This window comes from Quercus robur, chromosome 12 (assembly GCF_932294415.1).
Source record: "Quercus robur chromosome 12, dhQueRobu3.1, whole genome shotgun sequence".
NCBI classification, from domain to species: domain Eukaryota; kingdom Viridiplantae; phylum Streptophyta; class Magnoliopsida; order Fagales; family Fagaceae; genus Quercus; species Quercus robur.
In genome coordinates, this window is record NC_065545.1 from 14621661 (window position 1) to 14765839 (window position 144179).

The 144179-nt window shown below is 35.4% G+C and overlaps 12 protein-coding genes and 2 pseudogenes across 15 annotated transcripts in view; 7 read left to right on the forward strand and 7 right to left on the reverse strand.

Moving 5' to 3' along the window:
• Positions 1-11153: 11153 nt before the first annotated feature.
• Positions 11154-12336, reverse strand: LOC126709932 (pectinesterase inhibitor 6-like). The gene has a single exon (XM_050410304.1). The coding sequence runs from the start codon at positions 11991-11993 to the stop codon at positions 11400-11402; it is 594 nt and encodes a 197-aa protein (XP_050266261.1). The 5' UTR covers positions 11994-12336; the 3' UTR covers positions 11154-11399.
• A 1681-nt stretch (positions 12337-14017) lies between these two features.
• On the forward strand, positions 14018-19488 carry LOC126709188 (peter Pan-like protein). The gene is made up of 8 exons (XM_050409311.1): positions 14018-14172; positions 15222-15290; positions 15578-15760; positions 16350-16580; positions 17081-17173; positions 17269-17456; positions 17901-18094; positions 19090-19488. Exons 2-8 carry the CDS (start codon positions 15273-15275, stop codon positions 19221-19223), a joined length of 1041 nt encoding a protein of 346 aa, XP_050265268.1. The 5' UTR covers positions 14018-14172; positions 15222-15272; the 3' UTR covers positions 19224-19488.
• Positions 19489-19655: 167 nt separating this feature from the next.
• On the reverse strand, positions 19656-21698 carry LOC126709189 (mitochondrial zinc maintenance protein 1, mitochondrial). Its single transcript, XM_050409312.1, has 2 exons — positions 21395-21698; positions 19656-20051 (listed from the first exon to the last, which is right to left on the reverse strand). The coding sequence occupies exons 1-2, from the start codon at positions 21636-21638 to the stop codon at positions 19981-19983; spliced, it is 315 nt and encodes a 104-aa protein (XP_050265269.1). The 5' UTR covers positions 21639-21698; the 3' UTR covers positions 19656-19980.
• Positions 21699-22932: 1234 nt separating this feature from the next.
• LOC126708939 (uncharacterized) lies at positions 22933-26273 on the reverse strand. Its single transcript, XM_050408958.1, has 2 exons — positions 25372-26273; positions 22933-23511 (listed from the first exon to the last, which is right to left on the reverse strand). The coding sequence occupies exons 1-2, from the start codon at positions 26144-26146 to the stop codon at positions 23399-23401; spliced, it is 888 nt and encodes a 295-aa protein (XP_050264915.1). The 5' UTR covers positions 26147-26273; the 3' UTR covers positions 22933-23398.
• A 654-nt stretch (positions 26274-26927) lies between these two features.
• On the reverse strand, positions 26928-36941 carry LOC126709330 (DExH-box ATP-dependent RNA helicase DExH8). The gene is made up of 14 exons (XM_050409533.1): positions 36665-36941; positions 35395-35572; positions 34255-34428; positions 33853-34000; positions 32597-32911; positions 32027-32173; positions 31764-31944; positions 30245-30525; positions 30020-30142; positions 29791-29935; positions 29343-29605; positions 29070-29264; positions 27712-28260; positions 26928-27398 (listed from the first exon to the last, which is right to left on the reverse strand). The coding sequence occupies exons 1-14, from the start codon at positions 36819-36821 to the stop codon at positions 27174-27176; spliced, it is 3081 nt and encodes a 1026-aa protein (XP_050265490.1). The 5' UTR covers positions 36822-36941; the 3' UTR covers positions 26928-27173.
• A 5356-nt stretch (positions 36942-42297) lies between these two features.
• On the forward strand, positions 42298-43357 carry LOC126708177 (uncharacterized). The gene is made up of 3 exons (XM_050407983.1): positions 42298-42486; positions 42544-42639; positions 42725-43357. The coding sequence occupies exons 1-3, from the start codon at positions 42298-42300 to the stop codon at positions 43355-43357; spliced, it is 918 nt and encodes a 305-aa protein (XP_050263940.1).
• A 14252-nt stretch (positions 43358-57609) lies between these two features.
• Positions 57610-61460, forward strand: LOC126709195 (NADH dehydrogenase [ubiquinone] iron-sulfur protein 5-B-like). Its single transcript, XM_050409321.1, has 2 exons — positions 57610-57865; positions 61094-61460. The coding sequence occupies exons 1-2, from the start codon at positions 57716-57718 to the stop codon at positions 61196-61198; spliced, it is 255 nt and encodes an 84-aa protein (XP_050265278.1). The 5' UTR covers positions 57610-57715; the 3' UTR covers positions 61199-61460.
• Positions 61461-63585: 2125 nt separating this feature from the next.
• On the forward strand, positions 63586-68955 carry LOC126709193 (serine/arginine-rich-splicing factor SR34-like). 4 transcript variants are annotated; one of them, XR_007649336.1, is made up of 16 exons: positions 63586-63753; positions 64081-64171; positions 64951-65016; positions 65106-65180; positions 65275-65386; positions 65474-65520; positions 65666-65723; positions 66161-66210; positions 66336-66392; positions 66477-66598; positions 66679-66780; positions 67576-67661; positions 67752-67996; positions 68216-68249; positions 68448-68536; positions 68689-68955. XR_007649336.1 is itself a non-coding variant. In XM_050409319.1 (14 exons), exons 2-14 carry the CDS (start codon positions 64085-64087, stop codon positions 68690-68692), a joined length of 903 nt encoding a protein of 300 aa, XP_050265276.1. In that variant the 5' UTR covers positions 63605-63753; the 3' UTR covers positions 68693-68955. The 4 variants fall into 4 exon arrangements, 1 of the variants encoding a protein (XP_050265276.1); XR_007649334.1 differs by having other exon boundaries at positions 67576-67996; XR_007649335.1 differs by having other exon boundaries at positions 67576-67926.
• A 2182-nt stretch (positions 68956-71137) lies between these two features.
• Positions 71138-72811, forward strand: LOC126709194 (phytochrome A-associated F-box protein). The gene has a single exon (XM_050409320.1). It carries the CDS (start codon positions 71440-71442, stop codon positions 72442-72444), a length of 1005 nt encoding a protein of 334 aa, XP_050265277.1. The 5' UTR covers positions 71138-71439; the 3' UTR covers positions 72445-72811.
• A 3381-nt stretch (positions 72812-76192) lies between these two features.
• LOC126710481 (hydroxyisourate hydrolase-like) lies at positions 76193-85303 on the forward strand. The gene is made up of 13 exons (XM_050410956.1): positions 76193-76404; positions 77217-77280; positions 78505-78560; positions 80432-80507; positions 80590-80661; positions 80788-80875; positions 80992-81244; positions 81510-81625; positions 81882-82102; positions 82360-82388; positions 82498-82585; positions 83191-83281; positions 84583-85303. Exons 1-13 carry the CDS (start codon positions 76276-76278, stop codon positions 84827-84829), a joined length of 1530 nt encoding a protein of 509 aa, XP_050266913.1. The 5' UTR covers positions 76193-76275; the 3' UTR covers positions 84830-85303.
• A 4706-nt stretch (positions 85304-90009) lies between these two features.
• LOC126710482 (beta-glucosidase 11-like) lies at positions 90010-101078 on the forward strand (annotated as a pseudogene).
• A 1694-nt stretch (positions 101079-102772) lies between these two features.
• On the reverse strand, positions 102773-103857 carry LOC126708178 (uncharacterized; annotated as a pseudogene).
• Positions 103858-105758: 1901 nt separating this feature from the next.
• LOC126710480 (kinesin-like protein KIN-14I) lies at positions 105759-112183 on the reverse strand. Its single transcript, XM_050410955.1, has 19 exons — positions 111784-112183; positions 111525-111691; positions 111263-111406; positions 110686-110922; positions 110511-110582; positions 110040-110108; positions 109716-109793; positions 109416-109568; positions 109212-109293; positions 109002-109097; positions 108709-108882; positions 108519-108625; positions 108230-108410; positions 107881-108040; positions 107527-107780; positions 107245-107408; positions 106953-107150; positions 106270-106757; positions 105759-106172 (listed from the first exon to the last, which is right to left on the reverse strand). The coding sequence occupies exons 1-19, from the start codon at positions 111905-111907 to the stop codon at positions 106043-106045; spliced, it is 3078 nt and encodes a 1025-aa protein (XP_050266912.1). The 5' UTR covers positions 111908-112183; the 3' UTR covers positions 105759-106042.
• Positions 112184-141716: 29533 nt separating this feature from the next.
• Positions 141717-144179, reverse strand: part of LOC126708713 (nicotinamide adenine dinucleotide transporter 1, chloroplastic) — a 5358-nt gene continuing 2895 nt past the window's right edge. The window contains exons 6-9 of the mRNA XM_050408589.1: positions 143395-143489; positions 143210-143298; positions 142926-143020; positions 141717-142270 (exon numbers count right to left, since the gene is read on the reverse strand). Coding sequence (XP_050264546.1) covers positions 142034-142270; positions 142926-143020; positions 143210-143298; positions 143395-143489 — 516 coding nt within the window. The 3' untranslated portion in view covers positions 141717-142033. The remainder of the gene's footprint in view (positions 142271-142925; positions 143021-143209; positions 143299-143394; positions 143490-144179) is intronic.

Below are 144179 nucleotides of genomic sequence, written 5' to 3' on the forward strand. Positions count from 1 at the left end.
ACCACGACTGGAATGTGTCAGAGTACATATTATATCTCAAACATCTATCTCACAAAAAAAAAAAAAAAAAAAAAAAAAAAATTCTCAAATACCAGAAGATTATAAGGTCTTAGGTGTTAGAGATGGTAATTTTGTGCCGCCCCGTTTTGACTCGTCCTGTCCCACCTTACTCTGCATGGGTTTTCCTCACCCTGTAAAGGTGGTGGGGTAAGATGGAGCAATATTTTATCCCCGCATCCCAAGGCGGAGCGGGGATGGGTTTAGTATTTTTATCCTCGCCCTACCCTGTCCTTGCCCCGCACTAATAAGGACTATAATTGTAAATTTAGTAAACCCTAAATCAGTAATATTTAAAGTGAAACATAAGACATTAGATAAAATATTTTTTATTCTAAACCTACTGCTGTTGCCGCTGACCCTTCTCCCTTCTCTATAGCCTATACACGTTTTTCAATTTTAAGCCAAACTCCACTCCAAGTTTCCAAGTCTAAGACGTTACTTTTTACTTTTTAGGTTCATCTCATTCCTTTTGTTTTAGTCTTTCTTAAATCTGTTTTTTCAATTTGAATTTTGGTTCTTTTTTTCTTATCTAAAATTAGTATTTTTGTTTGTAGCTATTAAATGAGCACAATTGAAAGGAAAAAAAAAGGCTGGTCACTTATCCTTGATGATTTTGTTCATGCAAAGACAATGTTTATTTTGTTATAAGAAATTTTGAATTATGTTGTTACGTATTAGACTATTTTAAGTACTTGTTTTATTTAAATGCTTGGATTTTAAAACATTTTGTTTTGTTGTGATTTATATTATTGTAGCAAAAAATTTATTTATATATATAAAATTGTATTAGAGGCGGGGTGGTACGGGTCCACGCAAGGCCCCAAGGGGCGGGGATGGGGCAAGGTAGTATGCCCCGCACCCCGGGATGGGACGGGGATGGGGAAGGGCAACAACCATGCGGGGCGGGGACGAAGATCCCATCCTCCTGCCCCGCCCCGCCCCATTGCCATCCCTACTAGGTGTAATTTGATTTGTTTTTCTTTAATCATTTTAGTGTATTATTCTTTATTCTTAGTTCTCCCAAATAAAGCTGGTTTGTTTTTGGTAGGAAGAATATTCTCTTTATCTCTTTTGTACAATATTCATAATTAATGCACTGATACAATTTTTTTTATATAACCGATACATATATTTTAAAATGCGAAAAGAAAATATGCACATTTAAAACTTGAAAGTAGATTTGAAAAATTAGGGACACGTTTAATACATTGAATGAAGATTAAAGTAAGAATAAATTTTTATTACTTAGAATAAGATGTTATAGAATAATTAAATTTTTTTATCTATTTGGTTGTAAATTATAACATTAGAATAAACACAATATGAAATATTCTTATACAATTATATTTATTTTTAAAAAAATTCAAATTTAAAAGAGAGAATTTTTTTATGATTTTTTAATAATAATTATTATGTGCATATAGAAGTTTATATTTTTGGAAATATATTTGTAGGGGTGATAGGCTTAGTGGTATATATCTATATGTACACATTCGGCCAGAGGCCTAATATGAGGACATGAAGTAGTCTGAGGACAGGCAAACACTGTCATGGGGGTCCGTATTAGTGAGTGAGGAGGCGAATTTTGGTCACAAGAGTCCAATAGGGTGTTCCGAGGATGAATGTTTCCTTGGCTGAGCAAAGCTGAGGTCCAAAGGTGTGGTCTGCTATCCAAGGCAACGTTCCAGGAGATTCTATTAATAAGGATAAGCATCACAGAGTCGCAGGACAGAGGGAAGTCCTAAAATATCTAAGAGAAAGCTATTGTCACCGCATCAAATGCTCCGTAACTAACTCTCCGACCGCATTAATGAGAAAGTAATACATGAATAGTAATTTTCAGCCTTACAACTACTATCAAAGATTTCAGAAAGGTGCTGATGGAATAAAGATCAATACCAGCAATCTACTCTACACATGGAGGGTAGAGATGAAGGAAGGAAGATAGTATAAAACAGAAAGAAGACCCTGAAGGAAGGAGATCTGAGAATTGAGAGAAGAATGTTGTAACACTAAGAATTGTACTTGTAATCAAATTCAAGAAATATATACAAGAACTGATCTCCTTAGATTGTGCCAATGACGATTTTCTTTAGATAAAACTAGTCTATCTTCACTTTATTGTCATTTGAATCCCCTATAATTGTTACCCAACTCATTAGAACCTAGTTTTTCAACCCACTCTCTACAAATTAATTGTATTGGACTTTTTGAGCCTAGATCCTTTTACTTTTTGGGCTTAGGACTCAAATTGCGTCCCTACAATATTAATTTTGAAAATTATTCCTTTTACAGTCATTTTATAAATATTTTATAAATGAATTGCTATAATAGTTATTCTTAATGAGTAATTATTACTTGTAATAAAGATGCAACCAACTAGTTGAATACTTTCTTCTAAAAAAAAAAAAAAAAAGTTTTTTTTTTTAAGAAAAAAAAACTAGTTGAATGCCTATTCCACATAATTAGTGATTCCATTAAAAAACCTATTACAACATGGTGACATACCAAACATGCCATACGTGAGAGTATCATGAGTAGGGGTGTGCATGATCCAACCCACCGACCTAACCCAAGATACTAAAAGAAATTTTTTTTTTTGTTTGATTTACTAAGGTATTTAGAGAACTAGTTTTGATGAATTTGAAATTTTGCAATATAATTTAAACATAATATGTGAATTGTAATAATTTATTCAAAATGATAATTAAATAGTTTATGAAATCCATTGTATTTGTGTGGCATGAAACATGTAAGCACAACCCATCAACCTAGCCCAACCTGCATGCTTGAATTGTGGTGAAAAATTTCTCCAACTTGACTCATGCACACCTCTAATTGTGAATACGACTTGTCCCCTGTTATTATATCTTTAACAGGATATCTCCTATTCTTCCAATAAGATGCAATCATGTCACACACTATTTAAGCAATAAAATAAAATGAAGAGTGTTTATTATATATCACACCCTATTCTACAGAATCTACACATTTGTGTATTTGGTATTTATGGTAACATTCTTTTGTTCTAATAACATGGTTATATACAGGTCCGATCGTACCAAAAACGAAAGCGTAGAAGGTTTGAGACTAAGTGTTAGAGGGCCCGATCTTGTGACTTTTGGGGCATGCATACTATTGTTCACTATGATACTGTTGAATTGAATCTATATTTCCTCATGTAGTTATTAGGTTTTTATTTATTTATTTATATATATATATATATATATATTTTTTTTTTAAATGTAACATATGCATTCTTCCAGACTTCAATATCAGATTTCTTTTTCTTCCAAACTTTAGCTCCAGCTAACATTGTAGGGCAAGCTAATTACAGGCAGATAGACACTAATCCTATAGATTACAACTTGCAAAACGTGTAAGTTTTAGTTTGAATAAAGAGAGAGAGAGAGTCATACAAGTTGATGTAGCCTCAATGAACACTGATTTAGGTAAATGAACAATTGGGGTAGAAAGTCTCTCATGTGAGAGTGAGATTTTCAAGAGTTTATGATGAGGCCAAAAAAAGGATGCCCCACCACCCGGGTCTCTACATGAAAAGAATTGATCAGGGTAAACATCCAACCCGGACAGTTTATGATGAGGCCTACCCAGCAAAAAAGCCCATACCAATCTGGGCTTAAGTCCAGTCAGAAAACACACCAAGCCCACACTTTATTTTTTATTTATTTTTTTTGATAGACAATACTAGTGAACTTTCATTAAAAGAGGGATAAACCCAAATTTGATACATCCATACAGATCTGATTTGAAATCATTAGGGGAGTATCCTCCACCCAAACTAAACTATCAGGAACATTACATGTATGTCGTGCAAGCATATGAGCTGCCATATTACAGCTCCTATTAACATGTCTGATTTGCCAAGATTTGAAGGCTTGCAGCCTGAATTTCACCCCTTCTATTACTTTCTGAATAGAGGATGGGGTAAGCTGGGGGTCAGAGTTCATGAGGGCACTCATTACGGTCTTCGCATCTCCTTCAATGATAACCTCATTAAGTCCTAGGTCCCTAGCAAGAGCAATTCCCTCCTCCGCTGCCCTCGCCTCAGCTTCTAAAGGCCCCAAAGGAAAAGGGAGCTTTTTGCTCATTGCCCCCATCAAGCATCCTTCTACATTTTTGACTACTACCCCCACGCCACAGCTGCCTACCTCTTTAAAAACTGCGGCATCAACATTTACTTTATACCAGCCGGCATCTGGGGGACGCCATTGGGATTCAAACCGAGGGGGCTGCTTGGGAATGGTTGGAGTTGGAGAGAAGCCTTGTCTAAATTCCTCAACATACCTGGCCACATTGCTGACTACAACTTTCGCAGGCTTGAGCTTCCACTCGTGCTTATATTTGTTTCGGTTACTCCAAATGCTCCACGCCATTGTTGCAAACACAACCCAATCTATATCCTTTGCTTCCACTTTTAGTTTCCAAAACACATCAATGAAGTCCCTATGATTATTCTTCCACCTAGGAAATTTTAATCCTGATTCCTTCCAAACCTCAACAGCAGCCTTGCAATCCCATAGCACATGACTCAAAGATTCCTTTTCACTGCACCAAGCACATCCATCCCATTTTGACACCTTCCTTTTAGTTAAGCAGTAATTGGTGGGCAAAATATTTCTACATGCCCTCCAAAAAAATGCTTAATTTTACCTAGACATTTGAGCTTCCATATGGACTTCCAAACATCCCTCATTTTTGAGGTGTCTGAGCATTCTCCTTTGTCTACCTTCTCTTTGTTGTCCTTTAACACTTTTAGAGCTACTCCATACGCAATTCTGACGGTGAATATCCCATTACTTGTCCAAGCCCAAATCTTGGAATCATTGGGAAAACTTGGGCTGATCGGAATCCCCAACACAGCCTCTGCTTCAAAAGGCAAAAAGGTATTTCTCACCTTATTTATGTCCCAAGCCCTCCTGTCACTATCCAGCAAATGCTCTACCCTCTCCACCATGGACTCCTGACTTTTCGGGCTGACTATCTTAAAAGAATCAGGGGTAGGCAGCCATCTATCCTTCCAAACATTTACGTTTCTTCCATTACCAATGTTCCACCTCATCCCTCTCTCCACAACACCTTTGGCCTCCATCAAACTTCTCCATGTGTACGAGGGGCTATTTCCCAATTGAGCTTCCAAAAAACTCGAGTTTTTGAAGTATTTTGCCTTCAATACTCTATGAAACAAAGAATCTGGATTTTGGATGATCTGCCACCCTTGTTTGGCTAAAAGTGCTAAATTGAAAGCTTTGAGGTCTCTAAATCCTAGCCCTCCCTCCGCTTTTCTTTGGCACATCTTTTCCCACGAAACCCAAGCCATCTTCCTTTCGTTTTCCTTCTGCCCCCACCAAAAGTTTCTGACCATGGAGTTTAGTTACTGACACAAAGTATCCGGAATCTTAAAACAACTCATCGTATACGTTGGTGTGGCTTGAGCCACCGCCTTAATGAGTATTTCCTTACCTGCCTTTGAAAGCAACCTGCCCTTCCACCCCGCAATTTTCCTGCCCACTTGGTCCTTTATTCGATTGAAAGCCTTCTTTTTTCCCCTCCCCACTAGAGACGGCAGCCCTAGGTATTTTTCATGTTGTCTAATGATTTGTGCCTCAAATAGGTCCTTCACACCTTCCATCACTTCACTACTTGTATTTTTGCTGAAAAAGAGAGATGTTTTCTCTTTATTCAGTTTTTGCCCGGACTCCCTCTCATAATCCTTTAACACTTGACTCACCCGATTGGCCTCTTCCATTGTTGCTCTGCAAAAGATTATACTATCATCGGCGAAAAATAGATGGGAGATTTGGGGTGCTCCTCTACACATTGGAACTCCTTTAATCCTCCCCATCCTAACCTCCTTTAGCAACATTGTCGAAAGCCCTTCCACACACAACAAGAATAGGTAAGGTGAAATGGGGTCACCTTGACGCAGCCCCCTTGTAGGGATGATTCGTCCTTTCGGTTCACCATTAATGAGGACGGAGTAAGTCACTGTTCTCACACACATCATGGAGAGTTGGATCCATTTCTCTTGAAAGCCCATTTTCCTCATCACCCCTTCCAGATATTTCCACTCAACTCTATCGTATGCCTTGCTCATATCAAGCTTGACAGCCATTAATCCTTTCTTTCCTTTCCTTTTCATCTTTATACTGTGCATAGTCTCAAAGGCGACAAAAACATTGTCAGAGATCTGTCTCCCTGGAACAAAGGCACTTTGAGCTTCTCCAATAACCTTTGGAAGGATTCTTTTCAACCTGTTGGCTAACACTTTGGACACTATCTTATATATGACGTTGCACAGGCTGATTGGCCTAAACTCCGTAACTTTCTGAGGGCATTGCACTTTCGGGATTAGGCATATATATGTCTCATTTAACTCATAGGGTAATCTACCAGAATTTAGAATTTGTAAGACACTATTTGTTACAAAAGGACCAACAACATCCCAGTATTTTTGATAGAATAAAGGGGACATACCGTCGGGGCCGGGGGACTTTGTCGAATGCAATTGATTAATGGCACATCTGATTTCCTCCGCTCTGAAGTTCTCGAGTAAGGATTTGTTCATTTCCGGTGTGATACAGCTTTCAACATCTTCCACATTCTCTTCATACTCGCTGGGGTGCTCTGTGCTATATATTTTTTCAAAATACTCCACAATGATTTCCTCAATCCTATCTTTTTCTTCTTGCCATATCCCATTTGCTCCCCAAAGGCCTTCAATTCTATTTTTCCGCTGACGCTGTGTTGCCGTCGCATGAAAAAACTTCGTGTTTCGATCTCCGCATTTCATCCACAAAGCTCTTGATCTTTGGCTCCACATCACTTCTTCCTTTATCAGTACTTCATTAATTTCCATTCTCAAACCCTCTATCTCCTCGGCAGTCTCCTGTAACATATTTAGAGCCTCAAGCTCTTGTAATCGCTGTTGTTTCACTCTTAAAGTTTTGCTGACATTGCCAAAGACCTCCCTGTTCCAACTTTGTAAATGGACTTGGCAACTCTTTAGTCTCTCATGAATTCGGAAATCTGTATCGTTTCGAAAAGGATCCCATGCGTTCTCAATAATCTGCCTACACCTTTCATCACGAGTCCACATGGCTTCAAACATAAACCTTCGCTTTGCTGGTCTTGTTGGATTTTTTCTCTTCAGATACAAAACAATCATACAGTGATCCGACGCAGACATAGCCAAATGGTGGACACTAGCTTCTGGAAACATACTTCTCCACGCTTTATTCGCTACTCCTCTATCTAATCTGATTAGTGTCCTCTGCTCCCCCAGTCTACCATTACACCAAGTATATCTCTGCCCCACAAATCCAAGATCTATTAAACCACACCTACTTAGACATTCCCTAAATTCCCACATCTGTGTTGCATCTCTATCAAGCCATCCTATTTTCTCATCAACATGGGTTATTTCATTGAAATCCCCACAAACAACCCAAGGCAAATTACACTGTTTATTTAACATTTCTAGCAAACTCCAAGAAATTTTCCTCTTACCTGAATCAGGTTGGCCATAAAATCCAGTTGCTCTCCACGGATCTTAACTGGCCTCGCCTTCCACTACGACATCAATGTGAGAATTTGAGCAACTCTTCAGCCTTATCGTCGTTCCTTTCTTCCAAATCATAGCTAATCCTCCACTTTTTCCATCGCTTGGCACAATAATCCCCTCCGTGTACTCTATTTTGTTTTGGAAACCCTTCATCTTGCTTAAACTTGCTTTGGTCTCAGATAGAAAGACTAAGAGCGGGTTCTTCATCTTCACCTCATCGGTGAGAGTTCGAACCGCCGGGGGTGAACCAAGACCCCGGCAGTTCCATGCTAGGAAGCTCATTGAGCTCGACGGCGCTGCGTCGCAGTCGCCGCCTCTCCGCCATCCGTGTTTGTGTTTTCCTTCTCTATTGCTCTGCCCTCTTTACATCCTTTGTTACATTTGATCTCTGTGATATTTAATTCCAGCTCCTGCACTGGAACCGGGCTCTCCCTTTTCACCTTACTTTTAATGAAAGGCTTGACTTCACTTGGGCTTTGTTGCTCTTTAACATCTTTGGGCCTAACCTCTCTTGCCATTCGCTTCCAATGCCCACTTTTTGGGCCTAAGCATTCAGCAACCCAGCCCACGTCCTCCTTAAAAATCATAGCCATTGGGTCTTGGGCTGTTTTAGCTCTATCGGGCTTAAACTCTCCTTGATGCTCACCAGCTGTTTGGCCTTCATTAAAAATAAACTTTGGAACCTCCTTCCGTGTTGTCATTATCTCCCACTGCATCTCCTCCTCCCCTTTTTCTCGTGACTCTTTCTCCAATGTGTGCTTGAATCCTAGGATAGGCAAGGTGATCTCTGTTGACTCTCCTGCCTGACTGACCTTTCCCCTTTCATGTATAATTCCACTGCCCTGTACCACCTCGTCTGTCTTGTTTGGCTTTTTCTTTTTGTCTGCATCTTCTTGGGTTGGAATCGTTGACCCCGAATTCCCGCTCTTCCCTTTCAGTTCTTCCTCGGGACGGTTGATCTCCACCGCTTCACCGCTGGCCTGTTTAGCCACCAACTTCATCTGAGCACTTCTCCCTTTGTTAATTTCTTCAGCCTTATACATTTGCTCCCTTCTTCCTGTTTGATCCGTCTCTCTCACAGGCTTTCTAAATACCTCCCCTCTTAGCCACGCCCCATACTGGAGCTCCTTCATCTCAGATTGGTTGCCACTCTTCTTTACCTCAATGCAATCTTTCATGTCATGGTTTAGTAGCCCGCATTGATAGCAAAAATTTGGTAGTCTCTCGTATTTGAATTGAACCCACCTTCCTTCCACTCCTTCGATGGTGACCCTCTTTCCTCTGATTAGTCTTCTTGTAACATCCACCATCACTCGTACCCTCAGACACTTTCTCCATTGCACCCCATTCTCTGCGACGTCCACCTCAACCACTTCACCTATTGTCGCACCGATTGAGTACCCTGTTTCCTTCGTTCTGCTTTTTAGTGGCAGATTATGTATTTGAATCCAGAAGGGAGACCACTTTAAAACCACTTCCTTTGGCGTTTGCTCCCCTTCAAATTCTTGTAAAATAATCAACTGCTTTTCATAGCTCCAAGGTCTCATCTCCATGATTTTCTTTTTATCTCTTCCGTCCCCGAACTCCACCATGAACACCTCATCCTCTACTTCAGAAATCTGCATACTTTTATTTGTTTTCCACACCATTCTTAGGTTTTTTCGGAGTACATCTAGTGAGATGCTCCTTCGTGATAGTACTTTCATCACTAAGCAATTTCTGCCTAACTCCTTTGCTGCCTTTGTGCTATTGCTACCCAACACCACCTAATCATCCTCTTCTTCAATGAGGGACAGCTTTTTCCAGATTGCTTCTAACTCTTCTTCCATCTTATTTCTCTCTCTTATTTTTCTTTTCTCTCAAAAAGACCTCACCGGAGGGAGGCCACTGACCTCTTGCAAAGGTTAACACCTTACAAGACTCCTACTGCTTCCACATGCACGAGAGCATGAGAGCATTAAATGAATGAAATATAGCCCACACTTTATTAACATCCCACTTTGTAGTCCTAAGAAGTAAGAAGGAAGGAAATGGGATTAGGGTGTAGGAGTAGGACTACTAAACATTGATGGTCAAAGAAATGGTATGTTCTGATTTTTTTTTAAAATGGCAAGTATCTTATGTCTTTTAATTTTTTAATTTTTATACATTATAAGTGGGAAGAAAGATTCAAACTCATGTTTCAATTGAAAACACCAAAAAATGTAATTGTCTTTTTAATGTCCTTCAATACCATATAATGTCGGCAAACAACATATTTTTATGGGGGTGGGGGTGGGGATGGGGAGGAGGGACAGAAATAGTCCTTTTTATATTTATGATTTCCATTTAGTTTGTATTTTCTAGAGGTTAAAAGTTGTCTTTGTCATTCTTACTTTGATCATATTGAATATAAAATAGTTTATATCACTTTTTGTGTTCCACTTTATACTCTACCAATCACAATTTGCCATTTGTTTGAATTCATTGGTATCAAAGTGTTTTGGGAAAGTTACTCAATGAAATATCCTAGAGATTGAGAATGCGTTTGGATTGCATGTTTTGCGTTTGATGTTTGAACAGTGGGACCCATTGCACTGTGCATGTAAATGAAGATAAACAAGTTTTAAATGAAGACAAATGCAAAGTGGTTGTGCGTTTTGCGTGTCATGTCATAAAGTAATACTTCAAAATTATTTTCGATGTAATTTGTCTTGTCATGTCATGTCCGTACTGGGACCTGCATTTTAAAATTATTTTACTATAATGTTTTCAGTTTTCAGCAAAATAAGCGGTATCTAAACACACTATGAGTGTTGCTAACACAGCAGATATTATAGCAAAGATGATTTTGATATGGCTGCATAATTCTCTACAACTTTTACTGAAATCTTCTTTTCTTTTTCCCTATTATTTTTTTGGCCTTTAATGCTAAATTTCTATAGCATTTTTTCTTAGCCTGCAGAAGTTTGGGGATCTCAGATCTCTCACAAAGTTTTTTGCCAATTTATGGTAGTTGATTATGGAACTAATGTATTATAAATTTCATACTGGCTATAGTTTATTAAATATAATATATTGATGTTATATCTGGTTAATATATGATTAGGTCCTTAGGAGTTAGGAACTTAGGACAGGACCAAGTGCTACATAAGAACTCTTCCACTGGAATCGGGGAATATGCATGAGTTGCCCTGTAATGGAAAAGCTGTTATCTCCTTTATTATCTTGCCTTGCTTGTTGCAGATGCTTCAATATTTCTTGGTTTTGGCGAGCTAATTACTGAACACTTTCTGCCAATGTCTGCAGCTAGCTGTTGCTCCATCAAGGGGTTTTGGGAGCTTGAAGGCAGCATTGTGGTTGCGTTTGACCATTGATCAGCTCTGCACCATGCAACTTTTCTCTGGGATCTGTAGGCAAGGCCAACAATTCCCACGGATGGCAAAATATGATGTTGCCTATATATGCCGACACTTAATTTTGCGTAACATTCCACATTCAAATATAAGAAACTGTATCACCTTATAAATTTAATAAGAGAAATTTTTATAAATGAAAAAGATTTAATAACAGCATCACTTAGATTGTCACTTGTGAGGAGCAAAAACAAAGAAACTACACAGATTTTTATGGCTATACGAAGCTGGAGATATTTTGGCTAGAGATGGCCTTATTCTCATACTAATTAGTCATACTGCATTTGATTATGATCAATCCAGAGACTTCTTCATCCCTAGATTGATTCATGCTATGATGAAACCCATATTCAGAACCTCTATGGAACAGTTATGCTTGCCAAACCTGTGGCTGCTAGTTTGTTAACCAGAGCCAGGGCATTACTAGTGATATAAGTAGCATTCAAAACCTGATTTTGAAGCAACTTAACTTGCTTTCCCTTTTGGTCTTCAAAACCATCCAAGCAAGTGTCTTCGTCGGTGAGGGCTGCACTAATCCATGTAAGAAGGTCACTCATTTGTTCATTGAATGTGCTTTTACTAAGCCTTCTGAGCACATCGAGTGATTTGTGAAGCTCATCAAGTGCATCCTGAATACATTCAATGCAATCTGAAAGGGCAATTCTGTTCTTTCCCTTCATAAGCTGATATTTCTTCAATTTTTTCAAGTTTTTAGCAACATCCTTTACCTCACCTATTGTCACTGATACTCCTGCCCGTGCCCACTTGCTGGGGCTTCTCTTAGCAGTGCTTGAAAATGATGCTAGTGAGTGAACACAGATATCAGGGTACCTAGTCACACTGCAGGCTTCTTGAACATAACTGCGTCCATTTCCATATGCCAATTGGCCTGAATTCATCAGCAATGCAGCAAACATGAATGTCATAAGTGAATGAATACAAGCCATTCTCATTCAAGAGAAGTTAGATGGAGAAAGTGATAGCAATTGAAGTAGAAACTATTTTATCACTAGGTAAATACTAGTACTACAACAAAGAGTCCATGTATGAAACAGAAGAGTGAGAATAAAGAGTCACGCTTTTCAATGATACTGAATTGATTCCCATGAACTGTGAAATCATAGAGCTTTTGATGGTAGATTTATAATAAAAAAAAGGGCTTTTGGCTGACTTGGAAAGGGCAAGATCTTTTTGCAGGAGTATTTTTAGGCAAGAGGCTGGTGAGCTCCATAAAAGAGATAGCGAGGCTGAAATAGGTTGTGACTGGGCAGGTGATTATCTCTCACGAATTCAAGATAAGGTCCATTCAGTACCTTCTTTCACATTAGAGTAAATTGCATCTTAATTCTGAGACCACAAGTATAGGATCATAGACTAACAAATATCATAGCAACATCTTTAAAACATGTCATTATTATTCTTTTATTAGGTACGAAATGATTTTGAACTTATGATGACCCTTTACCATCACACCAAAACGCTGACGAGTTTCTTTTGGTGTGAAAAAAGATTCAAATCCAAATCCCTAATTCCATGATAAGAAATTTTACCAATTAAACCGTTGAAACTCAAGGAAATATGCCATTATTGAACCCATAATGAATCAATGATGCTGACCGAATGTCCAGTGTGACTACACAAACCATTATAACTATGTACTATGCAATTTGTAACTGTACGGTAGGACATGTGTGGTCCATGACTAAACTGATAATGAAATGAAATAGGAACTTGATAAGGTGAATAATTGGGGTGGTAGTGAAGACGGAAGGCACAGTTTCTTGATTGGACAGTAGGAAAAGTATGCCGGAAGTAGTTACTAGTTAATCTAATCAGTTCGCATTCGCGGTTAATGCAGCCACTTTTTTTTGTAGACATTTCAGACTTGCTTTTAAAAGCTTATCAAAACCGTCCATTCACTTCCACAGTACAATTCACATGATTTGGCTTGAAAATTGGTTACACTTCACATGAATACAACAAAGAAGCATTTCACCAGCGTTGACAAGGTGCTTTCTGCTGTCTTTACTCTTACCTATCTTTCCCAGTATTTATTGTTCCATCTGTTACACAAAATTTAAAACATGATCTTCACTTCAGTTTTCTACAATCCATAGATTAACATGTAGTCTCTAGATACATCTGGTAGAACATGTTACTTGTCCACTATCTATTGAGAAATTTCTAGACTATTTTGAAAGTGACTTGGAGGTAAGAAATTGGTGGCTTTGATTATCTCATATTTCAGTATAGTGTACACATCATGTGTCATTGTGTGCTATATTGGGATATTTTGAAAAAAGTAGGTATACTATGTATAGGTCAGAAAGTGTAAACAAATAATTTTCCTTGCATACATCCAATATTCATTTGAAAAGACACATTAGAAGGGAAAAAAATGGGATTTAAATTTTAGTTTATATGACTTAATAAAGTATAATAAAAAAAAGTGATTTTTCAAATTTATTAATGATAGAAAATGTATAGGAACAGAAAATGTTTTTATGAAGATTGAGATAACATGATGTAATTGGCACTAATAAAATGGTGTCAATAATAAGCCTATTTGGAAGTTATGTTACGTTCACTAATAACTTGCAACATCAATTGTTGTGCAAAATTTTGTGAAATGGTGAAACTTTTTTTTTTTTTTTTTTTTTGAGTAGGAAATTTTGTGAAACCTCTTTAGTATTACTCGTTAATAATATCCGTAGGAAAACTTAAATCTTATTAATACGTGGATTTCAAATGATTAGTTGTAAGACGTTATTTTAAACTCAGCACAAATAATTTTATTAGGACAAAATCCTCTAACCCCCTACCCATGTTATTGAAATCTCTCAATACTAAAATTCAAATGCAATTCCGAGTATAGTTTTTCTTTTATTTTTGAACATACATATATAAATGGAGCACAGTAAGCTCTTTTAATGTAGTGGGCCAAAATTGGGCTAAAGCTGGTCTCCCTAGAGAGTATGAGTTAAAATTGGGCTGGGCATGGTCCGGGTCGAATTGGTGGTCACACTAAAACCCTGTTTTTGGTATTGGAAAACGATAAACCCTAAACACTAACAGAACACGAACACGAACACGAAGAACCAAATACCACTACCGTTATATATAAAATCTCAGGTAAACCATTCTTCATTACCCTTTTTCCCTGAATTTTTTCTCTAGATTTGAGCTTTTGCATAGTGGGTAATGGGTTACATGATTTGTTTCAAGTCTTTTTTTTTTTTTTTTTTTTTTTTTTTTTTTTTTTTTTTTTTTTTTTTATAAGATAACATTTTGAGAGAAGGTTGATAAGGAAAAAACAAAATGAAAACAGAGCAACTGAGCAAGAAACTGCTGTTATGTTAAAAAACCCACAAAGCCTCCGTTTGTTACAATGTTTTTTGATAACAAAATTTTGGGACATACTTTGATAGAGGAATTTTTTGCTTCTTTAAGGTTTTGTGAAGATTTTAAGAAAATTTTCAGGTAGATGGGGGTTGAGGAAAACAGTTTGGATATGATCAGGATTAATATATATGATTAAAATAAAGGTGGAAGCTAGTAAACCAGGAGATAGGATCCTTATTTTTGGGTCTGTTTATTATAGATGATTTCTATCTGTTCATGAATTCTTCACTAATTTCTTCCTAGCTTAGCCTACAGTTAAAGATTTGTAGTTATTGCTCATTCCTACTGTTAATCTTTACTCATTGATTGTATGCCCTTTATATCTTATTTCACATAAATTGAGAAGCAATCTTGGGGAAGCAAGTAATAGTAGTAAAAACAAAAGTTGGAGAATATTGGAGAGATGAGAGTTTTTCATGATAATGTCTCTGTTGGAAGCACAAGTACTTGTCAGATGAGCTGCAAGTTATTGGCATGATAAGATAACCTTAACAGTAACTTTAGACTAATATTTATCCAAACGCTCAATTAATATAAACAACACTTTTTCACATGTTTTGCCAAAGGCTTAACTGTGATTTTGAAAATCACTTTTTCAAAACGCGCATTTTAAAAGAATTATTTTTTAAATACACTTTACAAACAGCTGAATTAAACAGACCTGTTGTTTTTAATTCTGGAATTAGCTTTAGCTGGGTCTTCAAAAATCCTAGCCTTTTGCTCTTGTAATTGTTCTTGATTATGCTAAATGTTTTATTTATTGTTTAAAATTCTATCAGAAAGCTCTGAAGCTGGGACTGAATTTGTGAAATTCAAGGTTCTTGGATGCCATGGCTCGTTTTCGTAATGTAAGTAAAAATTTTATTATGTTTGGTTTTGATTTTTATTATACACTCTATTTGGTTGTTGAGAAAATGAAAGGAAAAGAAACGAATTGTGGGTAAATTTGTTTTTAATTGGGAGGTGGGAAAATTTTGTAGAATGAGAAGCTAAGTCAAAGCCAATGGACTCTAGCTCAATTGGCACCTCCTCCCCTTGTAAATTCTAGGTGGAGGAATACCCGTATTGGCATTTCCCTTAGGAGTTTTGTTTACTTGGTTTTACATTTGCATGATTTTTTGTTTGATTTAAACAGAAGAAGAAGAAGGTGTTTGTGAAGCCGGTTGTGAAGAAGAATCAACCTAGTGTGGATCATATCACAGGAAATAAGATTCCAAAGAGCTTTGTGTTTTCTAGAGGGAAGTTGCCTGGTCCTCTTAGGCAACTTCAAATGGACTTGAGAAAGTTGATGCTTCCCTATACTGCTCTCAATCTTAAGGTAAAAATTATTTATTATCTGCTTAGTTTCCGTGTGTGTGTGTGTCTCCTAAAGTGCCTTTTTGTTGCAACATGAGATTGATGGAAGTACACATAATGTATGGATGTGTGTGTGTCTTTATCTCCTAAAGTCTTTTTTATGGCAATATGAGATCGATGGAAGTTTGACTGATGTAAGGATGAATTTTAAGGGTGTAAAACAATTATTCTACACAAAAGGGGCCCAGACATTTTTGGCATAATCATAGAATCCTTGTTTGGAGAAGATTTCTTCACTTCTGTTAAAGACTTGTGCACTATGAGTTGGAAAGAAGTTGTTGTAGCATATGAATGGCAGTTTAATCATAATATGTATTGAGGAGTTTAAAAAGGAATTCAATTCAGCAAGGTAGATCATGTACTTAATCGGGGATAGCTTAATACTTGCGAACTGTGATTTCCCCGTAATTCTTTTTGATAAATGTGATTTCCACTGTGATGTGGGTTACAGAAATAGGCTAACTTTAGTTGGAAGTGAATTCTCAGCAGTCTCTGTGCTGCATTCATCTATACCAGTCCTAATGTTTTGCTATGTATATATATTATTTCAGGAGAAGAAACGGAATAGTCTCAAAGACTTCTTGAATGTTGCTGGGCCTATGGGTGTAACACATTTCCTCATATTGTCAAAAACTGCAACTGCACCCTACCTGAGGGTTGGAAGGACTCCACAAGGCCCAACACTTACATTTAAAATAAACGAATACTCGTTGGCAGTTGATGTTGCACAATCTCAATTGCGTCCTAGATGTCCTCAAGATCTTTTCCAAAATCCTCCTCTGGTAATTTTATATTCTCACTTTTAAAAATAAAAATAAAAAATCACTCAAATTCACAAGCAGCAAATAGTCATGGCTATTTGGTTTACTAAAATGTTAGAGAAAGGTAAAGAAAATGTGAAATGGATCTCTTTCTCATGCAATTTTCACCTCTCTTCTGTCACCAATGATCAGTAGTCTTGTGCATCATTACTAGCCTTTAGCATGAGACATAACAAGTTAATCATAATATCTCAGTGCAGGAGGACTCAGTTGTAACTCCTTGAATGGTTGCACCTGCCCCTCCATATGTACTTTACACACCTATCTTCTATAAGCTAATGTTAGTTAATTTATATTCATCTACTTATCAAAAAAAAAAAAAAAAGTTAATTTATATTCATCTCAAAAGAGGAAAGGACTGCAGCTATACAGTTGCATAATTTGACTTAAACATATGGTGAAATTTTACTCTTATTTGTTTAACTTCTGCCCTTGTTAATCTCTGAGCTTATCATTGGCAGATTGTTCTTTCTGGTTTTGGGTCTGGTGATCAACATTTAAAGCTCACTACCATAATGTTTCAGAATATCTTTCCTGCCATTGATATAAACACAGTGAGTGTTTAAACAAATTTCAGGTTGCTGCCAGTGCCATCAATACTTATGATCCTATATCCCCTCTTAATGTTGTTTAATGTGTGCATTTTCAGGTCAAACTTTCCTCTTGCCAGAGAATTGTATTGCTTAATTACAACAAAGATACAAAGCTTATTGATTTTCGGCATTATTCCATAAGATTACAGCCTGTGGGTGTCTCCCGTAGAATTAGAAAAATTGTGCAGAACCATCAAGTTCCTGATTTAAGAAATCTTCAAGATGTGAGTGACTTTGTCACAAAGTAAGGGTTCTTTCTCATTAACTTATATCCTTGAAGTCAAGCAAATTATGTTAGCATTAAGAATTTAAAATTAGAATTTATACTACAACTTGTCGTCTTTTAAGTTTTATTGTGGTCTGCTGGTTGTGCATTAAGAGTATGTTTGGATAACTTATTTCCTTGGTTTTTATTTTTATTTATTTGTTTTATATATATATATATATATATAAATTGTTCATAAGTTGGCAGTGAAAATAAGAAACTTGTTATTAATGACCAACTATGTCAATGAGCTCTAGCTCAAATGACACTTCCTCCTCCCACAAGAGTGTGTTTATAACTTAGTCAGAGAGAGAGTCATAACCAAGTACAAATTGAGAAGGAAAAGGTCATGTGTACATTTGGATTGATTCATCTTGGTCATTTTATTTTGGTTTTATATTTATTTTCCTTGTGACTTTAAAGGGCTGGGTATGGATCAGAAAGTGAAGCAGACGATGAAGCAGCAACTGTGACTTTGGCTAGTGATCTTGGTAGAATTAACAAGGCCTCGACAAAAAGTGCTGTCAAGCTTCAAGAGATTGGACCCAGAATGACTCTTCAACTCATCAAGATTGAGGAAGGATTATGTTCTGGTGGAGTCATCTTCAGCGAATATGGTATATTTCTCTCATATAACATGTTACTTCCTTTTTCCTCTAGCAATGAGATTATATTTGGTTGAAAGAAACTGGTTAACATATTGAGAATACAGCGTCTCTTAACTTTGAAGTTATCAACTAAGGATATTATGGATGATTGACTACAAGGGTGCCATAAGATGTCCTTTTGCAGGTCTATGATGATCTACTCTGGCCATTCCTCCAAACATCCTCTACACGCATGATTTCTTCTCATTCTTTATGCACACAAAACGCTTTCCTCAAGACCTCCATAAACAATTTAGATTATATCCTCTAACCAGAAGTGACTGCTTCAGAGCCTTGGTCCATTTTCTAAGCACATTTTTAATATGGCCTGTATATATATATTGCTCTGTATGCTGCCATTAGAAATTTGCGTATTACAGTTTTTTAGCTCTGAGCCATGTTGAAATGAGATAAATCATAATTCTGCTCAAGTTTTTTAATGATGATGTTGGTTAATCTTCTTTAACTTGGATGTAACCTGCCTTCAATCGACCATTCGGACATTCTGTGATTCATACTGCCTTCTATATTTTATAACCAATCTTTCATTACATCCATTGATCCATGGTCTAGGCTCCCGAAACTTAATTTTCTCTTTAAGTGCATTTCCTACTTTCCAGTTATGGAGTCCCGTCTCTTCTCCAATTCACATATATTCTTCCCTTTTAAACTGTCTTCCTATAATATCAGCCAGGGTTTGTGATAATTGGCACCTTCTGATGTTTATTGGATATTTGGTCTTTTCATCTTTCTGGTGTTACTCTGTTTATTTATTTTGTTATATCTCTTTTACTATATATCATCCCTCTCTTGTTACACCTTCAATATTATTGTTTTGGTACTTTTTCTTTCATAAATCACTCTTCCTCTGTTTGTTATTCATGATCCCTGCTCTTTGCAGGAATTGACAGATCACTATTGAACTCCTTTCACGAACTTATTTATCCTCCCCCTGTTATTTTCAGGAAATGGTGATGGCAAGAAAAAGCCGGAAAAGGAAGATACTAAAAAACAGAAAGACACAGATGAAGACGAGGAAGACATGAATGAAGACCAGGAAAATATTGAAGAAGATCTGGAAGATGATGAGGAAAACTAGCTACTGGCCACTGAAGTGGATAGCACTCTTTTTGATATCTGATGCCTCGCTCATCCATCAAAGGAAATCTTGTATTTACATCAACAGGGAAACACTACAAGGTTCTCACTGGAGAGAGAGAGAGAGAGAGATCCTTATTAAAGATTTGGGTGGCACTGTTGCGGTGTTGCCCACAATCGTAAATATTATGTTCTTGTTTTGTTTTTTTTTTTTTTTTTTTTAAAAAACATTAATTGGGTTCAATAAAAAATTCTTTTGGTCTGAATTACCTTTTTGTGTTCTAAAATTTCCATTTAGATATTGGGAACAGTACTCATAACACAGCCTTCTCCTTATCCCAGCATTATGCAGTAAAGGCACGCTCCATTTGGTTGAAGAATGAATGTTACGTACATTCAACAACCATTTCTAAATCTAAAACTAGTAAACTGCTTTGAAGTTATAGTAACTTTTGTAGAAGAATGTAATCACTATCCATAATTCCAGACATAAACACTTTTCATATGATGCAACATGATCTTAAGGAGTAATGTTCCAAGACAAGTTTTTCAGCAACAACCCAAGGGAGCTCAGAGAAAAATTATTAAGTGAAGTCTTGAACAAATAGCAAAACTGAAAATCTTTGACGGAGTCCATCAAGAACACTATTGGTGAATGTTACAGGGGAAGATGGTAATCAAATAAGCAGCTCCAATCTGAGGCAAATGATGTTCAAAAACATTGTATTGAACTCCACTGATACTATTCTTTAGGTGTCTTAACTCTTAAGAATCTCTTCAGAAGGAACCTCAAGTGTCGCTCCTGCATGCTCTTTATCTGGCTTCACTACTGCAACAATCAGTATCAGAATGTAAAATGTAAGGTCACGATCTTATATAACTTTGTATGAGCAACAAATATCTTGTTTAACAGATACAGAATTTAAGCTACCACATTTTTTGTAATCAGAAGGAACCAAACACCAAAATGATGACAGTTAAGAGGGGGGAAAAAGGCCCAAAACATTTTAACTATATGAAGTACAACATTAGTCAACAGACTCAACACAAAACACATTTCACAATGTTTTAACAGAAAATAAGTTTATGGGAGATAACCGATCACCAAAATCAACAAACAAACAAAAAAAAAAAAAACTTCCCTAGACATGAAAGAGTGATGATCAAAGCTATAAGCAGTGCAGAAGAATAAACTGACACACAACGCCACGTATATATAGCATCACATCCTATAAATGTAAATAAAGAGATAATACCCCTAGAACAAAACCCCCAATGAGGCAAAAGAAATAATATTAAGCATCATAAGTAGAACATAAGGTTATTCTGTCTGTTTACTTAGTCATTTAGGGGGCTAGTTTTTGCTTCTTCTTTTTTCTGTAATAAGAAACTTTTGGAGCCTCAAAAGTCAAACCCCAAGGGAAGGGGAACAATGAGATTTGAACTAGTAACCTCAGCTCTATGAGTTCAACTTCCACAAATGCTTTAACTATAACAACCATGAAATATGTACAAACACGTGAATTTATGGGATGCATACAACATATTACACATTATTTTTTTCAGGAGTCTACACATTGAGAATAAGTAATAACTAGCATCATTTCCGTGAGTTAGCAGCAATATATTTCATCTCTGAAAAATGTGATAAAGCCATAAATTCCTTTACAATAATCAGTAACAATGTCCCCTAAACTTCAAAACTGAGCAATACCCCCCCTTCAACTATTGGTACTAAGCATTTTGTCTTCTACCATTTGAATTTCCGTCAAGTAAAGGAAAATTCAAAATTTTTGAAAACTTGTCAAATTGAAATTTGAAATTTATGTTAAAATTGACAACATTCATAAAGGTGGCAAATTGCTTATTACCAATACTTAGGGGACATTGCTTAGTTTTGTAGTTTAGGGGACATTGCAGGTACAAGTACAACATAGTTAAGGAGAAAGTAATTGTCTTATAATTGAAATTTGATCAAATAATTAAAAAAGAAAGTGCATTTCAGGCTAAATGAAAAGGAAAAAAAATGTCAAAGTCTCACAGAAACAATTTCACAAACACAAGAAATGCAAGAGCAAGACACGAAAAATACAATTAAGATAAATAAATCCAGATTGATTAGAAGATATAAATAGAAAAATCGAGAGAGAGAGAGAGAGAGAGAAGGGTTACCGTAACCACCGGTAGAGTTGAGCTTGGCTTGGACAATCATGGTGGAGATGAAATGGGAGGCCTCACGTGCATCGTCGAGGAGCTTACGGATCTCGGGCTCGGAGGTCACGTGCCTATTATCTTCGAATTTTTTACGTACCTCGGAGGCCGACTCGGTCAGCATCAATGAGTCGCCGGCGAACGTTTTCCGAGTCGCTCTTAGCAACGCTCTGTACGCGTTCAATGCTTCTGCTCTCACCGCCATCTCTTCTCTCTCTCTGGACCGCCCTACCCTACCTACCCTTTTCCTTTTTCTACGTTAGATTGGAATTGGACAGGGATTAACGAAAACGGCGTCGTTTACAATTTTTTTCGCTGGCTATAAAGCTACGTCGTTTTTCTATGCCCAGGCAAGAGAAAAAAAGCATATATACATATTTCCTATATTATTTTCCTAGGTGGCCTCGAGATTTTTTTTTTTTTTTTTTTTTTTCCATACTATTTCATATCATAAATATAATAGTAAGTCCAACTCATTTTAAAGCGAGCAAAATAATACTCATGCCGTAGGGTTTAATTAACTCAAGTAATCATCATGAAATAAACACAATAAATTAAAATTTTGTTATATCTATAATTTTTTTTTTACAATTTTTAAAAAGGTCTAGGTCGTTAGCACCAAGCCATCTTCGAGGGCTCTTTATTTTTTTATTTTATTTTTTTCTAAATTTAGGGGATTTTAATTCAGCAAGAATATTGGATATGAAGTTATCCAGCCACCTTTGAGAGCTCTTAATTTATTTATTTATTTTTTTCGTGAATTTTAGGGATCTTTATTCAGCAAGAATGCTGGATATGAAGCTATCCAGTCACCTTTGAGAGCTCTTAATTTTTTTTATTTTTTATTTTCTGAATTTTAAGGATCTTTATTCAGCAAGAATGCTGGATATGATTCCAATAGCTCGCAAATGTCTAAACTAAATAAGCTTTTAAAAACTTCTGATTTTTCACCAAATCATTTCTTTATTTCTTTCCTTCTTGCCCTAAAAAGGAATTAGTATATTACTACAAACAAATGAAGTACAAAAGATTACACAAGATGAAAAGAAGCAAAGTTAAGGATGTCCCATAACAGGTCATAACTTATAATACATAAAGTGGATTGTGCAAAAATACAAAAATATTGCATAAGTTGTGCCGGTTTGCTTCTTGGTAAATTTGATTGAATTTCAACACACTCGCGCCTAGTAAGTTTCTGTACTCAATAATCAAAGTGTTATATCACAAGGCAATAGTAATGGTATAAGAAATAGATATCCTTGGTTCCATCAAGGGAGTTTCATATTATGCTCCACCATTTTAAACTTTGGTCATTTAAAAAAAAAATGCGTAGCAGGTTATGATTCGTGCTGTAATAAACTCAAGACTTTCACCAAAGCAATTTATTCTTCTATTGATTTAGAGCTCAATGCACCTTATTCCAGTGCATCTTCCACCAAAACAATTTATCTTAAAATGAGATGGGGAAAAAGGAAGTATGTAATAAGTGGATATAAACGTTTATAGAAAAATTAAAAATAGTTTCGTCCTATTTAAAAATAGTAAACCCAGCAAAGCCCACAGTTTGTTGACAACCTTCACAAGAACTCAATCATCACAACCAACGTAGAGAAAGAGTTCCGGAGTTCTAGCACATAATGCACAATTATCTTATGATAACAAAAGTAGATGAGTTAATCACCTGTAAATATTACAACATTATCTTATGATAATGTGATAATGCGCTAAAATGTAATGCACATCCACATATTTGAATCCCTTCAAGCACAAGCCAATAGAGTGCCGCATGACAGTATGCTGGCATAGATGATCTCACAAAATGGGGGAATGCGTAACCGACCAACAGCTGAAATCATTATAATGTTTTGTGAAGAACTAGTTGCACTCTGGGAGCCAACAACCTCATCGATGGGAAGCCGAATGGATGAAACAAAGGAATTCGTCATTTTTCCTGGACAGAGTCTTTTACCTCAGTGAATAAACCATTCTGCAATCATGTTTCTTACGCCGGCATCTGTAATGGGTTTTTTGATCTGAGAATGAGTTCTCTCCAGCCACCTCCATTTTAGAATCTGGCTCTGGTGCAAGAAAAAGGCACATCATTCTCTCAAGCTGAATCAAATTAAGCAAATGCTTGAACTACAAAATGTCAGCTTCTCAAAGAAGCCTAGCATAAATAAATAATAGAGAACAATTTTTTTATATAAGTAAATAAATAATAGAGAACAATGAAATGTTAAGACACAAAAATTCACATCCCTGTGCAATATTCCCCATTTACAGAAAATTTAATGGTAATTTTTCATTTTCAAATCTCATTTAAATCATCATGTAACTCAAAAAAAAAAAGGTTGTAGACTTTAGTATTGTTAAACTATAGCAATTCACAAAGTGACAATAACAAGATTAAAAATATTAGCACCAAAAATGGCAACAAAATGAGTGATAGAGCAACATTCAATATCAATAATGAAATAAATTTATTAGAACAGACCAAAACTGGCACTAGACACAGGTGGAAGGCATCCAACAACTATTACCAAGTCTAATAGCTCCAATGTTAGCTTTAAGTTATCCAGTGCTCTTAATCCTTACCACATGTTGTTTCCCAAGTCTCCTACCTCCTACCATGTGTTCTTTGGCAACCATAACACTATCAAAAGTGAGTTTTGTTTATCAAAGACCACACAGGTCAAATAGTCATTTTTGACAGTTATGTTGATTCTCATTGGTTTTCCAATAAAGACAACTTTAACCATTGCACGCTCTTCCACACCACAAATTATATCAAACCATATAACAGCACCACCACCACAACATCTACCATTGTTGCTAACACTACTTCCCTTAACATCCAACAAAATGGATCTTTCTTCTGTTCCCTCAATTTCTGCCAAACTAAGAGTAAGACCTCTAGACCCGACTACCAACCAAACTTCCATGACAAACTTGTGTAGAGCCTTAATACATGTCACAACTTGATCTGCTACATCTACACACATAATACTAAACAATTCAGAAACGTGAATCTACAATGACCCAAACATCTGAATATTTGAGTAGTATATGCTAATCAATCCACCATACTCCCCTCAAAAACACCCAAACCAAAGATAAGACCATATTTTAAGTGAAGAGAAGTTCCACAAACCAGCAGCAGCTTCGTGAGACACACCACTCTTCCAGAACACCCAAACCAAAGATAAGATTATTTCACAACTTTCCAAAACACAAAGAACCCATGGCTGCGACAATGCCTAAACCACTAAGAAAAGAGAGAGTCTATAATTGTCGTGATGCATAATACAAGGTGAATCATGTTACTCATACCCTTTGGCATTGAAGCCTAATCCTAACTGTTCCAGGCAGCTGCATGAAACAAATTGAAAGGTGGAACAAGATCCTTTTTGACCCACACAATATAACAGGCCTGAAGCCGAATCAATCTTCAAACCAAACGGAGCATAAAAAGAGCAACTTGGATCTCCAAACAACTAGAGAAGAAGACTTAAATTTTCCAGGATAATTATCAGTCAAAATTATAAAATTTGCTGCATTTTTCTTTGACCACGGACTTTCTCTTCATAATTCACCACCCATTACATTCCAACTTTGTTTCACGTCCCTCAAACCACAAGACACAGAGCCATAGCCTACAAATGTGAATATGCCCCAAGTTCCAAAAATGAGTAAGATCCTCCCAAATTACACTTTATAATAATATAAAGTTCACAAATCATACCAAATTCCCTATCCATTCTTATCACTTACACTAAAAAATGCTCAGTTATCTGAACTTGAACAAGCTATGAAAAACCAACAATACTGTAATTCCAACAACCAAACTAACCTCCCAGCTCCCAAGAACCTAATTCTAACTTTCTAACTCCTATTATAAAATTAAATAAAAGAAAAAGTGAAATTGTAAAAAACTGTACCTCCTCCAAATCGGTCACCCCAAAACAACAATCTTGGATCATCCTCCTCCTCATCAAACTCATCTCCATACCCGAACTCCGCGTCGCCGCGATACCCGGGTTCACTACCGTATCCGGATTCGTTTCCCTGACAATCAAACCCCCCAATTAGCCCAAACCCAAGTCCCAAATTCTCTTTATCTCCATTCCCACTAACACCACTTCCTCCTCCTCCTCCTCCATCTCTCTCTTTCCTCGAGTTCCTCGCTTCGCTCACATCCGAACCCCAATTGGAATCCCCATTCACAAACAGCTCTCCGCTCGAGTCCGTCACGGGAAGATCCGAGCACGTGCCATACGCCGCCGACGCCCCGACAGAGCAGCAGCGACGCGTCCCGCTCCGGTCACTGCTCCGACCCGAGACCGATCTGGACCCGCGACGGCGTCGTTTTCTTGCGATCAAGCTAAAGCTCCCGCAGTTGTAGATCCGGTTCTTCTTGTTGGCGTTGTCGTCGTCGATTAAGCTGAGCTTTGACATGTCGATAGCAGCGTCGATTGGAAACGACGGCGTTCTGGTTGTGGTGGTGGCACGGTCGGCGAGGCAGGGACGCTTGGTGTGAGTGTGAGCCCCATTGTAAGAATAGGAGTAGGGGTTTGAGTCGGAGGGGTCTAGGGTTTTGGGTGGTGTAGTAGTAGTAGAAGTTGTTGAAGTAGTAGTACGGAAAGGTCTCCATGTGTGAAGACGAAGTGTACAAGAGTCTATGGTGTGCCGGGAATCTAGGGCTTTGTGTGACATTTTTTTTTTTTTTTTTTTACGATGATCGAGTTCTAGTTTCTGTGATTTTATTTCACATTTTCTGACCTGTTGATGGAGAGAGAAAGAGAGACAGTTGGAAATTGGAATTTATAGTTGGGAGTTGAAGACTAGTTGAAGTTGACTTTGTTTGGATGGAAGCTAATATTAGATTTCCTAAAGCTAGCGCGTGAGTATGTGAACAATGTTTTTGTGTTTTGACTTGGACACGTGTAACCCTTTGGGAGTTTTTAAGAGAGGTGATTCCATGCACTCTAGTCTTCCTTAAAAGCCGTGCGCTTCTTTAATAAAATTATTGACGGGTATCATCTAAAGAAGTCACATCACTCATAAACTCATAATAAATCATCAACTATTTTCCCAATCTCACTAAAAACGACTAAGATGCATCATTTTTCTAAGAATTTGGGTGTAAGGTGTAATTTCAGGGATAAAATCATTAGCAAGCATTAGTAATAGATTCAGCCAAAAAAGATAGAAAGAACCGAAAGCATTAGTACTAGGTGTAAAGTGTCATCAAATTTCAAATGCTTGATCACCCGAGAAAACACGAACTAGCAAATAAAAAACGTAAGCAGGCTTAGCAAAGTCAAGCAGGCGAGCCGAGCAAACTGGAATCATAAGCCAAGCCAAGACAATAAAGTTCTAAACGCACCAGTCACCATGATTAGGCAGTGACAACAATTCCAAAGGTTATAAACATTCCTATATGTGCTAGCAGCAAAAATGAAACTAGATATTTAGATGGCTTCAGAAATTCGTATGAAAAAAATCGAGACCTGTTTTCCATAAAATAACATAGGGGCAATTTCAATGTAACATCATTTCCTTCAGAAGCAGCATAAATAGGAATAGATAGATCTTCTCAACTGCCCCAAAAATCTTACAATGCGCTTATCCTGCTATAACTATACAATGCCAAAAGCAAATAACTTTACAACCAGTAAAATCTAAAATCTAATTCCTTATTTTACACAATGAGTTTCTGTAGAGGCCCACAGGAAATCCTCTAAAGGTTGCTCTGGATATCTAGCAGACGCTTCTGCAGTGTAGCTGCATAATCACCAAACTGGATGTCAGTAGGTGGGTGCAGATCAAAAACATAAGAGATGGCCCGCGATACCAACATTGGCTTCTTTGTGGTGATTGAGTCTGTTAACTCCCCAAAGCTTGTTATGTCAAACGGAAATGACTCAGTAAGGAAGAAGAAGAAATCTCTGCCCAACTTTTCAACCTGAAAACACAATAATCAAATGCTTTGCCACATCATCATCACAACCATCAAAGTAATACAGGATGCAGCATCATTATTTTATGTCCAAGAACTTCATCATAACAGTTATCCAGTATCCACCAATGTGTTATTAAAAGAATTTAGAAGTGCATTAAATGCACACAAGTTCCAGGTAGAACAACATTGCTAAATACAAGACAAGAGAGTCATCAATCTAATTATTCCCAGTTTCTACCCCCTCTTGAGAAAACTCAGTAGCAAAGCAGGCAGTGGAGAAGGCAAAACATGAATGATTTATAGCATCAATTATTACCTGTAGTTGTGAAAATCGGATATTGTTCATGGTAAGAATAACTCGCACTTCATACAAGGCACCAGCCAATATCCGAATGGATAGATATTCAAAAAAATTCTGCAAGAGAAGTTTTTGCCTATCCAAATTTTCACTATAACTTTCTAAGTTAGGAAACCATAGCACACACTTCACTTCATCCCATGGGATTGGATTCTCCCCTTTGGCAAGGATGGTATGGCATGGGTGATAAAGGCCCCAAAAAATTCGGACACCTGTCAAGGATGGATTGCAGATGTATGTATCAGACAAACATGTTGTTGAGACTATCTTGGATGGATCATAGTAGCGAGCAAGATTTGTGGAGAAACGTAAATCTGTGTCATCCAATAGAAGAATGCATCCATCTGAAGATGTAGGGAAAAAACGTAGAAGGGAAGCAGCATTCGCATCACTATCTTCTGGCAGGCATAAAGCTGAGCTAGAAGATGATGCCGATGGTGATGGTAATGGTGATGGTGATGGACCCAGATCATGAGAAAAGAAACATGCATCTCCATTTCGACAGCCCTGTCAATAATGAAATACAAATTACAATAAAGCAGAGCATCATACTAAAAAGAAATGGGACATTTATTAAGATTTTTCTAAAAAAGAATTCTTATTCCACAGAAAAGAGTGTTTCCAGACAGGTGCCCCACTGCCAGATGGACACAGCTTTCCTCCAAACCATCCACGTGTATCATTTAAATAATTTACAAGACTCATTGAATAGATCTTGTGACTAAGAGTACACATGTATGGTTTTATCAACCACCACATAGTGGGATGGAGGAACTTATTTTCCTCCAAACCAGTTTGGAGGTAAACTTTTTCCCTACCAGATTAGGCATTAAACTTTTTCCCTACCAGATTAGGCATGAGAAAATATTCACAGCTTCTACTAAGAATGCTTTGGTCAGTTTGTATATCCAAGGACTATAACATGCTTCACTATTAGTATGTTTTCAAACAGCAGGTCCAACAAAGTCCGAATGGCAGTTTTTGATGATCTTTAATTGATGACTATTGATTACTTCATTTGCAGTTAAGCATTGCAACTATTTGTACTTTAAATAATGGGAAAAGTTAATAGATGCCTTAAGGGTATTAGTTTAGAAAGTATTTTAAGAAACTTTTTTTGCGAAAAGAGAAAAGTAATTGATTTTTTTAATAACTTTTTATATTTTTAATAAAAGTGATATTAAAACTTTCTTAAAATCATCAATTAACAAATGCCCTAAGGGACCAGACCCTAAAATAATTAGCATGGGCTAACTGAGGCCATATAAACACTTCATACACCATTTTCAATTATTGAAGCCGCAAATGTGAGATACCTGGAATGAAAAGAAGAATTTGCATATGGGTCTCTTCGCTCCAAGTGAATGAGAAAACAAGCATTGACTGCCCCTGTTGCAGAATCCTTTAATAAAATATACACATAGAGACTCGTCCCCATTGACATGAGAACCATTATCGTCAGCATTTATATGCTGGTTACCAGATCTGTCTTCTGTGCACAGAACCCTTATCTGTTAAACATGACAGGTAAAGGAAAGATCAGTTTTTATGTCAAGAATAGTGCACACAAGAGAGTCAAAAGAAGATACCTCTTTGATAGTAGTTGCCAAATTTTTAACCACATCATTGGTCTGAAAATTATTGGAAGCAACAAATGGTTCAGCAACACATTTCCTTATTTCACTAGATGGCTCAAGATGGTCGTCATCAAGTGCATCTGTATCTCCATCTGACTGACATTGGAGAAGGCAAGTATGTTCAAATTCATAAGGATCATAGTAGGATGGCAGCCCATTGGATGTAGCCAGAAATTTGGGCCGAAAACGATGCACTGAACTTAACACATCCTCATCTGAAAAGAAAGACTCTCAAACTTGAAAAGGAGCTTAAACTAATTTTTTTTTTCTATTAAAAAAGGGTGCAATTAAATTTATGTTTAAGATTGTACTTAAGTCATAGATACACTGTAGTTATGACTGCACAATATATATATATATATTTTTTTTTAAAGAGTGCTGTAATGGCATAGATTCATACATATTTCTGAGACATGATGTAATGATGACTGCAAAAGATTATGGAAAGAGCACCATTCTTCCTCAATCTTTGGCAGCAGTAATGTTGTATCTTTTATCTCATCAAACTTCAGAAGTTGCTTCAAATTTTCAAGACGGTGCTTATCCTTCATAGAAAGGCAAAATGTGTAAATCATGCATTCAAATTCTATTAAAAAGTCCAAATTCCAATTAAAATCATACCACTTTACCTTGAATACACGTTGCCAAAACTGAAATGCACATAGGTTTGCCATGAGTACCACCTCCTTTCGCCCAATTTGGACATCATCATTGCTATCTCCACTAAAGTAGCAGTTGATGTACTCAGTAAACTGGGGAACAACAATCAAATCAGAATATCAGATACGGCAATTGTTCTAGCAATCAAGGAATTTCAAAACTGCAAAGTTCATCCACTTGATGGATAAAAATACCAAATGTTCCTCTCCGAAAGGACGAAGAATGGGTGGGGGCTGTGTATCCATTAATGTACCCAGCAGAATGCCTTCACGCAGCATTCCAACGAGTCCAAACTTAAGTATCAACACAGAAGCATTAAAAGACAATGAGAAACTGGCAAGCAATCGTCCATACAATGTAGGCTCATACCGGCCTCTTAGAGGCGTCCTCTCCAATGCACGCATGTGAACAAGCAAGTTCAGTGAATCCTCAACAACTTCAGGATCTGGTGAATCCAGAGCCTTCTGCAATAAGGCTGCAAAAAAGTTCCAACAGCTTAAACCATATTCAATCCTCAAAGTAGAAAACTGTACTCACACAAACGTACAGTGGATCTCCTCCATGTAGTAATTATTTCATAGCAGATATTGTTATGACTCCCTATATCTCCTAAACTAGTGAATTTGTACCACAAAATTTCTATGTTTCAAGCTTTAATTATACCTTGATCTTAAAATCCAGTATCACTTGCACAAAATTGAGAAAAACTAACCACTTAACAATCATAAAGTCTACTATCAAAGAAAAAACAATCATAGCATCAGATAAAAAGAACACAATATTATTTTAATTAACATGATAAATTAATGCATTTTTAAGGGATAGAAAGGTTGGCAGATGCAAATAATAATATAATGATCATTTGGACTGCCCTTTGGGCAAAAAGGCTGGCCAAACTCAACCCTAAGGTAGTAAGGTTGACAATACCCAGCCACACCAAAAATCTCAAATCTCAAAAAACCTGGTCAAAGAGTGTTGAGCAGGTAGTGTAGGTTTGGTAAGCCTAATTCATGTTTGTTGTCTTTCTTGATGCTGCTATCATGCTATACATTCAAAACAAATGACATACTAGTCATGTTAGATATAGGTGGTGTTCTGCTAAGTGATAAATATACTAGTGTGGGGAATGTGGAAATGTTTTATAGGTCAACCCTTCTTTCTAAAAATGCTTGTAGTTACTACAACTCTAGATGGAAAAATTGGTAAGAAAAAGTCAAAATAATTAAGAGGGCAACTCAATCAAATCAATAGTATAACTATTTGTACTTCCTACATAACGTGACATAGATAATTATATTACACAATTTTCTTACCTTTTGCAAGTAATACATGATAACTCATGCAAGAATATATCTAGAGGGCATCTTGATGCCAGAGGTTTTTGCTCATCTCCAAATATAAATAAATATATATATGTGTTGAGCAGGGATTTCAAGCCCAAGCGCATACCAACATTTACCAACTCCAATGTGAGCTTTTTCTACTAGATAAGGCCATTTTAACTTGGGTTGGATTCCACCCACCCACCACTAGCGGCATACCTCCACAGTAATACAACAGGACATAAAGGAAATTCAACACTTCAACCATTCTATATTGGGCCTCTATCTTAAGTGATCATATGTAAATAAAATGAAGAGGAATTGTGGACTTCCCTTGAAAAATTTACAAGTGGTCCAGAATTTACAGCAAAATGAGATCATATTACCATACCCTTGGGATCATTAATAGCTCTAGATTCAGCACAACAGATCTGAAGCACTTGCTGCCTCAATGATAACCTTAGTATAGATGGACACTCATAATCCTCAAGCTGGCTGAAAAATGATCTTGTAACCAACCGATAAACCTGGCCATCACAAGTTCGACCAGTTCTTCCTCTACGCTGCTCAGCCTACAGCACAATTTGAAAAAAGGAGCTAAGAAAATAGTAAGAATACTAATTAACAAGAAAACCAGTATGATTCCCCCATCACCTGAGATTTGGAAACCCAAACAAGCTCTACAGCTTCATTTTTCCGATTACTGTCCCAAAAAACTTGTAAAGATCGGCATGAATCAATAACAAACGCCACCTTTGGTATTGTCACAGATGACTCCGCAATATTTGTAGCCAATATAACCTGATAAACATGTTATTCAATAGAACAGCCACAACCATGATAGTGGGAATAACTAACTAGATCAACAACAACAATAACCAAATTGACCTTGCAACTGCTAAATATTGGTAATGGAAGATAATTAATTAATTACAAGATGAAACTATGATTCACAGCCTAAATAGATTTGCAGTTTTAGAGGCATCAAAGACCATGCTTTATAAAGAAGCAGCATCAGAATTAAACTAGCCCTATATACTCCTCAAATAGAAAGTGCATAATTAAAGGATAATGCAATGACATTATGAAACAGAAGATATTTACAAGTTATCAAAGATCATTTCTTTTATGTTAAATATCAAGTCCACATCCATCCATCCCTTCCTACCTCTTCCCTGACCATGATACACACAAATATAAGGTGGAGAACCGATCGTGGCATACCTTACGATGGGACTTCCAGATCTTCATGGCCATGAGAGCTTGTTCAGTGTCAACACTGCTATGTAAAATGTGAACTTTAAAAGATGAACTAAGTGGCTTCAGAAGGTTCCATTGCTGCTCCAGCGAAAAGTACGTTGGGAGGAAAACCAAAATGCTCTTTTCAATGTCTGGCTCATTCTCATGGATATGCAACACCATTTTATGAATAAGTTTGTGGACATCAGGCTTAATATCAGCATCAGCCATGGAAGGGCTTGGACCAGGACAATATTGTGAAGAATTTAACTCTGAACTTATTCCAAGAAATTCAGTTATCTGTACAGAAAACAAAGCATAATGAAAAAAATTTCAGTAAAATTAAAATAGGTTTTCATAATAAAAGATCATATTCCATTGTAAACTCTGAAACTTACTCATGGTTTCCAATAAATACAAGTGCCATGTATTGTCACATAATCTAATCTTTTTCCACAAGGTCACATTACTTTTTTCAGGCCAAATTATCTACAATTTGATACCATCATCATATAGGCATATGCACTAGATTAAAAAATATATATAAAACATAAAAATCTATTAAAAGAACTTTATACCTAAATTCTAACTTTAATAACCTATCAAAAAAAATTAACAAACTCTACACTCTACATACCTTAACCTTGCCAAGCCTCTCAAACCACTCCCTATATATTCTTCTTCTTTTTTTGTTTCTTTTTTTTATATATCACTCACTATATGTACTTTTTAAAATTGAATCAAACACTCTTTCAAGATACTCTATGCACCAAGTCCAATCTCAGCCTGATAATATTCCCGTCCCAACATACACACCATTGCCTATTCATCCTAATCTTGTTTAAAGTAAGTACACCGGAAACTTTTCACCAACTAACTCCTTTCCTCATTCTTCAATTAATAGCATGCATATGGTGAATTCGGAAGGCGCTTTCATGAAATTGTTGCAAGTCCAGTTTTAAACAGGACTAACTACTTCCTATTCTTATGCTCCTATACCATGATACCATCCAGCCAAATACATTAATGGTGCAGAAAGTCAGATCAATGGATTCCAATCCATATAGTCGATTGTATCCAAGGAAAATATTACATACAAAATAAAAGGAACAGGAATTTTTTAAATCCATGGTTTTATATTACTATAATGTTAAGACTTAAGAGTGAAGTGCTTTGAATTAATATTAGTTCCTTGCATGAATGACAGGACAAAAAAATGCATTCAGAGTACAAGTAATTGCCTGTTCAAGATATGAAACATTTCGCTGAAATATGGTTTTCTGGTCAGAGCTAGGTATTGCAAGCACTTCAACTCGTTCTCCCCTGCCAAGATCCTTGAAGTAATCCTTGTATCTTGAAATATCTGCTGTTGCAGACATCAATACCACCCTGAAAATTCAGAAATCCATTAGATCCAGATACAAACTTAGGCCCAAAAATTTCAATTAAAACTCACAACTGTGGAAATACAAGAGATAAACCACAATTCCTTTAGAAGTTAAAAAGATACTTTCAAATGAAATGATCGGATAGTCAACACACAAACTTTAATAAATTAACTCAAGTCTTATTCCAACTACTTTAGGTTAGCTTATTGCATGAAAATTGCCAGCAATAACAACAATAAGAAAGAAAATGTAAACCTTAGGTCATTGTTCTTCATCAGAAACTGCTTAAGACAAACAAGAACAAGATCAGATTCTACAGATCGTTCATGCACTTCATCAAGAATAATAACCTTGTACTTCAGGGCATTCATTCCCTTCTCTCGCAGTTCATCCAACAAAACTCCAGCAGTTTTGAAAACAATCTTTGATCTGTGAAACAATACCAGGCAAAAATGCATAACTGTTACAAATAAATTCAGAGTAAAAAATTATTACAATAAGGGCAGGTCATTAAGGTGACCTGGCACATAGACACAGAATCTGCAGTTTGGCCCTAAGAAAGAACATGCATAGCCTCACTTGATTATAGGATCCAATCTAAGACTGATTGCATGAATTTCTGCAACTTGTAATCAACTCAAGCCCACTTCCAAAGAAGAGTCTAAACAAAAACTCAAACTGGTATTTCTAAAAATAACTTCCATAGGACCAAAAATAATTTGAATATCATGTGAATGTGACTAAGAACCATGATATGCCCTTAGGTAATAAGATACGGTAGCATTTTAGACATAACAATGTCTTGTCTTTATTGACCTTGTCCAAGTCAAACAAAAGATTGTTCTAGAAAATTCCCTGGCTTTCAGACCAGCTCCTAAAAATAAGTTCTTCTTTTAAATAAATAATCTAAGTGCATTGTACAAAAGTTCAGGCCATTGCAACCATGCATATATGCAAACCTAAAAAAGGCCGTACCCAGGGAACAAAGCTCCCACTTTTGCAAGGTCAGTGAGAGCTCATGGTAGATAGCCTTAACCCCAATTTGTTTTGGAGAGGCTGATTCTCAGACTCAAACTTGCAACCTGTTGCTTTGATGGAAGGAAATTGCTATTGCACCAATGCTTGATATCTATATGCAAACCTATTAACAAAAATAATATAAAATTTTGATACTAGAACCTCAAATATGGTGCCAAAGACAGTCATCAAAGGAGAAAGAACAGTACAAATCACCACCATGTTTGACAAGTAATAAATTGAACTTCTGTTGAAACCTCTATATCATGTTGCTTGAATGAAGCTCTTTTACAATTTTACTACCCCAAAAATAATATTTAAAAATTTACGCTCATGTTAAGACATAGAACATGCATAATGTTATTGATCATAACATACGTTGCTGATAAGTGCTTTGAATGACCTATGTGATATCCAACTTCTTCTCCCACTTCACAGTTACGAGCTTTTGCAACCATTTTAGCAACAGCTACAACAGCAAATCTCCTAGGTTGAGTACATAGTATTGGTGCCATGCCCTCCCTCAGGAGAAACTGGGGAACCTGTGAGCTCTTTCCTGTATTAAAAATTAGACAAAAATGTTAACAACATGAAAAGGTTAATTAAATCATTTAACCAAACCCCATTCCCATTAATGTAGCCTTAAGTGAACCAGCAATGATAGAAGATAGTAGATATTCTGATTTTCTTTCTATAAGTATAAAAGCATGAACCATCAAATAACTTGTTAATTTAAATTTATTGGTCTTTGCACTCAGTTAATGCAATAAACTCTAAATTAGATGGCACCTCCTTCCATTTAAGAGCAATGAGGGGGGTGAAGTTGGGGCTTCAAGACTCACTGAGCATGTCATGTGTAACTTACAAGAACAACTACAAAACCTTAGACCTCAATTTTGGGGCCAGTTATGGATCCTCAACAAACTAATCAAGGAATGCCACATGCATTCTTTTCCATCATTCTATTTTGCAGGCATAACTTACCATTTTAAAAAAAGGAAACCCAGAAGTAAAAGAATGTATCAAAATATTGTGCCCATGTTCAGAATTATATTCAGTTTTTTTTTTAATAAGTAGAAGTACATTTAGTTTAAAAAAATCTAATGTGTGAGTCCTAGAAATTCAAAAACAGTGAACAAGACAGAACTCAATCCCATGATCATTTTAGTTAAACAGAGAGATACAGAGGTGATGCAGAAAAGAAATCTGTTAATTTTGTCTTCGAAGAGAGAAACCACACACACAAATCAATTAGGCCATATAGTTGAATAGCAAAAATTATCACTTCATGAAGTCTTAAATGATTCAAATTTCAATATCTTCTCTCCCTACATTTTCCAGTCCACCTAATGTATAATATATGTACATAAGGAAGACACAACCAAATTCCATACTATTAACAACCAAACATCGAAAACTAAAACTACTAAAGCTTCTTTTTTTTCCCGATCATTCTTTATCTTCATTCAGTTTTCTCAGCATTCAAATGCAAGCACGCAAAATATTTCCGAGTCTTCTGAACAACCAAACAAGTCCTATTTTCCTATATTTTCTCGGCAACCAAACAGAACCTAACAAAAAAGCACGAATCGATCGTACATTAATACTACAGAGTCTAGATATAAAGTTAAAGAGAGTACGGAAGTACCACAGCCAGTCTCGCCGACGATAAGAGTGACGCGATTTTCGAGGATTTTCTCGACGATCTTCTCCCTGAGCGCCATTACTGGTAGAGAAGAGAATTTCGACGACGAAAATGGAGTCGAATACGATGAACTACACGACGAAGTTGGAGACGAAGCCATTGCTACACACGCACTCTCTCTCTCTTGGAATTTTTTTGAGTATACTCTCTAGTCTAGTCTCTCTGTTTCTACTTTGTACTATCAAAACTTAATAGAGAAGCAGTGGGATTTTAAAAATAATCAAAAAATAGCTCCTTTGGTTTTTTTTTGTCACTTTCGCTTTTTTTTTTTTATAGTCTCTCTCTCTCTCTCTCTCTCTCTCTCCCGCCTGAGTATCACTATTTGATGGGCAATGATAGGAAGAGTCGGCGTTTACGTGAGCTTGGGGAGAATTAAGAGAGACTGAGAGTCAAAGCAGTTTCTGAGTTCTGTTTTGACTTTTTTCTAGGTTCAGCCAATTGCGCGGCGCTTTCATTCTTCTTCCGCACGTTTTCTCGGGGTTGTGGGTCCCGGGAATCTGTGTTGTGAACTCGCTGGACCTGCTGTTAGATTTCTTTGGCTCTGTGTCGTTGATCTTTTATGACATGACGTCATCTTAGCAATGGCATTAATATGTGTATATATATATATATATATAGTTTTCAAGTCAGTATAATATTTAAAAAAAATTATTATTTTATTTAAATAAAATTATTTTTACTTAGTTCAAATTTAATAAAGTGTAAAATTTTATCTTTTTAACAAGTTCAACTTAAACTCAAATTTATCATTATTATTAATATTTAAATAAAATCCAATTAGCATTGCATTCGTTCTTTAAGGTTTGGAATTGGCACTTCTTTAAAAGCTTTGTTTCTACCTTGCTTTACTTTCTCAATTTCCCTTTGCTTTATTCTTGGTAATTTGTTTAACTTTCTCATTTTTTTGTTCTTTATACTTTCTTTACACTCCAGACAAGAGCAGGAGTAAGCTCATTTTTATTCTTTCATCTAAAAATTGGGGTGGGAATGGGATGGAGCATAAGGCCTTTTTTGCTATTTATTTGATTTTCACAAACAATTTTTTGAAGTAGCCTCAAACGAAACTATTTCATTAATTAAGTAACATCAAACGAAACTAATTTGTTATGTAATCTCATTTTAAACCTGATTATATATATATATATAACTGAAACCTCTGAAGTTCCTACAATTTTTCACGTCAGCACAATATTTAAATAAAATTATCATTTTATTTAAATAAAATTATTTTTGTTTAGTTCAAACTTAACCAAGAGCAAAACTCTATCTCTCTAATAAGTCCAACTTAAACTCAAACTCGTCATTATCATTTTTTTTAAATAAAATTATTTTTATTTAATCAAAACTTAATAAGGGGTGAAACTCTATCTTTTTAACAAATCCACCTTAAACTCAAATTCAAACGATAATAGAACTAAAAAAAAAAAGAGACTGACGTTGAAAAAAAAAAGACTTCATGCAAACACATCAATATTCCTCCTAAGGAACAACATCAGCTCTTCCTTCTCCTGCGGAGGCAACTAAGCTCCGACCTAAAAAAACTTCTCCTTACCACCATTTATAACCACATTTTCTAGTCCCTCACACTTGCCCCTTCTAACACTGCTACCATGGATGGCTCTAGGATCCTTGATTGCTATAAGCTCACCTAAGTAGAAGCTAAGGACTTATTTTCAGGCTATTGCAAAATTGCAATCACTAAGCACTGCCTTGCCACGGACTGGCTCCCAACCAGCTTCTCAATCCTGTCCCCAGACGGATATTTCACTTTCAAATGTAGAGTGGAGGAAATGGCTCCCAGGGCGTGAAGCCAAGGCCTTGCTACAATGGCCATGTAAAGAAAATAAGCATCTACCACAATGAAGTCCACCTCTACCACCTCTGAGCCTGCTTGCAGGGGTAGTCTGATCTGACCCTTTGGGAGAACAACTTTCCCGTCAAAGCCTAGCAAAGGAAAATCATAAGCTATTAGATCTTCAGGTTTTAAGTTTAGCCATTTGTACAAATCGGGTACATAATCTCCGCCCCGCTGCCTTGATCCACCAACACCCTCTTCACATCATATTTCCTTATCTTGAGGGTGACCACCAAGGCATAATCATGCGGTTATATGGTTCCAACCTTATCTTCATCCGAAAAGCTTAACGTTGGTCGGATCTCCATCTTAGCCCTCTTCGGCTCATAGGTAGAGTTCTCGGCAGGTGGCCGTACCACAAACATCACCCTGAAAGGATGAGAACCAGTCCTCCCTGAAGCAACGAGGATGACATTAATTGTGCCCAAAGGGGCTCTCGAAGAAACGTCTCTTCGAGATCCCAATCCTGCCTGGCCCCCTTGCCCATTGGGCATATGTAAAAATTGCTTAAGCCTCCCTTCTCTAACCAGCTACTCTAGGTGACTCCACAAAGTTCTACAATCTTCCGTGGTGTGCCCTCGGTCCCAGTGGTACTACCAATGAAGACTTTGGTTGCATTTCATGGGGTTTCCTCTCATCTTATTTGGTCATTTGAAGAATGGTTCGTTCTTGATTTTCTCTAAGTCTTGGTGTACTGGCTCTTGAAACACCGTGTTGACCATTTGAGTAGTGGCAGACCCCGAATGCCCCAGCAAAGTCTCTTTGGGGCTAGTTATTGTTGTATCTGTCCCACCTGAAATCCCTCATCTCCTAAGGGATAACCTTAGCCTTCCCTTTCCCTTGTCGTTGGTCTTCCTCGACTTGCTTATACTTATCAATTCGGTCCATGAGTTAACGTACACTATTAGCAGGTTTCCCAATCAAAGATTTCCCCAAGCCATGCTCGGCAGGTAGGCCGACCTTGTAAGTTCTTATGGCCATGTCATCAAAGTTTCCATCTATTTCATTGAACATCTCCCGATACCTATCTAAGTACGTTTCCAGGGTCTTCCCTTCTCGCATGGTCATAGACAACAGGGAATCTAAGAACCGAGGAACCCTACTGTATGTAATAAAGCGAGATCCAAATGCCCGGGTGAATTCCTTAAAGGAATCTATAGAATCTGCTTTCAGGCCATCAAACCATCTCATTACCACAGGTCCCAAACTGGATTGGAACACCTTGCACATTAAGGCCTTGTTCTTGGAGTGCATAGCCTGACTTATGTGCTCTACGAGGTCTATTTGGCCATTATACATGGTGAAGGTTGGCTAAGTAAAACACTGAGGAAGTTTTTCCCCTTCAATTCTGCGCGTGAAAAGTGATTTGGAAATTTGATTTAACACCTTGCTCATAGCGTCATTTTCCAAGCCTTTACAAGATGAATTCTTACTTCTGCGCTCTCGATGACCGTCCTCATCACACGAGAAAGACTCTTTGGGGGGAGTCCTTGACCTGGGCCTGTAATTGCCATCTCCATCTTCGTCAGAAGAGAAATCATAATTGGAAGGAGTTCGTCTTCGTCATTCGCGGCGCAACCTCCTTTTCAAATGATCAATCTCCAGTTGCATGGCTCTGGTATTCTCTTCATGAGAAAGGTGGCTCCCGCTTCGAGATTGACTCCTGCTAGTATAAGTGGTATGCACACTAACCACCTAGTCCCTTCTTTTTCGCTCAAGATTAATAAAATGATATTGACGTTGGGACCCCATAGATTCCTCCCGATTCAAACCTAAACCTACCATAATTGAACGTTAAACTCACTACAACATCAGAATTCCCACAGACAGCGCCAATTGTAAAGGCAGGTTTTAGCTCCTAGGCTCAAAAACTAAAAAAATCTAGGCCCAAAGAGCCCATTACGATGAATTTGTAGAGAATGAGTTAGAAAACTAGGCTCTAAAGAGTTAGGTCATAACTATAATGGATCCAGATCACAATGAAGCAAAGATAGACTTGTTGTATCTAAAGAAAATCGTCTTCAGCACAATCCAAGGAGATCAATTCTTGTATATATTACTTGAATTTGATTACAAGTACAATTCTTGTTGCTACAATGTTTTCTCTTAATTCTCTGATCCCTTTTCCTTCAGGGTCTTCTTTCTATTTTATATTATCTTCCTTCCCTCATCTCTACCCTCCACATGTAGATTAGATTGCTGATGTTGATCCTTGTCACATCAACACTTTCTTGAAGTCTTTGGGAGTAGCTGTAAGACTGAAAATTACTGTTTAGGTATCACTTTCTCATTAATGCGCTCAGAGAGTTAGCTATAAATATTTCATGGCTTTCCTTTGTTTTGTGCTTTCATAATGCATATCTTTATCAGTAGAATCTCCTAGAATGTTGCTTTTGGATGGCAGAACACATCTTCTGACCTCTGCTTCGCTTAACTGAGGAGACACTCCTCCTCGGCCTATCTTCCCCAGCCTTTTTAGTCGTAGCTTGCTCATGGTGTTCTGAGTCTTACGTCTTCACTGTTGTTTATCTGTCCTCAGACCACTAAGCGTCCCCAGACAAGGCCTACGACCCAATATATACTCTTAGGCCCCTTATCCCTACAAGTGTATTGCTTAATTATATGTGGGTCAAATAATTATTGTATATACTAGTCATATAGTGTATTCCACAAGTTTGTTAGTATTATGACTAGTAATTTAAAATTTCTCAACAATAGTTTAAAATGTTAAATATCTGTTTGGATCCATGTTTTGTGCTGCATTTCACATTTGCGTTTATTATTTGCTAGGACCCACGCTACACAATAGACAAAATAAATGCTGAGGAAATGCAGGAATGAAAATAGCTGAAATGTAAACTCTAATGCACCGTTTCATTAAACTCCAAACGTGTGTTGAAGTACTATTCATGGACACCAAAGCCAGCAAAATTCAAGAATGAATTGAAAAGAGCTGAAACGCAAAAAAGACGCATTGTTTCATTAAACTCCAAGGCGTGTGCGTGTACTGTGAAAAACGATGCGCTCAACGATCTGATGAAAACGATGCGTGTACTGTTCATTGCACAAGCACAACTATCATCTGATCAAAATGGTGCGCTCTGTTCTACGGCTATTTTCATTCTCTTCAACTTTCTTATTTTCTCTCAACTACTGTGGCAGAATGTCTTAAAAGCTCTTCAATGCTCCATCTGAATCATCTTCAATGAATTGCACCTACCCACTAACCACAAAACCATCAAAACAGAGCACACACGATACAAGCAAACCCATTACGCGGGGACCTCTCTGAAAAGATCCCCTCTGCTCTTCCTTCGCTCAAGCTCACCTTCTCTCCGCTTGGGACATCGTTGCCACCACTGTGGGTCTCTGCATTCATGGGTAAGTTGTGTCTAACTTCTCATGCTCTCTGATCTGTTGGTGTGTGGTTATATTATTTTCCATGAGACTTCATCAATCTGTGGTTTTTTGTGTTCAACGTTTGTGTGTGGTTTTTGTATTCAACATTTGTGTGTGGTTCTTTTGTGTTTTTCATGACACTGGTATGTGGGTTTCTTGATCCTTCATGTAATATCATTGTTTCTCTTCCTACCTCTGTTGTATTTAGATACATTTTAGTTTACTTTGCATTTTTCATGTGGGCATGCCTAACTGATTATGATATGCACACAAACTGTTTGTTGAAATGTCTCGATGAGTATAGAAGGAAGTTGTAGCAAAAATGGTTAAGGAGAAATCAAAGGACGGTGGTAGTAATGATTCGAGAGTTGACTGGAAAGACCCTAAGGAACTACAAGTTTTTTTTGAGTTCTGTGTTGTTCAAGTCATAAATGGCAAGAGGAAAGGAGGATTTTTTACCAAAACTTGGGTTAATGCAGTGATTGAGCAGCTGGGTGCCATGGGAAAAGTGGTGACTTACCTGTAGATTAAAAACAAATGGGATCATTTGAGAAAAGGGTGGAAGCAGTATAACGAGTTTTTTGACAATGAGACTGGGTTGGGTTATGATGCTGGAACTGGGATGCTTAAGGCCAGTGATGAGTGGTGGACCCGAAAGATTGCGGTTAGTTCACTTTACATAATTGTGAAAAACTTTATAGTCTACAACTATATTATTGTGGTCTAACTATTGGTTGTCCACATGGTAGGCATGTCCTAATGCAAAAACCTTTAAAAATAAATGTTTGTCGAATCATGACTTCATGAACATCATGTTTGGAGGCACGGTTGCAACAAGGAAAAATGCATTTTACACAAGTGGTCAAATACCAATAGCAAGCACCGAAGGGTCTGGGGACTCTGCTAATAGCACAGAATTTGTTGACCCCCAATGTGAACCCTTTGTGAATGTTAACGCAATGGAGGTTGAAGGTCCATCATCGTCGAGGGTAAGATTGGCAGTGACTAAGGGGAAAGGCTTGGCAACCAGTGTCCACCTTTTCAAGCCAATTTGCAAGAAATCAGGAAAAAAGCGTTCAGTTGCGCAAGAGATGTCCGTCTCTTTGAAGAGCATCTCAGATGTTATTGTTGAAAGTAGAAGTGTAAGTACCTGTACACCATTTGCTTCCACAGCAACTACTCAGGTTAAAGCAATTCTCGACATGGTGTTGAGTCTTCCCGGGGTGCACTCGGGTCATTACCTTCATCTATTTAGCACCCTCTACTTCATGAGAAAAGAGCAGGGTAGGCACATGTTTGCAGCACTTCGCGATGACAAGGACGTCCAACTAAAGTGGCTAGAAGAAGAGTACCAAAGGCACCCTGAATTTCATTTTCAGTGAAGGAAAGGGGATTGTGTCGATAGGGTTGCTTAGGCTTGGTGTAGTAATCGGATTTTCAGTGTTGTACCTGTTGCACTATTTTTTTTCTTTTTTTTTTATTGGTAGAAACTAATGCTTACCATGGGTGTATATGTACTATGTAAGACAATGGTTACCAATTAATTGTCATGTGTAGTGTATGCTTACCTATTCCTTTTTCTTATGCTCACCTGTTCCTTTGGTTGTTGCAGTTTCTCTTTTTCTAGTGAGTTTTGAAACTAGTAAAACTTTTTATTTTTTTATTTTTTTAAGGTTTCTGTTTAATGTATGCCAGGTTTTATATATATGTTTTTTGCAGTCTCTTTGGAGATATTAAGAAACAAATACATTGTATCTTTATTTACCTATCAGGCACTATTTCATGGCATATCTTGAAATCATTATTGAACTCATGAAACAATAAATTTCAAACAAAATTCGTTTTTGTTTTATGTAATGCTTTGTTTTTGTGACCTGTCAAAACATCTTATGTGATTAATTTTTCATGAGAATGCAGCATTCAATCATGTAATTGTTTATTCCCTATATAGTATTCTATGTTTTTGTATTCTTTTGATGTGGTTTATAATATAACTTGGTGATTTTGTTGACTATAGTTCTAAATTTTTTTCCAGTAATGGTTTGGTCTTTTAATTGTGAAGAGACCAATTGGTTTTATGATGAGTTAACTTGCATGTATATAGGGTTTCTAAACTTATTTTTGTCTTATAAATGTTGATCATGATATTCAAAATAGCCTTCTGATAATTGCGATATGCATTGATTCTATATTTTCTTAAAGTTGAGTTTTCTTGGGCCTTTAATCCATGCTTTAGTGTGTATGGTTCTCCGAGTGTTGTCTCTCAGGAAAAACTAATGGATGCAAAAAAGAATATAGAAACAGGTTCAGAAGACAAATATAGTGAGTGCTAAACCGCTTACATAGTTACATATACTATTCTCTAATAGATACTTTTGAATTAATTCTTTCTTTGATAATTGTTAGACTGCCAACTATTGGTAAGGTTGAAGTGTGGAGTATGGCTTCTAGTAGGCATAAATTTCCTAAATATTTTGGCTAGTTTTGTTTTCTATTTCTGTCTCATTGTGTTCATTAGAAGTCTCTTTGGCTTGTGAGCTACATAATGGGAATTTTCCCTCTTCTGTTCCCTAATCCTCCTATATCTGCTCTGGTGAATGTGCAATTCAATACCAGGTCTATAGTACAATGTCAAGATACTTTAGAAATTAAGTTAATTGTCACTTTCAATCTTGATAAATCTTACATGTTACTAGTAGGCTTGATGTAGTCAAACATGTATTTTGGATTTTTTATATCTACCCGATTGGGCATGTCCCAAAATTAATGATATCGGTTTTTTCTGTTTTTATGTTGTTTGGAAAGGAGTCTTTTTTTTTTCTTCTTGGATTCATGAAAGGAAGTTATACCAAATTTTATATTGTTTTCTTTCATTTATTGAAAGGTGTATATGATATACATGCAGGCAAACACAAACACGCACACACCTCAACACAGATTAGTTCAGCTTGTTGAAATTTGTTACCAGATTAGTTTAGATTGTTATAACTACAATTCTGTAATAGCAGTTAACCCTGCAACCATCTTTTGGTATGGCAGGTAACTAGTAAGTGTTGTTAATCTTGCATTGTTTGTTACTAGCTATCAAAGGCATATTTGTAGTCTAGAACAAGTTTTTATATACTGACGTACATGTTCTCTATGATTAATGCAATTCACTTTCAAATTCATTTTGTTCTTCTCTCAATTCTATCTCTTAGTTTTTTGCATTCATTTTCTGCATAATTGCCACAACATAGCTTTTAGGAGCATCAAAATCCAAGTGATGAATGGTGTTTATATTAGAGGCTCCTTTCTTAAAATTTTGTTTATAGGTTGGGTGACCATTAAAGATAAGTTAACAAACAGGGATAGAATTGCTGAATGGGGGGTTACACAGGAGACAAATATTACAGGTTAAAAATGGAAAGATTTGTAATTGTTGAATAAATGTAGAACCTAAGGCTATTGATAGTTGTGATTTTAACAAATCTCATAGGAGAAAAGGGAGTAGATTAATCTTATGTCTATCAAGTGTTGAGAGTTTCTTTTGTTGTGTTGGGATATATAAAGAGAAATAGGCATTTATGTAGACTTAAATTTGTTTGTTGTATTCAAACAATAACAAAGAAGAAAATGTTTGTTATGACACAAATTTGTAGTTTTTTTTTTTCCCTCCTTCTTCTTTGTTGGCGAGTATCTGTAATTGCATTGTTGGTACAATTGTATTATGACTTTTTTTATTTGTCCTAGTAGCTAAAAGTTGCTATCCAGATTGCTTTGTCCTGTACAAATGCAATCCCTTTACAACTTAAGAGACATTGTTACTTATGACGTCTATTCCAAGTTAGACAGGACACATGTTAGTGTTCCTTTTATTCCCTTTGGCTGCAGTAATTGACTGTCAAATGCACAGGATTACTTCCCTAATAAGAACTTTGTTTTCTATAGAAGAAAAAGTAATTGAACTTGGACCTAACTACATCAATAAATGAAGTCTCTGTATTTGATCCTTGCTTTCATTAGGACATTCCTTTCATTGATGATTGCTTTAAAAACGTACAGAGTTGAATCATTGGTGTTGTGTTGCTATTGACTTAATGCTTTCACAATATGAAGTTTTTTAATTGTGATACAACTAACTTTTAGGAATCAGAAGAAACCTCATATTGTAACTTAGAACTTTTGACATTTTAATATCTTTTGTCTGCTTAATCTAATATCTATGGTGTCATATATTCTCTTATCCTGGAATAAGGCATAAACTCCACAATATGGTTTGTAATTTTCAATTTTCCTTAAGGGTTCAATCCCTGTGGCAACAAACAATTTACTTATAAAAAATTAAAAAAAAAAAAAATTCTTAACCTGCAAAAGATTAGTTATTTTCATGCTTTACACTTTTTGACAAAGATTCCCTGCTTTTTAGATATCTTATGTATTTCAAGGCTTTGAATTTTAAGCTCGATATCTTTTAGATCATTGTTTAATAGCTATAAAGCAGTCTCAAGGTATACAAAAGGATGGATTTGCTAAACGACTCATCTGATTCCCAACACCAATGAGTTTCTATACTTTCCCCTCTATATATGAATATACAATTTGTAGAAATCTTGGATGAAATCATGAAAGCATATGCTTAGGATTGTTAATTTATTGGTACCACCATAGTTTGACCCTAGTAGTAATAAAGGTTCAATAACGTTTGACAACTTGTTTTTAGCCTACATATTATTATTATTATTATTATTTTGACTAAACCTACATCTTATAGTATCACATTAGTATTTGTACATGCAATTAAAGTCGGTAACATATGCAGGGATAATGATTTTGACCTGAGCAACGACATTGTACTCGCAACATATATAGTCAGGTGTGCATGTGTAGCTTACGTGGAGAGCTATATGACCAAAGTACCATTGCATACGAATATACAAACAAGATATGAATGGGTACAGTATACATTAACTGGAAATAAGGAGAAATGTTGAAGACATTTTAGAATGTCAAGCCATGTGTTTGCACAATTGTGTAATACATTGCGCTAGTATGGATATAACGGTACCAGAAGAGTTTGCTTGGAAGAGCAAGGGAGTCAATACCGTACCGAAGGCTGTACCGGTTTGGCTAACGGTACGATATATTTCGGATACCGGTCAATACCGGTGTACCGTTTTGGGTTTACTGCTATATATATATATATAATATTTAAAGCCCATATATATATAAATTCATAGATTAGAGTAATTTGTAATCTTAAACCCCACACAAACCCAAGCCCAAGTCTATACATCTATATCTATAAAAATGAATTAAAAATTAAGTTAAATTTAAAATACCAAGCTTACCTTTCAGTACTTTCACACGTGAACTAACTGAGGGCTTAAATAAAAATAATAATAAAAAATAGAACAATTGACATGTGATGATGTGAGAGGACTTTTGACCGTTTTAGGGCCTAGGAAATAATTTAAAAAATGAAAAAAATCTGACATATGAAAGTTACTTTTTACTGTATACATCACTTTTGCAAGCTATCAACTTTATTGGGTGTTTAAAGAAGTTGAAATTCAGGCTATTTGGCATACATTGGACGCAACCAAGAAAGAGGAAAGAGAAAGTAAATCTGAAAGAGAGAAGGAGAACGCCGGTTAAGAAGATCGATCTGGAATTTGAGGGAGGAAAGATCGTGTGCTATGAGTTTGAGAAACTGCGAACGCTGGTGAGTGGAGAGATGAGAGATGAGAGAGTGAGAACGTTTTTTTTTCTTCTTCTTTTTCTTGTTTCGGTCCGGTATGCATTTATCGGCCGAAACAGCCGGATTTCGCCGGTGCGGCCGGTATTTTTTTCAGTACGAAATAAAGGGGGTATCTGTACCGATTTGCTGGCCGGAACGATATATACCGGCCATACCGGCTGGTACGGTACGAAATTAACTTCCTTGTGGAAGAGTCTCTAACAATGACATTGGTGGTACTTGGTCATGCTGAGGGTAACCGAATAGTGCAGGATAAATTTCAGCACTCGGGTGAGACATTGCATTAACACGTGGCCACGGTAGTTACATTGGTAGCCACCGTTATGGCAATGGACATTATCAAGCCTACTGATCGTACATTTTGGGACATGCTAGAACATATTCAACATTCAGGTCGATATTGGCCACATTTTAAGGTACTTTATGAATTTGGTATTTTGACTTGATTTTATTCAAATTATCTTTATGGTCATATCACATATTTCATTTCACATGGTATTTTTGTGACAATGGTTAGAGTTGCATTGCTGCGATTAATGGGGTCCACGTCCTTGTGGTCATACCAGTTGATGAACAACACCCGTACTATGGCAGAAGGGGATCACTACAACAAATTGCATGTGCGCATGTGACTTTGACATAAAGTTCACATTCGCATGTGTTGGATGGGAAGGATCAGCACATGACATGAGGATTTTTTTTAAGTTGCCTCAATAATAAGAGTTACAACTTCCCAAAAGCTCCAGATGGTTTGTAAATGTGCAATTTAATTACAGTATTAAAGTATGTATTAATGTAGTGAAAATGCTAATGTAATAAACGTGTTCATTTGCAGGAAAGTATTATCTTGTTGATTCAGGGTACCCTATGAAGAAAGGGTTCTTTGCACCATATAAGGGGGAGAGGTACCACATCCCCGAATTTCGGCCTCATGAAGTGCTACATCGTCCAGAGGAGAGATTTAATTATCTTCATTCATCACTTCAGTCGGTCATAGAACGAACTTTTGGAGTTTAGAAGAATAAATGGAAAATTTTGAGAAATATGCCACCCTTTCATATACACACTCAATCGTATAACATTGTTACTACAATGGTTCTTCACAATTTCGTTAGAGCACATGAGATAAACAATAACGTTGAACGTTTCAGATCTACAGGGGGCACATCTGGACGTAGTGAGAGAGGTCATTATGATCCCGTGGCACATATGATCTCAATCTTGGACGAAACTGAGATGAAAGAGGTTCGTAACAGTATCATAGCATTGATATGTGCGGATGATAACTGATTATGGTGACTATTATTTTTGTCACAATAAAAATTTAGTGTGGTTGAAAATACTATTAACATTATGGAAATTTTTTTGTGGGGCCATAACCGATAGTTCACAAACTTCAATAATGTAATTCCATTTGTTATTGTATTGTTGGTAAGCAGAACTGAGGGCTCACAAAACTTGATTGTAATACTTTTGATTTATATATTTGTATATATCGTTACATGTGAAACTCATGGGTATTGCAACAGTAGATTTCAAGTTTACAAGGGACTTCTAAATAAACTCTAATCTTATCTGAACAAGAGATAAACTCAATAGAATTTAAGATTGCAACAGTAATCTGCCAGGAATTTAAAAAATAAAAAATAAAGAAAACAATATCTACCCTGAATTTCTTTTAAAGACACTAAGAACCCTAACTATCAATTGCTGAGTGTATGTAGATAAATAAATATAATATATATATATATATGTATATATTGACACACATATACAACAATAGAACTTACAATCTCCATCAACTTGGCCATTAACATCATAGAACAAATTCAAACGTCTCCACATTGTTTTAAGAAGTACAACTACATACATATTATAAATTGTTACTTGCAATAGCATGATTAACATACAAAACAAATGTAATAATACAAGTCTGTATTATTACATACATACACATCCCATTATGGCAAACACATATGCCTGCTTTTGACTTCCCCAAACCTAGTAGAGAAGATGAGCAATACTAGAAACATGACCCAGGATACTACTAGAGCTATTATCAACTTCATTGCTTTCTCTTCAGAAATCATGCTTGCAGCCTTGGCTCTTTTAGCCTTTCGTTTTGCAACTTGCTCCATTTCCAATGTTGCGATTGTTAAGGCGTGTGCTTGCTTCGACTCTTCATTGGCAACTTCTACCGCATGCTCCAATCGCTTGAATTTGGTGATAATAATAGGTGCTGTTGCTGCGCCACGCGTACAACAAATGCTGGTGTCTAACCACTTAAATAACTTGCATACACGGTCATCATCCTGCACAATACAATACAACACATAAACATGAATACAACAAATTGGTTCTTTAATGCACAACACAAATATTTTGCCAATACTTGGATATGGTACTTACTAGCGACCAATAGCGACAAGTATAAAACCTCCTACCAAATGTATTAAGTTTCAGGGAAGTCCTAATGATGCAGTTCTCAACGTCACAAAGATGTCCATCATAATTGGAAAGATAATTACTCGTTTCCGACATTGGCATATCTTGGGTTTGAAAAAGAAAAATAGAGGAGAAGGTGCATATGTAAGTGTCGATGGGGAAATTGATGCCTCTATCTAAGATGTTGGAAAGCCAAACCGAAACTCGACTATGGGCTCTTGAGATGGTACTTAAAAGCTTTCGGTGTAATGACAAAACCTATCCAAGCAAGAAACAAAGGCTGCACATGACAAAACAACAAAAATCCAATGAAAAACACGTTACAATATTTAATTAGTACATTAATGGTCCTAGTCCGATAGTTCAAATAAGTCCTCTAGTATTACGGTATTATCTCCTGCGGTAGGGTAATTTCAGGTTAGTAAGTGTGTTTACAAGGTAAAAATAAATTTTTTTCCTTATTCTTATTAAGTCAACATAAGGGAAAACTTTCATAGTTTCTGAAATATTATGGTCTTCATCATAATAATACTAAACAAGGATTAAAGGCTTCATAGTTACAAATAAAAGAGGAAAAATAGGATGGAATGAAGAGAGAGAGAGCATGCCCAGCCATGTGCATTAGTTGGTTAAATTTGTCCCCTTAATCATGCACTTAAATGATTTTTCCCATGTAATGCCCTTTTAGTTTTTAGTCAAACATGAGTGAGTTTGTGCCTTTCATAAGAATAGGTTTAAGTATTAGCAATGTATGTCTTCAATGAGAATGATTTTAATATGAAGTCTTTGTGCCTTCTAAGAGAAATGTCCATTATGCATTTCATGAGGAAGGACTTTCGTAATGTGTTCTTGGAAGAGTATTTTGATATGTTTTGAGATGTGTAGAGATGGTGAGAAATATATATATATATATATATATATATATATTGTGAGATATGGTGTTTGTAATATATATAGGAATTATATATAGATACTTTGTTGGATATGGATCTTGTATATGTATACTTTGTGAGATATGAAGTTTAAAGATATATGAGAAGTATATATGGGTATTTTGTAAGGAATGTATTTGTAAAATATATGGAAGTGTTAGATAGATAATATAAAGGTTAAATATAGTGAATACATGAGGTTATTTGTGCTATGGGTTATGTTGCTTTCTAAGAAGGGAGATTTTGTATGAGAAATAAAGAATGAAATGGAGATGTGTTTTAGGCAACAAAAATGATGAAGTTTTGGAATAATGGAGTGTGGGAAAGATGGGTAATGGATAATGGTATATTGTAATATGTGTGTTGTGTTGTTATCTATGAAGAGGGACTTTGTAAGAGAGATGGGGAAGTGTGAAAATGTGTATTTTGCAGTAAAATTAGTGAAGTTTCTGCATAAGAGGGTGAGAGAGAGATGGATTGGTCCCTCTTTAATGTGCAACTTTGTCCTTTTTATATAAAGTCAAGTATGTAACTAGATCAGAACTTAGTTGAAGGGAAAATTAACAAATAAGGAAAAATCCTTGGCAAAGTAAGTGGTTTTATTGGTGGGACTTTGTTTTTTAGCCAAAAGATGAAAGCTAGAGACTTCAAGGCTGATGTTATATTTGTAACAGCTGTCAATCACAGCTGTTATACCTTAAAGATGTCATCCAAATGACACCTTGCTTGGAGGAAAAAATATTTGGCATTAAAGTCATGTTTTGGCTAAAAATGGCAAGATAAACTTTGTGGGATCCTCTTGTTTCTGATAGCCAACTGCTGGGATTGGGTATTAATGGGCAAATGATATCATTTTAGGACATGTGTCAACCTGCTGGAGCTTCTACAGCTTCTGCTGGAGCTGTTTCAGTTTCTGCAGAAGCTCTGCTGGAGCTGTTATTGGTATTTTTGGCTAAGTTTCCTCTCTTGAAAAATTATATGTTTAGTCCATATATAATTTTGGTAAGTAATAGACTAGTTAATTGATATTTGATAAAGTCTTAGAGATGTAAAAATTGTCTTTTTGTATTTTAACCAAATCTTGGAGAGTAAGGAGAGTATTTAATGCTAGATATGAGATACTAATGCATATTTAGCCATGTGCTTGGAATTGATTTATATGAAAATAATAATATGATATAATTATATTTTAAAACTTATATCATATGATGGACATTAATTTTTATGTAAAGAGTATTGGGAGTTTTATCATTTTAAGTGTTATGTGATATGAGAGGCTTACCAAATGTTACCTATTGCACACTGGCCCGTCAGAGTTCAGGGAATTGGGGAAGACATGCCAAGCAATATGCTTTCCTTTATCAACTTTGAATCACTGGAGTGTTACTGAACATACTTCTTGGCCCTCAAAACCACGACTTCCAAAATTCCCTCGATGAGACTCATGAGATTGGATCATAAGCCAAAAATGAGATGATGTGCTATGAGCTTGAACCATGTGTTTTGACGCATTTTTTTGTGTAAATATGGGCTCTTTTGGGCTTTAGAAGAGATTTTCCCAAAATTCATGATAGTGTTGATGTGGTGCGGGTCGCCAATGAAATGAAGTCATGTGGTGTGAAAAATTTGTCCTCAACAATAAGTAATCAATGTAATGGAAGAAATAAGAGAGATAAATAACATCAACCTACTAATAAGCAATCTCACTGGAGGAGCTCAAAGCTGCTTAAAACTGATGACTTTGCTACCTCCAAGACAATTCAACTTCAGCACAGAAACACTTTACTGAGATCTACTAATTGCACTACTCTTTACTCTGATGGTTAGCAACAACAACAGCAAATGCTGAGCTTCTCTAGTCCCAAATCAGAATCTGTATTAGCTGAAAAGAATTCTCACAATGCCACATTATTGCCTTACTTTCATCACTCATTATCAGGCTATGGTAAAAATACAGGTACATATATTAAGCAGTTAAGGATGTGAAAGTGAAATGTCTTTATTTAATAGGTGTACTTGCATGGAGATTATTAATTCATGATCAAAATGATTGGTTTGGGTTTAATGTTTGATTGTGGGGTTGAATATATTGGACATATATATTAATGTTAGATAAAATCTAAAGATGGGTTGTCATTGGTTATTTGGGTTTTGATTCCCTTGTATTGTTGGAGGGTCTTTTCAAGGAAATCTTCGGGGCTCTTGTTTTGAGCCTTGTCAATTAAAAAAGGTCTAACTATTTGGGGTACTATCAAAGCCTAAGAAATTCATAATTTTTGTTGTGGCCCCTTTAAATATTGTAGACAAGCTAATTTTGTTTTGGCTTCCTTGCCTTCACTGGTTTATTTTAAATCTTTTCTGGTTTTCTTTTTCAGGCTATAGTTCTGGGAGGTTGAATGGTACAAGCATGCATGGGGCTTTAGCAGGAGCTAGAGGGCCATTCACTCCATCTCAATGGATGGCATTAGAACACCAAGCCTTGATCTACAAATACTTAACTGCAAATATGCTTGTACCATCTAACTTGCTCATCCCCATTAGAAAAAGCCCTTGATTTTGCTGGGTTCTCTAGCTTTACAAAGGGACTTCTAAGACCCAATACATGTAAAATTAGGAAAGCAATATTTCTTACATCCACAAGATTGGCATCCCAGATCTCTCTCAAAATGCCTGTAGAAATTAAAATATCAAGCACAGTTGCACAAACATCAAAAGAGAAAATTAAAGTAGACTAATATTGTTTATAGTATGAGCATATTCAAGGAAGGAAATTTATACCATTTTTTTCTTATAAATTATAAATGATTGCATTACACCAAAAAAGAATTACATAAAAGAAACCAACAGAGTATACTGTTCATATATCCAAAAGGATTTTTAGATCAAGTTACAAATGTAATGAGTCAAACAAATCACAACATTGTTTGAGGTCTACTTGCATCCAAAGACAGCCAATAAAACAAAGATCTGGCAAACTAAGATTTTAAGTCTTCAAGCATCATCCTATTTCTCTCCCACTAAACACTCCACAATAAGCAAAGAGGAATAGCACTCCAAACTCCACTCTCAAATGCCTTTGAACTCCGTCACCAACACTTAAGCCCTCCTTTCACTGTCTAAGGCATCATCCACTCACACCCAAAAACTACAATGAAATCCCATAATTCCATAGCCATAGGCAATTGAATAGCAAATTATCCACATTTTCCAAACTTATCCACCTACAAGCAGAGATGTGGCAGGTTGGTTGCTGGCAGTTTTGGATCCAAGGTGGTTTTCTTTTTTATTGCTAAGTTACATGGTGGGTCTAGAACTAACAAGCTCACTCTCCGCCCTGTTTTTATAGGGAGAGAATCAGATATTTTCCAATCTTAATTTACACAATGTAGGTCCATAAATATGTAAATACGTTAACCAATCTCATTGCTAAACAAAAAATAGAGCTGATCATAAAGCTAAGTCGAATCTTAAGCAAAAAGAACAAATAAAAAAAACTCAGCAGATCCACATCTTTGTTTATACCTTAGATCATCACACGTTTCAAACAACAATCAAAGTATTGAAATCCAATTCTCAAAATAGAAAGAAACAAAGAGAAAACACACACACAAATCACAGTAATGAGAATATCATGAAAGTAATATGTACCTGTGATTTAGAACATGAAAGATCCACAATTCATAAACTCAAAAACTCATTTACCCATAAATTAAACAAATGGGTCAGCATGGAAGAGGCGTGAAATGGGTTTATGGGAAGAGAGATGTTAGGCTAGGAGAGGTACCACATTGGAAGAGGGTGAAATGGGTTAATGGGAAGAGAGGTGTCATGGGTGGGAGCTCGAGTGAAATTGGGGAAGACGGTGAAATGGGTTAATGGAAGGAAGAGTACACGCTGACGTTGAACTGGGGTTGTCTTCCTCGTGGATTTCTCACTTGAGCTCTTCACCGGCGTCGGACCAATGTAGGTCTTCCTTGTGGATTTCTCTGGTGGGCGTGGAACTCTCTGAAGGCATAGGCGTTAGCGAGGGTACGGTGAGGAGTGACAAAAAAAAAATGCTATATTTATTTGCTACAGTACTTTTAGCTGAGCTACAGTCCCCGTATCACCAAATAATCATTCACGTTTTTTCACTTATTTGCTACAGTATTTTCAATTTTCATTTTTCAGTTTCAGCAAAATAAGTGCTATCCAAACAGACTCTAAAAGCAGGTAAAAGTTTCAATAAAGCAAAAATGATCTCATACCATGTAATAATGTTAAGAATATATTATAGATTATAAATATTCAATTAAAATTAAAAAAATATAGAACTTATAGATATTTCAATTACATAATAATATGACTTATTCAATTTTATATGATAGTATCTAATTACAAATATGAATTTCTATGTAATTTTAGTTTTGTGTATTTGACAAAATATGAAAACTTCACTTATATTTTCAAGTAAAATAACAAATGCATACATAAGGAAAGGGAGGGGAAAGTGGATAGACGTTGGTAAAGAGAGGGAGAAGAGAGGGGCATTTTACTATTGTAATCAAGAGATTTTCATGGTTAATTGGCAAATATTTTCAATATAACCAAAATTTGGTGATGTCAAACATAGTCTAACACTTATAAATTGTATTTTACACGTTTAAAACTAGTAAAAATGTGTATTTTTAAAAAAAATATTTGTTATTTCATACTAACAAATAGTTTGTTGCTGAGAAAAAAAAAAGCTTTTTTTGTTGTTATTTAAAAATGCATTTAAATTACATGTAATGAAAATTATACTATTATAGTAGTAGTTCGTTGTTGAGGGGAAAAAAGTTTGTTATTGAGGGGAAAAAAAAAGCCTTGTTGTTGTTGTTTTAAAATACACTTAACATGACCACCGCACGCCCTTGGTGCGATGATCATTCCACAAGTATAAGTGCTTGTGGGGTGTGGAGGGTAAGAGCCGGGGTTTAAGTCTCTAGGAGAGAGCTTCATATATATATATATATATATATATACACTTAGATTAAGTTAGAGTAGAATTCTATTTTGTATAAAAAAAAATATATATACTTAACATGTAATAATGTAAATTATAATAACCATGTAACTATATATATTATTCTAAAAAAAAAATGTAACTATATATGTAATGACTGAAATTGGATTGGTCCCAAAACAGGATTGGGTTCAAACCCAAGCGGCCCAAACAATAAATTTGTAGAGCGTGGATGGAAAAACTAGGTCTATCCCAGAAGAAAAACGATTAGATTTAGTGGTTTAAGACTGTAAGATGCAAGTAAGATTAGAAAATCTATCATTGGAATAGCTCAAGTAGTTTGTATCATATGATTTTGTTAAATAAAAATTGTACAAGAGTCACAGTCCTGATCTTAGATAATCTTTTTTTTTTTTTTTTTTTTTGCCTCTCCCCCATTTTTAGTACATTTTTCCATCTTATATATTCCAGTCTTGGTGTCGCCCCTATCGCACACGTGTAGGTTAGATTTGGGAAACTCCTTCCTGTCCCATCCAGCACTTTCCAGAACCATCAACTAGCAGCTGTAAGGCTGCTTGATTATTGTTCAGACGTCATTTCTACAGTAATGCGGCCAGAGAGTTGGTTGGGAGTTATTTAATGAGGAGGTAGCAGCTTTTTGAAGATATTTGTCGCCCTTTACCTTTCTTATCCCTTATCCGACATCTAACTCTTAATGATGATATAACTTCGAAGTAAGTCCATGACGATTTGACACTCGAATTGACCTCGGACACATGTTGCCGTCTATCCCTTATCCGACATCTAACTCTTAATGATGATGTAACTTCGAAGTAAGTCCATGACAATTTGACATTCGAACTGACCTCGGACACATGTTGCCGAGACGGTTTTTATCTTCGGACGCTTGTTGGACTTATCTCATATCGTCTTCACTCCTCTCTTCATTCCATTCTCCTCATAATCTTATTTGGACCTTCTCGGATGGTCTAACGTCCTCGGATCGGGCCATAGGCCCAGTTAATACTGCCTTAACAGTACTTCCTAATTAACTGGCCCCCACAATATGTGTGTGTTTAGGTTCACTTGTAAGCTGCGTTGCGTTTTGTTCCTGCGTTTTTGTTTTTTTTTTTTTTTTTCACGCGTTTTGGAGTATTGTGGTTACTGTTCATTGAACAGTAACCGCAAATGTTGACTTTCAGCAGTGAACAGTGCATGTATGCACTGTTCACGGACCCACAAATTACACTTTTCAGCAACTTTTTCATTAAAAATAGGTCCCACGGTACTATTCATGCATTTAAAAATTATTTTGCTACAGTATTTTCAGTTTTCAGTTTTCAGTTTCAGCAAAATAAGTTTTATCCAAACAGACCCTATATATACCAGTGGATTTAAATCTAAAATTTTATTATTATTGGTCTCAAGAAAAAACCTCATTATTATTCTTAATTTCTTTTAATCCAAATCTAAAACTTTCCTTAAAAATATTATATACAAAAAAGAAAAAAAAAAAAAAAAAAACAAAATTACCCACAACAATTACCAGGTTGAGCTTTACCCATTACTGGTATCCTCGAGCCCATCCGAAATCCACATTTTGAGACCGACGACTGAGCAGCACAGAGAGAAAAAAAGAATGGCGTCAGGTTGGGGAATCTCAATGAACAAAGGCCGATGCTACGATTTCTGGATCGACTTCAGCGAGTGCATGTCTCGCTGCCGTGAGCCCAAGGATTGTACTCTCCTCCGTGAAGACTATTTCGAATGTCTCCACCACTCCAAAGAGGTACACCCCTTTCCAAAATCGAATGTCTCTTCCATTTCTACTATTAATTCCATAATTGGGTCTTACTGTATATAGCTCTAGAGCCTTAGATCAATAGGATGGATTGGGTTTTGACCCTGACTTTGTTTCCCTAATATTTGTGCTAATCACTTTTGTTTTTGGTCGATTTGGTTTGTAAACCTTAAAGACAGTGCCTTTGATTGAGATTCTGTACTGGGTGTGATAGTATGGGGTTTATAAGCTGCTGAAACATATGCAAGATCTTTTTTTCTTTTCTTTTTTCCTCTCGAAATTTTATTTGGGTATTTGGTTAATTATATTTTTATTGTGGTTTCAATGTGATTTTTAGCTCAGATTTCTGTTGAAGAATTTTTTTCTTCAATGCATTTTTCTTTTGCGCTTGTGTAAATTGTAGAAGGTAATGGCTTTTCTGAATATAAGGGGGAAACTTGTTTCTTTTTTTCTTTTTCTTTTTTCGTTTGTGTATTTAATCAGTGGTATTTAACATAATTTCTGAAGTTTGAGAAGCATATCCTGGAGAACCTTGGTATTGCTTTAGCCTATTCTTTGTGAACCAATGACATTGTTTGGGGGCTATGTATTTAACATACTATAGCTGGTCAGTTGAAAACTCTAATTGTCCATTTGGATTGAGGGGGAGGGAGGGGTAGTAGAGTAGAGTTGGCCCAAAATTAGCCTATTTTCATCCATCTCTACTCTACTCCCCTCCACTCCCCCTCCATCCCCCCTCAATCCAACAGGCCCTAATGGTTGGATGGAGGGATAGGGAGGGGGAGTAAGGGAGAGTAGAGTAGAGCTGGTCGGAAATTGCAATCCAATCATTGGCTTAAGTTTGTGTTTTGTATGTTTTAACATAGCCTTGTTTGGCTGCCTGTGTTCTGGGCCTACTATTGTTCTTTTCTATAAACACAGAAATCATTATCAGTAGATTATCTAGTCACTAGTAAAGGTTTTGCAGTTATTCAAAGCCTTTATTAAGCTTCCTTATCCTTATGTAGGAGAATATAGATAAACAGAATTATTATTATTATTATTATTATCAGGATTTACTTTTCTAAGGCTATGCCAACAAGAGAAATTGATCTTATATGTATCAGGGGAAACAAAAAAGAAAACAATGCTTATGTCATGCTGACATTGATTCAAATCTTATTTAACGAATTTATAAATGGTCACACTATCAACGAATGTACAAGTTACATTACTTTGTCAACCGAACCATCTTGTGCCATTTACCCCTTTTCTCTCCCTCTGTAGTTCTTCTGTGCTCAGCAATTATTATTCTCCAAACAATGAAACAACCTTACATATCAAGGCCATCATAGATGTTTTGTTATTTTGTCAAATATTGTTGCATTGCCTCATCCTCTAGTATTTATATATATATATATATATATATTTTTTTTTTTCATAAATTTGATCAGCCTTGTTAGAGTGACACCTTAAATTATGTGTAAGGAGAGGGATTAATGCACCCATACGAAATAGTGAGTTGATTTAAGTTGAGGGAACGGAAAAAAGGTAGAGGGAGACCAAAAATAACATTAGTAGAAGTAAAAAAAGACATGTCAATTAAGAAAGTAACAAAGAGTATGACTTCGGAGAGAATACAATGGCAGAAACGACTACTGGCCTGTTTGGAAGTTTAGAGAGGGAGGAGAGTAGAGGGGAGGAGAGGAGAGTAGAGGGGAATGGTTCCCCTCCACCTTGTTTGGATGTTTTTAAAATTAGTAAGGGGGAAGGAAGTAATTAGCCCTTCCCCTTATTTGGATGTTTTAAAAATTAGGATGGAGAGGAGAGGAAATGATTAAAATAAACAAATTTACCCCTATTTGAAAATGGACTTGCAACATTGGTCTATTATTAATTTAGAAAGGGTAAATTGGGAAATTTATCTACTCTACTCTCCCTTCAAATCTCTCCAATTTGGAGGAATTAAAAATGAAGGGTTAGAGATGGTTGAAACCCCTCCAAACTCTTCCCCCTCCTTCCTTAAAAAACTTCCAAACAAGGTAATTAAATTACTTTCCCTCCCTTTACTCTACTCCCCCTCCTTTTTTAAACTTCCAAACAGGCCATACGTATGGGTGACCAACTATTCTTTTGAGGATCTATAGCCAACCCAAAAAAAAAAGGGACTAAGGGTTGGTTGTTTTGGGGGTGGGTAAGGAGTGGTTTGGGAATATATCTGGTATACTCCATTGCTTCCTTTTGTAATTTTTTTTTTTTTTTTTAAAACGAGTATATATTACCTATAAAAAAAGTGCCAGATAGCCCTACATCATTCACTCCGCCCGGAAATCTGAGTTCAATATTGCCGAGGGTTAGTTTGAGCTATCCTTAGCCATACAGAAATCAGTTTGTGATCTTCCTAAACTTACATATATTAATCCTGTCCCCCCCCCCCCCTCTCTGTTTAACTGTTTATTTTTCAAGAACTTGTAAATCCCAATGTGTCTGAGTTTGTAAAAATAATCTTACTTTTAATGCATGGTTTTGTTTCACTTATATGCTGGGTTTTATGGTGCAAATAGTTTTAGCCAATTGGATGAGCTTGTTAGGATATATGTAGTATACTCCAAGTGTCATTGTATGAAGGTTTTGCTGTTGACATGAAATATTTGGTCCCCTTATATTGCCATATCATCTAACATAATCATGTTAAGTACGAAGATTAGGATGTGGAAATTATATGTTTTGACTTTTAGTATAGAAGGTTAAAATTATATTTCAATGGAGGAGTATCTTCAGGAAAGTTATTGCAAAAGCAAGAACTGAGTGTGAAAAGTGATAGATAGGTTTCTACTTTCTTCTCTATCTTTTCTCTTGCTTCTTCAGAATCCTACTATATTATGAGATTTGATGAATGATGCTAGTATATAATGCTGGTTAACAAGGTATATTTTCTTTATTCTGAAGATTACAGCAAGTTAAATGCTGTAGATGTCATAGAATTGGAGAAAGTACTATAGCTCTGCCTTGATCATTAAAAAAAGAAGAATCTGTGGGCCGGTTTTATTTTGTACACATATCATGGTATCTCATATTATGTAAATGTTTAATAGTTTGTCAGATAAAAGAAAATATGATCTTCACTTGCTAACAGGAAATGCATATATATAGCAACTCGATTCATGGAGTACCTCATCTTGATTTTTATGGTCTGTATTTGAATCTTATTGTGTTCTTTCTGGAACTATATTTCAGTTCCGAAGAAGAAATCGGATCTACAAGGAGGAGCAGCGTCAGCTCCGAGCAGCTTCACGAAAGGGCAAAGATGGTGAAGAGGGTGTTGATAAACATCATCATTAGTCCAAAATTGATCATCTTCTTAATCTCGAGAATAAAGACTGTGAGGAGATGTTGTATTCATAACTTGTTTTATGTTATTCTGCTTTTCTTCTCCTGGAATGTTATGCACTTCTTTGGCATGTGCAATGAGACCAAGATCAATTTGTTTTGCTAGCTGCGTATTGGACACTGATTTTCTTGGTGAATCGGGAATATCCTGTTAAAGGGCAGTTTGAGTAATAAATCCACTCACACTCACTACAAAAAAATTGAGTATTGCTAAGTGGTACTTTTATGGTACCTTGTGTTGTTGGTGATCAGGTGAAGTTAATTTTGAATCCAAATATCAAAATTTCTAGCCATTTTGGATATAAGAGTAAAATATTTTGGTAGCCTGTGAATAGGGTTGTAAACGAGCCGAGTTTTGTTGAGTAGTGAATGTTCAAGTTCGACTTGACAGCAAAAATAGAATGTTCAAGCTTGGCTTGAGCTTGATACAAGCCTACAAATAATGTTCAAGATTGAGCTCGTTATAAAGTATAAAAGCTTGAGCTCGGCTTGGCTTGAATCATTAGTCAAGCCAAGTTCGAGCTCAATATCAAGCTCAAACTCAAGCTCAATATCATGCTTTTGAGCTTGAGATCCAATATAAGTATATTATCAAGCCTTTATCAAGTTTATTATCTAGTTTATTTGGTTTAGATGAGTGGTCTCAACTTATAATTAATTACAGTTTTAGAAAAATATGAGTTTACTTGTCAAGCTCATATCAATTTTATTACTAAACTCATAAATAAGCTTAGGTTCAATTTGTTTTATTACTTTTGTATCGAGCCTTGGTGTTCACGAGCTTGTTCATGAACAATATTTTTTACTCGGGCTTGGGTCATTTATAAAATAAGCCTAAAACTAAAGTTTAAGCTTGACTTGTTTATAAACAAACAAACATGAATGAGTTTTTTATCGAGCAAAGCCCGAGTTGTTTATGAACGGCTTAATTCATTTACAGCCCTACTAGCAAAGTGAATCAATAGGGAGACAAAAGGAAGCTAGAGGATTCAATGCATGCTAAGGTATTTTGTGCATCAATATATGCATTATACCTCTCATAAACATATGGGTCTCATACGGTATATGTACACTAAAAAGCTTTCCATCTATTCATCCTTCCAATAAAATAATTAGAAAAAATGTACTTTACTGTTGTTTTTGTGTGTACCAAAAACCAAAATTGTGTTATATTCCAAATTAACAACAATAAATCTAATTACATTATAATCTTTTGTAGAGTAAAGTATAGTTTTTTATGTGTTGTATTTTGGGGTTTTTAATCAAATTCAATAACAGAGTCGTATTAATCAATGCAACATAATTTTTCGTATAGACAATTAAATTAAATTCGATCGTGTGGTTTATTGATTAATGCAATCACATTGTTGAATTTAATTAGATAATTTTAAGTACAACAACTAAGGAACCATATTTTAAGATTTATCTACCATATTGTGATTAGTGCATAGTTGTGATTATAGTAACAATATCTTTGTATGGTTCCAATTGATACTATAAATTTTAATTTATTAATCAGATAGGATTCAAACCCTAGTCCCCTATTCAACAACAAAGAACTTTACCAGAGCTAACAAGAAGCCACCCATTGATACTATTTTTTCAATTATTTAATTTTATTTTTTCTATAGGGATATACTTTTATTCAGCACACATCATTAGGGGTGGCAATATTTGACATTATCTTCAAACACGATACTGTTTTTGTGGATTAGTTGTTAGTGTAAATGGTTTTGTGTCAAAAGACTCAAAACGGGTCAACACATTTTAACACGATGAATAAATGGGTTCCTTATTGACTTGCATAATTTGTAATTAATTTGGAATTACCCGATTAGTAATTTTAATCTAAAATAGATTTTAATTAAAAATATAACTAAATAATTAAGGGACAATTAATAGTTATATTGATCCAACTCTTTGTTAAAACTATAAATTCCCCAACTCAAAGAAAAAACCTCCCACATGGAACTATGCTTTTCAATAATGTTATTGTTATTTGTTACACACTTTGTCATAATTGTCTTATGTGACAAATTGTAGTAGTCTACCATTATTACATGAACCAAATTTTTTTCTCCACCACTCATATTTTAGACATTTGTAATAATGTGTAGCACTAGAATTATTGAATGCTCTTTTCTCAAAAAAAGAAAAAGAAAAAAAAAAAAAGGATTAACAACAACATGTCAACAACAGCATCATTGAAAGCTTATTGTGGTCCATCTCATAATTTGCCCAGCTGTCAATACAGGATAATCCTAGCCACAGATTGTGATGTCATCAAAAGCCTACAGCATATATATAAGCGTACACTTGATTCACACACAGAATTATCTCTACCCAACCATAGTTTATGTACTTAACCAAACCCTGTACCGTCTCTCATTCATTCATTCCTTGTTCCCAAGAGTCAAAAAAAGAAAAAAAGAATTCAAAACCCTAATCTTCAAAAGTCGTCTCCTTCGCCTCTGCGGTTTCAACCTCGATCTCCCAATTGACAAAGGGTAAGCTCTCGTCCACCTTTTTTAAACCCTAAATTTCACTAAATTCCCTCCCGTTGTTTGGTTCCCGAGAAAGGCCAGGAAAGTACAAAACCAAGTTTTTAATTTTACATTCCTCCCAAAAAAAAAAAAAAGAGTTTTGAAATTTACGTTTCGTGATGCTTTGGCTTTCGCTAAATTTTGCTGTGCGTGACTGCGTTCTTTGAGCTATTTGTATTTTACTGAGGAACCAAGCGGTGCCGTTTTTTTGTTATATATTGCTATTGCTTTTTGTTTGGTTTAGGTGGGATCTTAGGGCTTATGATTTTCAATGGAATTGTTTTTTGTTAGGAAGATGAGTAGCCGTGCGAGCCGAACCCTCTATGTGGGTAATCTTCCAGCTGATATTCGTGAAAGAGAAGTGGAGGATTTGTTTTACAAGGTAATTTTAGATGTTTTTGTTGTTGTAGTATAGTAGCTGTTTTTGATTGGGTTGAATATGATATGCATTGTGTTTTTTGAGTTTTATTTTTATTTTTTATTTTTTATTTTTTAATTGGGTTGAATTGTGTATAGGTAGGTAAATGTAATGCGTGTATCAGTGTCTTGTTGAACAAACCTGAACTTAAAATCCCTAGAGTTTATAGGTACTACAATAACAACTAAATCTCGAAACTTTGGTGTCTAGTCAAGTCAGCCATATGTATTTTTTCCGATATCCTATTCTAAGTCACACACTCTTTTTACCTCCTTAATTGACATGTTAGCCTCTTGGATTAACTTCTTTACCCTCACCCGGGGGAACTCTTGTGCATTTTTCGTAGCACCCTAGTACCAACGTTGCAAGTCCCTTACAGGGAAAGCCCTAACTAGCCCTTGCACGCTAATCTCTGTCATCTGTAGTGGATTTATCCATAATTAAATGACTAAGTTTTCCTCTCTCTTTTTTGGCTTGGGGATTGGCTGTGAACAAAATATATGACACTAACCATAGATATAGGTGGAGTTTTGAGAGTTTTTGGTAATGCATGAATTTTAGAACCTATTCTCTGAGGAGGTATGAATGTTCTTTGTGGGATGTTGTGTGTGTGTCTGTTTAGCTGTTTAGCTTTTATCTGTTAACTTATGTGAGCTGCAAATGGCTTTGATTAAGTTTGTAACATTGCATTGATTAGTAGGAATGCTTGATCTTCGTTATTTAATGAGATTTCACTTTTGCAGTTTGGACGCATAGCTCACATTGATCTGAAGGTCCCGCCAAGGCCCCCGGGTTATGCATTTGTTGAGGTGGGCTTAGAGCTTCTTAAATTGCTTTGGTTTCTTTGTTTCTATATTTTCTTCCTTTAGTTGTGGATTTTATGATTTGTTTGTTACAGTTTGAAGATCCTCAAGATGCTGAAGATGCCATTCGCAACCGTGATGGCTACGATTTTGATGGGCATCGGCTACGGGTTAGTCACTCTTAAATGTGCATATAGTATCTGCTTTGAGACTATTATAGCTATGGTTCATTGGCTTATCTCATATGCTCTCATATCTTTATAGGTGGAACTTGCACATGGTGGCCGGGGACATTCATCATCAAGAGATCGCTATAGTAGTTATAGCAGTGGTCGGAGTGGACGTGGTGGAGTATCCAGGCGCTCTGAATTTCGTGGTGTGTATTTTACTCAATACACCTGTACTTTTGTTTTCTTATTGGAAATATTATGTCTTCTGAATTTTTTATTGTGCCACCATGTAGTTCTTGTTAGTGGATTGCCTCCTTCTGCTTCATGGCAAGACCTTAAGGTGAGCGTCAGTGTTGATCAATTGGTTTCCTTTCCTGATTATATGCCTTACTCTGTGCGCATGTATTTGTACACATGGAAGGGTGTCATGGAATTAAAATTTCTGAAGATATTCATTCTAAATAATTCACAACATCTTGTATCAGGATCACATGCGACAAGCTGGGGATGTTTGTTTTTCCCAAGTTTTCCGTGATGGTAACGGTAAGATACAATTAACTTTGATGGCCTTGGCTTGAAGTTTCATATAATATGGAGGTGTAAGAACTGGAGATGATCCTGGTTTTCTATTAATCTATTATCTTGCCTTTTTATCATATGGGAAGGATTTGGTAGATATAAATATACAGTTAGAAAATTCTAGGTCTATTGGAAGCTGTGCCAAATTTCTTACATTTCATGTACTTGTTATATTATAGCTAGATCTGCTACTGGGAGTGATGGATATTCAAGAATATTATGTCTCTGCTATATATTATTTTTCTTCATATAAGCATTTCGTTTGGCCCTTATTCTGATTGTGATTGTATTGTTGTTTTGGGTTTGTACTTTTAAGATAGGCATTTGCCAAGAGCTCAGAAGAAATGTGTGATTTATCCTTAGTTTTAAATTTAAATATCTCTGTAATGATTTTATCGTAGGCACAACAGGGATTGTGGATTATGCAAACTATGAAGACATGAAGTATGCAGTAAGTCAAATCTCTCCTTGATTGGTGATGAGCTATGTGATTGACCATCCTTGAACTTGAGTTGATCAGCATTAACTATAATGTTTAATAATGTAGACGATGTGTTTGACTTTTCTCTTCTGCAGCTAAAAAAACTTGATGATTCTGAGTTCCGGAATGCATTTTCTCGGGCATATGTTCGAGTATGTATAAACTTGGGTACTTTCTGTATTGCAATTTGAGACTCTCTGCATATTTCCTTCATTAATTATTGCATTTGATTACAGGTTAGGGAATATGATTCAAGGAGGGATTCCTCTAGGAGCCCTAGTCGTGGTCGATCTTACTCAAGAGGCAGGAGTTACAGCCGTAGTCGTAGCCATAGTCGTAGTCGGGGCAGGAGCCTGAGGTTTGACTGGCTATTTAAAATTGTAAACATCTTAGTGTGCTTTGTAGTCATTGTTTGCCAACTGTGTAATTTTAATGCAGCAAGTCTCCAAAAACCAAACCTTCGCGCCGCTCACCTGTAAAATCTCGGTCGAGGTCTGCTTCTCGCTCTCGCTCTGCTTCAAAGCCGCGTTCTTTGTCTGGGTATGTAATTTTTTCTCTATGAATTGTCATTTTTGTTATTGATAATTATATCTTGCTTCGTTCTGTAAGGTCTCTTTTTTCCTTGAAAGATGGAGGATATTCATGAAACAGTCATTTTGTTGGTTGCTTTATTGATCAATCTAGGGCTTTTGGGAACTCCTCCTGGTATGAAATATTTTGAGTTAGTTTGCAGAGACTAATCTTTAGGATTTTTGAGAAGTATATAAAAGGGATTATAGAATTATCAATTAAGTCATTGAGTTGCAGTTTGTTGACTCTTCAAGTGCATCTTAGCATTTGCTTTGGCTAATCTCTGTTATCTGGTTCACCCGGAACCTTTAAATTTTAGAAATTTATACGCGCAATTTTACAATCCTGGGCTCCAATATTATTTCCGAAGTATGTTACATGGTCATTCTATAGGAAGCATGTGCTGATGTGCATGCTCTCTATGGCAAGTGCTATTAAATTATTCTAACCCTGTGTATTTATCTTTAAGATTTTCAAGGTTTAATTTAAAGGATTTGGGGGGGGGGGGGGCGGGTAGAGAAATACTTGTGCACTCTTCAGATTAACATGGCTCGGTGCCAGAAATGTTGGTATCAGTGATTCAAATATTTTCTTGGCATTGTCAAACATGAATTTGTATTCTTTCTTTTGTAATGTTACTTTCCCGTCAATATCTTCACTATTTGTGCCTTCGAAGGTGGGGTGATGGAGAAAACGTACCGGATTGTCAAAGTTTTTATTCTCTTTCCTTTGTTTGTGTGAAAATTGCCTTTCTTGTGTTTTTAGATATGGATACATGCAGCGAAGTGGGGATTGGATATTAGGATCTTGATGGGATAGTTCAGTTGCCTGCAACTCTTTTGGTTGTGGAGGTATGCTGTTTTTTAGATGGGCAACTTTGGAAACCTTGATGGTGCCTCTGTTCTAATGCTTTTAGCATTGCAAATGTCCATGGGTGCTAGATTGGGAACAAAGGAGATCATGGTTGCAAAAGTAAAGCTGGATATCTCTGAACTAAGTGCCATTGGGATTTGGATATCACCATCAATGAGCAATAGGGACAATTTCATTATCATCTTCTGCTCCAACATTTGCCAAGCTAATAGGCGCACTATCTGGCTTCTGTGGATTTTTGTGGTACAGTAGGGAAAAATTCTCCTCTCTGTCCACTGGTGTCTTAAAAATACATTGTGATGCTTTCATTAAGGTTATCTCTTTATAAATTTAGGTCATGTTTATAGGCAAGAATTATATGAATTGGCCTGATAATTTTTCTCTGTTGAATTGCTAAATATTTATGGCTTTTCCATGTATCCACATTGGATATGGTAACACTGACGTGGAAGAGGCATCAAGGATCTTGGATCAAATTTGGTAAAAGGAACGTGTGGATTTTAAAATGGGTTGTTTCTGGAACTTTTTGCAGATCACGATCAAGGTCCAGATCTCCATTGCCTACGGTATGTATTTTATTTGTTCGTTTGAAAGTGTAGTCTTGTGACCCTGAAGTATCATAAAATCTGTTTTGTATCTAGCTTGCCTGCTATTATAACAGACCTGTGTCCTTTGTGAATCAATGTCCACTCTTAGATTCTTGGTATTGGACTTAGGTAGATCTGCCATTGCATTTTAAAACTTAAATGTTAGTTACATTTCAGCGTCCAAAACGTATGAGTAAAAGCCCAAAGAAGCGCAGTCCAAGCAGGAGCCCAAGCAGGAGCAGGAGCAGGAGCAAGAGTTTATCCAGGTCTCCTATGCGCTAATTTATTTTTTATTGGTCTCCTTGTTGGGACCATATTACTTTCTTATGTCAGACATTTTTCTTTTATTGTTCCTTTGTGTTCCTCATGCATCTTTTATAGCTGCTATCTGAGTCCTGATTTCAAATTTGTTTAACAGGTAAGAGATATGATTGCTGCTGATGTAATTCCTGAAAGTTTGATAAGGGTGAGGTTTTTTAACTTCATCGGCAAATCCTAGCAGTTGTAGGCCTATTATATGAACAGACTTATCAGACTGGAGTTGGATTTTAAACTATCAACATGTTATTTAAATCCTTGTGAATCCTTGAATTGGAACTTAAACGTTTACCGTGTTGCTGTATTGCACAAGAGATTTGCCAAATTCCAGCTTAACGTATATTTATGGTGGTGGATATTGATACTTCGTTCTTTTTATTTGTGGAACCATATGCTGTAACATGTCTTAGGTAATTATTATTTGACGCTTCATAGTGGTCATTAGCTTTATGTTTAAATGATTTTCTGGATCATTTTACCTGTGACAGATTTTTTGTTTGTTCTCATGAACGGTTTTAAAATTGAAAAAGAAAAAGATTATTTGTCGGTAGAGTTCCTGCCAAAACATTTTTGTTAAAGATCCTGTTAGGAATTAATCATTGAATTTATATTCTGTGGCGTTTTCTTTATTAGTTTTATCTTTAAATTTTTTAAGACCCCTGTATGTTATGCTGAACAGAATTTTGTTCGGTTTATGTTTGATATATCCAAGTATTTTTGCAAGCTAATTGGAGAACGTGTAAAAAGTTTAGGAATTAAAAAATTTTTCCCCCCCTTTTGAGGGACATATTAGGAGGCTCTCATTGGAGCACTTACTATAACTAACGACGGTTCTGCATTTGCACTAGAATTTGATGTAGCCTCGCTCATGCAATTGGTCATAGAAATATGCTCAAATGATGGTTCAAAAAACCACTGCCTGACCATAGAATCAGTGCATTCTGAGGCTTTCTTAAAGTGTATATTATATTATTCTTATTCTTAATTTTATTTTTCAAATAATTTATTTGAGAATCATTCTTATTCTTAAGTTGTAGAGGGTGTTATATGCAAAATAACGTTCCCATAATAATCAAATTTGGTGTGCGGTGAATCTCTAACAAATGCTTTTACAAAATGGTATGACTTAAAAGAATCAGTAAACACTAATGCCTGTCTTTATCTTTGAGTCACACAAAGGTGATAAGATATGCACGTGGTAGCAGTAGCAACATCAAACAGTGGTGCAGAAGTGGCCGCCACCACTATTCCCTATTCCTAGCGGCCTCCTCCTTTGGATTCCTTTTCCTGACATGTCATTACTCATTGCGCACTGAACGTGAAAACCCAACTCTTGTCAGCTATGTCTTCCTTCAAGTGGCCCCAATGTTTTTCCCACATTGTCTACCCACCACATCCCCCATACTGTTCTGGTCGAGAGAATTCTCCTATTCCTGGCCTCTTCAGTTCTCTCCAATAATTAGGCTATCTATGGAGATAATTGAAACTCACCATTGAATTTGTTTTATGAATGCAAAATTTAATAGTAAAATATATAGTACCAAAACATTTTTCTAAAAAAAAATAAAAATGATAAAGAAGTATAAGGAATGACAATGTCCATATGCAAGCATTCTCTATAAATTTTACTCCATTATGTCAAATATTAAAGATGGTTTGGGCAAAACTTAGATACGAATCTTTTTTTATAAAGAATATTAAGGATATGTTTGGTAATTATTTTTTCTCCTTATTTTTTGTTTCCAAAAATAATTTTTCATTTTTGAAACTAAAAAACTTATTTGGTAATTCAAAATAGACAAAAAAACAAAAATTGTTCTCAAAATTTAATTTGTGAAGGAAACTGAAAACATGCAAAAGATTGTTTTCAGTTTCTAATTTTCAAAAGTCAATGAAAACATACATTTAATAAGTTAGCATTAGAGTTCAAATCATAGTAACAACATATTTTAGTATTTTCTATTTTTTTTTTCAAAAAACTATATTTTTAATTTCAACTAACCAAACATATTTTTGATTTAAAAAATACAAGAAAATTGTTTTTTCTTTATATTCCTAAAAACAAGTTTTTGAAAATAGAAAATAAAAACTGTTATCAAACATAACCTAAGTATTTTTAACATACACACGAGATGTATTGGGTTTCTTTTTTTAATTATATTTAAACATATCATTACATTGACTAATAAAATAAAATCATTGCCATATTTTCTAAAGACAATTAAATTCATTATAGTTAAATTAAATGTTTGAACATAAACTCTACCTAAGTTTTGCAGTCATAATTTACTTACCCAGCTAAATATGCAAAATTTGGAGATCACCGATCACTTTAAATGGAAATAGTCAAATAGGAACTAAAATTACTAGTATGTTACTCTCAACTCTTATTATTCTGTTCTGATCCGATCAACTTGGGTTTGCCTAGATAAGATAAGATAAGATCAAGTATTGTAAATCTTTCTTGATTCGATAAGCCATATGATCGCATACATTGAACTTAAATAATTATGAGACATTGCAAAGAATGAAATTACAAAAACACAAAGGTTACTATAAATGTAAATAATCAAAATTAAATCATTACTTTAGTTCCAAGCTGACGCGGCACCATCTTCTTCAATCCCTACCACCACCAACCACAAAGCTAAAACAACCAAAAAAATCTAGTCCATGAAAAGTTTCAAACTTTCACAACTCATAATTGAATCCCAAAAAAACTAAAAAAACTAAAAATCAAAAATAGTAAAGCTCAGAATAAAGGGTCTCTCCTCTAGGAAAGTAAAAAAATCACAAAAGCTTCAATCTCCACCGTTACCAAACCCATATCACAGCTCTCTCTCTCTCAAAGATGGAGGACATGCTTACCAAAAAAAAAAAGATGGAGGACACGGTTTTCGCTAAGCTTTCAGACGATGTCGTTCTGAACATATTCTTCAAGCTCGAAGATGACCCACGAAACTGGGCTCGAGTTGCTTGTGTTTCCACCAAGTTCTCGTCTCTGATCCGCAACGTTTGCTGGCGCAACAAGTGCACCACCACCATCCCCTCCGTCGTCTCCGACCTCCTCTCCTCTGCCACCGCCGACTCTCCGCCCGGCGGCTGGGCCGCCCTTCACAAACTCGCCGTGTGCTGCCCTGGCCTCCTCCACTCCGGGGTCCTCCTCGAAAACTCCGATTTCGGCCTCGAACGTGAGCTCGGCCCCGACGAAACTTTCCGAAACTCTCTCACCCTCACCCTCAACAACAACAACACTGATACTAATAATACACCTCAGACCCATGAAGCTAGTTCATCTAGCAATAGTTGTTCCTGGTCTCTCTATGACGATCTTTACTTTGACACAGTTTACGATGTCGCAGGTTCGACAGAAGGTACGATGAATCCAGTTGAGGTGTTAGAGAATAGTAACAGCGTTGGTGTTGGGGTTGGGGTTGTTAAGGATGGGATTGAATATTCGAAGAGGTCGCATTTGGCATCTGGGGTTTGGAATCTGAGCAGAGAGGAAGGGAGCAAGTTACTGGCTAGGCAGTTCCGCGATGATTGTTTGTACATTTGTGATTGGCCAGGGTGTGCTCACAACATTGAGGACAAGCGGAACTACATGCTTTTCAGAGGGATTTTCAAGAATTTCAAGAGGTCCAGGGTTTGGAGGACTATCAATGATGGGAATAGGAGTAGGGTTGATTTGAATTGCGCGTTTTGTGAGTGTAAACAGACTTGGGATTTGCATTCCGCGTTTTGTTTGAGACGGTATTTTGGGTTCCATGATGATGGGGAGCCTGTGGTCAGAGCTTATGTTTGTGAGAATGGACATGTCTCTGGTGCCTGGACTGATTGGCCTTTGTACACTTGATGGCATGCCCAAGTGTGTCTATGCTTGCTTTGGTGGGTTCTTTTCACTTCTCATTAGGGTCCTTACGGATTTGTTATGCTTGTTTCTACTGTTGTTGTTGTTTGATTTAGATTCCTTGTTTGTGGTTTGTAACTAAAGGTTTGGTGAAGACTCAATTTGGACTGTGGGATTTAATATTGATTGTGTTATCAACTATGAATCATAGTTGGGATGGGCTTATTAGATTATTATGTTAACACAATGAATGAGATAGCATGTGTGTGTGTGTGGTTGTTGTGGTTTTGATTTATATATGTAAAACTTGTGCAGATAACATTTTACTGTTTCTGTTACTCTCTATGCAATTCAATGATTCCTTTTTGTGCTACCTTTGCAATTTATTGTTTATCTTTTGTATTTGCTAAGATAATCTTGTGATGGGGATCCTAGAAATGTTGAGAATGAGGTTGAGAAAAGGACTAAAAGTGCATTTAATGTGGTGGTATCACAATTTGGTTCTTGATTGGCTTAGGAGAATGAGATTTCATTTTCATCCCAGTAGACACGCTATTGTGCAACCTCAGGTTCAGGTGATTTTCACTATATTTGGGTAAGTCAAATGACTCAAATGACTATCTTGGTTTTTCTGCTCATTTCTATTCAGCATGTAGTCTATTAATGCGGTGGATGTGGTGAGCAGTGGTATGTACATGAAGCTGGTTACAGTCTTACAGATATATATTCATTTGTCTGCATGCTTTCATGACTCTTCTGGGAGTGTAGAGACCTTTCTTGTATTAGTTAGTCTTTCCTGCTCTATACTGGTGTTTATTTATTTATTTATTCACAATTTGAAAGAGTTACAGCTCTGAATGGAACTCCGTCATGGTTAATTTACTATTGAGTGTTGACAAAGTGGATTCTATTTGATTATCCAGTACAATTAAGATCTTAAAACTGTGGTTAGGTTGATACCGCCTTAACTCTTAAGCCTTCCCTACCATTTCCTTTCCCTTGATTAGGCACCATGCCAAAGGATACGAATGCCTTCATTGTTTGTTAGGGCTAATAAAAGGAAGGAGATGCCCCTTTGCAGGTTCTTACAGCTCTTGGAAGATGTTAAGCTAGCGTTTGTTGCTGGGACTTTTCATAGGTATAGGTTTTTCACATTTTGGAAAGTTATGCAGCTAGAACCGCTTTAAATCTTATTAGCCCAACTTGGGTTGAATGGTATGTTTTCCCATTCAGCGCACTTTTGGTCACTCCTTATACAGAGACAGGGTGCTATTGTTTACCTCATTCTAGCTTCTTAAAGACAAAATACTAACAGGGTAAAAAACTGTGGTAGATATTCTGCTAAATAGCCTTCTCTGTACTTGCATGGCTGTTACATTTACTGCTGGTTTTGTACAATTCTTAATCTCCTCGATCCCAAGGGGTAGTGCAATTGGTATGTGTATGTCTCAATGAATTGATTATGAATTGGACAGGAAATACGCTCCATTCTCTGGATCTCTAGTTTGTCTCTCATGTCATGTAATAGGATATTGGAAACCTTAAAATAACCAAGTGTTTTGGTATTAGAAAATGCTTCTGGGGTCCTCCAAAGCTAGTGAATATTCCTTCTTGGTCTAAAACTATGCTCAAATGTTCCTTTTTTCCCTAAAAAAATAAGGTCAAACATCTTTTGCTTCTTGATTGGGAAGGTAAGCAATGAGAGGAATTGAAAGATTGTTAGAGAAGTAATGTTATTTATTTATATTTCACATCTTATCTTAGCGACAGAATTGTCCACTAGTAGTGAGTGGATTTTGCACATGCGTTACTCAACTAGCAAACCATCAAATCCTACAGAGGCGGCGCCGTAGCATTCAATTTCAAAACCTGACTATATTCAATTTTTTTAAATTATTTTTTATATATTAATAAAATTAAGCATGCTGAATCTTGGATATTTCAATAATTATGCAATCTGATATTTTAATTGAGCTTTGGTTTGGTAATCCGTATCACCAAGCCCACGTGAAAAAATACAAGAAAAAAACAATCACAAGATGGTTAATAATTTCAATTCAACTTATTCAATGAAAGGCCCCTTGTTCTATGGTGGGGGCTCAGGTGAAATGTATATGAGAGAGATGTAGAAAAAAAATCCATGTAAAATTATGCGTACATTAACATCTGAATAACTCAACAAGGCAAGTAGGATTGATAGAGAATATCTTTTAACACCACTTACGATCTTAAATAAATCAGCTGGATTCAATCCCAAAATGGCAAATTTTCGATATACAGTTCCACAGTCAAGCAATGCTTATCACTTAGCACTTGAGAGGGGTCTACTCTCCCAACATTTGGTCCAATGATCATTGGATCTATTGTGTGGATGCTATTCCACCTGTGAAAACCTTTCTCTGTTTAGATCATGATAGATTAGCTATTAGGCATCTTCATTCTTCTCCACTATAGGAAAATTATCGCTGCACAATGTAGACTATTACCCTCTATGCGATAATGACAGAGAAATCACAGTCCACATTGGAACTGCCCTATGAGCATCACCCATAACTTTTAAAATTGAGAAAAAGAAGAAGAAGAAGCTTTCCTTCGTTGTTCCATTGGCTTAAAGTGAACTGTCAGATCTTGATTAGCTCGAGTTCTTTCTTTGTTCTAGCCTATTGCAAATTTGGACTCATCAAAACGAGTGTACTCTCTTCATTACGTTTAAGATGGAAAAACTCTTGAATTTTGTAATACATGGTAAAGTATAATTGGTTTATGGAAAGTGAAGCTTACTAAGAGGGACGGAAAAGCGCGTTGTGGATCATTTTACAAAAAGTAAAGTGTCAGCTCATTTCAAAGAATAAAAACTATTTTATGTAAAATCACTTTAGTAAGATTATGTAATAAGAGATAGACAATTAGCAAGGTACCAATTCTTATCTTTTTTGTTAATTAGCAACTATTTTATGAATTTGTTTTTGCTACTTTTCTCCTTTAAAAGAGAAGAATTTATTTTGTAATGATCAACCAATGTAAGATATACTTCTATAAATTGCAGTCTGGTCTAATCATAGATCAAAAAAGATAAATTGGGTAGAAGGGTTCTCAAGGAAAATAAGTCTAGTCATCTCCTTAGCTGCTAAGCTTTGGGCATCAGAGATGGTCTGAAGTTTCATGACCTTAGCATTTCCCTCCTAATTGTAGAATGTGACTTTTAGCCTTTAAGTGACAATTTTCTTGTTATCCAACCACATGCTAGAGAAGTGGACCTTGTTACTCACCGTAAAGGAAATTTGGGTGTTGATATTTTGACAAAAAGGGGCAAACAACAATGATATAGATTTTTGTACAATTTGATATTGTTCCTTTTGTAATCCACAAACTTTTAGCGGGTTTGTTTTGTATCTATGTTACACTGTTTCTTTTTTTTGAGGGGGTATGTTACACTGTTTCTGGTTAGCCTTTTTGGCTTTAAGAAAATTCCTATTTAACCAAAAAAAAAAAAAATGTTTGGTTAGCCTAAGCAAAATTAAAAACCGCCACAAATTCAATTCAATTACTTAAACGACATTGTGGACTTTGGGAAAGCCAAATCGACGATGGTTTCTTTGTCCTATATTCTTAGTATGTCTTATTGTCGTGCTGTGCATGCCTGAGTTCTAGGAAGCCCACGTGGCAAATGTTTAATGCATTAATTAAGGTAACACATTTGTCTGGACGTAAATAAATTATCATCATTCAGTGGCTCCAAATGATTTTGTTCTCTCTCTCTCTGAGAAATAAAAACCAGAAAGAACGACTTTATAGTTTATTATACAAGTGAAAGCTAAAAAAGCATTAAGCTGGAAAATGTTGAGGCTCTTTTTCTTGCTAATCTTTGTGCTGAATTTCTCAGTGGGAGTCCCTAGCTCACGTGAATTTAGTAGGGATGACTTTCCACCTGGCTTTGTTTTTGGTTCAGGCACCTCAGCTTATCAGGTCAGTTAATCTTTGCTTTTTGCATGGTGTCTAAATTCTAAATCTTGTTGTTGGCCATAAACTATGAAGACCCAAGCCCATATTTTGAACTAAAATTAGAAAAAAAGAAAAAGAGAATTTATGTTGAATTGTTAACCAATGATTTATGAATGTGTTCGTTGAGGGTGAGTGAGATGCTCTAGACCTGAGTTCTCGGCAACTCCACGATGAAAAAGGTCATATTGAGTACACAAAGTTCTCACCTCTTAGTACCAAAGCTCACACCTTTTTATTAATTCCGAAGTTCTTAAAATCTTAATCATTCATAGAAAATTGAATTGCTCAGTTTTTTTAACGTCATCAAAATTTAAACATGTAGTAATATTTTAGTATCCATTTAGGATATTGATAAGAAGGCAAAATATGAATAATAATTTATTTAATCATGAATGGTTTAAAAACTTCATGGAAGCTTTAATAAATTTAGAGAATCTTAATCTGAAGTAAAAAAAAAAAAAAAAAAAAAAACCATATCCTTGACTCCAAAGACCATGACAGATCTTGTGTGGCATTTTTAGTTTAGGCTAGCGCTTTTGAACTGGAAATATCCATATTTAAATTATCTGACTGTTGTAAGCTTTCCTAGTTGGTAGATGTACTAACTTTTTTAGTCAATCTTCCCCAACTTGACTAATTGAGGCTTATTTTCTTCTCTCTTTTAAACTCGAATGGGTTTGTATGTAAAGTCTGATGTATATGCTTATGCTTTGTTTTGTTTTTTTTTTTTTCTTCTTAAAATTACGTACTTATATATCCATTGATATAAAAAAAAGGTGGAGGGAGCAGCAAACAAAGATGGGAGGACTCCAAGCATTTGGGATACATATGCTCACGCTGGTCAGTGTGTTCTTTTATTCTTAGTTTGTTTTATTTTACATATATTTTTTATATTAAGATGTTGATTCATTTGGGCACTTCATTTATTTTAGTAATTAGAGCACCCGTATTTCTTTTTCTTTTCCATATTTTAAAGTTTGGCATGAATAGATCATTCTGACACTATTTAGTTTGCCAATACATTTTTGAGTTGTTTCCCGAACAAATTAGAATACTTACACTAGTATTTTCTTATTTGATATTGTAGTTCAAAAGTTGTTTAGATATCAGAGAGTATTTTAAAACGTGTTCTTGATGACCATTGCTCTTTTACCCTCTTCAAATATATTTAGAACAGTTAACTTTCCTTGATCTTAAATCTTTGTCACACTTTGGCATCTGTGTTGAGATCTATATTTTTAATAAATTTGGATTTAGAATAGGTAATTTCAACCAAAACCTGTTTTTTATCATTCTTAAGTAAGTGCACATAAATGGATTGGACAAAAGTGGACCGAAACACTACGCGCGGCTCAGTAGAAGCGTAGTAACATTAAGGGTCCATTTGGATTGAACTTATTGTTGCTGAAACTGAAAACACTGTAGCAAAATAATTTTTAAATGGATAAATAGTACCGTGGGACCCATTTTTAATACGTAAACAGTGTATGCACAGTGCGTGAACAGTGCATACACTGTTCATAACAGTAAATGTTGTCTCCCAGAGTCAACAAATGCGGGCAAAAAAAAAAAAAAAAAAAAAAGGAAAACGTAAAACTGGAAAACGTGGACGCAGGATTCAGTTGAATCCAAACGCACACTAAATGCTACCCTTCAAATTTTAGATATTATATAGATATGTATTTTTATGGTTTGAAAGCCAAAACAAATGCCATTAATTTGTATGATATAAATCAAGTTGCATATGTAATTATCTAAAGATGGGCATATTTTATTAGTCCACTAATCCCTGCTCCTTTATCATGGGGGTGGTCATCAATCTTTTCAATTGTTAAAGTTTGAATATGAATTAACATAACTTTTAAGTGTCTGCACTGCGGGCACTGAAAAAAAGAATAAAAGGAAAAAATTCAAGGTGCCAGAGGTCCATGAACATTGAGCCCTTGTGTCTGAATCCACAGTTGGTGGAGATTCATCAATTTGGCAGACTGATGATAGTAAAGATATATTTATATATATAGGAAAAATTACATAATCATAAAAATTTTCTTCTCAAAATTTCAGGGAAAGCTCATGGAGCAACTGGAGATGTGGCATGTGATGGGTATCATAAATATAAGGTGTGTATGCCTTGATCAATAAGTCTTTAGTATGAATGATTCATGAAAGAAAGAAATTGTTCCTTTCATGATATAACTTCTAATATATATATTATTAAAAGCTGAAGTGTGACATTTATATATATATATATATATATAAATAGATTATTGATTTTACATATTCATTTTTGTCGGTTTTAACATCTATATATATTTATTTTTTATTTTCAATTTTCCTATAATTTTTTTTACATTCACTTATTTTTTAAATATTTACACTTTCTTCAACCTTTCTTTTTCCCTTACATTTTCATCCCCTCACTACCCTCTACTTTAATATTGCTATTCATCTTTCCCTTCATCTTCCTTTATTTGTCTCTTCTTATCCCTTCTCTCTTACTATAAATTTGTCACTCTTTTCCATTCTTTACATAGTTTTCTTTCACAAAAAGGTTCTCTCTCTCTCTCTCTCTCTCTCAATGTTTTGGTGGAATTTTATTTTTTATTGCATCTCCGCTTTAGATTGATAAATTTTTGTGTTTTTAAGACTCTAATTTAGGTTGATATGATTTAGTTTTGCGTTTTAAGTTATTATTATTATTATTATTATTTTGCTATTTGATTGTTAAATTTTATCCTATTACATTATAAAAAATTAAAGATAGTAGATAAAAATAAAATATTATTCCATTACATACCATAATTTGGATAATTTAGTGTTTGTTGTTATATTTTTTAATTTTTCTTATTTTTTTCTTCTCTTCTATTTTACTCAATGTTGAAATTCAACCACATCCTCCTTATCATTAAATTATTTATATTTTCTCTCTTTTTGTTTTAAAAAATAAAAAATGTAATTTTTCAATTGTGCTCATCAAATTGTACTCATTTTTTATTTTAACATTTACACTTTCTCCAACCTTTCTCCTTCTCTTTACCTTTTCATCTCCCCAAACATTCTACCTCGATATCACTCTTCATTTTTCCTTTTATCTTCCTTTATTTTGTTTCTTTTTATTATTATCCTCTTAGTATAAATTTGTCATTCACTATTCCATTCTTTACATAATTTTCTCTCACAAAAATGTGGTTATTTCCTACTCTTTCTCCCTCAATTTTTTGGTGGATTTTTATTTTTATTTTTCTTGCATCTCTATTTTAACTTGATGAAGTTTTGTATTCTTTAGAACTCTATTTTGGTTGATGGGATTTAGTTTTGTGTTTTAAGTTTTTATTTTATTTTATGACTTTGATTCTTATATATTATCATATTGCATTATAAATAATTAAAAATAGTATATAAGAATGTACTATTATTATATTACATAGAATTATTTGGATAAGTTAGTGTTTATTGTTATGTATTTTTTTTTTTTTCTCATATCATTTTATTTAACATTTAAATTCAGCCACATCCCCTATTAAAAAAAAAAAAAAAACCTTTGACATACCACTAACATAACTACATCTATAACTATTTAAGCCATCCATGATATCTATTTCTTATTAATAACCATAAAATTTACAACTAGCAAGGGAACATACAAAGTAATAAAGAATAAATGAAGGAAGAAAAAAAGAAATGAAATCAAATGTCAATTAATAACTGTTATTTGGAAAATAAAATGGTGGTAAAGAGGAGTAAGAAATAAAATAGAGATGGCTATACAGAGGACATTAAAAACTTTATAGTGCAATCAAATCAACAATTAAATATAATAATACAAAAAAAAAAACTCTTTATAAAGTCTAGAGACTAAAATAGTATTTTATTTAAAAAATTATCATGCGTAACGCACGGGTCTGCGACTAGTGATTATAAAAAAGGAAAAGAACCAACAAATACCATCTTCATTTTGTTTGAATCACAAATTTTCTTGTATCCCTTGCAGGAAGATGTGCAACTCATGGTGGACACAGGCCTTGATGCCTATAGATTTTCCATCTCATGGTCAAGACTTATCCCAAGTATGACCACCCAAGTATGATCTATTAATTATATAAGAGCCATTACATTCAAGTAATTGTGTGCACGTGTTTTTTCTTTCAGATGGAAGAGGGCCTATCAATCCAAAGGGTTTACAATATTACAACAATCTCATCAATGAACTAGTCAACCATGGTTAAAGCCAAATTTCCATCATAAGCTAATATAATCCAGTTTGCTTAGCATTCCCAAATTGCTGAGCTAACCATGCCTTGGAATTTTTTTTTTCCTTCTAAATTTTTCTGTCTCTTGATCATGCAGGGATCCAACCACATGTTACATTAAACAATTATGATCTTCCTCAGGCACTTGAAGATGAGTATGGAGGATGGGTTAGTCGAAAGATAGTGTATATTTCTTAACTCTTGTTAGTTAAAAATTGCCTTTTGTGCTAAGGAGAAAGTTTTTATGCCAAGTACAGCATGGGGTGGTCAGTATGATTGAATTATTTATATCTCGATGCAGGGGAGACTTCACAGAATATGCAGAGGTTTGCTTCAGAGAATTTGGAGACAGGGTTTATTACTGGACTACCATTAATGAGCCCAATGTGTTCGTCACAGGAGGTTATGACTTAGGATTTGTGCCACCTCAGCGATGTTCTCCTCCATTTGGATATTGCTCTAGAGGTAACTCTTCAACTGAGCCATACCTGGCAGCTCATCATATCTTGTTGGCACATGCTTCAGCTGCAAGATTGTACCAGAAGAAGTACAAGGTATCATCTGAAAATTTCCATTAAGCACATGTTTTTGTTGTATATCAATGTGTCAATATTGTCATCATATGTTACACTAGTGACATCAAGAAACAATATCCTGCTCCAGGATCCCAATTTAGTCCTAGCTATGCATTCAGTTTAAACTTTTAGTTAGTAAATATTTGATATAAATATATGATTTCCCTTTGTAATTTTAATATACAAAGAAATTTATTTGTGAAGGAAAATGTTTATGGATATTAGAGCCCATGTTATGATGCAGGAAAAACACCATGGATTTATAGGTCTCAGCATTTATATGTGGGGGTTTGTTCCTCTAACGGACACAAAAGAAGATGCAATTGCAACCCAAAGGGCCATTGCATTCCAATATGGCTGGTAAATAATAAATCCTAGACATGATACCATTTTTTCTCTTCTCCATTCTCCATTTCTTGTTTAGATCATGGTGCCTCGACATGTTGAACTTCATTTTATCTCATTCTAATTCTGCCTATGTTAATGTCCATCCTGTGTGGGCCAAAAGAATGGTAATAATAGGGGGGAGATGATAATTCCTCTAATAAAGTTTATGTTGAAATGAGACTTGATTATTCAAAGCTTCTTACTATAGTGCACCTGCTCTGTATTGCAGGTTTCTAGATCCCTTGGTTTTTGGAGACTATCCCAATATAATGAAGCAAAATGTGGGGGCTAGAATGCCAGTCTTCACAGATCATGAATCCAAACAGGTAAAGGGTTCATTTGACTTCATAGGGATAGTACATTACAACAATATGTATGTCAGAGACAACTCCAACAGTCTGAAGATGGCATATAGAGACTTCCTCATGGATGCAGCAATAGAGCTAATCCGTAAGTTTCTTTACCTATTGTTATTACAAATTAAGAACTGTTTTCAATCAATGATTGTGTCAAGTCCACTGAGTTAGTTTTTCCCCGTGGTTTAATTTCTTTCTAGTTCCACATGCCAGCCCTTTAAAAATTGTCATGCATTACACTGCTTTTCATGTACTTCACCAAGTGAGTCTTTCATTTCAGATAAACCTCTGCTAGTCTTTGTAATTTATGAAAGATGAACAAAAATAACTCTGATTTTATGATTGTTGCAGAAATTCAGGATAGCCCATCAGCATTTGAGGTGAGATTTGAAAAATAAACTACAGATTAGGCAATTTTTTTCTGCGTGGACATATGATTGAGTTGGTTTGTATCATTTACCCTTCACTAATCAGCCTTATTTTACTCAGTTACCTATTATGCCCTGGTATCTGCAAGCAGTGCTGGAATTTTTCAAGCAAGTTTATGGAAACCCTCCTATCTACATTTATGAAAATGGTCTCTCTCTCTCTCTCTCTCTCACACACACACACATACACTTAACTAGTTGCCCCTTTAACCATGACACACCTTATTGTTTCTTTGTTTTTCTTCCTTTTTTTTTTTTACTTGGATTTTTCTTTTGGAAGTGGACTCTTGGAGGAAACCTTAAACTCTGGGACAGATAGAAAACTTTGCAAGTTAATTGACCATATACAAATCTGTTCCCCCATCTCAAATGAAGTCTCAATAGATGAATCATGTTGAACAAGCAAAGTAGCTGGATTTTTGAATCATTGCAACCATGAATTTTGTTGGTCTTGTAAATCCATTAGATGGTTTACAATCTTGCATCAATCATGGGACTGAGCCATGGTTGCTGGATGTTCCCTACCTCTGGGATAGCTGTGGCATTGCAGGAAATAATCAAGAATATTTCCACCATCTTATTATAAGTATTTTCATGGTGAACCAGTGGTTCCTGCATGGTATGATTTGTCATGTTGGCATATGGGGGGTTAGGTAGGGTAGGGTTGGGTTGTAATGCTCATGCAATGTCTTTTCAATGTTTTCATCATGTTTTATTTCTAATTGGTCAAACTTGGTATGGGACGTCTTGTTAGGTCAGCGGATGCAAAGAAATTCAACATTGGACGACATTGCAAGGGTGAATTTTATGCATGCATACATTGGAGGTGTGCTTGATGCATTGAGGTATGCATACTTCATTCAAACCTTTCCTAGTAAAGGACCATTAATTGGATTCTAAAATTCCTTCTATGACCATTGTGATGGGCCAAGTCCAACATATATTGGGCTTACAGCAGGTCATTCTTTCAATAAAAAGATGTGATCAGATGTTCAACTTCTATATTCAATACAATGTAGAATAATAGATATATTCTCCCCCCCCCCCCCCCCCCCCTCCCCCCTCCCCGTTTGCTAATGTTTCCTAATTGTATGTCTTCCATATTGCTGTCTCAACCCCACTCATTTCTGGGAGGGAATTTAATGATTTTTAAGATGCAAAGCACCATTGGAAGTGGTAGTCCTAAATAAAATCAAGAAGTTTCATTGTTTGCAAGTACCCCCTCCTCTCTCTTTCCCAAAAGATAAACATGGGGACAACACACACACAACGAAGAAAAAATGCTAGACTTGATTATGATACCCTAGATTATACCTATTGGATTGGATTTGACTATATAGAGTGTGTTTCACAGGTGTGAGTTGAGTCCCTCAATAAATGTTTACTAGGTCCATCTGTGCTAAATGACTCATTATGATGAATCCTAAATGTAACTCGATTAATTCTTTAGGATGTATTATAGATGTAGTTAGCGCTTACCTTGTGTCGTGACATTTAATCCTCATCATGAGTTAATACAAAAGCTTCCTAAAGTAGTGGTCCATTTTCTGATGGTGGATGAGGGCATTGTAGGTTTTCTAAAAAAAATGGTGCCAGTAAAATCTTTTACAATGCCTAGATCGCCCTTCATGAATTCACTCAAATGCTCTAGTCATGGTTTTGGAACCATTCAGAAGGTTCATAAAAAAAATTAGGTCGACTTGAGACAAATATGGTCTTCTAATGAACTATCACCACACTTAACAGAGTAACTATTATATCCAATATAAGCATATGACCATTATGGTCCAAGGTCTTTAATGGCTTAAAGTCATCCGACTAGTTTAGCATTAGTCAAGCTCCAGCATGCACGATCATAATTTATAGTATGAGACTGAATATAGACAATAGATAATCATAGTTGCAGCTTGAGTTTTAACTATTTGCATAAATATTTGATTTGATGAAATCCAAGTACTTAAAATATTAATATAAACAATTTTTTTTGGGCTCCTCGTGTGAAATAGAACTATGTTGTATCCAAGCCCTTCTACACCTCTATTCAAATTGTTGATTTGATATGATAGATGCGTATAGCCTTTTTTATTTTTAAAAAATCTCAAGTAATTGAATTTCCTTTTCCTTCATTTTGTTTGTTTGTTTTAAGGAATGGATCAAACACAAGAGGGTACTTCGTATGGGCTTTCCTGGATGTATTTGAGTTATTGGATGGCTATGGATCAAACTATGGCATAAACTATGTGGATTTAGATGACCCGGATTTGAAAAGATATCCCAAGCTCTCTGCAAAATGGTACTCTAAGTTTTTGAAGGGAAGAAGCATCAACTTAGATGATGTAGTTATTGAACTTGAGAAGAATACATCATCTCTCTCTCGTTCTCACTTTCAGTAGGCTCTGTCCGTGTTATGGGATAGTTGTAAAAGAGAATTTTAGGGTGTGTTTGGATACCGCTTATTTTGCTAAAACTAAAAAGTTATTGTTGAAAGTACTGTAGATAAAAATAAAAATTAGTTGAAATAGTAGAGTGGGATCCATGAATAGTGCCAAAAAGTGCAGTGCCAAAAAGTGCAGTGAGGCCCATGCATAGTAGTAAAAATAAACTGAATAGTGAAATAATTTTAATTTTTCATCTCCACCCAAACGCACACTTAGTTTGGATCTTGCTTACTTCAAAAAATAATTGGTGTCTTAACTTGATGATAAAATAGTATTCATCATGGAACAGACCCCTACAAAGCAAGACTATGGACATGTGATAATGATCTCTATATATGGCTGTAATTTTTCTGAAGTTGTATAATTTAGTGAATGATAGAAGAATTAAAAAGAGTAATTTACCAAGTGCCTTGTAGCTTAATTGGTATCTTTTGGTGTCTCTAATGGATACCCAAGACATCCAAGTTTAAATCCTCCCACCCCCAACTATTGATGTATATATTAAAAAAAAATTAACTTTTATTTTCTAGTAATTTTATATGATATGGAACTTGTTATAGAGAACTTCCCCTATCTTTTTCTCCTATTAAAGTTTCCTATTTCTTTAATGACATGATCATCATTATTTTACTAAGGATGTAAGGTTATAGATGCAACATTTTTTTACATCTATTGATATAATTTATTGTGAACGGAATAACATCACTTTCACCAATTATTACTTCTCCTTTAATATATATATATATATATATATATATATTACCAATTATTTAGTTGTATTAAATATAAATCTTTTAAATTTATTCATTTGAAATGTTAGAATTTTAATTCTTATTAGCTAAAAATAAAAAATCTAACATTTCTCTCTGCTTCTTTTTTTGTTGTTTAAAACTTTTTTAAAAAAAATAATAAGTGAAAACTATAGAAAATTTAGGTTAGCTTTTGAAAGTTTAAAACTTTCCCTGTGTACCTGAAGAAAATACCCCACAAGCCCTATTAATAGTGTTACTTGAGGATAAAAGTGTGCATGGAACATGTTGGGTTGGTTTCGTTGGGTTGGAGGATTTGATACACACCCTTATTTCCTTCTTGACAAACTGACACACGAAAATTATACAGAGTAATGATTTTCACACACTTTTTTGAAATTGTGTTTTGTAAACATTATTTCAATTAAAATTATAAAATATTCATGATTTTACAATTTTAACAAAAATCATGTTTTCAAAACTCTATTTCAAAGGAGTGTGGAAAATGTGTGTGCAATAAGAAGTATGTAATAAAATTTAGCCAATTCTAAATGCACCCTTTTCTTTGTCGTCTATTCTTATATGTGGCATTGTCCTGTTGTGCATGGCTAAGCTCACATAAGCGGTGGTGGCAAATGTTCGTGCATGCACTATTCAAAGTGACAAATTTGTCTAGATGGTGGACGCAAATAAATTATGGGCATGATCAGAGATTTTGCTCTCTCTCTCTCTCTCTCTCTCTCTCTCAGCAAAAAAAACCAGGAAGAACCGACTTTATAGTTTATATGATATGAGTGAAAGCTAAAAAATCAATTAGCTGCAAAATGTTGAGGCTCTTGTTCTTGCAAATCTTTGTGCTTAATTTATTAGTGGGAGTCTCTGTTGGGCTTTGTGGAGCCTAATTGTGTTTGATTTGGTTAACAACCTGACCCGAATAATGTTGCGTGGTTTTTAATGAGAGATTTTCTGAGGCTTAGTCCATGGAGTGGGGCTTGGGTTGACAGGCCTAAGTTGTAGCGCTCATGGACAAGCCTCTTGGGAGTCCAGGGGCAACGTCCTTGGGAAAATTTTTTGGCCCGTTTTGTAGCCCATTGTGAATCCTGTGCACAGGATGTAGAAAAACGTTGTTTTGTGATTAGGGTTTTGTGGTTGTCATTTTTTAGATTGAGAAAAACTGTACTGCCACACTTTGTATTTTTTTTCTTGATAATAGTGAAATCCTTACAACTCCGTAGACGTAGGCAAATTGCCGAACCACGTAAATACTGTCTTGTGCGTGTGATTATTTTTCTTTGGCGTGTGTTTCTTCTATTTTTTGTTTCTCACAGATTTGGGAATTCCATGTTAATTCCCTACAGTCCCTAGCTCACTTGAGTTTAGCAGGGATGACTTTCCACCTGACTTTGTTTTTGGTTCAGGCATCTCAGCTTATCAGGTCAGTTAATCTATGCTAGCTTTTTCTTTTTTTGATAAGATATGCTAGCTCTTTGCATAGCTTCTACTTTGTGTTTTAAATTCTCAAATCTTGTTGTTGGCTATAAACTATAAAGACTGATGTCCATTTTTTGAGCTAAAATAACAATGACCCACAAGAAGAATTAGAAAATATGTAGAACATAGATACAGTATCTTGTGTTTAGTACATTAGATTCCTTAAATAAATTCAAACACTTGGTTGTTTTGACTTCAATTATTCTTGGAAAAATAACACTATTATTTTATTGGTCAATGTATTCGAAATCAATTGGAGAACCTAATATGCGCATGTAAGGTATTTTATTTAAGTTTCAACCTAAAAAGAAAAAGAAAAAAGGTGTTAGGACATATGTGATTCACTTGTTAGGAACATATGTCACTATTTTATGTAATTGTCTAATCGTTTGACAAAACGTACTTTACTTGTATTTTGGTAGATCTAGGATGTGTTTAATACTTCGAGAAACCTTGTTTCAATTTCAAGCATTAAAGCCATGCAAGTCTGCCCAAGATTCAAGTGTGAAAAGTGTTGTTCATTAAAGTTCAACAGCTAGCTCGACAGCTAGCATCTACCGAGACCTGTAGAGCTGTTCAAGCTCGTGGCTCGACAGCAGCTCAACAAATAGGTATCTATCGAGGATTATGAAGTTTTGTTTTCCAGGACAGTTTTGACTCCAATCCGTGATTATATGTTTGGGCTTTCTTTTCTCACAACCCTAAACATATAAATGATTACTTTAAGGGTCGTCAAAGGTGGAACAAGTTGCACAAGTGTTGAGCAAAAGTTTGTTCACAAATTGTGACCGGAGACAGAATTTGCCCTAATTCATCTTTCTTGTGAAGAAGCTGCTGTGTTTGTGCACTGTAACCAAGGAGCTTCTCAATCTTCATCGTGTAATGAACCGAAAAACTTTGTAGCCAATAAACTTCTCTAGTTGGTGATTGAAGTCGCGTACTGGGATCTGCGCAATTGGTTAGTCATGTACTGAGAGCCATGCATTACAAGGAGAGATTGTCACTACAGAACAAGTCCAATTGGGTATTGGGGTAAGGGTTCAACTGTAAGTTGGTATAAGGTACTGAGATTCCTTTACTTGTAACCGCTTGTTTTGATAATAGTGAATTCTTGGGAGTGGTGACCTTAAAATCACCTAGTGGAGTTTTTGCCGTGTTGGTTTTCTCCATTCGTAAACAAATCATCGTGTTAATTTATTTTCCATTGCATATTTAGTTTATTGGTGATTTGTTTGTGCTACCACGCGTTTGCATGTTAATTTGATTAGTTAATAAACTTGACTAATTAATCAATTAATTTATCACAAGGGGTCAATTCGTTTTTTGGCCTACCAAAAGGAAAAAAAGAAGAAGAAGAAGAGAATTTATGTTGAATAGTTAGTGAACCATTTATCAATTTATCCATGTGCAAATGATGATGAGAATGTGAGATGCTCTAGAGTTAAGTTTTTAAGCAACTCCATGATGTAGTTTTTAAAATATTAATTATTCATGGATAAATGAAAGGTTAATATTTTTTTTTATAAAAAAATTCACGCTATCAACCTTTAAACATTGACTAGTACTATTTTAGTATCAATTTAGGATATTTATAATATGTCGGAATATGAATAATATATTTAATCATGAATGATTTATAAGTTACCTTAATGTGGAAAGAAAATAATAATCATTATGCCTTAAGGTTTGTTTCTTACTCTTCAAAACTAGTAAACTCAAATGGGATTGTTTGTATACTCTGGTGTATGACCTAATTATGCTTTGTTCTGTTTTTTCTTCTTATAATTACTTATCCATTTTATAATAAAAAAAAGGTGGAGGGAGCAGCAAATGAAGATGGGAGGACTCCTAGCATTTGGGATACATATGTTCATGCTGGTTAGTTTAGTTAGTTTTACATTAGATTTCAATATTATGTTGTTGATTTAATTGGAAGCCTCTTTTATCTTAGCACTTACATTTCTTTTTCTTTTCCATCTTTTTCTGTTGAGCGCCAGTCTTGTTTCCAAAACAATTTAGAATGCATATACTTGTATTTACTTATTCAATTTTGTATTTCAAAAGTCATTTAGATATCAAATTGTGTATTTTAGTACATGTTCTTGATTGCTATTGCTCTTTTACCCTTTTCAAATATATTTAGAACAGTTAACTTTCCTTGATCTGCAAATCTTTGCCACACTTCGACATCTGTGAATTATATTAACATGTATTTTCACAGTTTGAAAGCAAAAAAAAAAGTCATTAATTTTATTTGTATGATATAAATCAAAGTTGCATATCAAATTATCTATAGATGGACTTGTATTTTAGTATTCCACTAACCCTTGCTCCTTATCATGGTGTGGTCATCAGTCTTTTCAATCGTTAAAGTTTAAAAACAAATTCACATAACTTTAAGTATCTGCATTGCAGGCAATGGGAAAAAGAATTAAAGGAACAATCAAGGTGCCAAAGGTCCAAAGAAAATTGCGCCCTTGTGTCAAAATCCGCACTTTGCGGTTTTATAAAAATCAACAATTTAGCAGACTGATGATTGTGAAGATATATTTATATTTATATGAAAAGTGGCATAATGTTAAAATTTTCCTTCTCAAAATTTCAGGGAAAGCACATGGAGCAACTGGAGATGTAGCATGTGATAGGTACCATAAATACAAGGTCTGTATGCCTTGATCAACAATCCTTTAGTATGACCAAGTTCCTGTGTTTGAGGTCAATTAATCCTCTCATTGTCATAAAAGAAAGAAATTATTCCTTTCATGATATAAGTTCCAATGATTACACAAATGGGGCTGAACCAACAAATACCAGATTCATTTTGTATGAATTACATCTCTCTAAATTTTGCTGGAGTCCAGTCCACATATGTCCAAGTTCCTGTATTTCTTGTAGGAAGATGTGCAACTCATGGTGGACATTGGCCTCGATGCCTATAGATTTTCCATCTCATGGTCAAGACTTCCCAAGTATGATGACCCAACTATGATCTATTAATTATATAAAAACCATTAAACTTTTAGTAATTGTGCGCACATGTTTTGTCTATCAAATGGAAGAGGGCCTATCAATCCAAGGGGTTTACAATATTACAACAATCTCATCAATGAACTAGTCAGCCATGGTTAAAGCCAAGCTTCCATATCATAATATATAAATAATCTAGTTTGCTTAGCATTCCCAAATTGCTAAGCTAACCACACCTTGGAACTTTTTGTTTCTGAATATTGCTTTTTCTATTGATTTTGTAGGAATCCAACCACTTGTTACATTACACAATTATGATCATCCTCAGGCACTTGAAGATGAGTATGGAGGATGGGTTAGTTGAAAGATAGTGTATAGTTCTTAACACTTTTTAGTTAAAATTTGTCTTTTCTGTTTAGGATAAATTTTTTCATGCCAAGGACAGTATAGGGTGATCAGTATGATCAAACTGTTTATATTTGGATGTAGGAGAGACTTCACAGAATATGCGGAGGTCTGCTTCAGAGAATTTGGAGATAGGGTTTCATTCTGGACTACTATTAATGAGCCCAATGTGTTCATGTTAGGTGGGTATGACTTGGGATTTCTACCACCTCAGTGATGTTCTCCTGCATATGGATACTGCTCTAGGGGTAACTCTTCTTTTGAGCCATACATAGCAGCTCATAATATCTAGTTGGCACATGCTTCAGCTGCAAGATTGTACAAGAAAAAGTATCAGGTATCGTCCGAAATTTTCCATATTAAGCTTTTAAATTTGTTGTACCAATCAGTGAATATTGTCAATATATGTTACACTAGTGAAATTAAGATACATAATTTTGCTCCAGAATCCCAATAGAATTTCTTCTAGTTCTTAATTATTTGATAAAAATATTTGACTTCCCATTCTCATGCTAAATATACAAAGGAATTTATTTGTGAAGGAAATGTTTATGGATTTTAAAGCACATGTTATGATGTAGGACAAACAACATGGATTGATAGGGCTAAGCATGTCTATGTGGTGGTTTATTGCTCTAACAGAAACAAAAGAAGATGCAATTGCAACTCAAAGTCCAATGCGTTCCATTATGGCTGGTAAATAATAAATCCTAGAATTGATACCATTTTTCCTCTTTAAAATTTCTTGTTTGGATCATGGTGTCACTGCATGTTGAACTTCATTTCATCTCATTATAATTCTGCCTTAGACAATTTCATGTGGGCCAAATTAGTGGGTAATAATTGGGAGGAAGATGAGAATTCCTCCTGTGAAGTTTATGTTGAATTCAAGACTTGATTATTCAAAGCGTCTGACTATGTTAAGATTCTGCCATGGATAGGTGAAGAGTAATGACTAATAAAAGAAGTAAAAAGAATGGTTAGTGGAATTCTAGAACAACTGGCTTCCAAGAAATGTGGGAAAGATTAGAATGGATTTAGAGAGAGTTTTGGTTGTAAATTAGTTTATTCTTCGATGAGTTCCAGTATTCAGCTCTCTATCCCATTTATACAATTCAGTTACTAACTACCTGTAACAGATTCTGGTAGTAATGGCTAACTAACAGCCAATTACTAGTCTTGCTTATTACAGCCACTTGGCCTAAGCTCTACTAATCGAATTACAGTTAAAATGACTACTAATCACAATTTAAATTACAATACTCAATTACAACACACTCATACACTAGTACACATCAATAGCAACAGTATCTCCCCATAGCTCACTCTTCATGTTGATCTTAACATTGGTACACCTGCTCTGTATTGCACGTTTCTCAATCCGTTGGTGTTTGGAGACTATCCCAATATAATGAAGCAAAATGTGGGGACTAGAATGCCAGCCTTCACAAATCATGAATCCAAATTGGTAAAGGGTTCGTTTGACTTCATAGGGGTACTACATTACACCAATATCTATGTCAAACACAACTCCAACAGTCTGAAGATGGAAAATAGAGACGTCTTCATGGATGTAGAAATGGAGCTAACCGGTAAGTCTTTTATCTATTATTATTACAAAGTGAGAACTATTTTCAATCAATGATCCTCTCAAGTTTCATTGAGTCAATTTTGCCCCCTGTGATTTAATTTCTATCCAGTTCCACATACCAAACCTTTAAAAATTGTTCGTGTATTACACTGGCTTTCATACATGTCTCTTAACTCGATGAATTAAGACTAGGCCAATGTACTCCACCAAGTGAGCCTTTCATTTCAGATAAACCTCCGCTAGTCTTTGTAATTTATGAAAGATGAACAGAAATAACTCTGATTTTCTAGTTGTGGCAGTAATTAAGGATAGCTTGTCAGCATTTGAGGTGAGAGTTCAAAGATATACTACGGATTCGGCAATGTTTTTTGCTTGGACATAAGATTGAGTTTGTTTATATCATGATCCAATAATGTACCTATAGGAATAAGCTACATCACGATGGATATGGTCAAGTCAAGGACTATAACGAAATGATTCATAACCTAGTCAACAAAATCAAGTAGGCATATATCAATATACCAATATTTTAGATCATAAAATATGAAAAAATTTCACAAGAAATTTTGAATAATAAATTATTGATAATAGAGACATCATAAAATATCATGTTGGACCACATTATTCTAACACAAAATACCCCAAAATGCCGGAAATGACCCAAATACTACTAAAACCTCAAAAATGAATAAGTTAAAAAGGTGAAATATTCACTCACACACACATCACCCTAGTGTCACACATTTCAAACACATACCACATATTTTGCCAATAAAACTTCCAAGGGTTCGAGTGAGTGGGTCTTGAATGCCAAGGTTTTGGTAGAACTCACAACTTGTAACAATAACCATAACCATAACAATAACATTTTTTTTTTATTTTTTATTTTTTATGTTGACATTAAAACCAAGGCAAAAATACATTTTTTGAAAATATATTTGAAAAAGCGTTTTGGTTTTGGTCCTTACCGTTATCTCACAAATGGAAATAATCTATGTGGCAAACGAAGTGCACCATTAACATACTAAATGCTGACATGGCCATTAAAGTAATAATACAAAAATTTATTCGGCATTTAAAAAATACCACGTCAGACCATAGTTAGTATTTTGTTTTATCTTGAACGAAATAAAATAAGAAAATTGTTTTAGATAAATAACATTCACAAATCAAAAACAATAATTGCAACAAAAAAACTGATGCTATTATCTATATATATATATAAAACCGAAGCCTTTGACCTCTCCACAATTTTCCACATCAGCATTATTTAAATTATAAAAACGAAATTTCTAATTTTATATAATTTATTAATTTTTTGACATTATGTAGGCCTAAAGGAAATTCAGCTACTAAGTAGTAGTATATAAATCTTTTAAAACCTAAACCTAAACCTAAACGTAAGGAGTAAGGCAATGGAGAAAGCCACAATGTCTCTATAATGCCCAATTAACCACAATAAATAAGAATAAATTAACCATCTTTGCAATACTCCATGATCGGAACACCTAATTTGGTCATTTGACCGGCCACCAACACACAAGGATATTAGTAGATTAAATCGCACTATAATAAGCACCACTAACCGATCTGTGGTTTGTGGTTTAACAGGGAACGACTAACTTAAGAAAGACAGGTGAAAGTGAGTTACACATCTGTGAATTCGATCGGAAAACAACAAAAGAAAAGGTTGGCTTTTTCTCCATGTAATTTTCTTTTTTTAATCACTGGGTTTCAATGTCTCTATAATTTTCTTTTTTTAATCAATGCTTTTCAGATTCATGGTGATGGGGTTGGCCTTTCTTCACAAAGATACTGATTTCTATGATTATGTGAAAAGGACTTTGGGTGTTCTAAATAAATGTGATCAATTGTTTAGTGCTTGAGTTTGAAAATTTTTATAAATTTTTTGTTTTGCTTTTGTTTTGTAAACAATGCCTGCCAAAATCTATTTTGTATTTTTCAATGACTTCTTTGGGTCGCCTTTTCAATGGGTCTATTGAGTGGACTCATAATCTCAATGATTTTCTATAGATTATTATGCTATCTTGCCGTGTTTTCTTTTCTTTTGTAGCATGCAGCTTATCCAACTTTGGACATTTCCACCTCTTTCTTTGGTGTTTATGATGGTCATGGAGGTTAGCATATGGCTTTTTATTTATTTTTCCATATTTTCCTCCCATCTCATTACAAATTTCTTCCAATTAAAGCTCCTTTTTCGATTTGAAGTTTCTGTCCTTTTTTTGCTGGTGTTGGCATCTTTTCGGGAATTAATACATTCTTTTGGGCGATATTTAGATTTGCTTAGGAATCTAGATTCATATGTGGGGTCTTGGTTGGCTATGTTAAAACACTAAAATTGTTTGGATTCAATAATAGTTAGGAAAAATTAAGAAAATAAATTCATAAAGTGCCGAATTGTAGGAAGAGTAGTAGCATTCACAAAAGAAACTTGACACTACCAAAAAACAAATTAGGGGAACGCCACCAATTAATTTAATTCACAAATTTCACTCTTTCAGCCTTATACTTAATTTTTTTAGAATAACCTTATACTTATTGAAACCTAATGCAATATATGATATTTAAAATAATTGATTCTTTGTAAGTTTAGTTGTAGCAAAAAACACTTTAAAGTTGTCTTTCAATTTTTCAATTTATTTGAAATATTGATTAAGTAGTTCTTTAAATGTGTGTTTTATACGTTTTATGAATAATCGAGAATGCTAAAGATTTAATTCTTCATTTTATTTTAAACTTAAGATTGATTTCTATTTTTCATTATGTAAATTAATGTTTCATATCAAGATTAATATTTCATATCAAGGATAGGAACTATAAGACTGGAATCTTAATATACAATCAAAGAGGAAGAGAAAAAGAATAGTTTACATCTTTATACACAATAGTTTTCCCGTGCATCGCACGGGTTAGCGACTAGTATATAATAATTACTAAGAAAATTCAATGCTAAGGGATTCTACAACCAGCGGCATTTTGAACTACAAAATTTGTCCAATGAAATCCCTAACAGTTTCGTTTTGGTCCAAATGTTAAGAGGTCATTAAAAATTTAAATTGGACAATTGAAAATTGGTGGACAAAATGTTGATATCCCCAAACCACATTGGGTATTTTGTAATTTGCCTTATAAAGATGCAAGTGAAATGACATTGCTCACCCTCTAAATAATGTTGCTCATTCTCTAAAATGTCACTCTCTAAAACGCTAAAAATGACCAAATACTGCTGAAAACTCAAAAAAGAGTAAGTAAAAAGATTAAAAGACTCTCACACACACATCACCCTAGTGTCATTCATTTCAAATACATACCACATATTTCTCCAAGAAAGCTTCCAAGGTTTCTAGTAAGTGAGACCCAAATGCCAAAAGAACCGGTATCCACAAAATGGATAGAAACTCACTACTTTTAAAAATAACCATAACCATAACATTTTAAACCTTTTTTTTTTTTTTTTTTTTTTTGTTTAAGGGCTGCTCGACATATATTTTTTAATGTTAAAACTAAAGCCAAATCTCCGCCTAACAGTGTATTGATGTGCTTTTTACAACCCTTATAACATGTCCCGAAATTGTCATCAAGACCGTTGCCACGATCATTAGCGATCCCCGCTGATGTTCAACGCATTGGCCTTCCAACTTCGAGAAAAGGAAGAAGGAATTTAGAAGGGAAAACAATTTGGTAGCTATTGCTAAATTTCCCCCTTCTCTCACTCCCTCACTATCTAATTCTAGCTCTTGATCAGAAGGCCCCATCATGTTTCCTTCTCTAAAAATTAGTGAAGGGGAGGCCATTGTTTTATAATTCAGGTCAGGACAGGTCCACACAAAATTCATGGGTGAAAATAAACAAGAGAAATTAGGGTATTTGAGAGGGAATATCGAACTAATATTATTTAATTTTGTAATCTTGCTTTCTTTAGGCTTGGGGTAATATGGTTTGTTATTAGTTTCTTTTCCAGTTGTAACACTAAGAGTCTGGCAGTTTTCAATAGGTTATGACACTGATTTGTAGGTGATCCAAAAGAAGATGGTGAAGTATGAGCAACTTGTTGCAGTCCCTTCTTATGGGCATATAGTTTGTATGAAACTTAATAGAAACAAACTCATAATCAATTAAATAGTAGTAGCTAATGGTATATAAATAATTGTAAACTTGTAGTACTTAAACACTTCTTTCTCTCTTATGGTTATTGGTATTGTTATTGTCATTGTCATTGTTATTTTTGTTGTTATTACTTTCCCAAATTAAACAGTTTGAAATTCATTGACTTCGTATTTGCATGGCATTAGAGTATCTTAATTCTTCTTTTTTTCACATCCACTTTTGTTGTTGTCTTTTTGGAGTGCCAGATGAAACAAATTCTACGTAGTCTAGTATGTGAGTTTTGTTTACCAACAGTACTTCCTAATGATCATGTTTTTATGTTAAATACCTATTATGCCCTAGTGTTTGCAAGCAGTATTGGAATATCTCAAGCAGGAATATGGCAACCCTTCTATTTACGTTTATGAAAATGGTCTCTCTCTCTCTCTCTCTCTCTCTCTCTCTCTCTCTCTCACACACACACACACACACACACACACACACACACCTCTTTTTTTTTTCTTCTTCTTCTTTCTTTTTTTTCCATGACCTTTTCTTTGGAAGTGGAATCTTGGAGGAAACCCTCTGGGACAGGAAGAAAACTTTGCAAGATAATTGACCATATACAAATCTTTTTTTTTTTTTTTTCCAAATGAAGTTTCAATAGATTAATCACGTCAAACAAGCAAGTAGCTGGATTTTTTAATCATTCTAATCATGAATTTTTTTTGGTCTTGCTAATCCATTAAATGGTTGGCTATCTTGCATTAAGCATGAGACTAAGCATGATAATGATCAATCACTATCGCTGCATGTTCCCTACATCCGGAATACTTGTGGCATTGCTGGAAATAATCAAGAATCTTTCCAACATCTGATTATAAGTATTTTCATGGTGAACCTGTGGTTTCTGAATGGTATGATTTGTCATGTTGGCATTTGCTAGGTTAGGCAGGGTTAGGTTGGTTTGGGTTGTAATGCTCATCATGCAATGTATTTTCATCATGTTTTATATCTAACTGGGCAAACTTGGTATGGGATGTCTTGTTAGGTCAGCGGATGCAAAGAAATTCAACATTGAATGACATTGCAAGGGTGAATTTTATGCATGCATACATTGGAGGTGTGCTTGATGCATTGAGGTATGCATACTTAATTCAATCCTTTCCTAGCAAAGAACCATTAATTGGATTCTAAAATTCCTTCTATGACCATTGTGGGGGCAAAGTCCAATAAGTGTTGCGCTTACAACAAGTATTTCTTTTAAAAAAAAAAAACATGTGATCAGATGTTCAACTTCTATATTCAATAGATTTTAGTAGAATAATCCCCCCCCCCTCTCTTCCAAATTGTATGTTTTCTATGGGCCCATATTGCTATCTCAACCCACTCATTTCTGAGAGGGAATGTAAGGATTTTTTAAGTTACAAAGCACCATTGGAAATGGTAGTCCTAAATAAAATCAAGATGTTTAATTGTTGGCAAGACCAATTAACCTCTCCCCCCCCCCCCCCCCCCTCCTCTCTCTTTCTCAATGGATACACATAGACGTGTGGCACACATAGAATGAAGAAAAATTGCTAGACTATATGAGTGTATGTTGCGAAATTGTGCATTGAGCCCCATATTGCTCAATTACTATATCAATCTGTATGATATAAATGATTTCGATGAGTCTTAATTGTAGCTTGACTTATCATCGTTTTAGGGTGTAGTATAGATGTAGCTAGCACTTAGTTTGTGACATTTGATTCTTTCCATGGATTGATATGAAAGCTTCCTGAAGTAGTGGTCCTTTTTCTAATTGTGGATGATGGCATTGTAAGTTTTCTATAGATAATGGTGACAATCAAATCTTTTGCACTACCTAGATGGCCCTTCATGAATTGAGTTGAATGTTCAAGTCTTGGTTGAAGAACAATTTAGAAGTTTCAGCAAAAAGAATTTAGGTCGACTTGAGTTGAATATGGTCTTATAATGGACTATTACCACACTTATGGAGAACTGTTACTTCCAATCTATTCATGTGACCATTATGTAAAAGATCTATAATGGCTTAAAGTCATCACAGACTAGTTTAGCATTAGTAAAACTCTAGCGTGCACGAGATCATAATTTATGGTAGGAAACTATGAATATAGACTATTAGGTTCATATTTTAATGTAATTGGCATATCTTATGACAAAATGCATTTTACTTGTATTTGGGTAAATCTAAGTGGGTTTAAAATGATCATTAGAAATGGTTACATTGAAGACATGAAGAATACTAAAAAAATTGCTCAAGAAAAGCTAAATCTGCATGTCTCGATACCTATCTTGATACTTGTCGAACTATTGAGATTTAATAAAGCTCGATACTTGTCTCAATACCTCTCGATCTATTAAGCTACAAGATTTTTGATATAGCTTGCAATGTTTTAATCCTATTGGCTATATGTTTATGGGTTTGTGTAAACCTAATAGGATTAGGAGAGCAACCTTATTGGAATAGGAGAGCTCATTCAAAAGGCCCATTCATGAGATTTTCTTTTTGAAACCCTAGCCTCCTCCTACAGAAGAAAGAGATCTTGTTGCGTTTCTTGTACACCTTTAGGTTCTGTAACCAAGCAAAGTCTCTAGCACCAACATTGAAGATCTCATTGGTGTTTCTATGTGAAGCTTTGCAAATCAACTACAACAATCAAAGGGTTGCTGTGGAGTTAGTCATGTACTTGAATTTGTGCAAAGGAGTTAGTCACGTATTAGGATCCGTGCAAAGGAAGAAGTCTCTACAAGATCAAATCCAATTAGGGATTGGAGTAAAAGTTCAACTGTAAGTTGGTATTTTGGGATAGGCCTGGTAGTAGTAAGATTTCTTATACTTATAACCGTTTGTTTTTTATTAATGGATTTTTGGGAATGGTGACCTAAAAATCATTCAGTGGGGTTTTTGCCTTACGAGAGGTTTTCTCCATTCGTCAATACATCACCATGTCAATTTAATTTCTGCTGCGCTTAGTTTATTTGGTGATTTGTTGGTGCCTCCATGATTTGCATGTAATTTGACCTAATTAATCAACTTGATTAATTGAATTAAGGGATAATTACAGATTACCCGCCTGTGATTTAGCCCGAATTTAACTTACCCAGCTGTGGTTTTATTTTGACATTTTACCCACCTGTGGTTCATTCCGTCTATGCTCTGTAACCCACCTCTAATTTTTCTGTTACTCTAACACATTTTATCAAAAAATCAGATCAAACACTCCTCTCCCACCCACTCTCTATGCTTGCTCAACCACTTGGGATCTTAGATGCTCCACAAACAGGACTGATCTCTTCACTTGTTGCTTCTGTTTAGGCTGAAGAACTTGGATTCAGATGTGATGGTAAGCCCACACTGATTATTTTACAAAATGTGTTAAAAATCTTTTTATTTAACAACACATGTTTCAAGCAACACCAAAGCCAAGTACTGAATCCTAGGACTCTTGAACATGACCTTTTAATTCCACGGATCAGTTCAACACCGTTAATCTTTTCAGCATTGATCATGTCACAAATAGCAAGATTATTGGTCCAATCAGGCTCGTCAAGGTTGTCCGAGGTGGCGTCTTCAATAATCTTATCAGTTTGGTTTGGCGTCTTCAAAAGAATCAAACAGAAAGAAAAAAAAAAAAAAAAAATCAAACAATAAAGAAAACCAAAAGGAAAAGAAAAGTATGGTCTAGAAATTGCTTATATGAGTACACTTATGGCCCATTGGTGGGGAAGCCTCCGCCCTTCAATCGACCTAGACCAAAATCAGATCTTCCATCTGCAGTGAACAGAAAGAAGAGATTAAACATTTTTTTTAAGAAAAGAAAAGATTTTTAACACATTTTGTAAAATAATCAGTGTGGGCTTACCATCGCATCCGAATCCAAGTTCTTCAGCCTGAACAGAAGCAACAAGTGAAGAGATCAGTCCTGTTTGTGGAGCATCTAAGATCCCAAGTGGTTGAGCAAGCATAGAGAGTGCTTGGGAGAGGAGTGTTTGTTCTAATTTATCGTTTGATTTTTTGATAAAACGTGTTAGAGTAACAGAAAAATTAGAGGTGGGTTATGGAGCATAAACGGAATGAACCATGGGTGGGTAAAGTGTCAAAAATAAAACCACGGGTGAATAAGTTAAATTCGAGCTAAACCATAGGTGGATAATCTGTAATTATCCCTTGAATTAATTAAACGGGGTCAATATATAACCCAACATAGACTACAAATTATCCGTTTGAATTTTAACTCTTTGCTTAAACATTTGTATTGTGTTAAGAAAAAATATTTGATTAGATGAAATCTCAATACTTCAAATATTTTTAAAAACAATTTTTTTTTGGCTCCTCTTACTTGTGAAATAAAATTGTATTATGTTGCATAAGAGTCCAACACCTTTATTCAAATTGTTTACTTGATATGCAAAAAGCCTTGTAGTTTAACTAACACCTTCTAATATTTCTAATGTTAACATTTAAGGTTCAAATCTCCCGCCCCAACAACCAATGTATAAAAAAAATATTGTTTATCTGATATGATAGATGTGTGTAACTTTTTTTTTTTTTAAAGAAAAATCTAAATTGATTTCATTTCTTCTTCCTTGCCTTCATTATTATTATTATTTTTTTGTTGAAGGAATGGATCAAACTCGAGAGGGTATTTTGTATGGGCTTTCCTGGATTTATTTGAGTTATTGGATGGCTATATATCGAGCTATGGCATAAACTATGTGGATTTGGATGACCCGGATTTGAAAAGATATCCCAAACTCTCTGCAAAATGGTACTCACAAGTTTTTGAAGGGAAAAAGCATCAACTTAGATGAAGCTATTGAACTTGAGAAGAATACATCATCTCTCTCTTATTCTCACTTTCAGTAGGCTCTGTTCAAATTATGGGACAGTTGTGGTGTTATGTTGCTTATGACTTTATGAGAACCAAAATGTACTCAGTAAAATTATTGAGCAATAATTGGTCCTCCTATTCAGCCCTTTGGTCTCTCCTTATACGGATACAGGGTACTATTGCTTACCTAATTCTAGCATCTTAAGCCAAAATGCTACTAGGGGAAAAAACTCTATGGCTTGGGAGCTTTACTGTTAAAGAGCCTTTTGTATGGCTGCTATATTCACTGCTGGTTTTGTACAATTCTTACCGTGGATCTCTTTCATACAGCAGAGGTGATTAGTTTGAATCACCCCTTCCCTCTCCTCTAACGGGTCAAAAGTTGTTAGATTAAAAATAAAATAAAATAAATAAAAATTAAAAAATTTTTTGCTGCCAAAAAAAAAAAAAAAAAATATATATATATATATATATATATCTATATTGCCTACTCTGCTTTGGATGATGCTTCTGCAGAGTTTGCTTTATTAATTATTTTTTTGGGTTTCAATGAATTGATTATTGTTATAATTATATTTTAATGATTAAATTCACTAGTTTCTAATTTCTTAATTTTTTTAGAAAACTGGTAACTTTTCATAGTATTAGATTTAGAATTGGAGGTCTTTGGTTTGATTATTGTCTTAACTCTTAACTCTACCTGTCATTTAGAATGTTAAAATGCTATGTGTTGCACCCCACTTGTTAAGGGAGTATGTTAGAATTATGGTTAAATAATTAAATTCACAATTTTTTAAAAGTTGCCTTTTGGTCCCAAAAAAAATGTCTTTTGCTTCTAGTTTTAGACCTTTATAAATTGTTCATGTTTTACATTGCCTTTCATACATGTCTTTTAACTCAATGAAAATTAAGTAGTAGGCCAATGTACTCCACCAAGTTAGTCTTTCATTTCAGATAAACCTTTGCTAATCTTTGAAATTTATAAAAGATGAATAGAAATAACTTTGTGATTTTCTGGTTGTGTTAATAATTCAGGTTAGCTCATCAGCATTTGAGGTGAGAGTTGAAAAATTGATAGACTATGTGAGTGTGTGTTGCGAAGGTGCGTGCTAAGTCCCACATAGCTTGATTACCATGTTAGTATGTGCTATATAAGTGATTTCGATAATTGTAACTTGACTAATTGTTTTAGGATATAGTATAAATGTAGCCAACACTTAACTAATTGTTTTAGGATGTAGTATAAATGTAGCCAACACTTAACTCGAGATATTTGTGAGTCCCACATTATCTTTTGATGATGAGCAATTCTTAAACATTGTGCTACTATCAAGTTTAGAGAGAGTTCAGTTACTCATTAACTTTCCTCAAGATCCATTCAATTATTAATAATTTTTTATTTTATAATTCTATAGTTAAAGAGAGGAGATTTGTTTTTTCAAAAAAGAAAAGAAAAAAAAATAAAAAAAGAGATTTGAATTTTAAATGTCTTTGTTAGAAATACCAAAAAGTACTAACTAGTAACCAGTTGAGTTACAACGCTCTTAATCATTAATCATTCATATTTCTATTAATTGCGTGACAATTCATGGACAATGATCCATGTGAGAGATTGTTTAGGCTACATAATTTAGTCTACCTCTACCATAATGATTATTGGTGATGCCTAGCACAATCAAAAGTCCAAATAAAGACCCATTCGATAGATCACAGTTTGCAAGTAACAAAAGAAATTGAAAGGGAAAACTTATATAATCCATTAATTGAAAACCGTGGAGAAATAATTAGCACAACCTTGTCAATTTGAGATCAAATTAATTCAAGGAAGCATTACAAATCAAAACGCATCCTCTTACTAGGACTCTTAGACGTGCTCAACTCAAATCCAAAATTGACCATTTCATTCTCCCTCACCATGTCCGTTAACAATCCCTGAAGCTCCTCCATGGTGTTCTCTTCCTATAAACATATACAACCAAGTACAATATTAATTTCCCCCTAAATAAAACATTATTTTTTATTACCAATGGACTTGTTCCAAGGAAGTAGTTCATATGAACCTTCAAAAATAAATACAAGTCAATCACCAAATGAAGTACCTGTGGCTGTGGCCTCACATTTTGCATCGTCAAAACCATTTCTTGCATGAAATCTACAAATCCCTGTTGCCAGAAATCCATAATTTAGCATCCAAAAACTAAGGGAATTAAAATTTTAAGGAAAAAAAAAAAAAAAAAAAACCAAATAAAAACTTTATGAATGTGTATATGAATATCAATGGAAAAGAAAAAACTGACCTCGTCATCATCGTCTCCAAGGAGACCAAACAATCCAGCATCATAGATTGTTCTCTTTCATTTATTTGATAAAACTGGAAAAATCAGAGTCCATCAGAATCAGATACCCCCAACAATATTAATTGGAATGAAATAGTACATAAAGACAACACAATGTATGTGTTTTTTTTTTTTTTTTTTCCTTCTTTTTTTAATTTAAAAAAATATACCTGAATAAGCTTCTTGGATTTGTTGGAACCGTCTTTTAGCTTCTCCAGCAATTTTTTGGTCTTTCATCCACCTATCTGGGTGCCATTTCTTCAAATTTACGTACAAATAAATTAAAATTTTTTGAGAACAAAATTCATAGCGTAAAACTATAACAAAAATTTTTTAAAAAAAGGGGTTGTGATGTTACTACCATGGCAAGTTTGCGATAAGCACAGCGAATCTCATTTTCTGTGGCTTGCTTACACAAACCAAGCACTGAATAATAACACGCCCCGCCATGATCATAACTTATTCCAACGTTGGACATATTTAGCTGTAGTGACAAAAGCTTTAACTGGGAATAAAAGTTTGAACCAAATAAACTATATGTTGTGCCAAGAAAAGATCAGAAGCAAGAGATTAATAAAAGCAATTGATTATGGCTTTAACTGTTGGCTAGAATGACTTTGTGTATAAATTAATCATATAAGTAAATAGTACCAACTTGGGTTCTCTCAAAAGAATCTAAGAACTGGTTGAAAAGTACAGGCTTGGTGAAGGTTCGAGAGGTTTATTCTAAAATGAGGTATATAGATATTTGGGATTCCTTACACAAAATTCATAATTTTTGCTTGCTAAATAAACTACTAGTTCATGGCCACAAAAATTTTGCATCCATAATAAGAAAAAATGTGGTGGACCGAGGTAGTGGGTAATTTGTGGCCTACATTTGATTTGGACTTGTAAATTGTGCTGAGATCGATATAAGGCATTTGTTGGAAGCAGAAAGCACATGAATTGTGTCGTGTCACGGGCAAGGACAGCCGATCTTTATTGTTTAGAGGGTTTTGGCAAAATAATTTTATTTTTTTAGTAGCTTTTTAGTTAATTACCCCCTAATGCAGAATTAACGAGGAAATAAAAGTAGTAATGGATCATGAAAAGGCCAATTCTTATGTAAAACTAGTCGCAATCCATGCAGGGTCCAAAAAATTTGACCCTTTTTTTTGTTAAATGAAATATAAAAATAATAAATGAGATTTATAAATGGTGTTGTAAATTCTTCTTAAAATGATGTGATTATTTTCTAACAAAATATGGTCGATATAATATATTAGACTTTCTAACTCAAATTATCTATATTTGTTATTTGAAAGTGTTTTAAATTTTGTGAAGGTTTTTTTTTTTTTTTTTTTTCAAGAAAATATAATTCATTTTTAATTCAATTGTTATATAAGGAGATATGTTTTATAAATAATGAACTGTGTGGTTGAAATTTATTTTTAGTACTCTTTACAAATAAGTCATTGTCTATACGTTTTGAATGACCTAAAGATTATAATTAGAAAAAAAAAATACAAGACTTTAATAATATAAGAAATATGTAATTTTATTAAGAACCTATCAACATTATGCTAACAATGTGACATGATTGGCAATGAAGCAGCTCATTTTTCTATACAAACCTCTCATCTCATATTGTTGCTAGATTAGCTTTAAATTCCTTTATGCCTTTTTGTTTCAATAAGGATAATCTCCATTTTGGTATTTTTTTTGTAACGAAGATTACCATGTTTGTTCCCTCGTTTCTGGCAATAGATTGAAGTTTATCAAAAAAAAAAAAAAAAAAAAAAAAAAAAATCAAAATGGACTGAAGTAGACCGGATGGACCAAAGTGGACCGAATAGACCAAAATAGTCTAAATGGACCAAAATGCTACGCTAACATGGCTCAAATAAGAGCCTAAGTAACTATAAATGCTGCACTTCAATTTTTAGATATATATAAATTAAAGACACTCAATTTTTCGATCAATTTACAGTGATTCCACTAAAACTGATTTTACTGCTGAAATTTTTCAACACAAAAAACTTCTTCTCCTCCTATTTTAACCAAAGATATTCTGTACATTCATCTTTCCAATATAGCCCTTTGAATGACCAGTAAAGATAGAATCACAAATTTAAAATTTGGAATTCGGCAAAAACAAATTATGTGGAGCATTTGATATTAATTTTTAAGGTGACGGATTAACATGCTTCGTTTTAAGTTTTTACCCTGCTGAAGAAATTTGTTTAGCTCTTCTATACCTTCATAAAAGTGAAAAATACCCCTGCCAAAAAGAATTTAAAGCAAAAAGATCTTAGCAGTTGGCCTCAAAAACTTGACTCAGAAAATTTTGGAGCTGTAATCTCAAACGAATGCAATGCAAATTCTTGAGTTGATGTATTATGCCTCTAATTTTGGGGTTTCATATTCCATTAAAAACCAAGAATAGTGTAATGTACCATCTATAAACAACATCAGTCATCCAATCCACGTAGGAAGGACACATTGAACTCACAAGTAGACAATTACAAGCAACTGGAATTATTGCTGCATTTAACTATAAGATTACAACAAAAAAATAAAAATGAAGAATATAGTAAAACCTCTCTCTCCCTCTCAAACAAATTCAAAGAAATTAAAAAATAAAAATAAAAAAATCACCCTCTCAACGTGTAAGTACATTTCTATTTTCTATTCCCAGCTCTGCGTTTCATATCAGTTGGAGCTGGCTGCCTCCCATTCCGCTGCACATTGCCTACCCCATTTGCTAATTTCCTTGAAGGTGAAGGGCCAAGAGAAGCGTTGGTATTCTTGCTGAAAAGTTAACAACAACTTGTTAAGGAAACATGTTACTGGCTAGACAGTTCTTATAATTGAGCATACTACTAACAAAATATCTACTTTGGATTACCTTAGCTCTGGGCTCTTTGCTGGCTTTGAATTGGGTTTCCTGGTTTTTGCACTAATTCCATTGGTCATGCTGGTAAGCTTTGAATGATTGAATTGCCAAAGCAAATCTGGTTCTGAAGAATCACTGGTGGCAGCATCAAGATCATCCATTTCATCGGTACTTGTGACATTGAACTGGTTGCTTCCCATAAACATATTATAGGATTGATCTGGATAAATTTTGGAAGAATCAGGGAGATATTTCTGGTAAAATACATCAGATAAGTCCCCATTATCTGCTGCCCAACTTCCTAAAGGGTTCTCAACTCTGCTTACATCATGCTTGTTTACCATGACCTTATCAACCCACTCACCCGAGCCCATTTCTCTATCATCCTCCCTGTAGTTCTGGCCATGACCATTCACCGGAGGCCAGGGAGGTGAATTTGCTAATAGCTCATCAAGATCAAAGCTTTGTGTCTTTTGCCTCGAGGCAGAATTGCTACGAAGCTGCAGAATCATTCCATCCAATTTCAGATTAAAGTTCATAAAACTAAACCGAATTTTTTGTTATAAGGAAACAGAACAAGATAACAAATTTGTTAAGAGACAATCTGATCTAAATGCATACTATCAAGCAATACAAAGGTGAAATTTAACAGGTGAGAAGTATCTACCAAGTCATTATCAGGGAACTTTATTTACCTCTATATTGCCTACGTCACCCATTGGTTGCCGGCAGCTATTGTGGTCTCCAAATAAACCTGCATCCTTCTGTTTAGATTGAAAAGGTGATATCTCACTAGCTTTTGTCCTGTATTTTTCAGAGCTTCCAGATATGGAAGTTTGAATATGCTCCGGTTCCCCCTCTTTCCTTGCCAATGCAGCCTTCAGACTTGCAATCTGAAGAAAAAATTGAAATTTTAATAGAACACAACAAATGGACAAGGCCCTTAAAATTACTTGAAGAGAACTTTACAGGTGACAAAGTAAGAACCTGTTCTTTGAGCTCCTTGACATCTGTGCTATCTTTGTTTACTTTGGCAGCACCAAGTTCAACAGTGGCAACTCGCTCTGCAAATTTAAGCGTACTGATTGATTCTCCAATAGCATCAGGCTCAGGGCTTATGTGAACAAACATCAGCGTCTTGGCCTGCCCTCCTAAAAGTATAATTACAACCCCAAAAGTATAGTAAGAATCTTTCCAAGAATGAAGAACATAAAGAGAGACTATGGTTTCCACATTCCAATATGAAATTTTGTGTTAGTTTAACCTTACCAAGTGAATCTTGGAGCAGTTGTGTAAGTTTGCTATTTCTATAAGGAACATGTGGATTCTTTTGTGCAAGGGAAGCTATCACGTCACCCAAAGCTGACAAAGATCTGTTGATGTGTTGTGCCTCTTTCAATCTATCTCCTGTCACCTCAGATTTGTCTACCCTCTCACTTCCTGCTAAATCAACCAGATGCATACAGCCACGAAGAATAGCTCCAGATGTCAAGTCTCTTCCTTGAACATGAACCGTCAAGCAACTGCAAATTGATAATTTAAAATAACAAAGTAAAAATCAACTTAAATAAAGATACTATCATAGATACATCCACTGATTTATATAGACAATTACATTCATACCTATGTGAGCGACTACTACGATCATTTAGGGCTGTTGCACCTACTGCACGATTCTTTTGTCCAAGGTTCATTAGATCAATAACATCAAACGTCGATGATACTGGAACAACACTCGCATCTGGTACACTATGCCCTCTATGAGAACTATTTCGAATTTCTAATGTGTTAAAAATTAAGGAAAACCTTTTGATGGGGAGTAAGTGGGGGGAAGAGTGGAACAGAATCAAAATTCATAAAATTGAGTGAAATTCTGAAAATAGACATATAATGTCATTCTTAATCCTATTTGACAAAAAGATAATATAAAATGACCTAAATCAGTAAAAGAACCAAATAACTTGTAAAGGATATCTTCTGTTAGTTCCATCAGTAACAAGGAGATCCCTAACTTGCTCATTATAGATCTCAATCATCTGAACAGAAACATCATAACTGAAAGTGTCCTTTCTTTGATTTGCTATTTGAAACAAATCACTCAATGCCCTATAATTTACTCCTTGGCTTTTTTCCGTAAGCTCTCTAGGTCCAGTCTAGACATGTAAACAACAAAAATTAGCCACATTTATGTAGTTTTTCAAAATAAACATCATTGTACATGTTATATCATATATTCAGAGATAAATCTAAATGTTTCCTACCATAGTGAAAGTCTTTCCAGATCCTGTTTGACCATATGCAAATATGCAAACATTGTAACCATCAAGAACAGACCGAATCAAAGGCTGCATATCAGAGAAGACCTCCGCTGCAATACATTAGGAATAGAAGCGTAAGAATAATGTTAAGATCAAAGAATCTGAAAATTTTCTAAATGAAAACCTTGCTGACCTTGACTTGCAGATGGCCCAAAGACCTTGTTGAAGCTAAAGGACCTCTGGCCTTTTCCATGCCTCGATGGAGTATTCATAGTGATAATTCCTTCTTCTATATGATCCACAGCGCTAAAATGATTTGATTGTCCAGACAAGAAGGGTCTCACTCGACAATAAACCCGGATACTTCCTGATCAAATGAAAAAAATATATAATATATATTAATCCAATTTGAGGACTTAAGCTTTAGGCACTCAGTGATTTTTTTCCCCCCCTCTATCACAAGCAAGACCCCATTGGTCTTCTTACCCTTGAGATCCTGCACTTGATTGTACAGCTTGCGATTTTCCTCAAGAACTCTATGATACCCAGAAGCAGCATGAGCTAGGCCATGAATGTGTATACCTACAAAGAAATGAACAAACTCAAATGAGACAAAAAATTATTTTCATCCCAAAACCCCTAAAAAAGAGAAGAAAATAGAAATAGAAAAAGAATAAATTACTTCCTGAATCCTACCAAGATTGTGAAACTCCTCATGGAACTTCATTTGCATAAAGTTCATACCAGCTTTTGTAGTGTGAAGTGTATGCTTTAGTTCCTACAAACATATAACATTAGCATTAATGCACTAAGCTGTTAAAGAAACAGAAAGGCAAAAATATGGAGAATACACATTCAGGAGAAAAAATAATGGAGAATACATCAGTACTGTCCTCTTACTTGAATGTCTCTTTGCTGTTGATCAAAGATCATTTGCTGTTTCATGAGCTGGCCTTTTGATTTCTCATCAGAAATGCTTGTTTTATGGGCAAATTCCTCTTTCTTTATCAACTTTTCATTTTTGTTTATCAACTTTTCATTTTTGTCTTCAGTCTAAAATATTGCACCAACAGAAAAAGAAAATGTTAGGAACCCAAGTTATATTCCAATCATACGCTCTGACATTGAAGACATGCTTCTTTTTATTGATCACTAGTCTTTATTAATAGGTGCATGTTAAGGTAAAGTACAAAATATTACCTTTTTATCAGCAGAAGTAAATTTCAAAAGAGCTTTGTTGCCATGCGAAACAGCCATATCTTTCGGAGATGTTTTCATCTGTGATCATAAGCGAATGTATAAATAACCAGCCAGATGGGTAGACCAATAGATTTTTTAAAAAATAGAAAAAATAGAAACTCATCTAGGATCCAAAAGCCATGTTTAATCATTTGGAATATGCATCAATCAAGTCTTATGTTGAGTCTCAGAATACATGAAAATGCATAATTGGTCACCAATCCATATTGGATTAGTGAAAACAATCTCTTGGCCCACAAAAATGACTGGGCAAAGTAAACATACCAGCTCAAGTTGGCTTGCAATGCGATGCTCAAACTCCTCCACTACCTTACTTAGCACGGATTCGACCAACTGTTTCATGCAGAGGAGCAATACAAGTCAAAAATAAGTAGTAGCAATAGTATCAATAATAGTACGAGTAAAAGTTAAAGCACTCTCAAAGCGGTGATTGCATCAGTAATAATAGTATTTGCAATTTTGTATTCACCTCACTAGTTGAAAAGGGCAATTGGCTTGATCAAGTTCAATCCAATCAAGAAGCCTCAGTGCACATTTTTTTTTCAAGTATTGTAATTGAATGGAATAAATATAAGGCAGAACTTCACCAAATGTCTATCAATAGTATGTTTCATCATTCGCGCACATCACATAGTTGCACCACTATGGTGAATGATACCAGATGTAGTAACCCCAGTTTGATCAGCAAATTGTTCTTAATTAAGTTCATCAATTTAAGAGGGGAGAGTAGATTACCATTGGAACTTCTTCGGGCTTCTTATCTAACAGAACTGCACGAACAAGCATACTCAAGGAACCATTGGTAGGCTGCAAGTAATAACATGAATGAATCAACAAAAGTTCATCTTTCTTTAATCAACCAGACAAAGCGAATGCATAAAGAAGTCTAGTAAAAGTTAAGCTTACCAACCATTTTATTAGAGTCAATCTCAGAGGCCAGCACATTCAAGGATTTTTCACCCATTGATGAGTTCCTCGACAAGGAATTCGTGAACGGCTCTGAATTTTTCCTCACAAAAGACTTGGTTGACACCATTGGTTTCACATTTCCACCAAATTTCCATACTCCATTTCCCCCAGTCTGTTTCCATTCACTGTAGGATTTTACCGCCAAAACACAATTCACAACCCTTGCAGATTTCCCTCCCTGAAAACTCAACAAATATATAATATTAAAAAATAAAAAATTAAACCCTTTTTTGTATCAGCAAGTTACACGCTCATCTACTTAACTTTAACTCTCTTTTTTTGGTCAATCAATCCAAATTAGAGTGGTATGATTATGTCCAATGGGTCTTGAATCTGCAACCTCACCCTCCAGACAAAGTGCAAATTGAATCAAAGCTCATTGACTAATGAGTTTTGAACCCACAAGCTCACTGAATTGCAATTTGAACCACAGCTCATTAACTAATCTTATCTACAAAATTCCATTCTAGCTAAAAAGCAACACAAATTAACTTCTACCAAGATACAAAAACACATACTTGTTCCAGATCAGATGCCTCAAAAGTGGGAATTCCCAGTTCCTGCACAGCTACTAGAAAATTCCTCACATTCTCAAAGTACTGAAATGCCGATAACGCGGCTCCATCGGGGATCAGAGTAGAATCACAAGGACTCTCCACCACCTAAAGCCAAAAACAATTCACAAAGCTCAAACATTCATTTCAATCTGGAAAAAGAAGAAAAAGAAAAAAGAAAGAGAGAATGAAAGTGAGGTTGTGAAGCGTTGACTGAGTGTATGACCTTGGGCACAGCTCCTGGATGAACCTTATTGAGAACATTGCAGAGAATAATACCACTTCTTAATCCAAGCCTAAACTCTTCCTCTGACGGCTCCGCCGGCAAATCTTTCGCCGCTACTACACCTACCATCTTTCTCAGCCACCCCGCCGCTTCGTTCCTTCTCGACGCTACATACACAAAATCATCTTCATCATCATCAAAAACACAATTCTCTGTTTGGTTGCTGAGAAAAATTTAACCCAAAAAAAAAAAAAGTTACCAGCTTCCTCAGCTTTTCTAGAAGCCAAATCAAGATCTCTGAGGCGAGTCCCGTGCTGCTGAAGCACATCCTCCACCACTTCCGCCACCGAAAACGACAATGTCCCCTCCGCCATCATCATCATCACCACCACCTTTTTTTGGTTATGAATTTAGCTAGAAAGCAAGCATGAAGATCTTGGAAGAGAAAGAGAGAGAGATGAAAACTTGCTTTGTTGGTGTTGGTGGTGGTGGTGATGGTGATGGTGATGGTGTTGGTTTTTCGTTGTTGTTGGTGGCGTGTAACTGTTTTGCAGTGGTTTTCTTTGCTAGCAATTTTCGTCACACATATTCACATTCTCCATGACCCTTTCTTTTTTTGCTTTCTCTCTTTTTTATTTCTTTCTCTCTACAAAAGAAAAAGTGGCTACTCTTAACTCATCACTCTGCTTTATACTCTGTCTTTACCAAAGCTCTAGCCTCCTCTAGTCTCTCTCTCTCTACTACTCTCCGAACCTGTTTTCCGAGCCTCTTTGGTTCAAAACCCTTAACTGCTTTTTATTTTATTTTATTTAAGAGCTAGAAGGGAAGTCCCATTTGCATTGAGAGCGCGTGTGGAATGTTCGCGGTAAAACTGAGAGAGAGGCAGTGGTGGTTGGTTGTAGTTGTAGCCTTGTAGGATTGGAATGTGGGATTTACGGAGAGATTTGTTGAACAAATTAAGTTGGATTTGGTCGTAAATACTTGGACTTTGGATCCGATCTGCTGGGCTTGCTACTAGATCTCGCCCATTAAATAAATAAAATCACACTATCTAATGAAGTGTGCCTTTGGATAGCAAACGCATCTAGCGTTTGTGTCCAAATTTGAGTCTCATGCACTGTTTATAAGACTCATAATCTCCTTTTTAGCAAAATTCTCATTAAAAATTGGTTTCATGACATTATTCACATAGTTAAAAATTATTTTACTATAGTGTTTTCAGTTTTTAGCAATAAGCAATATCCAAACAGATCCAAAAATGAATTTCAAAGTTTTTTTTTTTGGTGCGTTTCAACCTATGGTATCCGTTCTGGATGATAACTCATTATTATCAGACCAAGACACCAATTAGTTTTTTTATATAGGCAAGGATTGAACCCTAGATCTCTTATTCAACCATTAGAGGATTTATCAATTGAACTAACGGGAACCCACAAATTTCAAATACTTGATAACTAATCTCTTCTTTTCTTTTTCTTTTTCTTTTTTCTAATTTGATAATTAAGGGAAGAGGGATTCGATCATTCTTGGGTTGACATGGGAGAATTTCCAAACTAATGGAGCAACGAAAATGAGAATTTTATTTATTTATTTTTTTTATTTTTATTATTATTATTTGAATTTCGAGTGTTGGTTTGAGTATTGGGTGCAGGGATTTCTCACTAAACGAATCCAATCCAACCATCTATGAGTGTCATATTTTTTTTTAGAGATAATTACAACATGCTGCTAACCCTGCAGCTCAAACCCTTTCCCCCCTAGACCCTAAGCACTTTGTGCATGGGGAGGTGTCAATTCAACTACAAGGCCTTTGGCTTGGGTGTCATATTTTTAGTTGAGGACTTTATGTGATAGTGATTAATTAGTTGTAAATCCAACTTTATCTGCCCATGTGGATCGCGATTTGTCCACCTAAATTTGTAACCCTCCTCTTTTCTTTCATTTTTTTTTCATTTTTAATTTCTACTGTCACTTCTCAAAACCCAACTAGAGCAAAACTCTCACCTCTTCTCTCACAATTCACTATTGTCACCCTACTGCAAGTCCTTGTTTGAACTCTATCTCTCGAGTTTGATTTTGTTTTTGTTGTTGTTGTTAATTTTATGTTAGTATTTTTTAACTATATTTTAGAGTTTTTTTTAATTATTATTTTTAATTCATTTGATGATCAAAGAAATTCAAAAGATCCAACCCTAATCTAGCCTAAATTTGTTGCTTCCTCTTTCAATGTTATATTACCTTAAAGTTTAATAAAAGAGTTTAAAAAAAATAAAAACAAAACAAAACCAATGCAAGCCCATTAGTTTGTGCTATAATATATTTAATTTAAGGCCCAATATTGTTGGTCTAAACCCGTGACTAGCCAAACTAGCCCACTATCCAACAATCAACTTGTGGACAATTTTCATTAAGGGTCTATTTGGATATCGTTTATTTTGCTAACTAAAAACACTGTATAAAAATAATTTTTAAACCATAAAACACTGGTCCATGAATAGTGCCATGGGGCTAGCCAAAAAAACGCAAAATGCGCATTCATCCCTTGGCAAATGCACAATAAATTATAGTTGGCAATGGGTTGCAACGTATGTGATCTAAAGTGATCAAGTTAGATGATAGGCTCATACCAAACCTAATCTGATTCTATCCATGTACACCCTTTGATTGAAAAGATTCATGCTATTTGGGATCAGTATTATTAATATCTAGATTACATATAGGACATAGTTTTTCTCCAACTTATTATGAAACAATTTGAATGATCCTTCACGATGTATACTTTTAATTACGTGACTTATTTAAAAGTTATATAATTTAATAAGTAAGGCAATTGAAATTTATGTGAACTGTTATTTGATTTTTATTCATGAGTGGAAGGAGATTTTTCCAAACCGATTTAAAAGAAAACTTTATTAAAAAAATACAGGTACTTCTTTACAAATCTAAAATGAATAGTGTGGCCTGTCTAATGAAAGGAAATGTTTTTTCCCCTAAGTGAAAGAAAAAGATTAAAAGTTTATATATATATTACTAAGGATACATAATAGTGTTCATCCAACTATGGTTTTTCATAATTTAATTCTAATTTCGACTCAAAGTCATGGCTTTTAAAGAATTTGTTTAGACTCTCTTTTCAACTCAAATTTTTAGGTCATGCCAAATGACAAGTCTACAACTATACTTGTAATTCACTTTCATATATCATTGTTAAGTAGACTTAATTTGGTCGGTTGGTTTTTGTACTATTTAAAGTCAATTTTTAGAGATATATGGCCTTGATGAAACATTGTCCTCCAAAGTTTTAAGCTTTATGACATCAAATGAATAGTAATTCATTCCAATAAGTCGCACTAATTAGATTTTTAATTAAAACCCTTTGTTGTGTAGTTCACATCTGATCAACTCCCAATTTTCTCTTTTAATAATTTTTTTTTTTAAAGTTCTTTACCAAGAACCTCTAATTGAATTGATTTGATTTTACATGGCAATGTCACAAAAAAATACATTTTTAAAAAGTACGTGGCCATCACTATAATTGCTACCACCAGCATATATTCTGATAGCGATAGCTAATTCTAAATAATCCCTCCATTTAGGTTTCAAAAAACTATTCAAAAAATTTGAGTATGATTCTTCTAAAGCTTGAAAAATTGGTGGATTTGTCCTTTTCATTTGTGCTAGCTCTTGGCCACATTAACGTCACCCAAGTTCATGTTCAACTTGTACTAAACTATTATATTCTAATTCTTTTTTCCTAGATTCAACTTAAGTAGGCCCTCCACTCTGGTGTTATAATTCAAACTAAACAGGAAAAATGACCCCACGAACTGATTACAATGGCTAACGACAAACTACACTCTAAATTAGGCTTCATCACAACTTAAAGCTATCTTAATTATCATAATATTGTGTGAGGAAGAAAGCAGAGGTGTGAGCTATCAAGGAGCAAAAGTTAGCTAGATTTTAATATATATATTAGTAAACATAATTAAGGGTAGCTCTCCCCTAGGCCTAAACCTTAAACCTTCTAGTTTGTGAGACTTTTTTTTTTTTTTTTTTTTTTTAATAACAGTTTTAACTTATGGTGTTTACTTTTATAATTTCTACTCTTTATCAACAGACTAAAACATCAATCTATTTTTGATATAGGTGGAAATTAAACCTCAAATCTCATATTCAACCACTTTACTAGTTAAGCAAATTGGAACCCAATAAAGTATGTTGAGACTTGAGAGCAGTAAAATAAAATTAATTTTCTTATTATAATTCTGAGAACACTTTGAGATGATAATATGCAATGTGATTTTTCAATGGCATAGTCAAAAAAGTTGTAGGATTGGAAGGATTCAAAGGATATGTATATCTCTGAATGTCTGTGCATTAAACACTAAAAAATAAAAATGATTAAGCCTTAAACTTTGACCTAAACTCCTTTTGCCGTTGATTGCCAGTGCAAAAAAACATAATGCTGACAAAAATTTACTAGCAACCTTTTTGTAGTGTTGTATTGACCTCAATAATACACTGATTGGTGAAAGATTTAGTTAAAGTAGGACCAGAAGATATACTGTCCTGGATAATTTTTTTTTTTTTTTTTTAATTACCTACCTTAGCATTTTACGGTGAAAACTAGTAATTCAACATTTTTTTATAGGGTTAATCACAATCATTCGCTTTAAACTATTGAAGCATTTGCAATATCACCTTTTAACACCCACATAAAATTAACAATCTAGTGAAAAACTATTCATTCTAAACTATTGGACAATTCAAAATGTGCACCATAAACTGCAAGAGTATTAGCAATGTGCACAATAAACCTACAAGGGCAGTTGTAATGTGCACCCATAGTTTGAACTCTAATTTATGGTGGGTTTGATATCACAAACTATTCTCAGATCAAGATGTTAATTGTAAAATGGACATTGCAAATACTCCTATTGTTTAGGTGGATAGCTAAAATTTTTAATTTTTATGTTTTTAAATCAAACAAATTCTCAATAATATGAGCATCACCAAACATGTACACATGTCCATCCATGATCCATCCATAAATTCTATTTGCATATAGAAAAAGGTGTTGTATTGAAATTGAAGAATTTCCCACCGGCGAGATTGGATAAGTTTCAAAGCCACGAAAGCATTTTGGCACATATAACTACACAATCTTAAGAAAGTAAAAGTTTGAAAGCAAGCATTTAAATAAATCATCTAATACATCCAATTGTTACTTGCAATTGTCCCACCAATTGAGTAGGCAATGTGTCATTCTCAGCTAGAGTGGAATGGTTGTTGAAAGTAGTTACCGACCTGGTTATCCAATCCCATAATGATGGAATTAAATAGAAGTAGCACTAGGCCATGGCCTTGCGATCCAAGTAAGAGATGCTTAGGATCATGTCCTAGACTTCCGGCTTTTTTTCTAGTTAAATTTATAATGGTGGAATTGTGCTCTCTGATAGCCAAAGCTATCCAACTGATCGATGTTGCCACATTGCAAAGGAGTAGGGTATAGGCACCCAAAAGAATCTGCGAAGATCAAGGTATGATACATGTCGTGTTTTTAAGTCAATAGAACTTATAAAAGTTTTGTAACTCAACTAACTTTTAATATTTATTGATATTTTCAACAAGCACATTCAAGATTTAAATCACCGTTTCCAAATATCAAATTATCAAAAAAAAAAAGTGAGGAACCACATCTTTTTTTTTCTTTTTCTTTTTTGAGAAGAGACTGAGATATCATTTATTAGCTTAGAATTGGTTATTTGTAATTGATATTAGGCTATAAATATTTCCAAACTGAGATATAAAAAATGTGTTGGGAGTGAAATTTTTGCAGTGCAAATATATATAGAAATAGGGATAAAACCTGGAAAAACTAGTAAAGACATACTAAAAATTCATCCAGATTGTTCTTTCTTTTCTTACAAAATTCTTTGCATCGCAATGTTTTAACATCTAAAATGGTCTTACCAACTTTTTTGTAACCAAAATAAAATAGGTAAACAATCACCCGATTTGATTTATAAAAATTCAAAGTTCCTGAAAATTGTAAATTAAGACAACTACAATTTCAATTTTAAATGACTATGATTGCAAAACAAAACTCCTTGGTAGAATTATGAAGCTTGAGAAGTTTTTAAATATTTAAAATTTAAATGAATTTGTTCTTTTATGACTATCCTAGCCAAAAATAATTGACAATATAGACTCGTCAAAGTTCAAACACTCAAATCAAATTTAAAGAGCACATTTACAAAATTAGTCGATACCCCAAAAAGCGACAAGGCGAATAGGATAAGATATATGAGGGCATATCTGTCAATTCAGTTTCTGGGTGGCTTCAACGTTCAAAAAATTCAAATCATGGGTTCGGCCACCGAAGCTACAGGTTCGGAAATTAGTGAGCCCCACAAAGAGCGTCTTTAACGGGACCCACTTCACAGGCTCTTTCAGGCTTATCTTATTCGCTAACAGCATTACCTTTTTTTTTTTATGGGGCTAACAGCATTACTCGTACAACTTTAAGAATGACCAATAATAATTAGCCACGTTGTTCATAGAAATTTTGGCTCCGTACGTGTCCTATATTGTTTGGGTAATCCAGTTGTTTTATATAACTACCGGCAACGTGTTGCAAGCTGAGAAACCTTTGCAACTAGCGGAAGATCCGCTCAACTAGGATTGCACAGAACCACTAGCACCTGACGCGCGTGACAAACATTTTTTTTTTTTTTTGACAAACATTATTGGTTGTGGTGGAAAATAGGTTGGGGGGAATGAAAATGCTTTAGCCTAAAGTTTCTATAAATTTTGCAATAAAAGATTGGGTCGGATTGTAGACTAAGTTGGATCCAGTATTTTTTGTCATCCAATTAGATATCTAAGATCAATATAATAGACAATTAATATCTTTATATGATGATAAAAAGTAATCATCAAAAGCCTAAAGTTTCTATAAATTTTGCAATAAAATATTGGATCGATTGTAGACTTCATTTTTTTGTCTTCCAATAAGATATCTAATGTCTATACAATAAATAATCGATATCTTAATTTGATGATAAAAAGTAATCATCAAAAGCGAACGTTATATATTAAAATTCTATCATATCTATAAAATAAAAAAAAAAAAAATTGGGTCCAGTTAATGAGTGCCTAGAGTCAATGATTATTATTATTATTATTATTATTTTTTTTTTTGGTAATCAATCAACTTTCTGGGTGCAATTGCATTGGGCTGGTTAAAGAATTATTTTTATTATTATTTGCCTTTTTTTGTTTCTCAATATAGTCCCCCATAGTGTCTCTAAAAAAATATATATAGTCCCCCATAGATTCCTCTTTAATTGGAAGCGTGTTAACAAAAGTTTATGGTTGTATTTAGAAACTTGAATTTAGATTTTAAATCAATGTATTTCAAATTCATTGATTTTTAGATATTATTTTAAATTCAATGATTTTAAATATTTAACCACTAAAATTCAAATCCACATGTACGAATCCTTCTATCTTAGCGCACCATAAAAGATTTACAAATTGATGTGGTAATAATTGTGATAAGTGAACTTCAACAAAATAATAAATGAAAATCATAATTGTTATTTTATCATTTTATGATTAAACACATCAATTTATAAGATTTATGTAAAAAAAATAGTAGGTTTTAGTTAGCTTAACTGATAAAATCTCTGATGGTTGAATAAGAGATCTAGGGTTCAATCCTCACCTATACCAAAAACCGATTGATGTATTGGTCTAATAATAAAGAGTTATCATCAGGAACGAACGTCATAAGTTAAAACTCTCTTAAAAAAAAAATGTAAAAAGATATTTATAGTATCCATTGCTCTTGGCAAATCTTAGAATCCAACGCTGACTTATTATATATATATATATATATATATTTTTTTTTTGGTTAGGTTCGTGGTAGCTAGTTTTATCAGACCAATTATGTTCCATTTTTACCAACTATACTATTTTTGGAGTGTGTTATAAATATAATTATACATTAATACGAATTTATAAGATGATGACATGATGTCAAGTTTAGCTACTGGTATTTATTAATTGCACTTTTTTTGCGTATTAATTTCACTTGTAACATCAATTCGCACTCTCCAATCGTTTTCCAATTATATTTGGTAAAAGCAAATATTAGATTCATTAGGAAACTATTACCGAAATCTGTGAGAGATGCTTCTACCACATGAAAACCCCAAAGTGGATATCATTGAGTTAATTCTAGTTAGAATAATGCTAGAAATACAAATTTTTTTACAAACTATTGATATGGTGAGTGATTATTGGTAAATAAAAAAGTAATATTAATAGTGAGTTTAGATGAAAACCAATAAAAAATTGGTCATATTAATATTTTGTAAAAATATTGTAAAATAGTTTGTGGTTGTAGTATTATTCCTCTGGTTAATAAAAACCTAAGAGAATTGGTGGTTTAAGTTTTTATCAAAGTAGGAGACAAAGTTCGTTCCCTAATTGGTCCAGATTATAACAATTAAATATGAATTGATTACAAAAGGTGCGTCTTGATACAGACTTTTAGCTTGTCAAATTACTTAAATGTGTAAAAGAAAAAATATGCTGTTAATTGATGAGGAATAAATGAACTGTAAATGGAGACTTTTAGCTTGGCCAAGTGGTTGGGCATTTGGTCTCCAAGTGGCTGTCTTGGGTTTGACTAGGAACTCTCTAATTCAAGTTCGGGTACCAGCACTTTGAAAAAACTCTCTGGACCAGCGATTTACCCCGCTATAGGCTCACCCGTCACGAACAGTGATTAGTTTCTAATTGAAAGTTTTGAGAAAATACTGTGGGAAACCAAAAAAAAAAGTAAATGGAGAAAGCTAAGCAAGGGGGTTACGTTGAAAAATGCCATAGATACAAATTTTTTTATAAAAAATTTTGCAAACCATTGATGTAGTGAGTAATTATTGGTTATGAAAAAATAATGTTAGTGGTGGGTTTAGATGAAAACTAGTAAGAAGATGATCACAACAACAGTTTGTAAAAATGTTGTAAAATAATTTGTAACTATAACATTACTTTGTTTATGTTTGTTATATAGCCAATTGCCAGAGACAGTTTGGCTAAAAGGGCACATTTGTGCAATTCTCAAAGCATTTTGATAATGGTACAAACATGGCACATGCAGAAATGGCTAATCATACCTAAAGGTGCAAAAAAAAGGTAGTTAATTGTTGGATTATAATTGCAAATGCCGATTCAAGGAAAGCTTTTCTGTCACAGTAATTATAAATGTGCCTAAAAGTTATATGGGTTAAATTTGCTTTTTTTTTTTTTTCTTTATCAAATTCACATGTTATGTGAGCCCAGAAATGTTGACACTGCCCATAACATGATTGTATTCATGAAATCACAATGTAAGGTTCACATCACTTTCTAGTGCAGCAATGTGTAGATTCATGCTTTGAAGATGGTGAGCCACATCACTGGATGGAAGCACATGCGTCATTATCTTATCGAAAGTTTAGCATAGCTGATTTTTTGAAATACCAATATGCCCATGAAATGATACAAATTTTGTGCTTTACAAAACAATTGTGGGTTTTTGGGTACCAAGTTGGTCTCTAACTAAAGCAAAACATAATTCCCTGTATATTAAGTATCATTTAAGCAATCATACTGATGCAAAACACAATCCTAGTCCACATACAATTTGATGCAATTTTTTATTAAGTTTGGTCGATGAAGAAAAGTACTTATAAAGCTTTTCAATTAGACCTTTTGGCAAATGGGATTATACTAACTGAAAATTTTAATGTGCTCATGATTTAGGCACTCATTTTACTTTTTTTTTTAAGGGTTTTTATTTTAAAGTAAAATTCAGGTATAATTAAATATAATTACGTGACAACATTGACGAATACAATACCATAAAATTAAATTCAACCATACGGTGATTAGTCAATACAATCATATGGTTGAATTTAATTGAAGAATCAAATATACACAACATAAAGAATAATATCTATATTTGTACGGGTGTTTTAGTGGCATTCCCTCCTTGGTGGGGGTGTTGATTCTTGAAGATAAAAAGGTTGCACTTTTGTGCCAAAGGAATAGCAGAGACTTTTTTTTAGTAACTTTAGCCTTTCACCTTAAGGATGCCCCCATAGTAAAAGAATGTAAAGTTCCCTAATCCCATTATGTTAACAAAGTGAAAGTCCATCATTGTAATGATTGTTATTTTTGGCAAGGAGAAAAAAAAAAGTAATTATTTTGGGTGTCAAATACAGATCATAGTCCCCCCTGGAAAGCAATCACTACTCACCACCAGCCAACTCTAACCACACATGCAGTCATAGATTCCAGAACAAAATTTGGGTACATTTTAAAGAAGCTCAAACCTTAATTTCCAAGAAAGATAAAAATGAGTTTGTTAAGCGACCAAACTTGCTAGGAGAAAGGTCTTATATTAGTTTTTGAGCTTTTCCAACCAAGTGCTTGTGGTTAAGACCAGTTGGTTTGGTTTTAATTAAACAGGAATAAAGTAGTGGATAAATAAAGAAGTGAGAGAACAAAAAAAAAATCATCATAGACTACTGTTCTTCTTTATGTTATGGGTGGGGCAAGCAGCATTCCCAGTAAATCATGAAAGCATTCCACTCCTGCTATCTTTTGGTGGCCCTATACTTTTGTGCCGACCAAACTATAATGAAGGTTGAAAGAGCAGGCCTTTTGCTCCTCACATTCCCCTCCCACCCATGCCTTCAAATTATACTCTGCACTGTACTAGTTGCAATATTTTGCTTCAATATTTTCAATACCAGTAAAATCACCCAGAAAAAACAAAAAGGGAAACTATTAGTACACGTACTTATTACACACACTTGAGATGCACTGAAATCGTTACTTGAATCTATGAATTCTAACTTGGAAATCAAGTTACAATGCATTTCAAGTGTGCGTGTAAGAGTGTGTGTAATAGGGTGTGTATAATAAACACTACCCAAACAAAAAACATTTTCAAACCTTGAATTTGCCCCTTCCCTTGTTTGTTTAATTATTTAGGTTTTAAAAAAACAAAAACAAAAACAAATATTAGCCTTGGATAATCTTGTACTTTGAAGTGTGTGAATTTAGTTATTGCACTTTTTTATACATTGATAGTTGGGGTGAGAGGATTTAAATCTTAAATGTTTCTATTGAAAACACCAAGAGATGTCAATCAGTTGAGTTACAAGTCTCTTAACTAATCCTTGGACTTTCAATTTGAGCAATTAACCTCCCGAATGTTCGGGTTATATAAATATGACATTCTATTAGTATTTGTGGTTGAAAATTAATGGATTTAATCACGTCATGTGTACATAATTTTACCATATCACCAATAATTTTAAAATGTCATTATTATATATGCACATCACTTGATTATATCTATCATATTTTAACGAAAAATATTACTCCCTCCGTCCCACTTTGTTTGTCCTGTTTGGAAAATCAAACTTTTTAAGGGAACATCATTTATTGTTTTGTCTACTTTTTAAAAATGTATAAGTTTCCAAAACTACCCTTAAATAAATTTATCAAAAAATTGAATTATTAATAAAATAGGGGTATAATAGGAACATTAGTAAATTAATGACTTTTATTTTTAGAAACAGGACAATATTTTGGGACATCTTAAAATGGAATACAGGACAAACAAAGTGGGACGGAGGGAGTAATAGAAATTTTTTTTTTTGGGATGGAAAACAAAATATTTGATTTGTCACAAACCTAAAATCATAATCTTGAATTTTTGGGGTTAGCTGTAGATCCTTAATAGATTAATCAGACTCGACTATAGATCCTCAACTGATAGTTTTACAAATCGCCACATAATGAGTTAGAAAATATAATTTCAAACTGGTTTAAACCTAAATTTTGTCCTATATATAAAAAATTAAAACCCCAATTATTTAGTGAAAGAAAAAGAAGAGCAAAACTGAGGCTTTAGATCATAAATTGTACTATATAATATCTACTCATTTATTGAGTGCCTGGAGTATGAGTGATATCATAAACATTGGATGCCAACTAACAATCGAATGCGTTTTGTAAAGTAACACTAACCTCGTTGTCCAACAGGAGAGAAAAGTGAGAAAAAAATACTTAAAAGGCTATATTGATTCACTCACTCAGGCCTTTTAAGTTGTCTTAATCTTCAAATGAGAAGAAAAAGCTCATACTACACTTTTTTCTACTCTAATGCGTTGTCAAATAATGGGTACCATCACCTTTAATTGCATTACTTAAAAACTGTCTTTGGGATAGAAAGAGCAGATTATTTTTCCTGTCGACTCCCATTGTTTTTCATCCAAAAGCTTTTAGGTGGGGTACGTATATATATGTTCTTTTTAAAGGAGCATATATAGTATAGTGTAATTTGATTCTATTAATGGGGTAGGAAATTTTCATTCTTAACCTGAATTATTTAGCTTTAATTCGAAAGTGAGGATAGTCTTCTGGATAAGATATCTTATCAAGAAAAAAAACTTACGAGTGATTAATCAATTGGTTAATCAATTTTTAAGGTTCTTTTTTCTACTTTCATAACTAGCTAAAGCTAAATTTCTTTTCTTTTTCTTTTAACTTTATTTCCATTTTTTTCTTTTTCTTTTTGAGTAAAGACAATTTGCTGAGTTTGAAAGATTGAGAATTTGAGAGAATGTATTTCTCACACACACAAACATACACCCCATACTACTCGTAACATTATGTTCAACTAATAATAAATAGTCACAACAATTTTTTTTTAAAAAATTAACAATGTTTGTTCTAATTAGTACATAATAAAAATTGGTGTCAATAATGTCATATAAAAGTGATGTCTAATCATAATTTGTCCATAAATGGGCTTTGTTGGTTTGAGGCCTAAACAGTAATGTTACTAAGCATAGCATGGACTCAATCTCAACCAGTAGTCAACGAAGTTTTGGCCCATTAAGAAGGATCTCTACATTCCCAAGCAGCGAAACTGAAATCCAATATCAGTATGGGAAATTGGACCGTCACCAATGAAGGAGACCAATGCTTCTATGCAAATAACTAAGTTACTATGCTCTCCTTAATTTCGTCAATCGAGTTTGTGTGTCATTTCATGCAAAATAAATACATTGAATTCTTTTCCAATTCAGGTTGGATTCTTTCTTTCCTGGTTTTCAACTTTTCATTTTCGAGCTGTCTACGTTAGTAACCTTTTCTTTTTCACTCAATGTCTACGTTAATACCCTTTTTTTCCCACTCATTTTCAACTTTTCATATTCGAGCTGTCTACTTTAATTAATACCCTTTTCTTTTTCACTCAATTCAAAACCTCTGACATGTGAACACAATAAAATGACACTACTCAAAAAGTTACTTTATCTATTTTAATATCTTAATTTACAATACACTAAATATCAAAGGTTCTATTTTAGCATACAACATATTAATATAAACAATTTCTACCCACATACACCCATAAAAACCATTCCATAGCCACAAAACAACTACAAACAATCGCACCCATGACCAAACACCCAAACCCATAACCACAAAATAGCCATACCCACAGCTAAAACCCATTTCACAAACAATCACACCCACAACAAAACACCCAAACCCACCACTGAACTCAACGATCCATGGTGACGATCAACCTAGCCACACCATCATTAACCACAACTACCTAGCAAAAAGACCAAGCACAACTAACTACAACCGCAAACCAACACCACTACCACCCACTCCCACAACCCACAAAACCCATCGATCTCAACAACCCACAACCCACGAACCTAGAACACCAACGATGATCTCAACAACCACCACACGCCAATGCCACACACCGATCTCTACCGCTATTGCACACCTAAGCTGTTGTTGATCTCAATACCATTACTAATTTGGAGCAGAAAAAAAAAAAAAAAAAAAAAAAAAAAAAAAGCCCTTGGTGGCGAGGCGGTGGAGAGAGAGACAGAGATGGAATAGAGAGGAGAAGAAAAGAGAGAGAAAAGGTTGTAGAGAGAGGGGCACAAGAAAGACAAATAAGAGATAAAAGAGAACCGAAATACTGAATAAAATATTATTGTCTTTGTATAACTCAATAGCATTCACATTAAGGGTGGTATAAATACTAAAATGCTATTTTTAACAACTGAAACCACAAAAATCTACTCCATCAAAGATGCTATATGCTAAAAAATTTGACACTTACTACAATGAGCTCTCATAAATGAGAGCGCAATGTAGCAACATGTTATCATTTTTTTTTTAATTTCTTTCTTTCTCTCTCTTCTGTGCTTGTCTCCTTCTCAAGTCTCTTCTCTCTCCTCTCTCACTTCTCCTCTGTCACACCATCTCACCCAACCTTCTTCCTCTCCTTCTCACTATCTCAACCAACTCTTTCACCATCTTCTTCCCTAAAATCTCACAAGAAACACCCACACATCGCAGCAAATTACCCAAAAAAATCTACGGCAAGTCAAACTCTCTCCGTTTTGCCATGCATCTTTGGTTTACTGCTGCAACCACCCTCTTCACAGAGGATTCCATATCTGTCTCCTCCTCCGCTTAAGCTCATGCTCAAGCTCCAGCTCAAAGTCAAAGTCAAATCTCATCCCTCGATTCTCGCGCAAGAAGATTTTGCCATGTCTGCGGATTCTCGCCTCCCTAGTCCTAGAGGCCTCCTCTGCAATGTTGGAGCCAGCACCGCTGCCAGTATGTTATTTTGTTTGCTTCCCGAGAAAATTGACAGAAAGAAAATTTATATAGAGTTTGACTTTGTCAATCATGTTCAAAGCTTTGATTCATTTCATTTTGTGGTATAGGGTTTGCTAGAGAAATGGACCTTCATAGATTACAAAATTTTAAAATATTTAGAATTTAGAATTTACAGAATTTTAAAATATTCTAGATTTTAAAAGATTTTAGGATTTACAAATTTTCAAAACCTTTTATTTTGTATTTAAAATATTTTATGCATATGAAAAATATTCATAGCAATGTAACCATATTTTGCATTAATGCATTTAGCATGCAATATTATGGTTAATATTTCATGATTTTGGCATGATTATAGTGCTATTATTACAAAGAAATCAATTCAATTGAGACTAAAGTTGTTAAAAAAAAATATATTAAACTAATGGCTTTATAAAGAAGTGTTGAGATATTGGAAGAAATTAATAACTCTTCATAAAATGCTTCTAACTTGGTTAACTTCCAAATAGTAAAAACATCAATAGTAAATGTTCCAGCTTCAAAAGATACATTCTGTAGGATTCTATGCAGCTAAAGATTAAGAAAAACTCATACTTTCGTTGCCATATATCTCAATAATAACTACGAGAAACATTTGTTGACGTTCCCTTGCCAAACCATCCGTTGCTTAACTTTATCATCTTTTTTTTTTTCTTTTTCTTCTTCATTAGCGAATTTAGTATGATTTATATTTCTTTTCTATTGCGGCAGACCTAATCTTGTTAAAAAGTGTTCTCCCACCAAATTTTGAATATCTGACACAATACTGCATGCCAAATAATTGCATGTGCTCTCAATGTTTCCATTACCCAAGAAAATTGGACCCTTAACATCCATGCTTTGTGTTTTTGTTGGTTGTTTACCCTTAACATCCAATTGAATAGTTGTTGAGGTGAAGATCAAGAATGTTTCAAGAGAATTGAGGTTCTTGATTCTTTCAAGATGGAATTGAAACCAAAATTTCGGTTCTAAGGCATCAATGTAAGTTTTCTTTTGAAACTCTAATTTTAGATTCTAGAGAATATGTGGTTGTGCAACATATGAAGTAGATCCATGTTTTAATTTTGCTACTTATTTCATGTATGAAATGCATGTGTATTTTCCCAATAGTCGGTATTAGATCTTATTCCATCATTTTGTATGATTCACATATTGTTTGGATTTGAAAATCAAAGAAAATAAGTTTCTTGATGTTCAAAAAATTTTAATGAAATTTTCTTGCATAATTTTTCTAAAATAATAAATCATGTTCTTTGTTGTAGAAACATGTTAGAGTTAATTATCAATGATTTGATTTGAGTGAGAACATGTTTTTTATTTTATTTTATTTATCTATTTCTATTAAGATCCAAACATGAATAACTTCATAGTTTACTTATTCATGTCGTGTCTATATTCATGTTTGTGTTCGTGATTATTAGGTGACAAACTACAAATTACAATGGATTCATATTAGCGCATACTTAGCAAGCTCAAATGCCATAACCATCTCTTTGGTTTAAAAAAAAAAAACAATAAAGAAAGAAAGAGGTTCTAATAACAGAACCATTGAGAGCACTTACAATTACTTGGAAAGCAATATTGTTATGGATGTTTAGAATTTGCTAGGAGACTACTTTTGTAAGATGTTAGATCAGCCACAGAAAAGAATTATTGGTAGACATTCTAAATTTTCTGATGAAAGAAAAGAAGAAAAAAACAAAATGAAAAACAAAGGATGAAGTAAAGCCGAGTATTATTTGGAAGGGGGAACGTCATCAGGCGTTTCTCAATGTCATTACTGAGTTAAATGACAATAAAAGTACAAATCTTTTCTTAATTTTCACTATCTATTATTGAATGCTTTCATTAAATATATATATATATATATATATATATATATTTGAGGATAAATTTGTTTTTTCAGAGGCTACTGCCAAGAACATTTTGGAAAGAATGCAAGCAAAGGGATTTACAGACATGTCTAGGATGCAAGTACATTACCATCTTAACATACAATTTTATTTTTCATAGGTAGTTATATATATTCATATTGTATATATTTTCATGAAATGACACTTGTATTTTATGAACAGAGCTATTGAAAAATGCGAAAAAATGTTGTTGATGGTAGTAATATTATGGGTGGATGTGATGTTGCCTTTAATTCAGATGTCAAGCCTTTGTGTTAGAACCCCTTTCCCTCAATTAATTTCATTCAAATGGTAGTAATATACAGTTACATTATTACACGCACACGTAATGAAATTAATTATTGAAGTAACTAAATGTATTGTTGCAATAAACTAAACCCAAAATAATAAAGATAATTTATTGCCATGAAAAACAGTAAGCAATAGCTTATTACAATGAAATTTGTCATTGCAACACATTGCTGCACCTAAAATTTTTGTTGTTTGCAATGAATCCAGTTGTTGGAATGATATATTGTAATGGAAAATGTTGTTTTAGTAACTTATTACAACGAAAAAAAAAATTATTGTAATAACTTATTGCAACAAACAATGTTGTTGCGATAACTTATTGCTAGAAATTTGTTGTTATTGTACTAAGTCATACTTCTTGCAATGATTGCAAGAATTATTTTTGTTGTAATAATAATATTTTTAAAATGTAAAAAATATATGTTTGCAGTAGCTTTATTGTAACGATACTTTTTATAGCAATTACCTATTGTCAGAGAGTTTATTACAATAATGCATGATGATTTTTTTTTTTTTTTTTTTTGCAATAAAATCTTATTACAACAGTTTCAACTTTATTGCAACTAAAAATATTAGGCTAGAATAGATACATCTAGTGACTGGAAATCATCCTTTTGGTGCAGCTATTATAGACAATGTTGGAAGTACTATCGATCACCCTTCTAATGAACTTGCAAGGAACATGGGTTTCATGGAAGGTAATGAAGGAATAGGTCCCAATCCTTGATTCTGTCTCAGGTTTCTATGTTAGCATTTTTCATTTGCCAACTATTTTTTTTAGTAACTCCTAAATTTTTTGTTGTTTGCAATGAATCCAGTTGTTGGAATGATATATTGCAATGGAAAATGTTGTTGTAGTAACTTATTACAACGAAAAAAAATTATTATAATAACTTATTGCAACAAACAATGTTGTTGCGATAACTTATTTCTAGAAATTTGTTGTTATTGTACTAAGTCATACTTCTTACAATGATTGCAAGGATTATTTTTGTTATAATAATAATATTTTTAAAATGTAAAAAATATCTGTTTGCAGTAGCTTTATTGTAACGATACTTTTTGTAGCAATTACCTATTGTCAGAGAGTTTATTACAATAATGCATAATGATTTTTTTTTTTTTTCAATAAAATCTTATTACAACAATTTCAACTTTATTGCAACTAAAAATATTAGGCTAGAATAGATACATCTAGTGACTGGAAATCATCCTTTTGGTGCAGCTATTATAGACACTGTTGGAAGTACTATCGATCACCCTTCTAATGAACCTGCAAGGAACATGGGTTTCATGGAAGGTAATGAAGGAATAGGTCCCAATCCTTGATTCTGTCTCAAGTTTCTATGTTAGCATTTTTCTTTTGCCAACTATTTTTTTTAGTAACTCCTTTGAATGAACTATTTTTCTGCTAGACTCTTTGAAATCTGTTCGGGTTGGGTTCTGTTGGTTTGTGTTGGATAGTGGGTGTGGTGTTTCTTCTATTTTTTATCCATTGGGATTGTCAGAATAAAGTTAGGGGAGGACTATGCTAAAACTAGAGTAGAAAATGGTGCCAAACAAAAAATTGAGTTGAAAACAATAAATGAGTACAAGGTTTGAGTAAAGAAAATGAAAAAATGAAAAAAAAAATGAATACATACCTGTAAGGACTGGATTTGGATTGGACCCAATATAGGATTGGATTTTAGCCCAATGAGTCCAAATAATGAATTTGTAGAGCGTGGGTGAAAGAACTAATTCTAGTGAGTAAGAATGATAGTAACCGTTGTCTATTTAGGAGGATCAAACACAAGTAAGATAAGAAAATTTGTCCTCAGCACAGTCCGAGGAGCTCTGTTATAATGTCAAGTTGATGATCAAGGTTACAAGAGTTTAAAGGATTATTACAAAGATTTCTTTTTTTTTCATCCTTTTCTTTTAGGCCACCTTTCCATGCTATATACTATAATTTTTGGTATTATCCCCACCATACACGTGTAGGTTAGATTCCAAGAACTCCTTGTCCTATCCAACACCTCCCAGAACCTTTAATTAGCAGCTATAAGGCTGCTTCACCACTGTTCAGGTATCACCTCCACATTAATGCGGCCAGAGAGTTAGTTGGGATGCATTTAATGCGGAGGTAACAGCTTTTGAAGATATTTGTTGCTTTCCTCTACTCCTCTCCTATCCAATGTCTGATTTCTAACCGTGATGCAACTTGGAAGGATATTTAGGACGATAGGACATTCTTACTGATCTCGGATCCACATTTCCGATGTGACTTTTCTCCTCGGACATCTTTTAGACTATCACATACAATCCTTATCTCTTCCTCTTCTACCATTCCCATAATAACATTATTTGACCATCCTCGGACAAGTAAATATTCTCGGACTGGGCCATAGGCCTGATATATACCGTTTTAATAATACCTTTTGGCTATCTGGCCCCCACAATAGCCCCTCAAAATCTTGCTTTTCGACTCCTCGAGAGGAAAGAAGGATTTTGATATCCTCAGCCCACCCTGTCTATGGTTACACCCCATCTATCCGAACTCCCAAATGCCTTTTTACCTGCATAAGGCACGCTCCTAATGCTTCGGCGTCCAGAACGCGTCCTCATTAAATTTTGATGGCACTTTTGTCCCCAACGTTCAACGGCGTGATGCAAATCTAACGGTGGAGGATTTCCTGGGGTTACGAGTGGGAATTTTCCCGCTTGTAACTTCTGTGCCACTATAAATAGCTTTTCAAATCAATTCCTTTCCCTACTTCCAACAATTACACAGTTCTAAAGTTCATACACTGAACCTGTCACTCTCTCTCACTTCCTTGTGCGTCTACAAATACCAAAAATTTGTCCAAGGACCTCCTTTTCAAACCTATAAGTTTCCTCAAACCCTCTTAGTTTTGTTTCTTTCCATATATTTTCTTTTCACCACACTTTTTTCTTCTCGACTCTATTTTTCGTTTCAAATTTGTTAATTTCTCTTCAAAACTTCTTAGAAAATAGGTAGGTTCAAGTGTTTAGTTGAATCCGAGAAGGATAGAGAGAGATTTAGGGCTAAGTACAGGATCCCACCAACAGTGGGCATGAGATACGCTGCCCAAGGGGAATGGGTAGATGATAGGAAAGAAGGAGAGGTGGTCATCCCAATGATCGCCTTCATAGAGAGAGGGATAACCATCCCCATTGGTAATATCACAAGGAACTAACTTAGATTCTTTAGACTATCCCTCACACAATGCTCCCCAAATATGTTCAGAGTATTAGGGAGTATAGAAGCCCTAAATGAGAGAATGAACCTGGGATTGACACACCACGATGTCAACTGGGTATACAACCTACACCATCTGAAGGGGCAGGGATACTACCTTAAGTCAAGGTATCCCGAAGTAAGGCTAATCCAATGCCTCCTTACGTCAAACAAAGGGCTAAAGGAACATTTTTTTAATCTTTTCTGGGGCATGGCATGATGGCCTACCCTGTCCGACTAAAGAGGGAACACCAGGTGGGGGTCTAGTCGTAAATTTATGCACCTTGGCTTATATTTCCCTTTTGTTTCACATTATTTCTGCTTTTGACAAATTCTCCTTCTGTTTTAATGATTTTTCAGACAGACGTTCTACCATACCTCGACTCAACTTAGTTAACAGAGAAAGTTTAGACAAAATTTTACGGTTCGAGATGTTTATAAACGAAGCCGACGGTCAATTACGAGCAGCACATGTAATCCTTGGGTACAACCCAATTTCCCTTGGATTCTAAGCTCCCAAGAGCGTAATAAAAGCCAATGATCCTCGTCTCCCCCGTATTAGTGTGGCTTTCGAAGGATTCGTCATTCCTGAGGGCATTCCAATCCCTGAGGGTACACCCTTTACTCAGCCACTCTTTGTGGGCATCCCTTCAGTAAGAGCATCCTTATCCCAACCCGTTCTTAAGGAAGAAGAGGAAGAAAAAGAAGAAGAAGAAGAAGAAGAAGAACCAGAGGGGATTGTAGATTTGTCAGACTCTGAGGACGAATTTGAGGTGTTCAACCGACCTCTATCCCCCGAGAGTACATCAGCTGACCTTAACCATCAACAACAGGTAAGTGTCATCACTTTGGACGAGATGGGTATCCACAGAAAATCCAAAAGAAGCTTGTTGGACTTAATAGAGTCCCAACCCGGAGAGGATGCACCTGGGAAACCAACTCAGCCCAAACTTCCTCCTCCTCCTCCTCCTCCCAAATCTCCTCTTCCTCCTCCTTAGCCATCTTTGCCATCCAGACCTGAGCCTGTTAACCCGAAGAGAAAGAGAGAGCAAAATGGCAAGGAAGTATTGGAGGCTGGGAGACCTCGCCCTACACCTGAAGATGAGACTCAACGAGCTGCAAAGCAGCAAAAGATTGGACAAGCATGGCATAGAGGCTTAGAGAGGGGAGATAATCAGCCACCTGAGCCTCAAGTCTGGCTTCCAGCTCCAATGCTCAATGGTGAACCCTTGAGGGATAATGCATCCATCAGGGATTTCCATGGAGGCAATGGATGCCATGTGGCCTCGGCTCTGGAGGAGGCTTTACTACTCCCCGCTAATATGGCCGAGCTGCGGTCTATCAGGGAGCATGAGATTTTCCTTAACCTCAAAAGATATCTGGGCATGGTATGATGCTATCCCCCCCCCCTTTTTTAACATCTTTATCGTCATTTGTAAAGTTATTAACCCTTTTCTTTCAGGCCGTCCATGCTACTTTTAGGGTCGAGGAGATAACCAATTCATGCTACTGGTAGCTGGACAATGAGAGGACTAGGTGTGTGGCAGCTGTGGAGTTGTTTAACATCGCCGATCAGTCCAACAAGGATGTGAGGAACAAGCTGAACGAGGAGGAAAGGGCGAGAAGAAGCATTGAATCGGCTCTGGAGGGTGCTCAGAAACAAGCCGAGGATTAAAGGCTGCTCTTGCGTGATGCCAAGGAATAGTTGGCTTCTTCTAAAGAGCAAATAGCGGCCCTTCGGAAGAAATTAGAAGTAGTCCAAAAGCTTAAGAATCAAGCTGAGAGGTCAAAAAATGAGGCCGAGAAAGCTAAAATGGAGGCCGAGAAGGCTCGGGATGAGGCTGAGTAGCATGGTTACGACATCGGAGTAGCCAAGATCGAGGAAACCCTTAGGGCAGAGGTCTCAGTCGTGTGTCAAACCTGTTGCGCTCAGACTTGGGATGAAGCTCTCAACCGAGCTGGGGTTGAGGCTTATTCTAAACTAAGAAAACCAGAAAATATCTACTACCCACCAGCCATACGAGCCTTGGACCTTCCTCCCATTCAAGGTGAAGCAACCTCTACTGTTGCTAACCCTATTGAAGAAACACAACCTCAGGATCCTCTTCCTCCCAGTCAGCAGGAGCGAGCCAAAGAATCTGAAGCTCCCAAGGAAATCTCCTCTAAAGTGGATAGACCCTCGGATAAGACTACAGAGGTTCCACAAGATGGGGCTAGCTTCCCAGGGTTTTGAACTGGTCTTAGCTTCAGTTACCATGCCTGCCAAGGAAGCCCCTAAGGATAAAGAAAAGGTGATTCCTATTGAAGTAGCTAATCAAGCTGGCAAGACCTCCAAGGATAGGCTTCAGATAAAATTGAAATCATGAATCATCATTTTTATAATGTAGTTACAATTTCTATAATGAAATTTCCTTTCTCTAAGACATGTTTTTATGAAATGTGCACTTTACTTTCCCAAATTTATATGGGTTATTTTCTTCATTTATGCAATTTTCATTTTGACTGTTCTTCATTTGAACATAACCATATGCCATAAAAGTGCGAAGTTGCTTACACAAGAGAAAACACAATTTTTACATATTTTTAATTAAGAATCAGAGTAGGTTAAGACTATTAAATCCAAAGTACTATCAAAACATACTTTGGATCTATTAACTCTAACAAGTTTTCTAACTTTGAGAAAATATTCAAACGTTTGACCAAACAACAACCAAGTCCAGGGCACCCTAAAATGCTTTAAGTGATGCTTATGGACTTACTTCGGTTTACATCTTTGTTAGGTGATAACAAACCATGTGATCCAAGAGGGTAATCAGGAGTTTGCTTCTTTTAAACGCTTAGGCTAATGTCTGACTAACACTTCAATAGGCGCCATAGTGTATTAATTTCCACTGAGTTTATGGACCGAGAAACCTAACATAACTTAGTTTCTGTTAAATACTTCAATAGATGTCAAAGGGTATTAATTTCCATTAAGTCTGTGGTCCAATGAACCTAACATGACTTAGTTTCTATTTAATACTTCAATAGATGTCAAGGGGTATTAATTTCCATTAAGTCTGTGGTCCGAGGAACCTGATATAACTTAGTTTCTGTTTAATATTTCAATAGATGTCAAGGGGTATTAATTTTCACTAAGTCTGTGGTCCGAGGAACTTGACATGACTTAGTTTCTGTTTAATACTTCAATAGATAGGGAAACGCATGATATATGATTGGAACGAATTAAAAAGGAACTAAACAGGGCTGTTTTTATTAATAATAATACCTCTTTAGGTTGTTTACATTCCAAGGATGGAGTACAGTTTTTTCATCTAGATCCTCCAAATAATACGCACCTATTCCTGCTACTGAAGTGATGCGATACGGTCCTTCCTAATTAGGCCTTAACTTTCCCCAGGCTGGATTCCTAGTAGTACCCAAAACTTTTCTTAATACCAAATCGCCTGGTGCTAACAGCCTTAGCTTTACATTGGTATCATAACCTTGCTTGAGCTTGTGTTGGTAGTAGGTCAATTGGACCATTGCATTCTCTCTTCGTTCTTCAATCAAATCTAAACTCTTTCCTAGCAGCTCATCATTGCCGTCCGAAGTGAATGCACTTGTTCTCAGCGTTGGGAAACCAGTCTCCAGAAGAATTACAGCCTCGGCTCCATACGTCATTGAAAAGAGGGTTTCTCCCGTTGACTGACGAGGTGTTGTTCGATACGTCCAAAAGACATGTGGCAATTCTTCCACCCATCTTCCCTTTGCATCGTCTAACCTCTTTTTAAGTCCATTCACTACAACCTTATTGACAACTTCGGCTTGCCCATTCCCTTGTGGATAGGCCGAATTGGAATATTTATTCTTTATTCCCAGATCACAACAGTACTTCCTAAAAGCTTTGCTATCAAACTGAAGGCCATTGTCCGAGATGAGAGTATGGGAGACCCCGAATCGAGTAATGATATTCTTCCAGATAAACCTCTTGACATCCATATCTCTAATATTAGCCAAAGGTTCAACTTTGACCCATTTGGTGAAATAGTCTATGCCGACCAGCAGATACTTTTTGTTTCCTACTGCCTTAGGGAAAGGACCTACAATATCCAAGGCCCATTGAGCAAAAGGCCAAGGGCTAGAAAGAGGATTAAGAACTCCTCCGGGCTGATGAATGTTTGGTGCGAATCTCTAACACTGATCACATTTTTTAACATACTCTTGTGCTTCCTTTTGCATGCCCGGCCACCAGTATCCCTGAGTAATGGCTCGGTGAGATAAAGATCTTCCTCCTGTGTGACTTCCACAAATTCTTTCATGTAGTTCTTCCAGGAGTAGTTCTGACGCCTCGGGATGTACGCAAAGCAGATATGGCCCAGAAAAAGAGCGTTTGTACAACTTTTTGTCCTTGGACAACCAAAACTGAGGAGCTTTCCTTCACACTTTCTTAGCTTCTAACTTCTCCCCAGGCAATATGTCCTTTTCAAGGAATAGCAGTATAGGATCCATCCAGCTCGGCCCTACCCTGATTTGATGGACTTGGAGCAAGTCTCTCTTTATTGGGGTAGGGGTGCATAGGTCTTCGACAAGTATTACTCGAGGCAAACCCTGTGTCGAGGAAGTGGCAAAGGTAGCCAGGGAATCTGCATGGGTATTTCCACTTCTAGGGACATGCAATAAATTGAAAGATTCAAATCTATTTGTATGTACCTAACTTGACCCAAATATTCCTGCATTTTGGCATCCCGAGCTTCCAATTCCCCCTTTACCTGGCCTACGACCAGTCTTGAATCTGAAAACATTTTTACTGCTTTTCCACCCATTTTCTAGACCATCGCCATTCCCATTAACAAAGCTTCATATTCTACTTCATTGTTTGTAGCCGAGAACCCCAACCTCAATGATTTTTCAATGGTGATCTTCTTAGGAGATACCAGAACCAGCCCCACTCCTGATCCTCGCTGGTTTGCTGCTCCATCCACATATACTTTCTAGGGTGAGGGGTCTTGTGTGGAGATCAGGCCAACCAATTTTTCATCCATGCCATGCTGCTTTACCTCTACTTCTTCAGGAAGTTCAGCAAACTCGGCAACCAGATCGGCAAGGACTTGGCCTTTTACAGAGGTCCGAGGCATATTCTTGATATCAAAAGCCCCTAGAATCATACCCCATTTGGAAATCCTTCCAGTATAATCCGCACTCCGAAGTATTGACTTGAGCAGAAACTGAGTTAGGACAACCACGGTGTGTGCCTGGAAGTAATGGGGAAGTTTCCGTGTAGCATGCACTACCGCCAAGACGGCCTTCTCTAGTGGTAAATAACACATCTCGGCTTCATGAAATGACTTGCTCACGTAATAGACTGGCCGTTGTATGCCACTGTTTACTCGTATCAAAACAAAACTTACTGCATGAGAGGCTACCGCCAAGTAGGCAAACAGAACCTCATCCACCTCAGGACTGGACATGATGGATGGCCGAGATAGGTACTCTTTAAGCTGTTGAAATGCCATAGCACACTCCTCAATCCATTCAAATCCTTTCCATTTATGTAGCAAAAGGAAGAAAGGTCTACACCTATCTGCTGACCTGGATATAAATCGATTCAAAGCAATAGTCATCTCGGTCAGTTTCTGGACCTCCTTAGGATTCCGAGGTGATTGCAAGCTGTTAATGGCCTTAATCTGATCAGGGTTCACCTTAATTCCCCTGTGAGTTACCATGTAGCCCAAAAACTTACCTGATCCTACGCCAAACGAACACTTGGAAGCATTCAGACGCAACTTATGCTTCCTCAGAATTTCAAAAATGTTTATGAGGTCTCCTACATGCTCAGACACCACCTTGCTCTTTACCACCATATCATCAATATAGACTTCAATGCTCCTGCCCAACTGTGGTTTGAACATTTTAGTCATCATCTGCTGATAAGTAGACCCTACATTTTTCAAACCAAAGGGCATCACTTTGTAATAACAGCTTCCAGTGGGAGTGACAAAAGCTGTCTTTTCCTGATCGTCCAGTACTAGTGGTATCTGGTGATATCCTTGAAAGGCATCCAGGAAACTCATCCGAGATGGCCTACCATCGCATCCACTAATTGATCTATCCGAGTCATAGGGAAAGGATCTTTTGGACAAGACTTATTGAGATCTGTGAAGTCCACACACATACGCCATTTCCCATTTTTCTTTTTCACCACCACCATGTTAGCTAGCCACTGAGGATAGAAAACTTCCTTGATAGCCCCTGCCTGTTTGAGCTTTATTACTTCATTTCTGACAGCCTCGACATGCTCTTTAGATGGGTGTCAAGGTGGCTCTCTTGGGTGTGATGGAAGGGTTAACATTCAAATGATGACAAATAAAGCTTCTAATTGAAGAGCAATGTCGGAGTTTCTGATTGCTATAAACCATTCTCAGCAGTGGCCAAGATTTTAGCCTTGGGCCAATGTTGGATGGCCGCTACCAGGTATTGCTTAGCCGTAGACTGACTTCCTAATATTTCCAAAACCTGGCCTTCAGAGGGATATTTCACCTTTTGGTGAAGAGTGGAGGAGACAGCTCCCAGGGTATGAAGCCAGGGTCTGCCCATAATGGCCGTATATGGAGAGAAAGTATCTACCACATTGAAGTCCACCTCCACCACATCCGAGCCAGTTTGTACGGGTAGTCTGATCTGACCCTTCGGAATGACCATTTTACCTTCAAAACTCACCAGAGGAGAACTGTAGGCTGTTAAATTCTCAGGTTTCAAATTTAGCCCCTTATATAGGTCAAGATACATAATCTTAGCTTCGTTGCCTTGGTCGATCATCACCTTTTTCACATCGTACCCACCAATTCTAAGTGTAACCACCAAAGCATCATCGTGAGGCTTATGGTTCCAAGTTTGTCCTCATCTGAAAAACCTAACACCAGTGGGATGCCCATCTTGACTCTCTTCGACATTGAATTGGATTCCTTAACTGGGTAACAAGATACTGACATTACTCTGAAGGGGCAAGATCCGGTCCTCCCTGGGGCAACAAATATGACATTTATCGTGCCTAAAGGGAGTCTCAAAGAAGCATCTCCCCGAAACTCTAAACCCGTTTGGCTCCCCCGGCCACTAGAATGATGCAAGAGTTGCTTTAATTTCCCCTCCCAGACTAGTTGATCTAAATGGTCCCACAAGTTTCTACAATCCTCGATAGTATGTCCATGGTCCTGATGATATTGGCAATAAAGGCTTTGATTATGCCTCATAGGATCTCCTGCCATCTTGTTTGGCCATTTGAAGAACGGCTTGTTTTTAACCTTCTCTAGAACTTGTTGTACTGGTTCTCGAAACATAGCATTAACCACCTAGGTGTTAGCAAATCTTGGTTGCCCAACAAAGTCTTTCCGAGGTCGGTTATTATTGTACCGGTTCGACCTGAAATCCCTCCTCTCCTGAGGAATTACCTTAGCCTTTCCTTTTCCCTGCAACTGGTCTTCTTCAACCCTTTTGTACTTGTTAATCTGATCCATAAGTTGGCGCACACTGGTAACAGGCTTACCAGTCAGAGATTTTCTCAAATCATGCTCGGCTGGGAGGCCGACCTTAAAAGTACTAATGGCCACATCATCAAAGTCTCCGTCTATTTTGTTAAACATCTCCCAATATCTGTCCGAGTATGTCTTCAAAGTCTCCCCCTCCCGCATGGACATAGACAATATGGAACCCAAAGGCCGAAGAGCCCTACTACAAGTGATAAAGCGAGCGCCAAAGGCCCGGTTGAGCTTCTTAAAGGAGTCAATGGAATTCGCCCTTAAACCATCGAACTACTTCATCGCCATGGGGCCTAAACTAGATGGAAAGACCTTACACATCAAAGCCTCATCCTTGGAATGAACTGCCATCCTTTAATTGAAGTGACTGACATGTTCTACCAGATCTGTTCGACCATTATAAATGGTGAATGTGGGCTGATGGAATCGTTAAGGAAGCCTCGCTCCTTCTATGTTTCGTGTGAAGGGTGATTTAGAGATTTGACTCAACACCTTGCTCATGGCATCGTTCCCCAGGCCTTTACGAGGCGAGCTCTTATATCTACGTCTATGGTGGTACTCCTCGTCGTAGGAGAATGACTTGTTGGGCGGAGTTCTAGACCTCTGTCTATAACTAGCACCATCTGTCTCCTCAGAGGACAACTTAGAGTTGGGCGATAAACGTCTTCGTCGTGCGTGGCGCAATTCCCTTTTTAACTCATCGATCTCATGTTGCATGTCTCTATTGTTCTTTGCATGGGAAACACGGCTCCTCCCTCGAGACTGGCTTTTACTAGTATGCGTTGCGTGCACACTTCCCTCACGATCTCCTCTCCGTTCGAGGTTCATAAACAGATTGCTATGTTGACACCCCCTTGATTCTACTTGGTATAGATTTGCATCCACCTGGTGTGGACCTGTTGCTACCTGGTATAGACCTGCTTCTTCCATCCTAAACGTTGCACCCAAAATACTTTCAAAATAGACCAAGTTCTCCCCACAGACGGCGCCAATTGTAAGGACTAGATTTGGATTGGACCCAATATAGGATTGGATTTTAGCCCAATGAGCCCAAACAATGAATTTGTAAAGCGTGGGTGAAAGAAGTAGTTCTAGTGAGTAAGAAAGATAGTAACCATTGTCTATTTAGGAGGATCAAACACAAGTAAGATAAGAAAATTTGTCCTCGGCACAATCCGAGGAGTTCTGTTATAATGTCAAGTTGATAGTCAAGGTTACAAGAGTTTAAAGGATTATTACAAAGATTTCTTTTTTTCCATCCTTTTCTTTTAGGCCACCTTTCCATGCTATATACTATAATTTTTTGTATCATTCCCACCATACACGTGTAGGTTAGATTCCAGAAACTCCTTCTTGTCCCATGCAACACCTCCTAGAATCTTCAACTAGCAGCTGTAAGGCTACTTAGGCTACTTTACCACTGTTCAGGTATCACCTCCACATTAATGCGACCAAAGAGTTAGCTGGGATGTATTTAATGCGGAGGTAACAGCTTTTGAAGATATTTGTTGCCTTCCTCTACTCCTCTCCTATCCAATGTCTAACTTCTAACCGTGATGCAACTTGGAAGGATGTTCAGGACGATAAGACATTCTTATTAATCTCAAATCCACATTTCCGATGTGACTTTTCTCCTCAGACATCTTTTGGACTATCACGTACAATCCTTATCTCTTCCTCTTCTACCATTCTCATAATAACATTATTTGACCATCCTCGGACAAGTAAATATCCTAGAACTGGGCCGTAGGCCCAATATATACAGTTTTAATAGTACCTTTTGGCTATCTGACCCCCACAATACCCAACACAAATCAAACAGGGCCTAAGAGTTTAATATCTTTTTTGACATTCATAGTGATACCATATATATGTTTGTACTTCAAACCTCACATTCTTCTCCCCCCCCCCCCCCCCCCCCCCCAAAAGCTACCTATCTCAAAAAATAAAAACCAAATCAAATTCAAGGAACAAAATTTGTTCTTAATATTTCCTCTGCATCACTTGTTAAATAAGAAATAATGATGACAGTAAAATGCTGGAACTTTCTGCTTATCTTGGTCATGGTCAGTGGTCACCTAGCCATGTAACTAAAACTCTTTTAGGCAACTCTTCTACAGTTAAATCCTCAGGTCCTTTATATTTGTTCTTTTGTGGAGCCACGAGCTGCAAGTTACCACTGAGATTCTAGAGGGTTGTGAGAGTTAGGCACCTTCAGGCATACTTATGGGAAGTATCTAGTCCAGCAAAAATAAGCAGAATCACACATTTGAACTTCAAACACATGGGAACAATTACAAATTACAATTGGACCTGATTTATTCGAGTAACAAGAACAAGCCTGGCCTGCTTGCATACACCAGCATCTAATTGAATTTATTCATGTTTATTAACAAGAAATTACAATTCCACCAAATAATGACATGCAACTCAGAATCATCTTGACATGGGTACAAAGCATAGATTTATGGAAAATAAATTCTGATAATTTAGCAGTCCCCAGAGAAAAAATGTATTGTCCTGAACTAAATTGTAACAATTTATCATCATTATCACTGTCATAACACAACCCTGTTCTTTCCCCTCAGAAGACATGATGTCGTAGAAGTTCGATAAGGGAAAAAGGACTGCAACATCCTTAAATGTTGCTCAAAACAACCAAAATCAATTAAAATACACAAACAATTTGGCATCAACAATGTGACTAAATGTTGGCTGTTGGGTAGTGCCCGTAGGAATGCAAGTTTCTTCTCTACATCCTCAATTCAATATGATCCATCCTTACAATGTGTGAGGGTGTGGATCAGGAGGGAAAACATTAACAAGAAACCGGTGAATCATCTCAAAGCTGGTGAATGTGATTACAGCAGCTGGGGTAGTCCTCAGAAGGTTGGTAGCACATCCACGGTAAAACCCAGCGAGGCCTTCTTGCTGGAATACTTTCTTGACACAATCAGTTACACCAGAATACCGCTTCTCAGAGTGGTGGCCTTGTTCTTGAAGCCTAGAGCGTACCACCTGCAAAATTTGTGACAGAATAAATGATGTCGCTATGCTGCAATGATTATTTGGTCAGTACATGTGCCACTACATCAAGCAAAGGAACTGTTGTAAACCTTAAATTGAAAACGAAATGGTAAAGGACTATTGTATCCTATCCAAATCACTTTGATTGGGCTATTTGAGCATGACATGATATAGGACTTTATTATTAAATAAGTTTCTAGCCAGTCTAAAAGCATGATAAATAAAACCAATCCTTGTTTGTGTCCCAGGAGGCTAAATTGTTTGAGGATAGAATTGGTATAAGGAAATAGCCTTCTCAGCCTCAGAGGACAATATGATAAATTGGAATTACAGTATAAAATTTTTACTTAATTCCAAAAGTTAGGATAGATTTACTGCAAAATAAGAAAATCACGATGATAAGGATTATGATAAGATATTGTGGGGTGAGACATCATTTCGTCGACATTGGAAACAGCACTGTTATCCTGTTCCAGAAATACCTAGGGAAATGGTGCATGATCTGGCAAATAACTTCAAGATAAAAACATATGACCTGACCCCTATCACTTGTAAAAGCCAAACTTTTATGTAACTTGTTTGGTAACTAGTATATTATTCAAGCAATTGAAATTTTGACACATAAAATTGAAATCACACATCATACCTCATGTGGATATGTCAATGTGGATGCAAATATTTTCGAGACCGATGAGGCAACAGCAACATCACGTGCAGGTAGTTTATCCATTGTAGTATTATCTGATACAGTTATATCAAATTATAAATTTTTTTTTTTTTGTTGGTACATCAAATTAAAAAGAAAAAAAAAAAACTTTTTTACCTGAAATGTACATGAGATTAAGAAAGAAATATGCTTATAAATTCAAGGGGAACTAAAACATATCAAACCAAAAAATCAAGTAGAAATAAAAACAGGCAGACAATTACCTCGATTGGCTAAGTACATTTTTATTTTCTCATATGTTGGGAATTGTATTGCAACATGACTGATACCAGCCAAAGCAGGCACAAGACCACTGTTAACAATAGCACCACAAGCACCATTAAAATCCTTTTCACAATAAAAATGCAACAACTAATATGGTATTTTAATAATAATTGGAGCTACAAACCTGTACAACCCACGAATGCCCTCCTCATGAGCTATTCTCCTCAAAGCAGACAATGTACTCCTATATGGAACTACACCTGGTCTCATTCCTTGAGTCTGAAGAAAATAAGAGAAAGTGAATGCTTGAAGCTTCAACACTTTCTGCACAGAAAAACTTCTACCAAAGAACCAGAGAAATAAAAATTTGAACATCGTTTTACTCATGTAGGACCACAAGTACGAAATGACAGAAGTATGTTGATTATGATGACAAAGAAATGGAGGATTGGGATGTGAAAGTACACAAACAACAATCTGTTCCACTTGGTACAAAATTATAACTTCAACACAAAACCATTCATGACAGGCATCACAAGTGGGTTTCCTATCACCATAGGTTTGCATAAGGATTAGCATCAAGTCCATATCTCTTTGCACTAATGATGAATGAGCTCACTAAATTGATTCAAGAGGAGGCCCCGTGGTTTTGTAGATGATATTGTTTTAGCAGATAAAACTAGAGGCAGAGTTAATGCCAATTTAGAAATTTGGCTACATGCTTTAGAATCTAAAGTGTCGATTAAATAGGACTAAAATAAAGTACATGAAATGTAACTTAAGTTTAGCAAAAGTTGAGACAGAGATGAAGGGGCAGTAAGACCTAATGGTCAAGAGGAGGGTGGATGAAGCAGAGAAATGCATCAGGATTATTGTGTGATGATTATAGAATACCTGTTGAGTTAAAAGGAAAATTTGATAATACTAGCCACGCTTTATGGTACTGAATTTTGACTAATCAGTTGAGGA

Bases quoted from the DNA above. Each gene is read 5' to 3' on its own strand.
- LOC126709932 (XM_050410304.1), bottom strand. From the start codon at position 11,993: ATGAGAATGGCTTGTATTCATTCACTTATGACATTCATGTTTGCTGCA.
- LOC126709188 (XM_050409311.1), top strand. The intron at 15,761-16,349 runs GTAAAAATTATT...ATATTATTTCAG, and splicing joins ATACTGCTCTCAATCTTAAG to GAGAAGAAACGGAATAGTCT. The intron at 18,095-19,089 runs GTATATTTCTCT...TGTTATTTTCAG, and splicing joins AGTCATCTTCAGCGAATATG to GAAATGGTGATGGCAAGAAA.
- LOC126709189 (XM_050409312.1), bottom strand. From the start codon at position 21,638: ATGGCGGTGAGAGCAGAAGCATTGAACGCGTACAGAGCGTTGCTAAGA. The intron at 20,052-21,394 runs GTAACCCTTCTC...TGATTGTTGCAG, and splicing joins CAACTCTACCGGTGGTTACG to TAGTGAAGCCAGATAAAGAG.
- LOC126708939 (XM_050408958.1), bottom strand. From the start codon at position 26,146: ATGTCACACAAAGCCCTAGATTCCCGGCACACCATAGACTCTTGTACA. The intron at 23,512-25,371 runs GTACAGTTTTTT...TTCTTGCACCAG, and splicing joins GGGTGACCGATTTGGAGGAG to AGCCAGATTCTAAAATGGAG.
- LOC126709330 (XM_050409533.1), bottom strand. From the start codon at position 36,821: ATGGCTTCGTCTCCAACTTCGTCGTGTAGTTCATCGTATTCGACTCCA. The intron at 35,573-36,664 runs GTACTTCCGTAC...TTTTTAATACAG, and splicing joins CGTCGGCGAGACTGGCTGTG to GAAAGAGCTCACAGGTTCCC. The intron at 29,606-29,790 runs GTATGAATCTAT...CTTTCTTTTCAG, and splicing joins ACATCATGTCTCAGAAATAT to ATGAGGATGTGTTAAGTTCA.
- LOC126708177 (XM_050407983.1), top strand. From the start codon at position 42,298: ATGGTTAAGGAGAAATCAAAGGACGGTGGTAGTAATGATTCGAGAGTT. The intron at 42,487-42,543 runs GTGACTTACCTG...GGGTGGAAGCAG, and splicing joins TGGGTGCCATGGGAAAAGTG to TATAACGAGTTTTTTGACAA. The intron at 42,640-42,724 runs GTTAGTTCACTT...TCCACATGGTAG, and splicing joins GGTGGACCCGAAAGATTGCG to GCATGTCCTAATGCAAAAAC.
- LOC126709195 (XM_050409321.1), top strand. From the start codon at position 57,716: ATGGCGTCAGGTTGGGGAATCTCAATGAACAAAGGCCGATGCTACGAT. The intron at 57,866-61,093 runs GTACACCCCTTT...ACTATATTTCAG, and splicing joins GTCTCCACCACTCCAAAGAG to TTCCGAAGAAGAAATCGGAT.
- LOC126709193 (XM_050409319.1), top strand. From the start codon at position 64,085: ATGAGTAGCCGTGCGAGCCGAACCCTCTATGTGGGTAATCTTCCAGCT. The intron at 64,172-64,950 runs GTAATTTTAGAT...TCACTTTTGCAG, and splicing joins TGGAGGATTTGTTTTACAAG to TTTGGACGCATAGCTCACAT. The intron at 68,250-68,447 runs GTATGTATTTTA...GTTACATTTCAG, and splicing joins CCAGATCTCCATTGCCTACG to CGTCCAAAACGTATGAGTAA.
- LOC126709194 (XM_050409320.1), top strand. From the start codon at position 71,440: ATGGAGGACATGCTTACCAAAAAAAAAAAGATGGAGGACACGGTTTTC.
- LOC126710481 (XM_050410956.1), top strand. From the start codon at position 76,276: ATGTTGAGGCTCTTTTTCTTGCTAATCTTTGTGCTGAATTTCTCAGTG. The intron at 77,281-78,504 runs GTCAGTGTGTTC...TCAAAATTTCAG, and splicing joins GGATACATATGCTCACGCTG to GGAAAGCTCATGGAGCAACT. The intron at 80,876-80,991 runs GTATATTTCTTA...ATCTCGATGCAG, and splicing joins TGGGTTAGTCGAAAGATAGT to GGGAGACTTCACAGAATATG.
- LOC126710480 (XM_050410955.1), bottom strand. From the start codon at position 111,907: ATGATGATGATGGCGGAGGGGACATTGTCGTTTTCGGTGGCGGAAGTG. The intron at 109,794-110,039 runs GTATGTTTACTT...TTATGATCACAG, and splicing joins TTGCAAGCCAACTTGAGCTG to ATGAAAACATCTCCGAAAGA. The intron at 108,883-109,001 runs GTAAGAAGACCA...TCATTTGATCAG, and splicing joins TCAAGTGCAGGATCTCAAGG to GAAGTATCCGGGTTTATTGT.